This window comes from Crinia signifera, chromosome 6, assembly GCF_055691185.1.
Source record: "Crinia signifera chromosome 6, ASM5569118v1, whole genome shotgun sequence".
Classification (NCBI taxonomy): Eukaryota; Metazoa; Chordata; class Amphibia; order Anura; family Myobatrachidae; genus Crinia; species Crinia signifera.
Window position 1 is genome coordinate 158,471,633 of NC_139222.1, and position 144,179 is coordinate 158,615,811.

At 43.8% G+C, this 144,179-nt stretch overlaps 2 protein-coding genes and 1 long non-coding RNA gene across 4 annotated transcripts; 1 reads left to right on the plus strand and 2 right to left on the minus strand.

Moving 5' to 3' along the window:
* The first annotated feature begins 39,962 nt into the window (after positions 1-39,962).
* Positions 39,963-76,077, plus strand: LOC146008462 (phosphatidate phosphatase LPIN3-like). Of its 2 annotated transcripts, XM_083147782.1 has the most exons (21): positions 39,963-40,102; positions 55,386-55,580; positions 56,143-56,238; positions 56,473-56,693; positions 58,450-58,557; positions 58,647-58,749; positions 63,094-63,268; positions 63,455-63,538; positions 63,789-63,873; positions 64,015-64,154; positions 64,954-65,047; positions 65,605-65,674; positions 65,750-65,842; positions 66,344-66,399; positions 66,502-66,601; positions 68,054-68,202; positions 70,274-70,360; positions 70,800-70,952; positions 71,346-71,457; positions 72,344-72,447; positions 75,433-76,077. In XM_083147782.1, exons 2-21 carry the CDS (start codon positions 55,389-55,391, stop codon positions 75,584-75,586), a joined length of 2,376 nt encoding a protein of 791 aa, XP_083003908.1. In that variant the 5' UTR covers positions 39,963-40,102; positions 55,386-55,388; the 3' UTR covers positions 75,587-76,077. The 2 variants fall into 2 exon arrangements, with proteins under 2 accessions (XP_083003908.1, XP_083003909.1); XM_083147783.1 differs by lacking the exon at positions 70,274-70,360.
* LOC146008464 (uncharacterized) lies at positions 55,325-63,263 on the minus strand. Its single transcript, XR_014444513.1, has 3 exons — positions 63,038-63,263; positions 58,441-58,568; positions 55,325-55,601 (listed from the first exon to the last, which is right to left on the minus strand). It is a non-coding gene; the product is annotated as an uncharacterized LOC146008464 (long non-coding RNA).
* Positions 75,792-88,164, minus strand: EMILIN3 (elastin microfibril interfacer 3). Its single transcript, XM_083147784.1, has 4 exons — positions 87,366-88,164; positions 86,642-86,764; positions 85,673-85,935; positions 75,792-82,256 (listed from the first exon to the last, which is right to left on the minus strand). The coding sequence occupies exons 1-4, from the start codon at positions 87,551-87,553 to the stop codon at positions 80,464-80,466; spliced, it is 2,367 nt and encodes a 788-aa protein (XP_083003910.1). The 5' UTR covers positions 87,554-88,164; the 3' UTR covers positions 75,792-80,463.
* Positions 88,165-144,179: the final 56,015 nt, after the last annotated feature.

The following is a 144,179-nucleotide window of genomic DNA, read 5'->3' on the forward strand; positions in this document are numbered from 1 at the left end:
CCACAATCTGTATTACATAGTAATGTGGAGGGTAGAGCTGTTCTAACGTGTCTCTGTCTGTGCTTCACTAACAATAAAGTTCCACATTGCTGTAGTAGCTTTATGATGAGACAGCATGCTAGAGATTGTCAGATAGCTGCAGGGGACGGAACGGTCAGCGCTGCTGCTGACCATTCATACATTAGGTAGGAGCCAGGTGTGTAATTTAAAATATAGTAGACGTGCTAAGCCTACTCCCCCGTAGCGCCGCCGATATAGTACCCGCATCACGGGTGTCATGCATCAGGGAAAGCGCTATCCCCTGCCATAAGGCACGGGGGATAGCGCATATTCCCCTGATCGCCAGTTAATAAATCTACCCCTATACATACTTGCCTACTTTTGAATATTACTTTCACGGAGACTATATAGAATTTTGCACAGCGCCCCATTGAGTGGGCGTGTCATGGTCCACCCAAAGGGCGTGTCTAGTTCCATATATGGAGAGATTGTGAAAAGAGATTGTGAACGTGGCACCTAGACGCGAGGGTGTGTACTGCTACATCTGAGAGGAATCTTTTAAAATGACTTATATCCAAATGTAGATGAGCCCCAAAGCTGTTAGTAAGAGCTACTATACTTGGTAAAGTGCTGGGAAATGGTGCTGATGATTCAATGTCATTGTATCTGTCTCTCATTCCTTTTTCCCCAAAAAAATATAACTGTGTAATGTAAGCTAGGTGAAATGAGGGAGATTGCTAGACTAATGAGGGAGAGAGGGAGATTGCTGCTATTTCAGGGAGTCTCCTACAGATTGCAGGAGGGTAGGCAGCTATGCCCCTATATGAGTGATTCCATCATGTCATGATTTAGTCAGTTCAGACAATTCCACTTTTAGGGTAATAATATTTATCAAAGTTTAAATAGAGATGCTTTATGATGATTAGATTTTGGCGAGAATTGTACACTGCATATTGTTTATTTACTTGTACATTTTGTAGGTCTTCCCAAAAAATTCTGAACAAAGCTTAGAAATCAAATTGTGAAAGATAAAAGTAACAAGCTATCAGCTCTTGGCATTAATTGAGTGATACTTTACCTCTCACAATTTTATCTCTCTTCGAACTTTGATTAGAAACCCCCTTATCAATTTTTTTTTTTTTTTAGGATGGTCAGATTTTATCATGAGTAAAATTTATTAGAATGGTCATGTTACAATTTCTGATGCTGTAGGTGGCAGTGTGTGGTTCCGGTTGATTGATCTAGAGCAGGCACGTCCAAAGTCAGGCCCGGGGGCCAAATTCAGCCCGTGCTGTCATTTCAAGTGGCCCACAGCCTCCAGCTGGAAGCAGGCAGAGCATCAGATGTGGGAAGCACAGCACAGGACACTAAAGGTGGGTCCCCGGCGAGCACGTCTTTACCTTGCTGTCTGCTGCAGTGAGGAGGTGCCGGCCACCACAGTCAGATGTGTTTGGTGTCCTACCCCTGCTGCTGCAATCGTATATCACCCTACTCCACAATCACAGTGACAGCAGTGTTTGGGGAGGGGGGCAGCAAGGGGGAAGCTTACTCCCATAACATACAGAGCGGAGGAGGGCAGCAGCGAGAGCCCAAGCATCTCCTGTCCTTGCAGTGTCTGCTTTGCCTCTCCATCCTGTGGCTCACACAAGGGGCTGGGAAACATACAGAGAAGGGAGGGGGCAGAGTGGGGGACATACAGTGAATCAGGGTCAGGCTGGGGGACATACAGTGAATGGAGGCAGTGATGGCCATTCAGAGTTGGGGTAGCAGGGGCAGGCTGGGGGACATACAGTGAATGGGGCCAGAGTGGGGTACATAGTGAATGGGGGACATACAATGAATGGAAGCACTGATGGACATTAAGAGAAAAATGGGGCAGGCTGGGGGACAGAGTGAATGGGTGCAGAGTGGGGAACATACAGTGAATGGGGGCAGGCTGGGGGAAATACAGTGAAGGGGCAGGCTGGGGGACATAGAGTGATTGGGGGCAGAGTGGGACACCAGTCTGATGTGATTAATGATTCAAAGAATGTCAGGCTGAATGGTCGGCCCCCACACATTTACACTTCACCAAATCTGGCCCTCGTCGCAAAAGGTTTGGCCACCCCTGATCTAGAGTGACTAGATAGACCATCAATAGGTCTACCCCAAAATATCAACATGCAATAGGTCCACAGGGTCAAAAGGTCAACATGCAATAGGTCCACAGGGTCAAAAGGTCAACATGCAATAGGTTCACAGTGTCAAAAGGTCAAAAATGTAGACACATGACCAGGTCGACATGAGTTGTTCATGATTTATTTTTGAAAAACAGCTTGTTCTTATTTCACCATCAGGGAGAATGTAATAGTGTGCCAGAGGTAGCGAGGAACTAAGCCCAAAGCCTGGGAAGTGAAGTGAGCCCTGCGAAGGTACGCATTACACTAGTTATCAACACCTAAAAAATATATGAAAATTTGGGAAACGGTCATCTGTCAGACCATACTTAGGTCGACAGTCATAAGGTCGACCCCGGAAGGTCAACAGGCCCCAAGGTTGACAGGGTTAAAGGTCGACATGGGTCAAGGTCGACATGACTTAAGGTCAACATGGGCGAAGGTCGACATGGGTTTAGGTCAACAGTCATTAGGTCGACATGAGTTTTTCACTGTTTTTTTGAGCCAACATGTGCCGACAGGCGGTATTTCATGCCCCACCATCCACTAGGGTGCTGTGGGAGAATAAAATAGTGTGCCGAGCGTAGCGAGGCACCGTGCCCGTAGCCTTGCGAGCGGCTGCGGTTGAACTCCAACTGTGTCCATGTCGACTGTGTCGACATTCGGGTAAAAAAAAACAGTGAAAAACTAATGTCGACCTAATGACTGTTGACCTAAACCCATGTCAACCTTGACCCATTTCGACCTTAAGTCATGTCGACCTTGACCCATGTCAACCTTTAACCATGTCGACCTTGGGGCCAGTCGACCTTCCGGGGTCGACCTAATGACAGTAGACCTAAGTCTGGTCTGACAGATGTACCAATTCCGAAAATTTCATGTCGACCTTTTCATGTGTCTACTTTATCAAGTCAACATTTTCACTCTGTTTGGTGTCAACCTATTGACTGTCTATCTAGACATTGACACTATCAATCTAATAATCCACGCCCAGCAGTGTGTCAAAGGTGATATTTGCAGGTGCACATTTGTTTGGGTGCAGATACATGAATAAAAGTTGCCAATTGTAATTTCAAGCTGAATGAACCCTATTGCTTGCAGACTGTGAAGAGCAGAGTCAGAGTTGAATAGATAAAATACAAATGTACTGTAGATGATTCTTGGAGCACTGTACATTTTCTCTCAGTCACTATACAATGTGCTGCAGATGTAAGCATTTATAGCAAGATTAACTATTGCTACAAGTACATCCTATCCATGGTGACTTACTACCTACCGCAGGGCTGGGCAACACCGGCCCTCCAGATGTTAATGAACTACACATCCCAGGATGCCTTGCATCAGTTTCAGCATGGCCACATAGCAAAACTAATGCAAAGCATCCTGGGATGTGTAGTTCATTAACATCTGGAGGGCCGGTGTTGCCCAGCCCTGACCTACCGTAATCATTTGTTTCAGGTGAACAAAATAGATTTTACAATGCAGTTCTGCATTAACACAGTGCAGGGGTGTAAGTCCCAGAGGCAATGGAGACTCCTACCTCCAGGCTCCAAGCCCTAAAGGGGTACCTGCTGATTCACAGCAGAATCACAGTGGAGATCTGCAGCTCATTCTACTGTAGAGTTAATCAGCTCTGTCCCATCGGTGACTGCGGATTCATTCTGCAGAACCTTATGAGTCACCCTGACCCACCAGCCATTGTCACGTCCTTCGGGCAACTACAAAGAACTTATGCCTCTGACAGTGTAGTTCCCAAACTGTATGCCTAGGAACTCTGGGGTTCATCTAAACACTTGAAGGGATGCCTAGGGTTGGTGGTCAATCAATGTAATAAACAAAGCCAGTGCTGGTGGCTGGCAATCATAAAATGTGTGAAACTGAAGCAAATCCTTTGCTCAACACAAAACTGAACTGAATGATGGCATAAAACACTTTTTTTATATTTTATTTTATAATTTACCTCCCAACTTGACCCTCTCCAGGAGACAAAATGCTCTGCTTCTGGTCTTCTTTTTTAATTTAGGATTACCATCAGTGTCGTAACTATAGTCCCGCAGCCCCCGCAGTGGCGGGGAGGCGCTGAGGGGGTGTGGGCGCCGGGGGGCTGCGGGACATTACTCACTGCCTTCTGCCCCCAGCGCCTGTGCCGGGTCCCAGCTCTCCCGAGTCCCGGCTACTGCTGCAGCGCTGCTAATACAAATAGTGACACTTGGAAAATGGCTGCCCCCATACTGCAGACAGTTTTTCGTCTGCTGTACGGGGGCAGCCATTTTCCAAGTGTCACTTTTGATAAGCAGCAGTAGACCGGAGAGCCGGGACCAGGCGCTGATGCAGCAGGAGGTAACAACCCTCCCCTTCACCCCGGCTCCCCTCTGCACATCCCGGCTCCCCTCCACTGGCAGCACAATCGCGGCCACGGCTGAGGTAACTGCCGCATGGGGGGGTTATTAGTTATGCCACTGATTACCATCACCTGCTTTATACAGGTTAATTGCTCAGAAAGGTGTTTCACTACATTTGATTGTAATTGTAAATGAAGAGGGAAGTCCAGGAACAGAGCATTGTGTCCCTCCTCCTGGAGAGGTTCATGTTGGGAGGTATGGGTAATGTGAAAAATTCTGATACTCTTGGGCACTGTGATTTAAAAAAAGTTTGGAAACCACTACAGTAAACACTTCTATTTTAATTGGTGGGAGGGTGGTTACATCCCTATTTTCTTATCATATCAAAATCCAATTCAATTCTCGGTGATGTGAGACCAATATTATCAGCTGCACACATTGCAGTAGTATAAAATACCCCATTATCAGTACAGTGGGGTGCAAGGAACAACTGGGCCTGCTTGGGATTGCAAAGTGTCCAGTTCCAATGTCATTCTGACATTGCTCATCTATGCATCACCTACAAAATGCCACATATGTATTATATGTATTACACACACGCGGACCATTTTCCTGTGTCAATCTTTTGTCAAGTTCGACATTGTGCACATCGACTTAGATATTGTCTGTCAGCCATTCAGAAAACCGAAACCTTTGATTTTGCTCAGATTAACAGTGGTAATAATGAAAACTTAATTTCCTTTTGCAAATGATCAAGACATACAGGGGCTGATTCAGAGATGGATATATGAGTGGTCACTTTTCAGTATGGCTGCCACCGCCTACTTACTAGTTTATGTGAGAATCTGTCAGTTTATGATGTACATCCACATCACAAGACATCCAGCCTATGTTTTTTCCCCATCTGCAGCAGCAACAGTCAAATTTGGTATCTGGATCTGTACCCACTCCAAGCTGGATGCAAACAAGGGCCCTTATTCAGATCTGATCGCAGTACAAATTTACTCTCAAAATGGGCAAAACCATGTGCCCTCCAGGTGGGGCAGATTTAACATGTGCAGAGAGAGTTAGATTTGAGTTTTTTTGTTTCTATGCAAGGTAAATACTGGCTGCATTATTTTTACACTGCAATTTAGATTTCAGTTTCAAAAGACCCCACCCAAATGCAACTCTCTTTGCTCATGTTACATCTGCCCCACCTGCAGTGCACATGGTTTTGCCCATTTTGAGAACAAATTTGTACTGCAATCAGATCTGGATAAGAACCAATCTCTGTCTGCATGCTATGGAAGGTGCCGTACACATCCATTAGATGAACAGCTCGTAGCATCCCCATAGATACCACCCAGGAAGCCCATTTCACAGATCGAGTGGAGCAACCAATCCAACTGCACTTTCGATCTTCAAAAGTGATAAAATGGAGAGTTATAAACAACCAATCAGCTCCTGCCTGCCATTTTTCAAACACAGTCCGTGACATGTCAGGCAGGAACTGATTGGCTGGCTGTTTATCACTCTTCTTTCACTTTTGAATCTAATACCCCTTTTAGACCAAAACGCCGGATCGCACCCGGCTTTTTGGACCCTGGTTGAAGCCGGGTGCGACTCGGCGTTTAGGGGCATTTACACCGGACGGGCTTACGCCCGCACCCCCCTCCCGCCCCTTCCCGGCGCTTGAAGATGACAGCGCGATGTCATCTTCAAGCGCCGATCGACGCTGCCGTACCCGGAACGCTGCTAGGCTGCCCCCAGTCCCCGCGCGCACCCCCGCCATTGGACAGGAGGTGAATGGATGCCGCACACAGGCATCCGTTCACCTCCCTCCCCTGCCGCCGCTGCTGTCTGCAGAGTATAGCAGACAGCAGCGCCGGCCCGGCGTTCCCATTTACACCGCCCTCTACCCAGGTCCTAGCCGTGTTCTACCCAGGTCAGGACCTGGGTAGAAGTCCCGAGTAAAGGGACACGGCGTTAGGGATTTACACCGCCGAAGATCCGGGTCTGACCCGCCGCTGACCCGGATTTTTCGGCAGTGTAAAAGGGGTATTAGTGCATCTGGCCCCATGTGACTAAGCCTAATCATTTGCAAACTCACTCATTTTTATGATGCATGAGCAATAAACCCACTTGTATCTGACTTTGAATCAGACATATATACTGTAGGACCTTATTCTGGTTGAATCGCATCTGCACTGCTAGGGGAGCGATGGTGAGCGCCTGCGCATGTGCATTTATGTGCATGTGCGGATGCTCGGTGCGAGCGGGCACTGCAGTCTGCTTGTTTGCCATGCCAGCTTGCACCAATCGTGTGCACATGCATAAATGTGAACACGCAGGGAGCGAGGCAATTAGAATAACCCCCATAGTATGTTGCTTGCATTTTATCTGTAACGTCCATGCTGTGGATAATCTTAATACGGGATGAAAGAGTTCTGGGAGTTTATCTATAGTGTGAGGAGTTCCTGGGTGCACATTACATGGTGGACACTGGAGAGAATGTCTGGAATCTGGAGGGAGGGGGTGGAAGAGGTCAATGAGAGATCTGTGTGTGACTAATGCCCCTTTCAGACCGCACTTTTAAAACGGTAAATTGCCGTTTTTTTACCGTTTTAAAACGGTAATGTGTGCGGTCTGAAAGGTCCAGTCCCACTTAACCGGTTAGAAAATGCCGTTTTTTCTAACCGGTTAAAATGCAGGGTCCTACCCGTTTCTGAACCGGTATTTTAGCGCAAAAATCGGCTCAGAAACGGTATTTAGGACCCAGCCAATGAGCTGGGTCCTAAATTCAGCACAGTGAATACTTAATGAGCGCTCATTAAGTATTCACAGCACTGGAGCCCCCCCCGCGCGTGTCGACACCCCCCGCGCGCGTGTCGACGGCCCCCCCGCGTGTCGACCCCCCCGCGCGTGTCGGCGCCCCCCCCCGTGTCGACTTACCCCGTGCCGGTATCTCCGTTGTGGTTCCCGGCACTGCAGCTCAGTATGCTCGGAAAGCACTTATGAAAAAAGTGTCTTTCAGAAAATGGCTGCCCCCCATACGGAAGACAGTTTTTTTAAACAGGGTTTCCTATGGGGCAGCCATTTTCTGGAAGACACTTTTTTCATAAGTGCTTTCCGAGCATACTGAGCTGCAGTCCACAACGGAGGTACCGGCACGGGGTAAGTCGACACGGGGGGGGGGCGCCGACACGCGGGGTGGGGTGGGGGGGGCGTCGACACGCGCGGGGGGCGTCGACATGCGCGGGGGGGCGTCGACATGCTCTCGGTCGACACGCGAGGGGGGGGGGGAGCTGCACGGAGGGGAGGGCTGAAGGCTGCACTGGCTTTGACCCTGTATTTGGAAAGTTTCCAAAAACGGGTCTGCCAGTGTCAAAAAATCGGCACTTAAACGGTAATATACCGTTTAAGTGCTGCGGTGTGAAAGGGGTTTTATCTGGCAGACCCGTTTTTGGAAACGTTTCCAAATACAGGGTCAAAGCCAGTTATGCGGTCTGAAAGCAGCATGAGATGTTTACAATAGATTACATTGTAAACTATTTACAACAAAGAGTTCTTCATGAAATATTCTACACTGAATGACCATTCATTTCAAATTACCTTGCAATTAATGTCATTAACTAAATAGTGTTTTTTTATTATTATTATTGTTACACTTGTGGAGCGTTCTCGCAACAAATGCAGTTACATGGTTTTGATCATTTATGTTTCTTTACTACAACAATTGTAAGAAAATTGGAGTTTTTTTGTTTTACTCTTTTTTTAACTGGTAAATTTCATGCTTTTAAAATTATTTTACTCAATTGAGATTTTTAAGGCTCTATTCATTCATTCATTAGGCACTGCTAATTTATATTCCTTTTCCACTGCCACTTAAACCCAGGTTAGTGCCATTAAAAACCGGAGTGCGACTTTGTGAATCATGGTCCCCCAAAAAATCTGGATCCAGTGACCGAAGAATCCTACCCGGGTAATGTTGATTTGGGCAGGACACAGGTTAAAAGGCAGTGTTAAACACAGGGCTGGACAACACCGGCCCTCCAGATGTTGATGAACTACACATCCCAGCATGCCTTGCATCAGTTTCAGCATGGCCACATAGCAAAACTAATGCAAAGCATCCTGGGATGTGTAGTTCATCAACATCTGGAGGGCCGGTGTTGCCCAGCCCTGGTTAAACAGGTCCTGTTTACAGTATATAGATTGGGGGGAAAAAACAGAATGGTATCTGCGGCAGCTGTCACCGGGGAAGAAGAGATTACAGCCTTCACTCCCCGCACCAGAATGTTTTTTAGCCCATCACCATTTATTTATTGTTTTATTTATTAACAGGTATTTATATAGCGCACACATATTCCCCAGCACTTTACAGAGAGAATATTTGAACATTCACATCAGACCGTGCCCCAGTGGAGTTTACAGTCTATGGGGGTTATTCTGGTTGATTTCGCAGCCTTTCGAGTCCACCAAACCCCGCCTTGCGAATGGTGGCCTGGCCTCCACCCATTTGCAAGGGCGTTTCCCTTGCAGGGCCTGTGAATAGATGTTACACAGTAATATCGATTCAAAACCTAGTGGGATCCACCCACATCATTTGATGGTCGTCGGCCATCGAATGACCCTGCGCATGCCCATCTGTCCACCAGTGGATCCCCTGCCGATATTCTGGTCCCTGCGAATGGAGCAGAATAAGGCCCCATATTCCCTACCATATACACACACATTCATTCTAGGGTTAATTTTTGTTGGGAGCCAATTAACCTACCAGCACATATTTGGATTGTGGGAAGAAACTGGAGTACCCGGAGTAAACACACGCAAGCATGGGGAGAATATACAAACTCCACACAGGGCCATGGTGGGTATCGAACCCATGACCTCAGTGCTGCACGGCACCCTAGGGTATCAGAATTTTTTCACGGTACCCCTATGCCAAAAAAAAAAAAAGTATAATAAATTAAGTAGATTGGGTTTATATGCTTACCTGAATATATTTGTAGATAAAGGGCACTTGTCATTTCAAAAGTATGGAATTCATTTACATGTCACCAGTATTATTACAATGTGTCATTCCCAGTTCAGATCTTTGTCAGGTTTCTGCTGGTTTTACATAACATGTGTAATCTGTCTCAGTTTAAATGGATATTATGGTAAATTTATAAATATATTACACACACGCACACACACACAGATTTAGGGGGCGGTGCGCCTCCAGGTAGAACAATAATGTCTGCCGCTCCCCGCATATTTGTATTATTTTTATTGATTACTTATAAGACCTAATTTGATAATAGCCAATTTAATGGATTAATAAAAAAGTCACTAAGTGCAGTATTTTTTTTATGTATACATATTTACTAAGTAGGACAGATTACAGGGGCAGTATCTGCATCTCCATCCATTCACACTATACACAAGATGGAATATGGCACACTACAGTGGATATTTTGCAGTTACTGGTACATTTAGTACTATCACAAGCATTCAAGCGCTCACCCAAACATGTACCACCCCTAGGCATGTGCCTAATGGGAAGTTCGGCTACACACACACACACACACACACACACACACACACACACACACACACACACACACACACACACATTCTGTTATTTTTTCTTTCTAATAGGATATAGTTTGGCTTACCATACTATCCCTTTAAACCGGGCAAAATATGAATTACTGGGGGTATGCGAATAGACACTGCGCTCACTGATGCAACCTTGTGGTAGCTGCTGGTCTCCAAGGGAGGGGGGCCACCCTCCAAACAGACAGTATGACAGACAGCGCAGGTCTCCATACCCCCTGTTCCCAAAATATGAATTACACAGGTTCTATGGCTGACTTCAAGAGTGCATTTCTGTTGCTGGACTTCCCTGGTAATGTATGATTGCCCTTACCTGTGGTGAGCTAGTTAATTGATAAGAAAGGTGTGTCACCACAGGTGATGACAATCATACATTAGGGATGGCCATCGACCATCAATGATGCGAAATCATCGATGGTTCATGGCCGATGTCGAATACTTTTGTAATCGATGGGGAGAACCAGATGGTTTCCCTCCATCGATGGAACAGTGCCAGGACACAGAGCATAGCCCTGCGCCTGACACCTGCGAAGCCCCGCCCCGTGTTTAGATTGGCCCACAAGCCAATCAACCAAACACAATGGATGACCATCGATATGTAAAAATATCGATGGTCAGCCATTGCATAGTTTAGCACTATCAATGGCCAGTTGAAGAATTGCAGAGCATTGTCATCATGTATATGGGTGTTTAAGCCAAACTCTTGCGTTTAGCAATTAAATAGTGAACACCAATTTTAAATGTATAGTTGCATTGCATACCCTCCAACATCTGAATGGCAGAAATTGCTACAAATTCAGGAAGGGGGTATGGACAAGGGTTAGGGGCATGGTCATGCCCCCTTTCCTATGCTTGCAATGGACAGTCTGGTGTGGGCACATGCTGCAACATACCCTACCCTGTAGCCTAGGACAGTAACACCTTCTGCCCTCCCTTGCAGCACAGAGGCACCTATCCTGTAGTACAGTGCACTTACAGCTCTATACCCTCCACTGTAGTGCTGTAGTTAACCCTGCTGTACACACATAAATATACATTTTACCAGTCAGTGTTACATTTACTGCAAGTTGCTGCGCCACCTGCTGGTTCTGCAAGCTCATCAGAACCCTGAACTCTGACTTTATAGTGGCCTCCCCCACCTGGTCTTGGAATGGATTTGATCTTGTCCCTTTCAAATCCAGTGCCACATGTGTGGGTGGGACTAGCTAGCCAAGCCTTGGTGCGACACTAAGCCACGCCTTCTTTCATTGCTGGGCAGTGGCAGCAGGAAGAACATGTAGCTTGTCTTGGCCTCTTTAATGTGCCTGAGAGCAGTATTCTAATGTTGTGCAGATGCATTTTTATCATCTTGTTACTAGGAGTAGGGGGAGGTGCCACCTGTTACTCATAGCTATGGAACAAGGTGAAGGGAGGAAGCGCTGCGAAAAAACGGTACAATCAGCACAGGGGATTTTAGCTGGTACAGGGCCAGATTCTCTAAGCTTCAAAAGTGATAAAATGGAGAGTGATAAACAGCCAGCCAATCAGCTCCTACCTGAGATGTCAGACTATGTTTGACAAATGTCAGGCAGGAGCTGATTGGCTGACTGTTAATCACTCTCTATTTTATCACTTTTGAAGCTTAGAGAATCTGGCCCACAGTCTGTTAAAAAATGGGACTGTACCAGCTAAATCGGTACAGTTGGAGACTATGTAATTGCAGAGGCAGATCCATTCAGGATCCTTATTTACTTCATTCTACCCTTGCCCTTCACTTAAACAATTACTTAGGTTCTGAGGCTGGCTGGCTGACTGACTTCATCCCTGGATTTTGCCTGGGTTTTTTTTTATCAGCCTCGGAACATGTGTAATTCATGTGTGTCCCGGTTTAAAGGGATTGTATGGTAAACCTAGTCATCAGGAGCTTTTTAAGAGAGGAAGCTCGTGTGCAGCCTCCTCTATTCGGGTTCCCTTCTCTCTGCCAGCATTCGCACTGTGCAACACAACACTATAGAGTCTGAGCTCTAGAGGGCTTAGACTAATTCATTTGCACAGATCTGCGGAAAAATTGCATTTTTCCTCAGTCATGTTTTCAAAATACTCATCAGTAATTTTTTCAAAATTCTCACCTCAGGTTCCACGTGTCAACGAGGTGGAATGTCGGCAGCAGGACCACGACGGACATGTTGTAAAAACATTTAAAAACAGTGTGTACCTTGCAGTGTAATTTGCTTTCGTTTACAAGTGCACACCTTGCTGGGATCTGTAGTCCCACCGCAGCACTTTTCAACCAAAACATACCGGTATAGCATGATTACAACATTACAATGCATACTTCTATAGGGAAAACTGATAACACTTACCAGGCAGTGACGGGGTTGGCGGTCTATCTGTGTCCGCAATGTGGGCACTGGGCAGGACCTCGGGCAGGATTAGTTGTTTTATCCTTTCCTTGGCAGTGTAGGTAACGGGAACACGTGGCCCTCCCCCGGTGGCTGTGGCCTGCCTCTTCTCAGTGGCCATCTTGGTCTTCAACAACCGTTTTATGTAGTTGAAGTGCTTCTTTACATTGCACACTGTGCACTTATGCCTGCTGACTGCATTGGTGATTTGCACACACATGTGGTGCTTACTGGACATATGGGTCCTATTATGGTGGGCATCAAGCAGCCTGTCAAACACAGGCACAATGGCACATCGTTAATTGCACAACCAAACCTCAGCTAATGTATGTATAAAATAGACTTTTAACAACTTGTAATAACTTAGGGCCTAATTCTAGTTCACTCTTATAGGCAAATTCCTTCTCAAATGGACAAAATCATGGGCACTGCAGGTGGGGCAGATATAACATGTGCAGATAGAATTAGATTTGAGTGAGGTCTATATTGCAGTGTAGAAATAAAGCAGTCAGTATTTTCCCTGCACAGAAACAAAACAACGCACCCAAATCTACCTCTCTCTGCACATGTTGCATCTGCCTCACCTGCAGTGCACGTGGTTTTGTCCATCTAAGAAGGAATTTTCCTCTAAGAGTGAACTAGAATAAGGCCCTTAGTATCATGTATTTGTTTTGTGTGAATATATATAAATAAATAAATATATATATATATATATATATATATATATCTAGAGAAATAAAGACGGGCGCTTCATAGTGCATAAATGTCGTTTTTTTTGTAAATTTATTCAGACATAAAAACATGAAACATAGGAATGGGTAAACGTACCAACGGTGGCGGTTCTTAATCACCGCGGTCAAACAGCTTATGAGTGGTGCGTGCAAGCACCTACAGACTGGAGCCGGTTACCTCCGTTCCCAGACATACAGCAAACAGCAAGTGGTGGTGTTCTCCTGCGCTAGGCCACGCCCCTACGCGTTTCGTATCAACTTCGTCAGAGGGCTGGCCTAGCGCTGGCTCACCGCCTCCTTATACCCGCTCACACAGCAAATTAGAAACAGGTGAATTCACATGTGCAAAACTTCGCAACAGTTTTAAAGCTATAAAGCATATAGTGTCGTGCTGGGCATAAAATAAACAGTCAAGTTTAACTGTACTACATTTGTTTAAAAGGTACTAATCATGTACATAATTATATAAAAATACAATTTCATAATTAAAAAATTGTTAAAAAGTAATAAAAAAGAGAACATATTATATACAAAACCCTGATATATATATAGCATTCGAATAAACACTACATGAGTGAACAAAACTAATTGATAAGCCGAGATAGTTTTAAATATGCATACACATGCGGCAATAGCTAAAATGAGTATACAAAACTCCTTGATAGAAAAGCCAAGATTGTATTCAATATGCATACACATATGGCAATAGCTAAGATCAAAATGAGTCAGTGCAATACCAGATACAGAAAAAAGGGAAGCATACACATGAGGAAATCATTCAATTCAAAAAAGGGGCAATTTCTAAACCTTCGTTGAGACCGGCAGGACTTAGTGCATTAAGAGCGTATATCCAATACGACTCACGTTTGAGGAGCAATTTGTCTTTATTGCCTCCTCTTATATCTAGCTTAATCTGCTCTAAAGCCATAAATTGCATGCCTGTTGGATCACTATTGTGGCACCTTTCGAAGTGGCGAGGAACACTATGGTTGGACACTTTATTCTTAGTATTACGATAGTGTTCCAAAATTCTGATCTTGAGAACACGTTTAGTTTGTCCAACATATTTTTTTCCACATGGACAAATCAAAAGATAAACTGTATACACTGAATTACAGTTTAAAAAGCTGTCAACAATCCGCTCTTTGCCACTTCTATCAATTATAGATTTTGTACCTTTCATACCAAATTGGCACATCTTACATCGGCCACATGTATAAAAACCTTTAAGTGACATGGCTAGAGGTAGTGACTGTGATGAACAAGTTGAAATATTCGTGCCGGATAGATTACTAGAAAGCCGGTTAGTCGCAGCATCCTCAATAGCTAGGAGACTAGGGGACAGTTTAGTTCCCAGTGTTTTGGCTCGCCTGAAAACTAACTCTGGGCGATCCCCCAGGGCTTTACCCAAAATAGGGTCCATCTTAATGATGGGCCAATGTTTGTTCAGGATGGTTCTTATCTCATTGCTTCTGACATTGAATTGAGTCGTGAATGGACAGTAGATGGATTTTTTCTCCATTTTCTGGCGATATTGTATAATCTGCCCTCTGTCCATAACACGACATTTTTCTCTCGCATCATCTATCAGTTGCAATGGATAACCCTTTTCTCTGAACCGAGCACAGTATATTTCTGCTTGGTCCTCAAATTGTTGCAATGTGGAACAGTTGCGCCGAACTCTAAGAAGTTGTGAGTATGGCAAATTGGACTTCCATTTTGTCAAATGGCAACTGGTAAACTCCAAATAATTATTGCTGTCCACTTTCTTAATAAAGGTACACGTGTCAACTTCTTTAGACCCCTCCTTGGAGGTTAGTGTAAGGTCCAAGAATTCAATGCTTCTTTTTGCAAATTTATAAGTAAAACTTAGATTATAACTGTTGACATGGAGATACTCAATAAATTCTAGAAACAATTCTTCAGGCCCCGCCCATATTAACACTATATCGTCAATATAGCGTTTATATACAGTCAGGTGTTCGGCATAGGGGTTATTATTATAAATATGGGCCTCTTCCCATTCCCCAAGATAGAGGTTAGCGAACCCCGGGGCACAAATTGTGCCCATCGCCGTCCCACATGACTGTATAATATATATATATATAATTGCAAACAAGTCCTGAACTCACTGATATCACTGCAGCGCATTCGGTGCCTCAATTCCCTGACAGGAAAATATAGATACAATAGTGAGAGGCACTCAGGACATATCCTCTTAAGATACTGTTTCAAAAAGAAAAGCCCCACTCGGTTTTGTAAATTGACGTTTCGGAGAGCAAAGTCCTTTATCAAGGACCTACAGTGACGAAGCGCGTTGGGCGTGGCCTCTGATCAACAACGCTTTCCATGATTGTCCTGATCCACTGAACATACTTGACAGTGAATGATGCAAGGCTGGTCCCAGTCCCTCCCGTCAGCTTGGTGCTATCGTGGAATTCATCATTGGCAAGCAGATTGCTTTTAACCTTAAATGTATGTAATGCTCTCTTCCTTAATGCTAGTAAGACCAAAGAGATTGTGGTGGATTTTCGTAAGAAAAAATCTACCCCAATCATGCCAATACAAATTAATGGAGCATGGGTGGAACGTGTTTCCAGTTTCAATTTTTTAGGAACTCAGATCTCTGAGGACCTAACCTGGTCTACTAATATTAAATGCTTGGTGAAAAAGGCTCATCAACGCCTTTTTTTCCTTAGAATGTTGAAAAAACATCAACTGTCACATCGTATACTGTTAAATTTCTACCGATGCGCAGTTGAGAGCATATTGACCAGCTGCATTTCTGTTTGGTATGGAAATTGTACCACTGCAGAAAATAAACTTATACAGAGGGTGATTAAATCGGCCCAACGTATAATGAGCACTACACTCCCGTCTGTCGAGGAGATTCAGAGTAAACGCTGCTTACGTAGAGCACACAACATTTTAAAAGACCTAACTCATCCAGCAAACGGATTATTTGTATTACTACCGTAAGGTAGGCGGTTTAGGTGCCTACGGAATAGGACGACTAGGATGAAGAATAGCTTTTTCCCAAGGGCTATTGTTAATTTAAATAGGGAACGTAGCTTGGGTGGGGGGGTTATTGGGTTTTTAGTATTCATTGTATAAATTGTATGGACTTTTGGTTTTTTATAATATGGCTGTATACGGATAGATGCTAAATTGAATTTTGTTGTCCTAAATTAGGATAATGACAATAAAGTTGTATCTAATCTAATCTAATGTAAGCTTGATATTTTCAGTAAAACTGTTTTAAAACTATTTTCTATTACTATTTTCTATTTTTTGATCATGTAGTGAAGAGAATGGAGGAAGCAGAAAGGGTAAATGGAATGCAAACATTTTAATGTGCAATTATTATTATTTTTTTATTCATGGCATAGCCAACACATTTAGATGTTTTACAACATCCATGGTCACTAGGTGGTGCTAAAGCCATGAGCCCTCGCTCAAAGTACTTGTAATATGTGATATTAACGCTTTAAAACCAAAGCATTAACCTCAGTCTCTCGCTTATGTGCTAATTTTTTGAAAGCCAAGAATAGACATATAAACGGCAATGAATCCTCATACTTCAAGTACTTTGTGATGAACTGCAAAATAACACATCAAATTAATTGTAATGTACAGCAAAGTCTTCAGCCTGATTCCATATGTTAAGGCATACTAAAGCACTTTTAAAGGTGCCCATACACTAGTGCGATTTGATACTTTTCTACAGGATTTCGACACATTGGGCTGATAAATCGTGTGAAAAGTGTCAAATCGAATGGCATTTTCTTATGCTTCCGATCTGATGTGCGGTTCTGTGCATCGTATCCGCAGATTGTCACTGCTGCAGTATGGATTTATTGTATCAGGTGCAGTGAATAGGATCGCATGTGATACATTGTATGCAAAATGTCTGAGCTGCCGGGTGAGTTGCCAAAGTATCACATGTGAGGCTAGCATGCAATAGCTCACAGTAATGTGTGGCCAAAACACGCTACACATTCTCACATGTTTATAAGGTACAGTAAGTACATGGATTTGATTGTAGGCCAGGCTTGCCTAACCTCCCGGAATGGCCGGGAGGCTCCCGGAATTGTCAGTCAGTGTAGTGTAGTCACAATGTACAGGGCAAGGCAGGCAGGCTGTGTCAGTCAGTGTGTCTACTTTATAATAAATAATTGTGCTGCACTGCACCCCAATATAAAGTACACCATAGTGAGATAGTGTGACAGAAATTCCATCGGTCAGATTGTTCTGCCTCCCCGCAGTGTTGGACAAGCTGCATCCTCACAAAATAAAAACATATATTTTGCGTTTGTTTATTTTTTGTGTGCACTGCACCCCAATACACCATAGTGAGATACTGTCAGAAGTTCCGTGTGTGATTGTTTTGCCTCCACGCAGTAATGGACAAGCTGCGTCCTTAAAAATATTAAATAAAAAAATATATATATTTTTGCTCTTGTTTATTGTTTGTGTGCACTGTACCCCAATACAGCATAGTGAGATACTGTCAGAAGTTCTGTGTGTGATTGTTCTGCTTCCACGCAGTGTTGGCCCACTGAAATTACTGGTTTGTGTTCAAGTGTGCAATGTGCATGTCCTTTTTTTTTTTACAAACTAAGAGTGGATGGGTGTCCCAGGGACAATTCCGCCTTGCACCTCTTCTTTTTTCTTGATATTCTTGTTGTTGTTATTATTATGCGCTATTTTGAGCATTGCTTCTTTTATTGTGGGGGGCGCAAACGAACCAGTCATTTCAGTAACAGGTTTGGCAGTCCCTCTGACTGAAATGACTGGTTTGTGTTCAAGTGTGCAATGTGCATGTCCTTTTTTACAAGCTAAGGGTGGGTGGGCGGGCCCAGGGATAGTTCCATCTTGCATCACCATTCATTAATCCCACTGCTGTGAGGCAGTGTTTCATTGATATGTAACAAACTACCATCTGTTTGTGCCGAAGCTCTGTTGCCTAGTATAATAACCAGCCAGCTTGCTGCAGACCATGGCCTAAATTGAATGAAAACAAATTTTTTTTTGTCCCCCATAAATAATCTTTTTGACCCCCATGTTTTTGGAATCCGGATAGGTCCAAGAGCGGGTTTCTTAAATACAGGGGATCCCCACTATTTTTCCCCCCATATTTCGGAAACCAGGGCTTGCTCAATGAGCTCGGGGCTGATTATGCTCTAGGGGGAGCCCACACCATTTTTTTTTTTACATTTAAACACAAATCCACACATTCCCATTACTAAAAATTACACATTCACGTTACTAAAAATTACACAATTCTAAAGAAGTCGCAAATGTGACATGTGATATGGTGCCCTTTTTTAGCTGTCTAAAATGTCGCACCCTATTAAATCTCACCCATGGTGTGGAACATGAGAACATAATAATGGGTAAATTCTGGGGGCAGCTCTATATAGTAATATGCAACAACCTCAGAGTGTTTAAGTACACAAATCATTGATATCTACATAAAGTCAGGACATCGGGCGGGATGTATTAATATACATCGCCGCCCTTCGCCGCCTGGCCGCCGCATATGTACTAACATATGCGGCTGGCATCGCGATGCGGTGACACCTCCGTCACCTCCCTGCCCCCTCCTGCATACTTCACGCCGGGGACAGCTAAGCAAGCTGTCCCCGGCGCCTCCTCCTCCCCCCTGCAGCCGGAAGGACATCCGGCTGCCACACTAGGGGGAGGAAGGTGTTACCTTCCGGGTCCAGGAGGACCTGGACCAGGTAAGAGAGGGAGGCGGAGAGGGGGGTCTGCGGGTTTTTCGGCGGAGGCGTCGGGCGGCGAAAAGAAGCCCATAGGCTTCTATAGGGTATTGCCACCCAAAGGTGGCGATACCCTACACTGCGGTGACGTGGCGGCTGGGTAATAGTACATAGGAAAATGCGGTAAAACAGGGGTTTTACCGCATTTTCCCGTTAGTACATCCCACCCATCATACTAAAAGGTGCCAACCAAATTGCACTTCAGTGGCTTACAGCATTCCCATTTCTTTCCTCAAATGTCCTCAGTAGGTTGTGTTTTTAGCATTTCGTTGTGTGCAAACCAATGGTATTAGTCTTGGCTCACCTATGTATGTATGTAGGTATTTAGAAATCCATACACCTGGTAAATATAGTCACTGGAGTTTAGGGACAATGAGGCTTTTTGGCAAGAATATCTTATCTTAATTATGCAGGATACAGAAAGACTTCTTTCCAGTTACGCAATGCAAATGGATTTCTTCATTTTATGACCATTCTGTGCTTGAAGGGAGTGGTTGTGTCATTGCCGGAAACATGTGAAATGCAGTATAGTTAGTCATAGTATAGCTGCACACACAGGTCATAATTCAATTAGCCAGAGTAATTTATATAATGCTTCTTTATTGAAGATTACAACATTTTATACAAAATATAAAACATATTTTCCATATATTTACCAGAATAATTTATATACAGCTAACTGAGCAGCCTGGGGATATTCAATTGTCTGTGATGCCAGCAGTTATTGGGGATTTTCCCCAATAACTATTCTATCAGACTTAAGCCCCGTACACACGGGGGAGGGGGGGATATTTATTGCCCAGCAATATATTGCTAGCAATATATTCCTGAGCAATATATTGCCCAGTGTCTCCTTTGCATCAGCGACCAGAGATGGTCGCTGATGAAAAGGACCTCTGCTGGGGGAGCTGCAGAGGTAATTAGCTGGTCGCAGGAGCAAGCTCCTGCGACCAGCGATTACAATGGGGCAGAAAACGGGAGCGCGCACCCGGCGATTTATCGCTGGTGCGCACTCCAATCACTGGCAATATGGTCGCCTGCGACCATATTTCCAGCGATTATAGCCTCTATCGCCCCCGTGTGTACACAGCATTACTGTGAAAGCACATAGGCCAAGGAACTTAACATGGGTCCTCTGTAGTCTCACAGGAAAAAGGGGTATGTTTTGCAAGAACAAAATTGAATAGCCCAAATGAAAATAATTGGGCATTAATTGTGATAATACCAATACCCTCTTTTTTTTACCAGCCAATCAGCTCCTGACATTTTTCATATACATCGGTCATGTATTTATCAGTCAGAATGATCATTGACTGACTTGATTGCAAAATATTTTGTGAGATTCCTGATAGAGGGAAGTGATTGTTCAGATCAGTGGACAAAGACCGTGCTCCGGTGAATGATGAGGGAAAAACTCAATCTGCAAATACAGTGCATATGGTTGCAATTTTTTTTTATAAATTTATAGGATGACCTGAACGGTTGCCCTAGTAAAACAAACTTGTTCCAACTGATAGATCTACAGTGTCTAGATAAGCAATCATTAAGTCTACCCCAAAGGTCGACATGCAATAGCTTATCAGGGTCAAAAGGTTGAATTGAAAAAGGTAGACACGTGACAAGGTCGACATGATTTTTTCATTTTTTTTTTTTAAACCGGATAGTTCTTACTTCACCATCCATATCAGCATAGAGGGAGAATATAATAGTGTGTCAAGCATAGAATGGCGCCAGGCCTGAAGCATGGAAAGAGCAACATTACACTTATTGGGGTTCCATGTCGACAGTTGTATTTGTTTTCTCCCTGGTAAACAAAAATCACAGCACATCCTGCAGGCAGAGAGAGGAGACTACTGCTGCTCAGCGAATAAAAGTTGTACATATCTCCGCCACATCTCCACTTATGGCTGCGCGAGGTAAACTGTGTGGCAAGTGGGAGATTGCACGTAGGCTTTTAGGAGTTTTTGCAAAGGTTCATCTGATTTCAGAAGGATCTCTTGCACCAGCGATAGGGCTAGTGGAAATGTACATTGATTATGATGATGGTCGCAAGTGGATGGATAAATGCTCCCATTACCCAATCAGAGTAAAAAATGTGAGCGTGATGCACAAATAAACTCTTGTGACACAAGGCCAAGACCCCATATTGTTGCTTGAACTAAAGTTGCATGCACAGAGTCCTGGCAGGGCAGGCAACAAGGGGGGTCAAAGGGGACACTCGTACCGGGCCCCGACCAGTTGAGGGGCCCCAAGACTTTGAGGGACTCTGGGGCTGAAAGCATGGCTGCCTAATCACTTGTCTGGCTACCTGTACTAATGAGTTTAGTGACATCACGCAACACACTAAACCACACAACGCTGTTCCCTCCCATCTCTGCCCTCCCATATTATATTGCATTGTAAATATTAATTATCTATTTACTTCTAATAATAAAAAAAAATACATTCAATATGCAATGTAATAGGAATCTGTGTTCGGTGTTGCCCCCCCCGAGATATCAGTGTTCCGGGCCCCAAGATTTCTGTTGCCAGCCCTGAGTCCTGGTCCCCCATGTCAGTATGTTGAGGGTAGGTGGCCGGAGGGCAGTATGACCATATAGATGCAGCCAACATGGAATACATATGTATATTATATATGCATTTATTTTCCAAACAGGAAATGTGTCTGCATATGTGTCCGACTTCTGCATCCCTGAATCAGGCCACTAATCTGCACTGAGGCAATCATGCCCTAATCCACCCAACTCCTTCTATTGGAAAATACAGATATTATACTGCACAGATAAAACCATTTGGCATTCAGATCCTTGCAAATAGGCAAACTTCACAAAGGTTAGTGTGTAATGACGCAAAAGTGCATTTGTGCTGTAGATTTCAACTTTTACAGTGATGTAAATAAGCCTTTACACACTGTACTGGTTTGATAAAGAATGACAGACCCATGTTTAGAGCTTCTTTTCATGGACTTCTTGTTGCCTCTGGCTGTCGGTGCATTTGTAGTAGCTGGAATGTAAGAAATGGCTGCAATGTTGGAAGAATTTATTACTGGGAAAAAAAAAACACACTGCTAGACATATTTTATGTGTTATGATAAGGACAGATGTGCAATGCCAGTTTGTGCGTTAAGTACAATGAGGTTTGCTCCTAGAGTGTATAAAAACAACAATGTCTATGACAGGTCCACTAAACCAAAAAAATGCAATGTGCCTTACATAAAAGAGCTACTAAATTCATTCAAAATGATGGGGTTTATTTAACATTTGAACACAGATTCCATCCAATGTAACAAAAATGTAATGGGTTTGTAAGGAACTCAAGTATATTTAACAGGTCCAATACGGACAGTGCAATTTGACAAAATGAGGTGTGGCTATTAAGTTACAAGAGACCAATGCTATAATATGTTTCATTATATTAAGTACATTTTACTCTGTTCCCCTTCCATGTACTTCCCTTCTGCATCTAGACACCACTGTATTCTTATTTCCCATTGGTTAAAGCGGTTCTGTAACTCCTCTGTCTGTTATTTGTTTCTTTACCTCAGTAACTGAAGAAAAATGAGTACATAATATATTTGACTTTAGGGAACATATAGAAGCAAGGCCGTCATCAGGGGGTGCTGTGGCTACAGCTGTCCTGGGCCCAGCCTCTCTGAAAGAGAGGGAAGATCATGGGCACTCATTCTGCCCACTGCAACAGTGCGTTATTGGACATGCCCTAAAAATTTCCAGGGATTCCAATATTAAATAAAAAAGTACAGCGAAAAATATTTGGATTACAGTTAATTGATTATAAGTAAAATTACCCTAGCTGGACTGCTCATCTCTACAATAAATTGATTTGTGATGTGTACCATAACATCAGTGCATAGCTAGGGCTACAAAGCGTAATTCCATTTTTAATAAAAGACAATCATTACCCCTATACATTTGCCATATAGGAAGAGTTGTGTAGATATATCGCAATATCGATGTATACCGCAATCCTCTACCAGTTGTTATTTAAGCAGGTGTGTACAATAAATATACATAAACTTGTACAATAAATATAATGTAAATAACAACCAGTTGTTAATAAAAGGAGGATTTTTTTGTTTTTGGGGAATATAGAAGTCTCCCAAAAAAAAAAGAATAGACATGAAATATAATTCGAAGAACCAGTTGTCAGAACTTTGAGATTGTACCAGGACTCACTGCAGCCCTCAATTACTTTTTTTTATAGGTGGGGATAAGAAATTAACATAAGGCAGCCATACAGTATATTAAAGATTTTTTTAGCGTGTGTTTACCCTTGTCAATGGACAATTTAGGCCAGTCCACTTAAAATAGATAAGAGATTATGGATAAAAATAAGGACAAGTCAATGGGGTTTATTCAATGCCCACTGCGAGGCCCTGACGGCGAGCTATACACCGAGCAGTGCCGGAAGCTCACCGTCAGAGTATTCAACACCCTCCCCTTTCCACAGGTGGAAACGGCGAGTGCGGCCATCAAACCGCTGCACTTGCGTTCAACCTCACCTTGTAAGGGAATCCTCGCTGTCCTCTGAGTTTAAGAGACGAGGGTTTGCCTCCTGTGGTGGAGCCGTAGTAACCTGACCTCATAGATGGGTGGGTCCTAATGCAGTGCAACGGAGACCATACGTCATTGACAGGCGGGCCGGACTTACCCACTGGAAGCACCACGCTCAGGTGATGTGCGTTCCGTACACAGAAAGTTGGGCTGGTATTTAAGTTAAGCACGCTGGCAAGTTCTGTTTATTCACTCACATATGCACTATGCACTTAAATAGTCTGTCCTGAAGAAAAGGCTTACAGCCTTGAAACGTCGATATAATGACTATAATTTGACATAGAAACATGGAATTTGACGGCAGATAAGAACCACTTGGCAGATCTAGTCTGCCCCTTTTTTAAACATGTTACCTCAAACCATATTTGATCCTTATTTTTTTGTAAGGATATCAATATGCTTATCCCAAGCATGTTTAAATTGTACTACTGTATTTGCGTCTACCACCTCTGATGGTAGGCTATTCCACTTATCTACTACTCTTTCTGTGAAGTAATTCTTCCTCACATTTCCCCTGAATCTTTCTCCCTCTAGTTTCACTACATGTCCTCGGGTTCTGTTGCTCCTCTTTCTGTTGCTCCTCTTCCTCTACAATGCTTTTATTGTAAATACTAAAGATTATTTTCAAAAGGACCGGAGAGTGCCGCTTTATCCTTCTGGGGTCAGGAGACTCCTTAAGATTATATATATATATATCTATATATATCTATCTATATATATCTATATCTATATATAGATATATATAGATATATATGGGTTAACCTCAGAGGTGCGCTATTCCTAAACAGAAAGCAGCTCCTCCGATATGGTTCTCCTGTTAGTGAGAGTCAGGGGTGTACAAAAATGCAAAAGGGGGGTTATCGGAGCGCGTTAAACCAAGTACCACCTTGTCAGCTCCCGGGCGTGGGGGTCGCGGTGGCGGAAGGCCGGTGCACGGAGGATGCACATGGCACTTCCGCCCAGCACCGCCGATCACCTGCTGACAACTTCCGTCCGGCGGGGTGACGCAGCTTCTAGCTCAGGGCGTTCCCCTGCAGCCGCAGGGACGTTGCTGAGCAACAGGGTACGCCGTGAGCAACACGCTCGGCCACCTGAGGATAATTTGGAGCAGGGGGCTGGGTCCAGCGGCGGCGCCCGCTGATTGGCAGTCTATCCCTCTTAAGGGATCCATGGAGGCAAGATGGCTCCGGTTATAGCTCTGCTTGCTATATCTGGTCCTGAGTCCGGTCCTTGCAGTCTGCTTGGTTGCTGTCAGCATCACCTCCGTGGACCATCTGGCATTTGCCATCATCTGTCCCTTCCCTGGGTCAAGTAAGTGCTCCACCTGGAGCCTGTCCTTTTCCCATTTCTTTCATTGCTATTGTACTGGCAGTTCGCCGTATCTTCTTTTGTCCTTTGGGCAGCATTACCTTATTTCTCAGTTGCTTGGCGGTCCGTAATTAATTTTGAGTTATCCCTACAATTCTCCCTCGGCAGTTAGTCTGTATTTTGGTTCTCCCCTCTTTCTCCTGGTTCATTACCATAGTTCTCTTTAGGCAGGCAGGTGCCCGTTTTCGTTATAGGTTTGTTTTGGGGTTCGCTGGTTTGTTCCCCATTTCATTGGTTGTTGGAGACCCCCGTTTGGTCAGTCGGATTGTGTTTGCGACTGGGTCGCATTCCCGTCTTGGCCTGGTGCCGGCAGTTAGCCAGATCTGTCACTCATCCCCTGTGTGTATAACGCTGGGCAGGGTTACAAGAGTGATTGACAGCATTATACACACAAAGTTTCTGCCTTAGGATACCCCCCACCCTGCCCAGCGTTATACACAAACAAGCCCCCCTAGGGAAAAGACCAGCGTTATACACACCACCCCCTTGGAAAACACCGCCCCCCCGCCCAGCCAGGGCTACAGCACACGCCCACCATCCACCATTATGCACCAAAGCCAACTGAAGTAGGAGAGCGGCGGGTCTATCCGCACCGCACCCCCCTCGAGCGGCGGGTCTGCACGCACCCCCCGGTAACGGACTGTCTGAACGCCCCCCACCTGCGAACTGTGGGTCTAAATGGCACCACACACCCCCGCGAGCGGCGGGTCTGAACAACCCCACCCCCGCGCGAATGGCAGGTCTGATTGAATCCCCCCACCTGGGAGCCGTGGGTCTGCCCACACCCCCCGCAGACGCCGGGTTTGAACGCCACCCCCACCCGCAAACGGGTCTGCCTGCACCCCCCCAAAAGTGGCGGGTCTGCCTGAATCATCCAGGCCCCCCCCTGCGCGAGCGGTGGGTCTGCCCGCACCCCCGCACGAACGATGGGTCTGCCTGCAACCCCCCGAGCAGCGGGTCTGCCAGCACTCACTCCCCCCCGCGAGCAGCAGGAATGCACGCAAACCCCCCCATAAGCAGCGGGATTGCACACACACCACCACTCCGGGAGCAGCGGGAATGCATGCAAACACCCCGCCCCGAGCAGCCAGATTGCCCCCACCCACCAACCCCAGAACCCCACCACCGCGAGCTGCGGGAATGCACGCAAATACACTCCCCCCCGAGCAGCGGGTCTCTCCAGCACACCCTTACTCCGCGAGCAGCGGGAATGCACGCAAACACCCCCCGAGCAGCGGGTGTGCCCGCACCCACCAGCCCCCCCACAAGCTGTGGGTATGGACGAAAATACCCCCCTACCGCGAGCAGTGGGTCTGCCCCCACCCCCTCCCCACCCCCTGCAAGGGTTTCCCCGCACCCCCCCACCCCGTGAGCAGCGGGAATGCACGCAACCCCCCCCCCCCGTGAGCAGCGGGAATGCACGCACCCCCACTCCGCGAGCAACGGGAATACACGCAAACACCCCACCCTGAGCAGTAGGTCTGCCCGCACCCCCCCCCTAAGGGTGGCGGGTTTGCACGCACCCCCCACTCTGCGAGCAGTGGCAATGCGCGCAGACCACCCCCCCCCCCCCCGAGTGGGGCTAATAGGTGGGGGAATGCGGGCCCGTCCGCAACAGCACCGTGCCCGGACACGGGTGGAGGGAGTCACCCCGTCCGCAGCAGCACTAGCACTCTGGAGGGGGTGTTGGGACCGACCGGCCGCAGCAGCACAAACGCTCCTCCCCCACTCACAACACCCACATGCCGCCCTGCTGCTAACCAAACCACACCCACCACACGCACCACAACCGCAACTGCAAATCGACCACACAGTATCCCTGAACCCACCACTCCCCTGCCCACAACACCCCCAAGCACCCCCCCCCCCCACCCATAGCACCCAACCCTCTCCCTCGCAATAAATACATTCATAAGTTAAGGGGGAGCAGCCCCTTACGACGGTGTGAAGAGCGCCCGTAGGGCACGATGAATCACCTAGCATATATATATATATATATATATATATATATATATTAAATTGTAGGGTCTCTGCACTCACTAAATAAATTAACTGATATTCAGGGCCATCTTAACAGCAGTGTGGGCCCCTGGGCAAAGCAATGCACTGGGGACCTTACCCATTCTCCCCTCCTATGGGTGGGGGGTGCCATCAGCAGCAGCTTTGATGTCCCACGGGTGGCAGGGGGTGCTCTATCTTCCATTCAACATGTAGGACTTGGAGCAGTGACTTCTGCTAATTACTCCTTTACTGCACAGGTGGTGGGAGGGTGAACACTGACTTGTGGAAGGGGGCACTGTGCTGAATGAACGGTCCCTTGTAAATGACTTCCAGGGATTTTTATACGCAGGGGAGGGTCGGATAATGGAGTGGGCTTAATATTCATCATTTTCCGGTGGAAGGGCAGCTTGTTTGACTGCAGATATCACCATTATAAAAACCTAGAGTCATAAGTTTCAGGAGCTGCTGGGGACTTGGGGATCAGAGATCCGGATCCAGAGCAATCCATTGACAAAAATATAAAACTGTACACCAGATGTTTGGAGCTGGAGCAGGGGCCGGAAGCTGGAAGGCTGATATCTCTGGCTTTGGGCATGATAGAGACAAGCCAAGTCAGAGAGAACCTGAGAAATATGACTGGGAATTGCAATTAACAGGTCGGATGAGGACTGCTGCTTTGAAGTTGGATATCTCCAGTTCCCCAGGGCCGATTTTTCTAAATTCTGGTATCCCTGGAAAGAGGGGATCCTCAGCTATCATCATAGGGTCCTTATACACCTGGGGCCCCTGGGCAAGTGCCCATTAAGCCCATACAAGAAGACGGCCCTGCTGATATTAATAAATGGAGATTTAGTTCATGAATTGATCAATGCATTTAAGCCTGCAGCCCCCTTCAATCTATATATATATATATATATATATATATATATATATATATATATATATATATATATATATATATATATATATATATATAGAGGGTGTCCAAGGGCTTATGGCAGGGCTCCTGGAAATAAGGCGGCACTCACGGGTTTGAATTTAAAATCAACATTGTATTTTCAGTGACATAAAATCGTCATTGGTCAACGTTTCAAGGTCCCACCGGACCTTTTCATCAGGACGTGTGAATGTGCATAAAGTGCTGTGCATAAAGGGGTGCTGGGTACCTCTTACCTATTTGTAGCCTTCTCTCATCTGTGTGACTCACCCGGCTGCGGCGTCTCCGGAGCTGGCTTCCGGGAGCTCTGTCCCCGCCCACCTGTGATGTGCAGGCGTTGCCAGGCCAACCCTGGATGCCTGCTCTCGTGTCCGCTTCACGGCCATAGAGGGGGGTTTTATCTGACCAACATACACACTGTTGGATACAAAGTGGAAATTTAGATATGTGCAAAAGGATTTAAAAAATGTGCAGAAATTCATGGAAGGCTACATTGATGCTCTAATATAAAAGTGTGAATAATTTGGAAAAATATTTTAAAGAAAAAAGGGAGTAAAAAAGGGGTTCATCTGCAATCAATCATACATGAAGAAAAAAAGTCATGCTTTTAACCGGCCGTGGCGTCTCCAGCTCTGGAGACGCCACGGCCGGTTGAGTCACACAGGCGAGAGAAGGCTACAAATAGGTAAGAGGTACCCAGTACCCCTATTTGCATAATTTGACCTATGTGGTCTTTTCTTCAGGTCATGCACACCAGTGGGAGACTGCATATATTATATTCTTGGAAGACACTCCGCCATTGTGACTTATTCCAGAATACCGAACAAACAACACTATATATATATATATATATATATAACAACACAACAACAACACAACAAACCAAATCTCTAATGCCGCGCTACTATTGGTATTAATAAATCGGTCGCCAGTAACACTTGGCCCCCTACTAGTGGGGCTCCACAATCCAAATACACCCACAATAGTGTTACCAGGCGCCCTGTGCACCTTAAGTGGAGATTCCTGTCTCTCTCTAATAATTTATACACAGGGAATTATAAGCATAAAACATTTATTAAAACAGTATGTTTAAAACAATTTTTCAAGTCCAATTTCTTGTCAGAGATGTGATTTTCACAAGATTAAGGATGAAATAAAACCAACGCGTTTCGTCTCGTTATGAGACTTCATCAGGGGTATAAATGTTTTAAACCAATCTGTATACGATCTGGAGAATGTTTCTCCTTGCCTAATCCTAACTTGATACTGATATTTTAATAGGGTACCCTTTTTAAATAGGATGGCAGACTTCCCTATTCTGTTGGACAAGATCCCCCTTATTTTTCAATATTGGGGTTCAATTAGACTTAGTACCCCCCAAAAAAGAGAAATCTCTTCTGTGGGTCCTCCAATAATCAATGGAATTCTCTCTCTACCATAATATTGTAGAGAAAATATTAGAGCTGATCCTGTGGAATAGGTGCATGTGTTCACATCAGGATCCAACCTGCAGTGTATATATATATATATATATATATATATATATATAGTCTTTTGGTAGACGGCACACTCACACAATATAAGGAAAGTGGCGGGTGCCAGGCCAAACGGAGCAACCTCAGTACGGGATCTCCACAAATATATTCTTGTAGGCGGCACACCAGCAAATAAATCAGTCAAAGTAGGCTCTGCTTTCTGCAACGTTTCGATGTTTTATTCACCACATCGTCTTCAGGCAATGAAAACACATCAAACAAGCATACCTTATATCCCCACCATAAGACACGTGATACAGGTAACCCGGCCCACCGTAGGGAGGAGGACACCAGCAACTGACATCACTCACACACCTGAACGGTGGCCATGGAAACCGCACGCCGTGTAATTAAAAACAAGGATTCCGGCAATTGACATCAGAACAGCTATGCATATAAGAAATACAAGTGTGCTTGAACAATAGGTGACATAATGTCGCGTTAATAGAACATTAAATACATCCTAGCGGCATAAAAGCTATAATATAAAGAAACATGTAACATATATGAAACAGTTGAGAAAACTTTATATAACAAATATCATTTATAAAAATGCATGAAGACCAAGATATTCGTTTAAACCATAAGGAGACAAGGTGTTTAAACGAAATATCCACCTTGACTCACATTGCAATAATTTTAAAGACCGGTCACCTCCACGTATATCGGCCGGTATGTGATCAATGATAATGTATTTAAGTACAGACAAATTGTGTCCTGCCTCCAGAAAATGTCTGAGGCGGCCAACGCGCGCGGTCGAGGTCGAGGAGAGAGGAAGAGAGGCCGACCACCGCTCCCCAGGAACCGGTAATTAACCTGTCTTCCCGTTGTCTTACCCCAGATGAGGCTAAAGTGTTGGGACGTGGTTTATCGTATGTGCCGACCAGTCAGTTTAGAGCCTTTGACTGGGAAATAGAGAAATTTCGGCTTAACTGCCAGCTCAGGTTACATGAACATTTTAAGAACTTACCTGATACTATAGCGGACAGTACTATACCGCCCAGGGGCGGGCTGGGCCGGGGGGCAGAGTGCCATATGCCCCCCGGGCCGCTTACCCACCCACTGGCTGCGGGCCGTGCTGCGGCTGGATCAGCAGCTTCTCCAGCCCTCCTGCACTGGCCGCGGCTTACAGAACACGGCCGCGGCTACAGGAAAATGGCCGCCGGCCCCCTGCACTGAGGACATGTTCTCAGTGCAGGAGGCCGGCGGCCATTTTCCTGTAGCCGCGGCCGTGTTCTGGAAGCCGCGGCCAGCGCAGGAGGGCTGGAGAAGCTGATCCAGCCGCAGCACGGCCCGCAGCTAGCGAGTGGGTAAGCGCTCTCCCCCCCCCCTCCCTCACCCCAGCATATGTGTTTCTGTCACTGTGGGGGCATATCTGGCACTGTGTGGGGGCATATCTGGCACTGTGTGGGGGCATATCTGGCACTGTGTGGGGGCATATCTGGCACTGTGTGGGGGCATATCTGGCACTGTGTGGGGGCATATGTGTATCTGGCACTGTGGGGGGCATATCTGGCACTGTGGGGGCATATATGTATTTGGCACTGTGGGGGCATATGTGTATCTGGCACAGTGGGGCATATGTGTATTTGGCACTGTGGGGGCATATGTGTATCTGGCACTGTGGGGGCATATGTGTATTTGGCACTGTGGGGGCATATGTGTATCTGGCACTGTGGGGCATATGTGTATTTGGCACTGTGGGGGCATATCTGGCACTGTGGGGGCATATGTGTATCTGGCACTGTGGGGGCATATGTGTATCTGGCACTCTGGGGACATATGTGTATCTGGCACTGTGGGGGCATATGTGTATTTGGCACTGTGGGGGCATATGTGTCTCTGGCACTGTGGGGGCATATGTGTCTCTGGCACTGTGGGGGCATATCTGGCACTGTGGGGGCATATGTGTCTTTGGCACTGTGGGGGAATATGTGTCTCTGGCACTGTGGGGGCATATGTGTCTCTGGCACTGTGGGGGCATATGTGTCTCTGGCACTGTGGGGGCATATCTGGCACTGTGGGGGCATATGTGTCTTTGGCACTGTGGGGGCATATGTGTCTGGCACTGTGGGGGCATATGTGTATTTGGCACTGTGGGGGCATATGTGTCTCTGGCACTGTGGGGGCATATGTGTCTCTGGCACTGTGGGGGCATATCTGGCACTGTGGGGGCATATGTGTCTTTGGCACTGTGGGGGAATATGTGTCTCTGGCACTGAGGGGGCATATGTGTCTCTGGCACTGTGGGGGCATATGTGTCTCTGGCACTGTGGGGGCATATCTGGCACTGTGGGGGCATATGTGTCTTTGGCACTGTGGGGGAATATGTGTCTCTGGCACTGTGGGGGCATATGTGTCTCTGGCACTGTGGGGGCATATGTGTCTCTGGCACTGTGGGGGCATATCTGGCACTGTGGGGGCATATGTGTCTTTGGCACTGTGGGGGAATATGTGTCTCTGGCACTGTGGGGGCATATGTGTCTCTGGCACTGTGGGGGCATATGTGTCTCTGGCACTGTGGGGGCATATCTGGCACTGTGGGGGCATATGTGTCTTTGGCACTGTGGGGGCATATGTGTCTGGCACTGTGGGGGCATATGTGTATTTGGCACTGTGGGGGCATATGTGTCTCTGGCACTGTGGGGGCATATGTGTCTCTGGCACTGTGGGGGCATATCTGGCACTGTGGGGGCATATGTGTCTTTGGCACTGTGGGGGAATATGTGTCTCTGGCACTGAGGGGGCATATGTGTCTCTGGCACTGTGGGGGCATATGTGTCTCTGGCACTGTGGGGGCATATCTGGCACTGTGGGGGCATATGTGTCTTTGGCACTGTGGGGGAATATGTGTCTCTGGCACTGTGGGGGCATATGTGTCTCTGGCACTGTGGGGGCATATGTGTCTCTGGCACTCTGGGGGCATATCTGGCACTGTGGAGGAATATACGTATTTGGCACTGTGGCAGAATATCTGGCACTGTGGCGGCATTTGTGTCTGGCACTGTGGGGGCATATGTGTATTTGGTACTGTGGCGGAATATCTTGCACTGTGGGGGCATATCTGGCACTGTGGACATCACATTGTGCGGTGTAATGGGCATCATGGTATGGGGCGTAATGGACATTACGGTGTGGGGAGCATTGGGTAATTGCCATCACAGTATGGGGTGTAATGGGCATCAAGGTGTGCAGCATAATGTGTAATTAGCATCACAGTGTGCGGTGTATTGAGTAATTAGCATCGCAGTGTTGAGCGTAATGTGTAACTGGCATCATGGTGTTCAGCATAATGTGTAATTGGCATTACGGCATGTGGCTTTATGTGTAATGGGTATTACAAGGTTCGCTAAAATGTGCAATCTGCAGGTACACAATACAATCATGGTACAGGCAACGCCCCTTATGATAGGCCACGCCCCTCATTCCTTCCGACGGTGACTTGGCTGATTATGGGCCAGTGCTCTGGACTTGCCCCCTAGGCTAAAAGTTGCCAGCCAGCCCCTGATACCGCCCCAGCTGCGCAAATTGCAGCGTAAATCTCACTTTGAACCACAGTCTGTCAACCATTCTATTAAGACTTTTTCACGTATGCTGGACTCTGAGGTGCACAATATGATTGGTTCTACCAAGAAGACTAGGGTGTATCATAACCTGTCTAATAAAGAATATATTGCATTACGCTCGTTGTCGACCTATACTGATGTGGTGATTCGTCCCGCCGACAAGGGCGGGGCGATCGTCATTCAGAATACTGAGGATTACCGCACTGAAATTTTGCGGCAGCTTGCTGATTCCTCAGTTTACCGTGCCTTAGACGGTGACCCTACTGCTGTGTTTAAGAAACGCCTGGAACAGAGACTTGCGCTAGCTGTCAATGATGGGTGCATTGAGCAATCCCTTGCTAACGCACTTGTACCTAAGTGCCCTGTTGTACCTTTAATGTATACATTACCAAAGGTGCACAAGAATCTTGAACATCCGCCTGGGCGCCCCATCATTGCCGCCCGCGGGTCTCTGTTCCAAAATTGTGCTGTGTATATCGATACGTTGTTACAACCTTGTATTGTCAACTATGAACATCATCTCATTGATACTACTGCTTTTTTGAATAGATTAGCTGACATTGAGAATCTACCCGCTAACTGTCTACTGTGTAGTGTCGACATCAGTAGTTTATACACCGTAATACCTAACGATGAAGGGATCAGTGCTGTACGTGAGTTGATTACCACGCATCAGGCTTATGTGGGCCCTGATTCTGACCTTGTCTGTGATCTTTTGCACATGATCCTCACTTCCAATTACTTCCTCTTTGATAGGAAGTTTTTTCTACAGGTGTCGGGGTGTGCGATGGGGTCCAATGTGGCCCCATCGTATGCCAACACCTACATGATGCGGGTAGAGCAGGACATATTTTTTCTTAACCCTCTTGCTGCTGGGAGGGTAAAATTTTTTGTTCGATATATCGATGATGTGTTCTTGCTCTGGGCGGCATCACGTCTCGAGTTCGAACATTTCATCGATAGTCACAATAAATCGGATAGACCTATCAAGCTAACTTATAACATTGATGAGCATACTGTCAATTATTTGGATGTGGTGGTGACATTACAGGATGGACGGTTCCACACTTCTCTTTTCCAAAAGAGTACTGATAGGAACACTATTCTGCACTCAGCCAGTTTTCACCCCAGACCACTAAAAGAAGGTCTTCCTTTTTCGCAGTTCCTGCGGGCTCGCAGGATCTGCAGTTCTGATGAACAGGCTAATATACAAATTGATGCTATGCTAACCAGGTTCTCTGACAGGGGCTATGACTTAGAGTCATTAAATTCTGCCAAACATCGGGTTATGTTGATCCCACGTCAACAACTTTTATCTAATACCAAGAGACCCAATGCAGAAGCCCCCCGCCTGCCTTGGGTGAACCATTACAACACCGCTAGTGTTGGCATTAATAAAATTTGTAAAAAGCTGTGGCCCATTGTCCAGTCTGATCCTGACCTTGGGATCAATTCCACCCGCATTATGCCTTGCTACACTAGGGGCCGCAATATCCGTGATTGGGTCATGAAGGCTGACATAGCCCGTCCCTCTCTTACGGCTACAGCGGCTCCTACATTGGGCAATCGTAAAGGTTGCTACAGGTGTCTGAATTGTACAACTTGCCGCTCACTGGTGGTGGGTGACAGTTTCTGTCACCCATACAGTGGCAAGCGTTACAGTATCAGGCACCGTGTGTCATGTCAGACTCCTTACATTGTCTATATGATTACTTGTCCGTGCGGACTCAGTTACATAGGTAAGACCGATTGTACACTACGTGTCCGCATGGCTGCTCACAGGCATGCTATACGTACGGCACTTTCCACCGGGCATAGTGATCAACCGGTCTCCAGACATTTTCTGGAGGCAGGACACAATTTGTCTGTACTTAAATACATTATCATTGATCACATACCGGCCGATATACGTGGAGGTGACCGGTCTTTAAAATTATTGCAATGTGAGTCAAGGTGGATATTTCGTTTAAACACCTTGTCTCCTTATGGTTTAAACGAATATCTTGGTCTTCATGCATTTTTATAAATGATATTTGTTATATAAAGTTTTCTCAACTGTTTCATATATGTTACATGTTTCTTTATATTATAGCTTTTATGCCGCTAGGATGTATTTAATGTTCTATTAACGCGACATTATGTCACCTATTGTTCAAGCACACTTGTATTTCTTATATGCATAGCTGTTCTGATGTCAATTGCCGGAATCCTTGTTTTTAATTACACGGCGTGCGGTTTCCATGGCCACCGTTCAGGTGTGTGAGTGATGTCAGTTGCTGGTGTCCTCCTCCCTACGGTGGGCCGGGTTACCTGTATCACGTGTCTTATGGTGGGGATATAAGGTATGCTTGTTTGATGTGTTTTCATTGCCTGAAGACGATGTGGTGAATAAAACATCGAAACGTTGCAGAAAGCAGAGCCTACTTTGACTGATTTATTTGCTGGTGTGCCGCCTACAAGAATATATTTGTGGAGATCCCGTACTGAGGTTGCTCCGTTTGGCCTGGCACCCGCCACTTTCCTTATATTGTGTGAGTGTGCCGTCTACCAAAAGACTGTATTGTATGGTGCGCCGTTGAAAGGCAGACTGCGCACCTGAGACTGAGCACCCACTGATTGAGTTCTTATCCCCGCTGCGGGACAGATCATTGTCTGAGCAGTATGGCTGAAGGCAACGACTCCACTGACGGCTGCGTTCTGGAGAACATCAATGTGGCTAAAGCTACCCAAGGCTTAGCACTTTCCTTCTCTGATACTGACGCTGAGGGTATAGTGCTCCAGGAAGCCCTGTGTGATGAACCAAGATCATTGGACTATATGTACCGTGAGTGGGTCCGTCTCAAACAACGAGAAGTGGACTTCCATCTGCATGCTGTTACACTTAGCGACTACTACAAACAGAAGATGATCCCGAGGGGATTCAGGGTTAAGAATTGCCCGACTATTGGCCGCTTCAATACTAATTTTTGCAAACGATGGATAGCTGTCCTCAACAAGTGCAGCTACGATCTCATGCTGCTTGTGATTGAGGAGGCTAGTAGAGAACTGAGTGCAGCCCGTGTCAAAATCGCGGAGTTTGAAAAAACGCACAAGATTTCTTTTACCCGTGATGATTCGCAGGACTGGCTTTCTAAACTCAGCAGACAGATTGCAGCTTACCGTCAGGACCTACTACAATTCAAAAAGCAAAAATTAACTAAGGTCTGCATGGACTATGAGCGCAACCAGGTGTACCTCTGGATCAGTGGAGGGAACATTGAGTCCAGACGTGGTGGCAATTACCGGTCCGGTGGCAGATTTCGCCGCACTGGTCAGAGAGGGTTCGCTGGCAGAGACACTTCATCAACAAGCGACTCTGACTATAATGATATTGGTGGCTCCCAGGACAATACTGCATCCCTCCCTTTAGGGCCACGAGTTCGTGGTCACCGCCACGTCGCCGCAGACGTCACACCAGGAGAGGCGGCCAACGCGCGCGGTCGAGGTCGAGGAGAGAGGAAGAGAGGCCGACCACCGCTCCCCAGGAACCGGTAATTAACCTGTCTTCCCGTTGTCTTACCCCAGATGAGGCTAAAGTGTTGGGACGTGGTTTATCGTATGTGCCGACCAGTCAGTTTAGAGCCTTTGACTGGGAAATAGAGAAATTTCGGCTTAACCGCCAGCTCAGGTTACATGAACATTTTAAGAACTTACCTGATACTATAGCGGACAGTACTATACCGCCCCAGCTGCGCAAATTGCAGCGTAAATCTCACTTTGAACCACAGTCTGTCAACCATTCTATTAAGACTTTTTCACGTATGCTGGACTCTGAGGTGCACAATATGATTGGTTCTACCAAGAAGACTAGGGTGTATCATAACCTGTCTAATAAAGAATATATTGCATTACGCTCGTTGTCGACCTATACTGATGTGGTGATTCGTCCCGCCGACAAGGGCGGGGCGATCGTCATTCAGAATACTGAGGATTACCGCACTGAAATTTTGCGGCAGCTTGCTGATTCCTCAGTTTACCGTGCCTTAGACGGTGACCCTACTGCTGTGTTTAAGAAACGCCTGGAACAGAGACTTGCGCTAGCTGTCAATGATGGGTGCATTGAGCAATCCCTTGCTAACGCACTTGTACCTAAGTGCCCTGTTGTACCTTTAATGTATACATTACCAAAGGTGCACAAGAATCTTGAACATCCGCCTGGGCGCCCCATCATTGCCGCCCGCGGGTCTCTGTTCCAAAATTGTGCTGTGTATATCGATACGTTGTTACAACCTTGTATTGTCAACTATGAACATCATCTCATTGATACTACTGCTTTTTTGAATAGATTAGCTGACATTGAGAATCTACCCGCTAACTGTCTACTGTGTAGTGTCGACATCAGTAGTTTATACACCGTAATACCTAACGATGAAGGGATCAGTGCTGTACGTGAGTTGATTACCACGCATCAGGCTTATGTGGGCCCTGATTCTGACCTTGTCTGTGATCTTTTGCACATGATCCTCACTTCCAATTACTTCCTCTTTGATAGGAAGTTTTTTCTACAGGTGTCGGGGTGTGCGATGGGGTCCAATGTGGCCCCATCGTATGCCAACACCTACATGATGCGGGTAGAGCAGGACATATTTTTTCTTAACCCTCTTGCTGCTGGGAGGGTAAAATTTTTTGTTCGATATATCGATGATGTGTTCTTGCTCTGGGCGGCATCACGTCTCGAGTTCGAACATTTCATCGATAGTCACAATAAATCGGATAGACCTATCAAGCAAACTTATAACATTGATGAGCATACTGTCAATTATTTGGATGTGGTGGTGACATTACAGGATGGACGGTTCCACACTTCTCTTTTCCAAAAGAGTACTGATAGGAACACTATTCTGCACTCAGCCAGTTTTCACCCCAGACCACTAAAAGAAGGTCTTCCTTTTTCGCAGTTCCTGCGGGCTCGCAGGATCTGCAGTTCTGATGAACAGGCTAATATACAAATTGATGCTATGCTAACCAGGTTCTCTGACAGGGGCTATGACTTAGAGTCATTAAATTCTGCCAAACATCGGGTTATGTTGATCCCACGTCAACAACTTTTATCTAATACCAAGAGACCCAATGCAGAAGCCCCCCGCCTGCCTTGGGTGAACCATTACAACACCGCTAGTGTTGGCATTAATAAAATTTGTAAAAAGCTGTGGCCCATTGTCCAGTCTGATCCTGACCTTGGGATCAATTCCACCCGCATTATGCCTTGCTACACTAGGGGCCGCAATATCCGTGATTTGGTCATGAAGGCTGACATAGCCCGTCCCTCTCTTACGGCTACAGCGGCTCCTACATTGGGCAATCGTAAAGGTTGCTACAGGTGTCTGAACTGTACAACTTGCCGCTCACTGGTGGTGGGTGACAGTTTCTGTCACCCATACAGTGGCAAGCGTTACAGTATCAGGCACCGTGTGTCATGTCAGACTCCTTACATTGTCTATATGATTACTTGTCCGTGCGGACTCAGTTACATAGGTAAGACCGATTGTACACTACGTGTCCGCATGGCTGCTCACAGGCATGCTATACGTACGGCACTTTCCACCGGGCATAGTGATCAACCGGTCTCCAGACATTTTCTGGAGGCAGGAGGCAGGACACAATTTGTCTGTACTTAAATACATTATCATTGATCACATACCGGCCGATATACGTGGAGGTGACCAGTCTTTAAAATTATTGCAATGTGAGTCAAGGTGGATATTTCGTTTAAACACCTTGTCTCCTTATGGTTTAAACGAATATCTTGGTCTTCATGCATTTTTATAAATGATATTTGTTATATAAAGTTTTCTCAACTGTTTCATATATGTTACATGTTTCTTTATATTATAGCTTTTATGCCGCTAGGATGTATTTTATGTTCTATTAACGCGACATTATGTCACCTATTGTTCAAGCACACTTGTATTTCTTATATGCATAGCTGTTCTGATGTCAATTGCCGGAATCCTTGTTTTTAATTACACGGCGTGCGGTTTCCATGGCCACCGTTCAGGTGTGTGAGTGATGTCAGTTGCTGGTGTCCTCCTCCCTACGGTGGGCCGGGTTACCTGTATCACGTGTCTTATGGTGGGGATATAAGGTATGCTTGTTTGATGTGTTTTCATTGCCTGAAGACGATGTGGTGAATAAAACATCGAAACGTTGCAGAAAGCAGAGCCTACTTTGACTGATTTATTTGCTGGTGTGCCACCTACAAGAATATATATATATATATATATATATATATATATATATATATATATATATATATATATATATATATATATACTGTATATCATACTTGCCCACTTTTGAAAACTAGTTTCAGGAAGATTATAGTTGGTAGCAGAATTTTGCACAGCGCCCATTGAGGGGGGGGTGTCATGCTCCACTTAAAAGGTGTTTGTAGGAAAAGGTGTTTGTGTGTACTACTACATCTGAGAGGTATCTTTTAAAATGACTTATATCCAAATGCAGATGATCCCCAAAGCAGTTAGTATGAGCTACTATACTTGGTAAAGTGCTGGGAAATGGTGCTGATGATTCAATATAAATGAATCTGTCTCTCATTCAAAAATGTAAGACTAATGAGGGAGAGAGGGAGACTGCTGCTATTTCAGGGAGTCTCCTGCAGAATGCAGGATGGTAGGCAACTATGGAATGTATATATATATATAGATCTATATCTCTATAGATCTATATATATATATATAGATATAGATATATATATATATATATATATATATATATATATACAGTATATATATATATATATATATATATATATAATTACTAGAACTACTATTTATCTAGGCTCCTGGCAATTGTTGCCCTATACTGTATGTCCCTATTATAATTAGTTTACTGTGAACAGAAACAAACATTTCAGCATTCATTCCTGTTCAGCTGCTTTTGACACATAAGTGTGATGCAACACTGAATAATAACATCATTGCCACTCTTACCAGGAAGCCACGTTCAGAACAGTACTATAATTGTTTACAAACTACGAGTCCCACAATTCTTCAACTTTTACTGTAGGATTCTGGGAATATTTCTGCAGCATTTGGCATGCTGAAGGGTTTCTGCCTAAAGTCCAGGCTGATGAGCGACTTTGCACAAATGTGAGTAAAACAATGCTACAGTGTAATGGTAATCCTAGTTTACTTGCTGCACGTATACAGTTTGTGCTTTGAGAACAGCTTTTATTGTCTAATCTGATGAAATGTGATCTCTACAGAGATGACAGTAATACTCAGTACAGCAGGAAAGGTCTCTGCAATTAGTGCTCTGGTAAATAGAGACAGTGAATTCCAAGGGTTGGTCTTGTCATATAATGACAGACATTCAACAGGGCCTCGCTTTAGTTCAGACATTATTTGAGGTTCAGCGACAATAGTAAACAGAACTTTTGTACAAATAAAATGCTATCCTGTGTGTACAAATATTACTATTTATAATGCAATAATGTACAGTGTTTATTTAAGTATTTTTACATCTATTGGGTGATTAGGATTATAAATACAGTGCTTATCATAAAGCAGTAACCAGCACCTAACTTTCATTTTTCAAACACTGCATGTGCGATGAGAGCTAAAAGTAAAGCCGACTTGCGGCACCGCAGAAATAATTAACTATATTTGCGGGTCACTGGTCAAACAAGATATCGTTCAGTGACATCACCCGCTCCAACTCCTTATGCAGGCTGTTGGCTATATAGCCAAAATTGACCTGCGTGTTCATCTGACAGGGGGCCATTAACGATGCGGAAGAGCGCACATCATTAACGAAATTGAGCATACACACTATCCATTTAAATATATCTTCTTGGAGCAGGATGTAAGGGTACTCGGGGAGTTTTGTCTGCTACATACATACATACTAATTTTGTGATCTTTCTTAATGTATTATTATGCCATTAATACAATCATACTGCACCCTTTCTTTTGTCACATATATTGCTTGTCAGTAGTCCACGCCCCACGATATTGCATTGTGGAAGTTTATCACACCTAGACAGGAAAGTTCTGTTATAAAATACATGGATTATATGAGAAAGAAAAAATAATCTAACTGTGGAAAATGGAGAGTTGTGCAAACAGACATATAGGGGTATATTGAGGGCCGGTGGAAGGCTTCTTAGCACACTAGGCAAAACTTCAACCTACTGCACCCTCCGCCCCATACTGACACCAATAACCATTTTCCAACCCTGTAAGGCATACTTGCCTAACATTACGGAATGGCAGGGAGGCTCCCAAAAATCAGTACAAGGAAGAGGGGGCAGCAGTAGTAGGGAAGTATGCCTCAAGTGAACGTATGAAGGTGAGGTCTTAGAATTTCCACAGCCACCACCTGCATTAAGTACAAGACACCCAAAGACATATTTGATTTTTTGATAGGCAGACTTAGTGGTGCCCCCCCAGAACCTGGCGCCCTAGGCAGCTGCCTAATGGTAGAGCCGGCCCTGGGTATATTCACTGTCAGGCAGAGGCGGAATATATTCCGCCAGTTTGCTGATTACATCAGTTTGATATTCCGCCTGTTCAGGATGCTTTCCTGGTGGAAGATCGAACAGGCATTCCGCCTGACAGTACCCTGTGCACCGCCTGGCACCCTGACAGCAGTAGTAATGAGCAAGGCCCCGGCTCGAAGTGAATATTAATAAGCGGATCCTTGTTCCATCACTGCTGTGGATAGCAATCATGTACAAGCTAAAACACCTTGTACATGATTGTCCCTTTAAAAAAATCTCTGAGTTTGCCAGCTGTGTGGGATGCCACTGCCAGGCAAACTCAGAGATTTTTTTTAAAGGGACTATTACATCTGGCCTATACTATCCTGTAATCTAAATTGTACAGATGATTATTTGGTATCTGAAATTCAGGAATCTGAAATGATCCAAAATCCTAAATATTTTGAGAACCTAGGCCCTTATTCTGGTTGACTCACTCTTGTGAGAATTCGCAAGCGGGACCGATGTTTTGCGTATGCGCATTCGCAGCAGCATTTCTGCGCATGTATATACACCGGGTGCGTGTGAACTCTGTTCGCCGAGTGCACGCTCCCTGCCTTTCAAATGGGGGGGGGGGGGGGGTGGAGAGGGGCGTGGGATGCCAGGCAGTGTCATTAGCATATGTGAACACCCAGTGTTTCATAGGCATTCCCATGTGAACAAATAGGTTATTTACCACACAGCCATGAACCTTTTTGTTCACTTGTTATTGTATGTGCCCCGACAAAAGGCACCTCTTTACCACTTGCTGCATGCCTTGTTGTGCGCTGTTTAGCAAACATCCACTCTAAATAGGCATGCCCATGAAAACACTGGACGTACACATGCGGGTGGCAGACAGCTGACATTACGGATGTCAGCTGCCCGCCCAATTCCCTGGATTTCTTCACGCATGGTCTGGACCATCCTTACATATGCGTGCAACTTCAACATCATTCGATGGTCGGCGACCATTGAAACATAGGGGAGGTTCCCACTGGCATGCGAATGGTTGTTTATATAAAACATCAATTCGCATGCCGGGCGATAGGAACTCGGTGTGCGAAGGGGGGTGGGTGTACCACCATTCACAGTGTGGGTTCTAGATGACACGCAATGGTGCAAATTCGCACCCGAGCGAGTCGACCAGAATAATTGCCCTAATGCGATAGTGATGGTTCTGTGTATACACTTTTATGCACAAAATTATTACAAATATTGTCTAAAATTACTTTCAGGCTAAGGGGGATTATGTGCTCATAATCTCCGAAGAATACATAATACCGCCCATACACGGTGCAATGTAAAGTATGTGCTGTCTGTACTTTTTGAATTGCATTGCATCGCATCGCATCTACAGTAGTTTAAAACGCATGGGGTGCAGCACACCGTGTATGGGCACCTTCAGATTTGCAAAATCTGTGGAGTTTCACTGGACTTCACAGAATAAACAGGCACTTATCATGGTTTTCATTTAATCTGCATGGGGTCCAATAACAGTGCTTAAATTGGTTCTGGAGAAGTGCTGGAACCATAGGCGAATCTAGAATTATGGTAATGGGTGGTCCTAGAACTAGACACAACAGTAGGAAACTTTGCGCGGTGTAGCCGCGCGGAAAAAAGGGGGCATGGCCTCATGGGAAGGAGGCGTGGCATCACAAAAAGGGGTGTGGTATTACACTTTAGACCATACACAGTAATGCCCATTACACATTTTAGCAAACTCCGTAATACCAATTACACATAAAGCCACACACCGTAATGCCAATTACACATAAGGCCACACACCATAATGCCCATTACACATTGCGCCACACATCATGATGCCCATTACATACTATATAACAAACCGTAATGCCCATTACATATTTGCCACATAAGTGTTGCTTACCTACGTGCTCATTGCTACGGGGTTCTTGCTTGATGGCACCATAGTACCCATTACACATGATGCCGCACACCATAGTACCCATTACACATGATGCCGCACACCATAGTACCCATTACACATGATGCCGCACACCATAGTACCCATTACACATGATGCTGCACACATAATGTACCTTACACATGATGCTGCACACATAATGCCGCTTACACATGATGCTGCACACCGTAATGCCCCTTACACATTATGCGTAATGCCCCCACATACCGCCACTTGTAGCGTCCCTTAAGCAATGCCCCCAAAAGTGCCACTTGCTGTAAATCTTTATATGAGCCTTTGCTGCTGCTGCAGGGAGAGATGGAGAGCGGTGCAGCTGCTTCTATGGGGAGAGGAGCAGAGTGCAGCACAGAGCACGCTCCCACTATCCTCCTGGTGTCCCCTCTAGCCGAGTGGACATTTTAAATATTGTGTGCACTGTTGTTGTGCATGACGTCGGGGGAGCACGCCGGGCGCCGGCATCACATGATTAAAGGGGGGGCGGGCTGAAGTGAAAGCGGCAAGAAGAATTGGAGCGGAAGCTGCAGGGGTGACAGTCATTAACAGCTCGGCAGAGAGCAGGGGGCTGCCCGGCTGTATTCAGAGCACTGCAGGTCACGGCTGTTTGAAATAATACCCCTTTCACAACAGAAAATGCAGGGATTTACCCAGGAATATGGTCCCAGGGACATTCCCATTCTGACCCCTTATACACCAGCCTAGTCCCTGCATTTTCTGGTGTGAGGGGGAGAGACAACCACTCCCCTCTCCCTACCCCCCTTTAACCAACCAGCTATATCTTCGGAACCAACTGACCCATTTACATGAGTAATATCATATTGAAGAACTTTTGAGTTGGCTTTTGGTCCCGTGAAACAGGGCTGTTTGGTTCCAGAGAAATCTGCCCTCAAAGAACATAAACAGTCATGAATTTACATTTAAGAAATGAAAAAAAAAAAAACGGTTTAACCTCAATATCCCTGGAACCAATTAACCCATATGGATCCAGCCTGGTATCAGATTGAAGGCTCAGCGATTTGGGTTCGTCTGAGATCAACCTCGAGCTTCAGTGATACCGAAGGGGGAACTGGCAGCCATTGAACTAGGTGGGGGTCGGAATTAGCGGGTCCCATGTTATCCTATAGGGAAAACGTTCCAGCTTTGCCTGCCCGTATATCTCCGGTTCCCAGGGGGCTAGAGACACGGGGCTGGACTTGTTGGAAAGCCTCATCCCTCAGCTACAAAATTGGGCTAATGGGTGGTCCTGTGCACCCCCGGACCACCCCCTAGATTCGCCTACGGGTGGAACTTGTTATTCTTTCGAGTGGGATTTTTAACTATTTATTTACTTTTACACACAGAGAAGTAAAACACAGATCAGACTGATCTGTGCACATTTCTCCAACTCGCTACCCTTAACATCTTCAGTGCTATGCCTGGAAATTTTCCGGGCTCAGCTGTGCTTTCTGGTAGAGATGTGCGGACTCGGATTCCGGAGATCCGAGCCCCCACGAACGTCATCAATCCGAGCACGGTTCCGAGCAGCACTGGGAGATTCCCGCCTGACACGGGTCCGGCCGAGTGGGCAAAACGTTATCGCCCGGCGCCGGATTTCGCAAGGCTTTAAATAGCGGCTCCTGCGCCCGCCATCTTCACTCTAGTCAAGTAGCAAACTTGAGCTTGCCATTGAACGCAATATTTTATTCGCTGGGGCTGTCTCTCAGTGCTGCTGTGTAGTCTGTGTACTTGTAGTACTACTGTCTCCTCTGTGCGGTCTACCTCTTGTGTGCTGTGCTGTAATTATTTTATTCGCTGGGGCTGTCTCCCTCAGTGCTGCTGTGTACTCTGTTCTCCTCTCTGCTTAGGGTAGGATCACCCTAGCAAGGAGGACAGTCTAACTGTGTACTTGTAGAACTACTGTGTCCTCTGTGCTGGGGCCTACCTCTGGTGCTGTGCTGTAATATATATTATATATTATATTAATAATTAATTATATACATAGTGCACTGGTGCTGCCTGCACTGAATAGAGGCTGCCAGTATTATTTACTCAGGCCACTGGCAGTGCTACTGCCTTAGTGTACCTACCTAGTAATACTACCTACCTACTAGGCTGCTATATATAATTTAATTAAAAAATAATACCTTGAGTCTAGGTGGAGATTAGCTATCGCTAGCCCGAAAGATGCGACTAATTCCATGCGGGTACAACAGGTACAGTTTAATATACTGCACCGAACGTACCTGACTCCAGTGCGAACAAAGAAATATTCAAGTTCTGGATCGGATAAGTGTCCTAAGTGTGGTATAGAAGGTGTGACCTTTATTCATTTGCTATGGAGTTGTAAGAGAGTAAGCCTCTTCTGGGTAGGGATAAGCAAAATTCTTGAACATATCGGTATTCCAAAAACCACTCTGATTAAAAGTAATTTGATCTTGGGGGTGTGGGAAGAAGGGGGACTATCGAGAGATATTAAACAGCTGCTAAAAAATCTATCAGCCTTAGCTAAGGTTATTATAGCCCGTCAGTGGTTGTCCCCTACGGGTCCGATAGTGGCCGACTGGATCAACTTGCTAAACTCCACCACCGAGCATGAGAAATTTGTATATGCATCTCGGGGATCATCTTTGAGGTATCATGGTATATGGGATTATTGGAACCGTTCAATTTATTATAGAGTTCGTAATGAGGTTAAGGGGTATTAAATTACTATTACTATATTGGTATATATTACCATTCAGATTCGGTCACGGTTGGGTAGGTGGTGGTTTGATATATAATACAAACAATTGGCACTAATTTTATTGCTTTATTGATTGGAGAGTATATGTTTACATTGGATAAACAACAATAAGTTTTGATAGAGAAAAAACACATAGAAATCTATTCTTTTTCATTTCTGCACATATTTAATATCGATATATATAGAGAATTTGTTAATGGGTGGGTTTCCGGTTTCCCATATGTTATGAGGGGGTGTATATGGAGTGGTGGAGATGTTGTGAGCTAGGTAGGTTTTTCCTTTTAGTAACTGAAACAGAAAATGGGGGATAAGTTTGTAAGAATAACTGACATGATATCCTAGACCTGTATATTGTCATCAGTGGGCAGTGTATATTTGGACGCAGATGTAATCACTATCCATATTGTACTTGCTGAAGTGTTCTATGTTTGTCTTGTATTGTAAATGCATTGTTCCTTTTTTTATGGTGAAAAATGTAAATAAAGACTCAATAAAAAAAAATAATAATACCTGTCCTACAGTGCTGCGTGGAACTGTAATAAATAATTCCATGCTGCTGGTGCACTGACGTGTGCCACTGCCTGCCGAAGGCTGGAGCCACAGAAAAAACTCCTCAACCTGCCCTGCCATCAGCTTAAACAAGAGGTGGTGACGCGCTGGAACTCCACCCTCTATATGCTGCAGAGAATGGAGGAGCAGCAAAAGGCCATTGAAGCCTACACGGCCACCTACGACATAGGCAGAGGAGCAGGGCTGCACCTGACGCATGTGAAGCGGTGAGGGAGGAAAGGAAACACCCACCTAGCGAACCAGATCCACCCTAGCAATCAATTGAGTGAGAGAAGTAGCAGCCAGATAGCCCTCACATACCAGATAGGGGTCTTCTTGGCTGCTTACCTGTACATGTACGGTTAGGTAGTAAGACACCGGATTGCTGAAAAGCGATACCCAGGGATCCTAGAGAGGTGGAGGAACTCTTCCATCTGCCACCTTAAAATTGATTAGCCCCCTCCCCTCCACCCATTAGGCAATGATTTAAGAGATGACTGCTAATAAATGAATAATCACAAAATTAAACAATCAGATTACATTAATTAATAAAAGTCATAATCACACAATCAAGCCAGATAGGGGTCTTGTTAGATGTTAAACTGATCGAAACAGTTACACACTTACAGACAAACTCTGTGCTGCACGAAATGCCCACCGCTCCTTGGCTGCACATGGTAAACAGTGCACGATCAAGCTAGATAGGGGTCTTTTTGGGGCCTAGTTTTTTAAACTGCCATCCTGCAGTGCCACTCTTACATGAGCCACGTGTTTGTGCCGCACACTTGTGTGGCTTAGCATAGTTATCCTACCTCGGTGCAACCTTTTGCCCTAAAAACAATATTGTGAGGTGTGAGGGGTTCAGAATAGACTGGAAATGAGTGAAAATGAATGTTATTGAGGTTAATAATAGCATAGGAGCAAAAAAAAAAATTGCGATTTTAGCCGTTTTTATGCTTTTTTAAAAAAAATCAGAACCCAAAAATCCAAACACAAAACATTTAGGGGGTGTTTTGGCAAAACCCATTAGAACCCAAAACCTGAAGGTAATCAGCACCCAAAACCCGAAAAGTGGCCGGTGCACATCCCTACTTTCTGGGCATACCACCAGCATGTAGGTGTGCGCCAGTGGTGTCTCCAGCTGTGCACCACTGGCACACCACCTCTGGGGGCACCTCCAGCCTGCTGTCGCTCCCCCTCCTGGACCCTCCACCCCACCACTCCGCTCCGGTGGTTGTACGCCGAAGCTCCCCTGCCCCTGCCACCATTCGCTGCAGTAAGCAGGCGCCGGCAGCAGGCCCCACTCAGGAAAGTTCAGGGCAGTTCTGAAGCGCTTGGGAGTTCTGGCCTCCGAGTCCCCCCAAACATCTCAGAGCCTGCCATCTGGTCACTTGTCCTGGTAGGTTGCTCCACCAAAACCCACCACCCGAGGGGTTAAATTAGCCCTTTTTTAACTAATTTTGAGCATAATTTTTGTTTATATGCAAATACAATTGAATTGTGCTTTTCTTGGCTATGGAATTGCTAATGTTAGAAAGTGAATGTGAAGGGGGTATTCAATTATTGCCAGATTTTTCCCAGGCATAAAATCTACCATTTTCGGTTGTTTTTAGGGTGAATTGGATTCACCCTATTCAATGCCCATGCTGATTTTTCTACTGGTCGAAAAGTCCGACATGGGTAAAAACCACATGGATAGGCAAATTCACCGCAGATCAATGCGTGATTTTGCCAACGCCGATTCTCCCTCCAAAAAAGACACGTAATTGAATACCCCCTTTAGTTGCTTACATATTCGCAGCCCTCACGCAAAAACAAGGAACATAGGAGCTAACGGTTGCCCTAATGCTGCACAGACTGGACACAACAGTAGTGGCACAAGTACGATGTTGTTATACATACAACATGGCCGCCAATGCAATATATATACCAAGGGCAGTATTCAATGTGAATACTCGGCATGTGCAGCGAATCCTGTTTAGGATTCGCTGCACAGTGGCCATGTTCCGGAGCCCTCGCTGTCACAGTATTCAATGCCGCAGGGGCTTGCTGCCCTTGACGGCGATTCTTAACCCCTGCGGCGGAAGCGACTGGCAGGGAGATGGAAGTCTGCTTTGCCTGCCCCAGAATGTATGTGGGGAGGAGGATGGCTCCCCGGGACCCAGGCAGCACAAGCTGCCCCCCCAGGAGAGCTAGCAGGGCACGCAGGTAGGGAGCCGCTTGCACTGCTCCGGATTGTGCATATGTAATGATCGGTAGCAGTGAATATATGAATATCTAATGAGCAGCTCTCAGCTCTCGGCCCCCTGCTGGCTGTTATGTGTAAAAAAAAAAAACACGGTGGTAGATGAGACAGATCTCTCCAACATACACCTAGCCGCGCCGCTGGTTTACTATGGAGTGCTCCCGGCTTATCACCATCACTTGCCGGTTGTAGCACAGATACACCTATTTCAAACAGCCAGGCTGCTCTGCGAGTCACCTTTCATCTGCAAATCCCCCTCCGGTTTCCCCCCAATCAAATATCACATATTTCCATAAACTTACTGGATGGACTTTGTTTTCTCATATCTCATCAAATTCAATTACAAGTTCCCCGCTACTGGACATAACATCATCCTTAGTGGGTAAGAGCAACTGGACATTATTCATATAGCATTGTGTGGGGCATCAGTGATTGCCCAGTGGTCTATAATTATTTTATATCATATTGATTTTATTGTTATATTTTATTAAATAATTGTGATCGTTTATATGAGCTTTTCATCTATCATTTTTACACAAACTTGCAGGATCTGTCCAGGCCAGAGGGACAACTAAACCATAAATGTACATTTTATTATGGACAATGCAGGCCTTGATCATTGACGTAGCTGCAGGCTTTTCATCAAAAACAATCCACGCAGCTTTAATTTCCTGATATTAGTTTGGAATTCAGTATGATATGTTATATGCATCTTCTCTTCTGCTTGGGCTTGGAAGCCAGGTGCATAGGGACACGTCTGGCAGCTTAAACATCTATGATCATTTTATTAAAAGAAACTAGCCTGTTTTTGGGAACTAATTGCATGTTCTGTGGTTTAACGCCCATTAATACGGTAATTTGAATCAGTTAATTGAAAGCTGTCAATATCGCTTCTATGGCTGACTCTCCCTCCTAGAAGGACCATATATGTCACACTCTCTTTATTCTAAACAAAATTTGCCAATGTCACACCCTGTATTAGAATCCATGACCTGTTAAACTAGAAGCAGATACCTTACATAAATACTCACATGCATACCTATATTTATATAAGGTGGTGTGTGTGCGTGGAGAGGGGGGTAGTATATAAATTATTTTACTAGCGCTATAGGTTTGACACTGAAAGTAACTTTTTTTTAACACTCTTACATAGAACCTACGATATTTATCTGTTTAGTCGAGATTGACCTTCGTACACCCAATGTATCAATGTTCGCCATGTCTTTCTGTCTCTTGTTGTTTCTTTCAAGTCCTTCACTTGCATGTTAGTGTCCGCTTTGACAATGTCCAACTATCGTGTACATTGAAATCTCCTTTTTCTTGACCCGCTTACGAAACCGAGCATTATTGTTGTTTCTAAGGCGTTGGCTCGGCATTACATGGCCGAAGTATGAAAGCCATCACTTGGTGATCTTCACTTCTAGTGATGAGTTTGGTTTAACACGCTCCAGAATGTCCTTGTTAGTGGTCCTTGCTGTCCATGGTACAACATAATTCAGAGGCGTTTATTTTCCTGTGATCTGCTTTTTTGTGTATCCAGTGTTCGGCAGGGCTGAGTGCGGGGACCCAATTGCAGTGGATCGACGGTCCTGCTGGCCTCCTGCAAGCTAAGATTTTCACAATAACAACCACGTTTGTGGGGTTGAATTAAGTTCGGCTCCAGACCAGCGTTGTCTGGTCTTGAGTTGGACAAAGTGACTTGCAGGAAATCGAACACACTGCAAGAATGGGTGAGATGACGTATACACTCAGCCTCCCAGAGCGTGAAGGTATGAGCCCACAGGTGCAACAATGCACAGATGGTAACTAGTTGAATGTCCCTAAAGTACACAATGGGTGCAACAATGCACAGATGGAAAGAGAATCATAATAAACCTGTATACCTGCACTAGGAGAGGGGAACCCCTGGGCAGGCAAGGCCTGACCCTCCTGTGCAGGTAACTGCAACAATGCAGAGATGGTAACAAAGGATAATGCAAAGATAAGGATGCAGGGGACCCCTGACATATCTGAAATGATGGCTGACAGCAGGCTCTGGCAAGGACACTGCAGGCTGGACAAAGCAGGTACTTAGGACTGAGGCAACCAGGGACCAGGAACACGAGTTACAGACACTGTGGACACTGGATACAAGGTGTTGGGACCGGGAACACTCTGGAGCACTGATCCAGTGAACAAATACAAAACCCACACAGAACATGGTGACTGCAGAGTTACACCGACCCGCTGGAGGTGGATCTTAACAGTACCCCTCTCTTGAAGAGGGGTCAAGGGACCCCAATACCAGGTCTTCACCAACAAGGGGTGCATCTGGAAACCTGGCATACTCGTACAACAACAAAAAATAAAACAAACAAGCTGCGGCTGCAGCTTGTAACATCCAGGTTTCACATACGTAGGTGGCAATGAGAAAGATGATTGCATTGACCAGTTGTGTTTTTGTTGCAATGCTGATGTCGTTGCTCTTCCATATCTTTGTCATTCCTTGCATAGCAGCGTGACCCAATTCGCTCGTACGGTCGATCTTGGATAGAACCTATACTATAGACTATCTATAGTGATACTTATTTATTATCCAGTATTCATGCATATGCAGGACCAGTGCTAGGTTAAACTTCCCTAGACTCCTGGACTTCTTCCAATGCTCTGCAGCGCAGGAGACTTGGATTGTGGAATCTAATGGCTTAAGGCCTATGCATACTAGGCGATTTTGAGCTTAAAGTAGCTCAGTTTTTCCATTTTCAGCTACTTTGAGCTCATAATCGACTAGTGTGTATGGCTGGGCGATGATCGTTGAGCACTGATGCGTGCTCCCACATCATCGCTTGCTGTGGACCACCTGTGTTATAGGCCGAGTGAACCACTTTCCACAGTCTCCTACTGTGGAAATGAGTTAACCCCACTGTGAAAATCGCTCAGTGTGGATGCACTGAGAGATTTATCGGCCAGCAATTTTCACATCATCTACCTAAATGCATAACGTTTCCATACACTGCACTTTATATAAAAAAGACTATAGCTTGTTAAATGCCAATTATACCCTATCCATGGGCTGGCCATACTTGCTCTAAAAAGAATAAATTGAAAACCTGTCTCCAACCAAGGGAGTAACTCCCAGAGGCAATGGAGTTGCCTGCCTCTGGGCTCCAAGCCCTGAAGAGGCACCTGCATGTACAGTAGCAACTGCGTGGTTGAAAGCGGAATCCAAGTGTGACCAACTGAGCTATGCTGCGCACACCCAGTTGCTGCAGATTTAATCTACTCTGTTCCAGGAGCCCTGCTGACACCTACAATAAGGGGCTGGATGGCACTGCCTACTACTGCTCTGCCTGCATTTCAACAGGCAAGTTGCCTCATGGTTTTTGGAGTGAATTTACACCCCTCTGCAACAATCCTGATCACTTTACACATCAGGTCACCATACAGCCCTCTCAAATACCCTGGCAATGTTGTTTTCACAACTGTTAGAATGGTGCAAATGAGTGCAAATGTGATTCATAGAGTGACACAAATTCTGTGAAAATGTACTAAAGGCGAAACAGTGGGGATTTATACAAAGACACCAACCTGCAGCAATAGTTGGAAGTTGAAACTGGGGCACTGGACCCAGTGCAAATGCAAATTAAGTTGTAGTGGCTGTCTGGGACATGCCCCCTTACAAACCTGTGACTTGTGCACATTTCAAAAGCCACCTCCAGAAATATACACTGAGGGCCAAATGTAATAGGAAGTAAAAGCGGGGCGCTTAGGGCACTGTGGAACAATGAATGAATCAGTTTGTAATTACATTTTTTTTTATTATACATTAAACAAAGAATATGCAAATTAATGAAAAGACACACTGACATACACCATAAAACATAAAGACAATGGGGGTTATTCTAGTTCATTCTTTCTGACAAAATCCTTCTTAGATGGACAAAACCATGTGCACTGCGGGTGGGGCAGATGTAACTTGTGCAGAGAGAATTAGATTTGGGTGGGGTTTTTCTTCAAAGTGAGATCTATATTGCAGTGTAAAATAAAGCAGTCAGTATTTTCCCTGCACAGAAACAAAATAACTCACCCAAATCTAATTCTATCTGCACATGTTACATCTGCCCCCCTGCAGTGCACATGGTTTTGTCCATCTAAGAAGGATTTTGTCAGAAAGAATGAACTAGAATAAACCCCAATGTTCACTTTCCAGGGAGTGATAATAGACCCTCTGTATATGGGAGACTGTTATAAGCAGTACCTGCAGGTAATAGGTCACATATAATCAGCCTATGGTAATTGTTGGAGTGCTCCAATAGTCATCCTCCCTGGGGGATAAGTAAGTCACACTTTCCCAATAATGCAGAAGATTTAATATTGCACAAGCCCATAATAGATTCATAATCGTTCTTACCTCCTTTAGGAGACGTGGGGTCCTGTGCAATCTGTTCCTGTGTATCACAGGTACCTGCACTCCATATAACACACACTGTCCGGCTGGGCAGGAATAGCAGGATCATGTACTCTGTAACTGAGTGTGCCGCTGGGTATTCGCCGTTTTACGTTGCCTCCGGCAGCGTGACAGCTCTACCATAAGCCAGGGAGCTTGTCCCAGGTGTCCGGCTGCTGTGAGGGGACACTGGTTAGGGGTGCGGCTTCTTTCTCCTGCCACGTCTACAACTGTGTGGCCATAGGGGGTTATTGTTATTCATTCGGCCCTCTGTGCATTCGCACGGAGGACCGATGTTGTGTGTCTGCGCATGTGCTTTTCTGCGCATGTGCAAACAAAGGGTGCATGCACCCACTGTAAACATTCTGCTCGCCAGGTACACGCACCCTACAAGGAGATTGGGGGGAGGAGAAGGGCGGGGGGCGCTGGGCAGCCCCATTACCATATGGGAACACCCAGGGTTCCGTGAATGTTCCCATGAGAATGCTGGGTGTTCTCATGGTAATGAGGTAGTGACGTGGTGATCACTGGAGGTCAGCTGCCCGCCGATATCCGTCCCAGCGTATTCACATATGGAAGTGACTTGAAAGTCACTTTTATATGCGTGTACCTTCCACATCTTTCGATGGTCGGCGACCATCAAAAGATGTGGGAGGTTACTTACGGGATACGAATGTATGTTTATGGTAAACATCCATTTGCAGCCTGTGCGGGCGAACCTGAGCTGCGAGGGGTGGGGGGCGTCCAGATATTTGGTGGGTGGGGTTTGGTGGACTCAAATTCGCAGCCTTGTGAATCAACCAGAATAACCCCCATAGTTAAGTCCGTGCACACAGAGACGGTGGGTTGATGGAGATTCCAGCTGATTGTCCTGCAATAGATGGTCCCAATAATCCCCCAGGGAGGATGACTATTGGAAAACTCCAACAATTACCATAGGCTGCTTATATTTGACCTATTACCTGCAGGTACTGCTTATAACAGTCTCCCATACACAGAGGGTCTATTATCACTCCCTGGACATAGTCTTTATGTTTTATGGTGTATGTCAGTGTGTCTTTTTGTTGATTTGCATATTCTTTGTTTAATGTATACAAATATTTTTTTAATTACAAACTGATTCATTCATTGTTCCACAGTGCCCTAAGTGCCTCGCTTTTACTTTCTATTGTCTAATCTGTTGGAGGTGGGCATCCCTCCTGGCGATGGCAGCTGGAGCACTGGTCATATCAGAAAGTGAGAGATTTTGGACGGGATGTTCTAACATCCGCAGCCCTATTTTGCCCCCCTTTGCCAGCCACCTAACATATGCTGTTATTAATGCAAGGGACAGCTCTTGCGATAAGAGCTGTCCCTTGCGATTCGGCGCCGGTGCTGGACTTCCTGGTCTGAGACCCTGGAGTCCATCTGCGCATGTGCAGAGCACGGCACCGGCCGCAGGGCATGCTGGGAGGGATCCGTGACGGATCCCTAACACATCGCTGAGGTAAGAAGCCCATAGGCTTCTGCAGGGAATCGCCAGCTTTTGCTGGCGATTCCCTCTGCAGCGCTGCCACTGCGGAGGGGTGACAGAGCATACAGATATACAGTAAAAACCCAGATAATGGTGTTTTTACCGTATTTCTGCTTTAGAGAATCTCCCCCTTTGGGAGAGTTTTCCCATTTTTTAAAGCGGCAATTATTTACACTGAAAAAAACAAACAAAAAAAAAACAGGTTTATTTTGCCATGTAAATGATTGCCGCTTTAAAACAATGGGAAAACTCTCCCAAAATGTCTCACTTTCTGACTCTCACACCGTATTACATTTGGCCCTGAATGTGAATCACTTTGCAAATAAGTCAAGACATACACATATGATTAGATTTAATTCATACTTGTAAATGTAACTAAACATGCTGATATTATTACTACATCGTGTCAGTTACGTGTTAAAGTATTTTTAACATATTTATATGGGTACATATTGCCGTGTTTGGAGGATGTCAGTAACCAACCAGATATCATTCTTCTTTCTCCCTCTACAGAAGATGAATTATGTTGGGCAGCTAGCTGGTTCTGTACTTGGCCGAGTGCGTGAGCTATATAAGGGTGTCAATCCTGCAACTTTATCTGGCTCCATTGATGTAATAGTGATCAGACAGCCTGATGGTTCATTTCGATCTTCTCCCTTCCATGTGCGATTTGGAAAACTGGGCATACTACACTCCGCTGAGATGACGGTGAGACTATTGATCATAATCCTGTAGGACCAGAATATTTTTGTTATTCTGTGTAGTGCCACTCCTGGGTCATTCCTTGCCAAGGCATCACAGCTTCCAACCCACCCATCTCATATTTTCATGAAATTTGATAGGATGATAGATGACATAAAGTTACTTTCATGTGGACAATTTTAGCCCTAAATGATACACAGTGTTCACGCAACCAGGTTGCAAAACATGACAACAAAATGTAAATGTTATGCTTGCAAGGTCAAATAACAAAACATAACTTTGCTTCTAATTGTAGTAGAACTTGTTGGTCTTATATTGAAGCTAAGGGACCAGAGTTTTCAGAAACACATTTTTAGAGTTAAATATTGACTTCTACATTTCAAGGTCACATGATGTGACCTTTGAACTTGAATATCTAAAAAAAAAAGTGTGCTTTTAATGTTTAGATTTAGGCATTTCCCCAAAATTTTACGGGGGCCCGGCATACCTCTCGGTGGGCCTGTCTAGGAACTCCAGGTATTGTACATGCATTTTAATCCTACAGTATGTATTTGAACCTTTCCTTTAGGTTGATATAGAAGTGAATGGAGAACCTGTGGATCTGCAGATGAGACTTGGAGAAAATGGAGAAGCTTTCTTCATTCAAGATGTGGAAGAGAATGAAGTAAGTGGACGATGGGTGGTGGGAGCCTTGAGAAAACATTGAGAAATGTTTTAATTTTAAAACATTAGAGATATGTTTGTCTAGATTGACCACTTTTCATTGTCTTATGAGTCAAACTATTGATTTTATTCCTCATAACTGCAAGCTGGACAGGTTTGTCACATGATTTACTTATCTATGGGTTTTGACCTAGGTAGGGCAATTGATCAATGTTCCTTTTTCTTTACTTTTAAGGTGTCTCATTCCTCCATCTCTTCCCCTCACCTTCCTCAAAACACTTTACTACATCATGCCAGTGATGCTTTATCTGAAGCTGTCCCAGCTTCCCATTCCCCGCGCTCACCCTTAGACACTCCTACCAGGCGGCAACGCTGGGGCAAACGAGTAACAAAGAATAGAGGGGATGAGACACCTGGAGTACCCGATGACGAGGCAAACACTACATTTCCTACATGGTAAGTGATAGCAGCTTTGTTAATTGTGATGTACAGTAGGGCCTGATTCTGATTTGGAAGTAAAGACTTCTTCAATCTGGATTGGCAGTAAGTAGAGACCTTGCATTTGCTGACTGCACAATGTGTATAGCACAGCCACAGGTAAGATACTTTTGCATTTCCAATTATATAACAAGTCAGATGTGGGGTGAAGTTTTGGGGCATGGCTCTGGTTGGGTCGCTTTAGGCATAAACATTTATATCACTCTGTGGGGCAGATGTATTAAGCCTGGTGAAGAGATAAACTGGAGATAACGCACCAGCCAATCAACTCCCAACTGTCATATTTCAAACACAGCTGATTGGTGAAGAGATAAAGTGGAGATAAAGTGGAAGATAATAATACACCAGCCTATCAGCTGTGTTTGAAAAATGACAGTTGGAAGTTGATTGGCTGGTGCATTGTCACCTTCCTCTTTATCTCCACTTTATCTACTTTTTATCTCTTCACCAGGCTTAATACATCTGCCCCTGCGTTTGTTTGTTTTTTATTTATGTAACACTTTCACACATCTACTTTTCACTCTTTGAACATTTCTAATGGTGTGTGCACACGGTCAGATGTGCCTTCAGATACTATCCACGATCCGATCAGATCGGATCGTGGATAGTATCTGAAGGCACATCCAATTTGCATACAAGTCTGACTATATAGTGCAGATCTGCACTATATAGTCATGGCAGACAAGACTTTCTGCCTTGCGGTACGTGAACGTTCATCGGAATCGGATCGGGATCGCAAGGGTTAAAACCCTTGCGATCTGCATCCGATTCCGATCCGATGTTGACTATATCGTCAACATTGGAAGGCAAAAAGTACCGTGTGTACACACCATAACACTGAGCAGCTACTTTCACTTACTTAACACTGATACTTTACTGCTATCCTTTTTTTTAACACTAAGGGGAAATTTACTAAAGTGTGAGTTTTTATAATTTATATAACACCTTCGCTAGGGGGATAGATAGAGGTGGGGGAAGGGTGAGACAGAGTGCAAAAGAACATATAGATTATATTAGTGCATACAGACACTGTATTGGAGATAATAGTGAATTTCGTAGTCATAAGTGATCTGCTGAATCGACCAGGAGTTTCCCGTGGAGAAACCATTCTGTATTTTCAAAAAAGAAAAAAATCTTTTCCTGTGAGCTTGGTTCTAGTGACTCTATAAACAGCGCCCATTTCATGTAGAAATACGGGACACCTTTCACAATATCGGGAAGTACTGACCTTCTATCAAAATACATGAGTAGTTTTTGCTTCATTTCTATTAGGGATGGGGAATAACAGGACACCCAGTGTAGTGCAGGTGGATGTTGTGCAGCAAATGTATTACTGAAGTATTATTGAGGTACGCCACCAGCGTTTCAGTGGAATTTATTAACGGCATCCAAATGTCTTAAATACCATAAGGGGGGTGGATTATTAAGTTGACAGTAACTTGGTGGACAGTGAAAAAGGTCACCATAGGGAAAGGTTGACATGGACAAAAAGTTTACAAATGCAAAATATGGACACGGAAATGGTTGACACATGACTATTTACATTGATCTTTGAATACTATATGTATGTACAATAAATGAACATTCAGGAAAGTTTTGTCTTACAATGACATGACAGTTGCATATATAGCTGTAATTTCAGGCTTCTTGCTGTATTTGTGTATTGGACCAGCCTAAGTGCCTGTCTCTGCTCTCTGTCTCTCACCCAATGTAGTGACTCCGTATATTTCTCCTTCAGCGAGGTTGCTGATGAATGCACCCCCTCGCAGTGTAAGGATATCCTCAACTGCTCTGAGGAGGAGTCCTTGCAGCCATCCACAAGGTAACACCTGGCTGTATGAAAGTGTAATGTTAGCATGAAAAGTAGAAAATTATTGCAACAAATAGTCTAATTTTACCCATTTCACCTAGTCGATCACCCTCCCCTAAAAGTGACTCGGAACTGGAATTGAGAGTTCCCAGCTCACCCTGCTCTGAGAGCTGTGTGGAGTGGGACTGGGGAAAACTCCCACAGGTGAGGGAATAATCTTATTTATTTATTGCCAGGTATTTATATAGCGCACAGATAGGAGTTTATTCTGGTTGACTCGCAAGGCTGCGGATTTCGCCCTCTTTGCACACTGCGATCCCCCACATAGGGATGTTTTGCATAAACATCCATTCGCAGCCTTGCGTGTGGGGACAAAAGCATTCTATGGTCGGCAACCTTCGAATGATTTTGCAAGTGCTTGCAGATCTGAGACACCTTTGTGGAGCCTCAGATCTGCGGGCGCCCTGTGCGGGACACTGGCAGCTGACATCACAAAACAAATCGCTCCCCTGCAAATACACGCAAGGGGAGCGTGTTAATCAGAATAGGAACCATAGTACACAGCACTTAAAAGAAAATATTTGAACATTCACATCAGTCCCTGCCCCAGTGTAGCTTACAATCTATATTCCTGAGAAATGGGGAAAGGGGGACAGGGGAAGGCCTAGGGCACTAGACTAATTTGACAATAAATGAGAAGGCATTCTCCAATCAACAAAATTAGCTGTAGATATATTATATTATAAAGTTGTGGAGGTGCTCCCAGGGAGTAGGGTAAGTATATGCAAAAGAAGAGATATCCAAGGGAGGATATCAAAGAAGTCTCCCGGGTGGGGCACAGCCTTCTATAAACGGAAATATTACTGTTAAGATTAAACTTTATTGATACTAAAATTGATCCTTAAAAATTAGATCAAAAAGACATTGGACAGAGACAAACAAACAACATTTATAAATGAATAGATTTGAGAAAGTAGTGAAATATGACTTTCTAAAGTGTCTGTAGACCTATAGAGGGACAATAATTTGTATATATTACCTCTAAATATTAATGACTGGTCTCTGAATTGTATTCAGAATATTACAGACATAAAAAGCCTCCACTGGCCGTCAGACAATTCCTTACAAATAGTGAAGTAGCAAGTCACATAACAATGTATCATAAAGTGCCCCCTATTAGTAGCAACACAGTATCTATCATCTGCTCAGTATTTAAGGCCAAATTGAGCATAAGAATATTCGCTATCGCTGCTTAGATGTTAACTGAAGCTGTGGGTGTTTAGACAGAATGAGGGAGTAACAGCTAAAGATAAGTCTTTGAATGAGATACTTGAGTTAGTAGTGCTGAGAGGGTGGCTGCTGCCTGTGCATGTGACCAAATTGTCAGTGAATGCGCAGTTGAGCGGACCCCAAAAGCGTCACAAGTATGTGAGTAAAGAAAGGAAGGTTTCTGCTGTTGCCAGGGGTGACCTCCTTGGCTCTGTTATACATATGACAGCGCAGAGTCAAGTATAGGGTCCCCTGGGAATGAGAGAACCTAGAATAAGTATGGATATATAAATACCACTTCACTGTAATCCCTGGTGTATGCTGCTGTCCGCTGTGTACAGTATCAACTGTAGTGAGCAGCGGTTGAGCGATAACACCCTGGTAGTGAGGTGTGGAAGAAAGTATTAGATGCGCTTAGGCACGTGGTCATAAGAATTCCTCGGTTAAGGCCCTGTTGTCAAATGAAATGGCATTGCAGGGAAAAAAACACTTGGTTCAGATATCCACTGTTGGAATGCTGTGCAAAGGCGGTAATATCAGGAGAATAAAGAGGAAATGGTAAGCAGCAGAATATTAACCCACAAATCCTTGTATATATTCAATTATTGTACAACGTGGCACATAGTACATGTTATAGCTGGCATCAATTTGAGTGCATACATGAGAAGTAATGAAATAAAGGCAAAGTTGCAGCAGCTAGTTGAGCAATAGTTCTAAAGTCTATCACAGCAGACTTTTCCTTGCTCAAGCATGTAATGAATATGACAGTGATAAATAGTCTCAATTTGAGATTTATACAAAAACACGGAGATGATCCTGTAAGAAATAAGTTTTAACCAGTATGCTGAATATTTCACATGAGCTATATGCCAGTAGTGTTACCAAATAATTATCAGTTTTAAAGTTTCTATTTAAACAATTTAAAGGAGCAGCGTGATAGATCTCAATTGCATATTGGGCAATATGACTATAATAGGCATAGAATAGACTAGCTTGGTAGCGATCAGATGGTCAGGAAGTGCCACATTGGGCTTATTAACTCACGGACAGGGACCTCAGGCAGTATATCGCGCAGGGCTGTCAGGTCAGCGAGTTGGTACCAGCAGGTCAGGTCGCCGGATGATTGTAAAGCCAAAGGGTCTCAGTGGCTGAGGTTTTGAGCTCCGTCGTCGCCGGGTGTCAGAATAGAATCTCCCAATGCTGGAGTGGATGTCAGCGGGAGCTGGCTGAGTAAGCGCCAAGGTAATCTGTTAGAGCGCTAGGAGCGGGAGTCCGCAATCAATAATCCTGAAATGGATACAGTCAGGGTCAGCAGTAGATGCCGGCTGTGTGAGCACCGAGGTGATCAGTTAGAGCGCTAGCAGCGGGAGTCCGCAATCAAAGTTCCTGAGATGGGTGAAGTCAGGGTCAGCAATCGGTGCCGGCTGTGTGAGCGCTGGAAGCGGTCAGCTTGTGCGCCCGGAGTCTGCGGAGTCTGCGATCAATGCGGTCTGGATATTAGCAGGAATATAGTGTGCCGTGTCGCTGGGAGCCTAACCGACGGGCAAGTGAGGTGTGTAGCATACCTCCCAACATGACCCTCTCCAGGAGGGACACATTGCTCTGTTTCTGGACTTCCCTCATAATGTATGATTGCCATCACCTGTTTTAAACAGGTTAATTGATAAGAAAGGTGCTTCAACACAGGTGATGGCAATCATACATTAAGAGGGAAGTCCATAAACAGAGCATTGTGTCCCTCCTGGAGAGGGTAATGTTGGGAGGTATGGTGTAGGTCCCGCTTGTGCACAGCGGGGACCTATAGTCCGAGACGTATGTTTCATAGTGAGCTTTCTCAATCGGTGAAACGGAATTCTTATGACCACGTGCCTAAGCGCATCTAATACTTTCTTCCACACCTCACTACCAGGGTGTTATCGCTCAACCGCTGTTCACAACAGTTGATACTGTACACAGCGGACAGCAGCATACACCAGGGATTTAAGGGGCAGATTTATTAAGCTTGGAGAAAAGATAAACTGGAGAAAAAGCGGAGAAAAGGTAAAAGGAGATAAAGCACCAGCCAATCAGCTGTGTTTGAAAAAGACAGTTGGGAGCTGATTGGCTGGTGCTTTATCTCCTTTTACCTTTTCTCTGCTTTATCTCCAGTTTATCTCTTCTCCAAGCTTAATAAATCTGCCCTACAGTGAAGTGGTATTTATATATCCATACTTATTCTAGGTTCTCTCATTCCCAGGGGACCCTATACTTGATTCTGCGCTGTCATATGTATAACAGATCCAAGGAGGTCACCCCTGGCAACAGCAGAAACCTTCCTTTCTTTACTCACATACTTGTGACGCTTTTGGGATCCGCTCAACTGCGCATTCACTGACAATTTGGTCATATGCATAGGCAGCAGCCACTCCCTCAGCACTACTAACTCAAGTATCTCGTTCAAAGACTTATCTTTAGCTGTTACTCCCTCATTCTGTCTAAACACCCACAGCTTCAGTTAACATCTAAGCAGCGATAGCGAATATTCTTATGCTCAATTTGGCCTTAAATACTGAGCAGATGATAGATACTGTGTTGCTACTTATAGGGGGCACTTTATGACACATTGTTATGTGACTTGCTACTTCACTATTTGTAAGGAATTGTCTGACGGCCAGTGGAGGCTTTTTATGTCTGTAATATTCTGAATACAATTCAGAGACCAGTCATTCATATTTTGAGGTAATATATACAAATTATTGTCCCTCTATAGGTCTACAGACACTTTAGAAAGTCATATTTCACTACTTTCTCAAATCTATTCATGTATAAATGTTGCTTGTTTGTCTCTGTCCAATGTCTTTTTGATCCAATTTTTAAGGATCAATTTTAGTATCAATAAAGTTTAATCTTAACAGTAATATTTCCGTTTATAGAAGGCTGTGCCCCTCCCGGGAGACTTCTTTGATATCCTCCCTTGGATATCTCTTCTTTTGCAATCTATATTCCTACCACATGTACACGCACACACAGCCATTCTAGGGTTAATTTTGTTGGGAGCCAATTAACTTACCAGTATATTCTTTGTGGGAGGAAACCCGAGTACATATATTAAACCCACACAAGCAGGGGGAGAATATACAAACTCCGCACAGTTAGGCCCATTACCTCAGTGCTGTAAGGCAGTAATGCTAACCATTACACAGTCTGTGCTGTAAATCTCCCAGGATGTCAGATTCGCACTCACCATGACAGAATCTAGCACATCGCAGTGAGTGCCAATGACTTCTGTTTTCCTTTCAGGTTTCTCGGCTAGATTTGGGTCCCCAAATATCACAGTCTGCTCCATCCAGTCCAACCAGGGAGCTTCTGTCACATTCCACCGACTCACCAGACCCCGAGCAGCCTAATACAATAGAAGAGTGCAATACCTCTAATAGTATCTCAAAATCTGAGGACACCACTGAGGTCCATAAAGGTGAGCACTGGAGTACAAGGCAGGAAAACTACAGTCCAGTCTTTTTTGCACATATATTAACCATGCTTTTTCTATTATTTTTTTTTTATTATTATTTTCCTTATCTGGTTACTTCTGTAGCCTATATTGCTGTATTTTTAACTCTTCTCCTTTCTTCCTCCTCCTCCTTCTTCTTCCTTTCACCAGACCCCGAGCAGCCTAATACAATAGAAGAGTGCAATACCTCTAATAGTATCTCAAAATCTGAGGACACCACTGAGGTCCATAAAGGTGAGCACTGGAGTACAAGGCAGGAAAACTACAGCCCAGTCTTTTTTGCACATATATTAACCATGCTTTTTCTATATATATTTTTTTTAATTATTATTGTCCATATCTGGTTACTTCTGTAGCCTATATTGCTGTATTTTTAACTCTTCTCCTTTCTTCCTCCTCCTTCTTCTTCCTTTGCCTCCTGTTGTCCTGCTATGTTCTTGATCTTTCATACAGTGTTTGTCATGTTGTCACATATCTCCTATAGATGCACCCAGTGAATGCCCACCATTAAATCCTGAGGATGCTTTGTCGCCTGACTCACAAGAAGTATCTCTCTACTTTCCAAACAGGTCAGTGTTAGGAATTATTTGTTACTTATTGTCCAGATATTACTATGAGATACAGTTAAATAAATTGGCCTACAATAATTGCTTAGAAATAAGAGGTGGAAATGTCCCTTAGAGTTATGGTAATACGATCTCCCTTTGCAGTGATCCACATCCCCCACCTCCACCAACTCACTACAAGAATGATTTAGTGCAAGTATCGGAAGACAACATGGAACCAAATATGTCTTGCGTGGAGATGTCACTGTGTGGCGGCCTTACAGACACCTGGAACATTCCTGAGGGTAGGTTGATAAAAGTTGTCATATAATCTGTCAGGTGACTAATAAGAGCATGGCTGGACTGTTGTTCTGTTATCTTTAGATGCTATACCAAACATTTATTCATCTTGTGTAGGCCATGATTTCATTTTTTTTTTAATTCAATTTTTATTTATAAATTTCAAATTTAAACATACATACATATACAAATAAATAAAAGCATATACAGTAGAGGAGAACTAGAGTTTACATTTTTGTTTCTTAGTTGTACAGTTCATTATGCCTTTATTATTTTTTTATCCGGTCCCCGACACCGCCTCAATGGCATCCGCCATTGTCCTTCTAAGTTTTGCTGCTTTTTGTGCTTATCTAAGGGGATTTTCAAGAAGCCCTTTGTGAGGTGCTATTTAAATCTATAATCTAAGTATCTATCTAAGACGTGTATAGATTTATATTCTTCCTAAAGTGCTTATTGCTTTATAAAGTGCTTGAAGTGCTAAAAGGAGAAGAGAAAGAAAAAGAGTTTTTTACATTATTGTTAAAGTGAATTAAATTCACGTGATTGCCATACGGCAGCATCTTCTATATTCTACTATATTCTAATTCTCTTCCCCACCTTTTTTATTTTTTTGTTAATTTTTTTAGACGTTCAGATGCCATTGTGCAGCGTCGGGTCTCGGACACAGCATTTTTACAACTAATACACACATTCCCCTCTATCAAAGTATTCCCCCCCCCCCCCCCCCCCCAGGCCATGATTTCTTACCTCTGCAAGAACTCTGTATTTTTTCTAATACAATGTAATTGTCCATCTTTCTTACAGACAGATTCTTAAAGTACAAGATCTCCTACTCAGATTTCTGCCAAAATCCTTCACTCATAGACAATCCAAGACTGGTGCTGCGGATACACAACAAGTGGGACTCCTTTTCTTATATATATATATTTATATACGGATCACTTTTATCCAGGGTTATCAATCCTGAGATTTTGGGATTAGACTGCACATGCGCAGTCTAATGCCGGGCAGCATCTAAGCACCCGCTCAGATGCTGCCCGGCTGCTCCCGGTCTGGCTGTGCGACCGTGTGCAGCGCAACAGGGTCACAGGTTGTGCTACGCAGCCCGCTCCTGCCCACCTCGCTCCCAGCCTGCTCCTCTCTGCCATATGAGGAAATATGCGGGGTGTTTGGTTGGGGGGGGGGGGGGGGGGTGTTTTTTTTCTATTAAGGAAGCCAATCCCAGGGTTTCGTGAATCCCAGTATTGAAAAAGTGCTCTGGGATTGGAACCCTACTTAAATTTTCATGCATTCCTACCTTTCTCCTCATTTTATGCTGTGTGTCTCTTCTATAGCACATGTGTCACTGACAGCATCTTCTCTGGTGTCACTAACTCTGCCATTACTCTTGCTTTCTATTCCACCATTAATTGAATTGATTAAAAAACCATTGTCTATTGCCCCATCTGCGCACAGGTTCTATAACTGGACAACTGCTGCCCCCATTGTGCTGTGCATGCAGGCGTTCAACCAGGAGCTGCCCCAGGTAATGTCATTTTCATCTGGCTTCTATCATATTCACTATTTCCTTTATTATTATAACTTCTATCCGAACTCTTAGGAAGTGACTGAAAAGCTTATTCAACTGAAGATGCCCCCTCGGAGTCGAAGATGGTGGTTTTCTTGGCACAGGAGCAGTTTGCCCAATGAAGCGGTGAGAACACAAAGGACTTAAGCTCTGCACTGCAATATATATCTGATTTATGATGATATATGCAATACCCTTACAGTCTTCCCTTCTTTTATTGTTCTTCTCTAATCCCAGCACACAGCTACTACTTTAGCAAGACTCTATTCTTCACTTGACCAGCTTCATTTACCCACTGGCCTGTCTGACTATCCATTACTCCTTGGCTGTCTCCTCCCCTATATATTACTTTTGCACCCTTCTGTTCTAGTAGTCATATTATAGACCTTCATCTGCCACCTCCTAACACTGAGTTCCCATCACTCCAACTCCCTGCACTCTTATCCATAATCCCTAATACTAATGCTCTGTTCTCTATCACAGCAATGTTACCCTGTGGGGTTTTCTTTATGATCCTAATTTCTCCTTAGTTTTTCCATATTTTGTCTACTTTACACGCCTGCTCCATCACTTTTCCCTAGCTCACTCTTACCACACATTTTCTTCATCACTCCTCTCCTTGCACAGTTAGTATCAAATGCTATGGAATATGTGGAACAGATTGAAGATCCCAGCCCTGGCAGGTGAGTGTGTCTTATTATCACAGTGTCCTACATCTCTGTATCCTATCTTTTTCACCTCTCAGCCTTTAGTTGACTTGAATGTACCCTGTCTTTTATTTCCAGGTTAACTAAAGAGAAGATAGAAAATGACAAAACACCTTCAGACGTGCCAATACAGCCTCCCCCATACTGGAAATCTCTCCGACTGACATCTGAGCAAATAGTAAGGGAAATCTGTATTATTGCCTATGTAACACATTGCTATTGTGTCATCTGTCAATGTATTGTTATAGCCCATCCCTGGCAGTAATAACGCTACATATTGATGCTTACTTTTTCTATTCAGCCATGTATACTGATAGGCAATTTTTCAGTTATGAATTATAGCCAATGGGTTTGTGATACATTTTGCAGTCTGTTCATAAACAATTAATATTGAAATGTGACAGAAATCACATACACTGGATGAAATAGAAGTTATTTATTTTGTTTGTAGCAGGTGGACAGATTACAGGCATGGCAGTTCACAGGTTACAGCATTGCAGGTTTTCAGCAGTCAACGTACAGGTACAGGGCCGGTGCAAGGTTTCTCGGCACACATGGCAAAACTTCTGCCTGCTGCCCCCCACCCCACCTTTCCATCCCCTTAGTTGCAGGGCCGGTGTAAGGATTCTCAGCCCCCTGGGCAAAGCTTCAACCTACTGTGCCCAATACTGCCACCAATACCCACTTTTAAAACCCTTAAGGCATACTTGCCTAAAATTCCAGAATTGCAGGGAGGCTTACAAAAATTGGGTGGTCTGCCAAGCCCCTATTGAAGGTGGGCAAGTCCCCTGCTTTCCCTGAAGGGCCCCTTTGCCACCCACAATACAAGGAGGAGGGGGCAGCAAAGTAGGGAATTATGCCTCTAAGGAAAGTATGGAGGAGAGATCTTAGATTTCCACAACTGCCACCTCCATTAAGTACAACAAGGATCCCTTATTTTTTGATAGGCAGACTTGGTGGCGCCCCCCCCCCAGATCCCGACTCCATAGGCGGCTGCCTAATGGTAAAGCCGGCCCTGTACAGGTACAACACTACAGGGTCCCTTGCATAGTCTCCTCACACCCCCAAGCCTATTGCCCAGCCACTAACTGGCATTGGACCTGACCTTCTGCTGTGAATGGACTTTTAACAGTTATATTAATTAGACAAACCATGATTCCAGCAGATCTTTTAGGAAAACCTGGACTGGACCTGATCAGCCCTGCTGCTACTGCTGCTCTAAGTCCTGATTCTATTGTTCCACATTATTTTAATGTGAAACTATGCTGTCCCTGCCACGTGAGTCACATAGTCAGTTTTTGAGGGGAATTGGGCACTCCGCACAAGATAACTTGCCATAGATTCCATATATAGTTGGTCACAATTGGATATTTAATAAACTAAATTACATTTGCTCCCAAAATGATAACTTCTGTGTTATAAGCCATAAATATAGGTTGATAATATATTGCAGAATAGGGTTTAAGCACTCCGGTTCTGAAAGTGAACAACAATGCTAAGCTTGACCAGTCATAGCTGGAAATCTTGCCTTTATTACTTGTGGAAGCTGGGAATTTGCAAGTTGCTGACTGCTACATTGGGTGACATGGCTGCCTATTGCAATGCATTCTTAGTTTTTGTTTCCCAACAGAGAAGCTTAAACTTACACAGTGGAGCTAATGAGGTTGTGTTCAGCATCTGTACAAAATTTCAAGGCACGTGTCGGACCCGAGCAGAGATATACCTATGGGATAGCACAGACCGTGTCATTGTGAGCGACATCGATGGAACAGTGACCAGGTCAGGGACAAGACATCCATGCCTTTTACTGATGTTAACAAGAAGATATAAACTTTCATTACAATGATCAAAGCAACAATCTTTCCTTTTGTCACCTGAAAACATAGGGCATGATTCAGAGATGGATAAAGTGGAGAGAGATGAGGTACCAACCAATCAGCTCCTAACTTGTTTTTCAAATGCAAACTGTAAAGGTGCATACACACTGCACAATTTTTTTGACCAATTTCCTTGAAAGACATTTCCCTTGAACCCAGTGTCCTGGACGAAAGATGTTGATGAAAGATATTGACGACAGACGAAAGACGAAAGATCTAGCTACAGTTTATAGGCTCTTTTTCAAAGATATCCAAATTGAGCTGCATGCACAGTTGACGAACAATCTTGATGAACAACTGGCGGGTATGCGCATCATCATTCGTCTTTCAACGCAAACGCACTGAAAGATATTTTGACCAATTTTGTTCAGAATGGCCGATATGGACGAAATTGGTCAAAAAAGTTGGTCCAAAAAATTGTACAGTGTGTATGCACCTTAACATGTTAGGAGACAATTGCCTGGTACTTTATCTCCCTTCTTACTGATAATGGTAATCTGCTGTAGAATGTGTGTGCTATATAAGAAACTGTTAATAAGTAAAGAATAAATAAATAAGGTTTTTGATTAGGTAAGATTCTCACTGCATTGTAGAATGAAGAAGGGTGGAAGTAGTGCTAAACAATTATATATTATATGAGATCAATTAGCTTAAATATATCTAATTTCCTAAATGTAAGATACAAATTAATAAGATGATTACAAAGTGGATATTTAACTACCTCAACAGGGGCACCTACAGTATATACAGTTGTGCTCATAAGTTTATGGTTGGTTGAAGCCATTTATTGTCAAACAACTGTGTTTACTCTTTTTAAATCATAATGACAATGCACAAGAGAAACTTGAGCACTATAGGATCAAGCGGCACAGCTCAGATTATTCTATGTATCCTTATTGTGTCCTTTTCATTTGATCTGTTTATGAATTTTGATCTTACATTTCTAGCAGCTGCTTATAAAGAACAGGGTAGTTAATCCTGTATATTCAGTAAATAGTGGAAAGAATAAAAGTAAGCAGCGCTGTATGATAATAGTAAAATGTTAAAAGATTTTTAAATGAACATTGGATGATCTATAACAAAGTTTATTAAGACAATAACATCCAATAGAATGTAAGGTAGGTATGAATGGGTAGTTACCGTTCCTGTACAGTTGTGTAAGAAATGGAGGTCTACTCAAAGGTCCATGTGGTAGGCCCAAGGTAGGTAGTAATCACCGACAATCCACTGGAGATTGTGTGTGAGTGGTATTGCACTGGCCCTTATACTCCAAGCAAGGAGTAATGGCTCGTGGAGCGATGTAGAGCAATGTTCATGTGTCCCCTGAATTCGAAAAGGGACACCAAAGGACTTCTTGTGGGGTTGGTCCAGACTACAATCCAGGTATTCTCGAAATAGGGTGGGTGCAGCAATGCTGACGCCTTTTGCTACACCTGATAGCTTTATCAAAGGTAGATTCTACCTTGGGCCTACCACATGGACCTTTCAGTGGACCTCCATTTCTTGCACAGCTGTGCAGGGACGGTAACTACCCATCCATACTTACCTGACATTTTATTGGGGTATCTCTAGGAAAAGACTCTCCAGGATGCCGTGAATACCTTTTTATTGTGGGTGACATTGATTTTAATTTACTTAGTTATTTTATATGTTATTGTCTTAATGAACTTCGCTATAGAGGTATTTATTGATCCAACATCATATATCGTTGTTTAGCGCTACTCCCAACCTTCTACTTTCTTCCTTGTTATATTGGGAACTGACCTTCCCTTGAGTAGCAGCTTGACAACACTCCCCACCCCGGTGCCTGATTTACCTTGTTAACGTTTCTCTCAGTCTCACTGCGTTGTCACTGCATGACAGTAGATATAAGGACATTAGAGTGAGGTGTACCTTCCAAGTCTCGGGGGCCCTGTTGTTGTACCCCTGGTGTGGCATATATCATCTCAGCCATCATTCATCTCTCTCTTCAGGTCTGACGCCCTTGGTCACATTTTGCCACAGCTTGGAAAAGACTGGACTCAGCCAGGAATTGTGCAGCTCTATAACGCCATCTACATGTCAGTATCATATCCATAGAGCAGTCTCTACCTCCTGTTCATGTTGCTGGCCTGAACCATTTGCTTTCTCCCTATCCTTTATCACAGTACGTCACAACCTCGATCCTCAAGCTACACTAACAATCCAGGTTTTAAAGATAGCACAGTGATTTAATTAGTTCCTCAGTCGATTTGATTTAACCACATGTATTTATGGCTGCATAGATATACTTAAAACCTGGATATATTTAAAACCTGGACTGTAATTATGCCTGGGGGACAGAGGTTGGAAACACAGGTTTATCAGCGTCTCTTAATCCATGCGAATGGCTGCATTTATTTTACGTCTTTGTCATCTGTTTCCTAGCTGTCTAGTATTATACTGTTATGTAACAAGAAAATTCTAAAGATATTGTTGCTTGTGTTCCACTTCTGTCTCTATTTTACTTTGTATCCACAGCAATGATTATAAATTCCTGTACTGCTCTGCACGGTCTGTGGGTCTGGCTGAAATTACTAAGACCTACCTCAAAGGGGTGCGAGAAGGTGGCTGCACTCTTCCTCCAGGACCACTCCTCCTGTCTCCAAGCAGTCTCTTTGCAGCCCTTCACAGGTGAGTAACAGGAGTGTGAATGTATTTTCTTCATCCCTGGATGCTTCTGTGTTTCAGTTGAACACTTCCACAAGTTAATGTACTAAAACAGATATTGTAATTCCTTCATTAGTAAAGGAGCTGTAGTTATCACCTTGGGGTTGGGCATGATATGTTGATTCATAATGTTGGCATTATTTATGCCGATCTTCCAGCTTTTCAGTATTTCTCTGTTGTACCTAACCCTAATACCTAACCGTGGACATTTCACCTGTCACCATTATGAATGTCAATATCATAACTGTCAACGTTTATAAATGTCGACATTGTTATTGTCGGCCTTTTGATTACATCTCATAATTTGCAACAACTTCAGCAGGCCTTGAATTACTAACCAGTAAATCTTTTTTGCAGGGAGGTTATAGAGAAGACACCAGAGCACTTTAAGATTGCTTGTCTCTCCGACATCCGCCAGCTCTTTACAGACCCCCATCCTTTTTATGCTGCTTTTGGCAACAGACCCAATGTAAGGGGACACATTGATGCATTGAGGATAAAATCAACAGTGACTTGCTTTGATTGAGTAAAGATGACTTCTCAGATGTTATTGAACTATCTGAAATCCATCTGCCATGAATTTCACATTTTAGGCAGTATGACTGGTGTAGTGGTTAGCATTACTGCCTCACAGCACTGAGGTCATGGGTTCAATTCCCTACTAGCTGTGTGGAGGTAGTATGTTCATGAGTTTCCTCTGGGTACTCCGCTGTCCTCCCACAATAGGGTAACTGGCTCCTGACATAAAGTTAACCCTAGTGTGTGTGTGTACATGTACTGTACATGTGTTTTGGGCAGACTAGATGGGCCAAGTGGTTCTAATCTACTGTGAAATTCTAGGTGTCTATGAATTATCGTAACCAATAGTTGGGAAGCTATATACACTATAAAACAAAGATAATGAAACATTAAATATATATTATAAGTACAGTGTGTGTTATAGAGAGCCATCAAAGATGCATACAGAATAGACATTTAACATTATATATACTAAGTAATATACTATATTAATGTGCTTAGTTATTATTTTAAGACATTTGGGTAAATACATAAGTACTTCCTTAAGGCCTACTGTATCTTGTAAGGCCATTCTGAACCTATCTGTATGTTTAATAGTGAAAGATGAGCAGGGTAGGATACATTAGTCCAGGATGGAGAACTGTGACTCAGTAAGGGGAAATACTATATGATGAGAGAGCAGGGCTTGGACTGTGTAAATGTACGTGTGGGAACATATTCTTAAACATAAGTAATGCTCTCTCCCGTTTCCCTCTTGCCATTTCCTTGTTTGTCTCCAATCACCACACCCTCATTCCCTCTCTTTTGTACTTGTGCCAATTACCCACTCATCGCAGGATGTCCTAGCCTACAAGGAAGTGGGGGTTCCAGAGTCACGGATCTTCACTGTGAACCCAAGGGGAGAACTGACGCAGGACCTGAACTCAAGCTTTAAATCCTCGTGAGTGTATGTTGTGACAATATGGAGGAAGGAGGAGGCTGTATAATGCCACAGCCATAAAAGTATCCTATTTTATCCTCATCTATTTTTTATGTATGTTTTATCTGTTGATGTGCATATTCCAAGGCAAGAGACTTATGTAGACTTATGTGGTCACAACTCTGTATGTTGGGTGGCTGAGTAGTGCACTAGGAGGCAGAGCTGGTTGGTCACCCTTTGGCTTTCTATCTTACATGTGGCAGAGCAGAGCTGTCATGTTGAACTGCCCCTCAGGTCATCAGCCATTCTGGCATTTACCGGAAATGCTAGATGGCCAGTGCGGCCCTGTATATATGTTTTCTCTCTCTCTCTCTCTCTCTCTCTCTATCTATATATATATATATATATATATATATATATATATATATATATATAAGCACCTGCATTTTTTTTTACTGGCAGCCTATATATTGACAAAACCTCTGTGGTGGCCATGAATCGTTGATACCTGGCTCTTTATGTAACGTATGTTTCATTGATTCATTACAATTATTACTCAAATCCATGGAGTGCCGTCTAATTTGTTCAATATGAACTATATGGGATATATATATATATATATATATATATATATATACGGTGTAGAATGAAGGCACTCCAAATTCAAGTCAATATACAGATGCCGGGGTGCTGCACGCAAAGCGGATATGCAGATATTGTGATCGTGGCACACACTCGGACTCATAAAAAGAAGCTGGGTACACGGAGGTACGGTGCCATACCTCCGTGTACCCAGCTTCTTTTTATGAGTCCAAATGTGTGCCACGATCACAATATCTATATATCTATATCTATCTATATATATATATAGATATATATATATATATATCTATATAAATATATATATATATATATATAGATATATATAGATATATATATATATATAGATAGATATATATATACAAAGCAACATTATCCTCTTTAGAACGGGGTTTTATCCCCGAAACGGCCCGTCAAGGCGAATAAAGTTATTCCTGTTGGATATGCTGCAGTGCCGTGTGTGCTCCTGTTAAATGTTGGGGACCTTGCTGTGTATGTATTCTCACAAAGGCACGCAGCTACACTATATAAAGTCATCATCACAATAGTGATTTTATGGCACAAAATATACAGGATCAGTTAACACAATATAAAGCCTTAAGGTGCCCATACACTATGCAAATTCTCCGAAGGGAGAAGTCGCATACGATCCACCCTTAAACCGCCTGACAGCTGCTCTTTTACATACCATGCATCGTATACGATCCCACCAATTTATCAGACCAATCTGACTGAATGGATGAAAAGTGAATGAATGGCACTAGTGTATGACACCTTTAGACATGTGGCTCACTTTATTTACCTATATACATAGGCGTGCGCACGGGGGTGCCGGGGGTGCACAGGCACCTCCTAATGACCCTCACGATTGTGCGCAAAATGTATTAATCTAGTGTAAAATCCTGCAGCAGCACCCTGTTCCCGGCAGCGGCGGTCAGGGCTGTATTATTTGCCTGCTGCCACTGCCCTCCAGCCCACACACAAAGGAAAAGCAGAGCCGCAGCAGCCAGGTGGAGTGTGGCAGACCTGCAGCGCTGCTCCATTGCCCAGGTCAGCCCCGCCTCCATAGATGTCACTGCGCACGGCACCTCGCCGCCATAGATGTCACTGTGCAGTGCTGCTCCATTGCCCAGGTCAGCCCCGCCTCCATAGATGTCACTGCGCACGGCACTCCCACCCGCCTGCCCCGTCTGCCTGCTCAGCCTGATCATCAGTTTCAACAGGTCAGCTCAGTCACTCACTCACCTTACCTCACCGTTAGCAACTGAATTGCCACACTGAGTAGGCTGGCCGCAGCCAGTGTTCCTCCTAGGAATATGCTTTATTGGTGAGAGAAAAAATATAGTAATAGTAGATTAAACAAATGTGATAAATAAATGGTGGTGGGCAGGAGCTGCTGCAACCTGTTGGGGGAGATAGGGCCATGGGGAGAATGTGTTGTAACAAACTTACTGCTTGAATCATTAAAGGCTTCATTGGTTGGTACTGTAAAGCAGCATTTACATTTGCTAATGCCAATATTAGTGGCGGGGGGACAGCATCGGCAAGTGCATATACACTTGCCAATGCCGGGCACGAGGGTGGAGGGAGCGACAGTCATGCTGTAGCTGCAGCAGCTTGCTGACTCCCTTGTCTGAAAATGTGTAATGGGCATTACGGGCCTAGTAGGCACGCCCCTACAGTGGTGCACCCCCTAATAAAATGGGTACTCTTTACCTAGAACGGCTCCCAAGATTTGGATCTTGGGCATCGCAAGGTAAAAAATCACGTCGGTCGCATCGCATGCGACCAAAAAATCGCATGCGATGCGACCGACGCGATTACCGCAATTTCACATAGGGAACAATGTTAAATGGCCCACAGAGCCCAAATAGCCACCCTCAAGTGTGACGTGGATAGTGGGGGGTATGAAAAGGTCAGAGGACACGTACCGCCACCCCTCGCGGGCTCGCTGCGCTTGCCACGCTTCGGATTGACGTTGATCGTGGGGTGGCGTTAACAATTGGGGGGCCATTTCACACTTGAGGGTGGCTATTTGGGCTCTGTGGGCCATTTAACATTGTTCCCTATGTAAAATCGGGTCAATTGGGCCATTTAACATTGTTCCCTATCTAAAATCGCGGTAATCGCGTCGGTCGCATCGCATGCGATTTTTAGTCGCATGCGATGCGACCGACGCGATTTACATTTTAACATGCATTTCTATGTGAAATCGCGGGCATCGCATCGGTCGCATCGCATGCCATTATAATGGCATGCGATGTACATGCGATGCCCGCGATGGGCGCCGTTCTAGGTAAAGAGTACCATAAAATGTGCTGCGCACGCCTATGCCTATATACTATAGTTACCTATATACTATTCCTTTCCTAATGCCTAATTTATCATATTTTCCTCTCACTGCAGATACTCCGCTCTGAGTGACTTGGTGAATTTTATGTTCCCTCCTCCATCATCTCACTCGGTCTCAGCTCTGATCTCTCAGGAGTTTAGTGGCTTCTCCTTTTGGAGGGATCCGCTGACCAACCTTGGTGAAGAAGAACTTGCACTCATTTCCTAAAGACTTTATACCACTTTCTCATGTAAACTGTATGTCTATCCAGCAGCTAAATAAAGACATTAGAAATTCAAGACACCGTGTACCACTTCATGCTACTCAATCCACAGACGTACTGTAACAGCTCATACACTGCACCACTTATCAACATGGGCATATATCTCACCCCTCAGCAAGCCATACATAGCAAACATGGACACAAGACTAGTACACGTCAGAGACCTTTATTACATAACAAATAAAATTACTTTCTCCTCACTCGAATCCAACAAAATATTTTAATTGAAATTCATAAAACCTTATAACAATAATAATAACAACAACAATAATAATAATAAAACCTTATAATAATCAGAATCAATAACAATCAAAATACAAAAAAGCCTCAAATGTCTCTTATTTTCCTGTTTTCTTTAGATTGTACGTAAAAATAATATTATACATCTTAATAAAAGACCCACAAACGATCAGATACACACAGGCCGTGTTTTGCATGTTGTAGCTATTTGCCTTCTTTGAGGTTATGAACTGTTTGTGGAGGCAGCTACTTGGAATGCAACTATAGAGGAAATGTTTATATTACGGATGTTATGAGCTGCTGACAACCAGGGAATGCCAGAGCCAAAATGTCCTGTCAGCAGCCCTTGAGGGTGCCAGTAAGCATGGCCCTGTAGGAGTCTGCGGAATAAAATAACACGGGGCTAGGCATGCCATCATGTGTACTGCTCGGTGACTCTTGGGTACAAACAACAGTTGTTTGACAAAAACAAATATCATTGATGACAAGTCTCTATTCCAGGAATTCCCAACCTCGGTCCTCAAGGCACACCAACAGTGCAGGTTTTAGTGATCTCCAGGCTTGAGCACAGGTGACTTTATTAGTACCTGAGTGATTCTGATTAAACCATCTGTGCTGAAGCCTGGATATCACTAAAACCTGCACTGTTGGTGTGCCTTGAGGACCGTGGATGGGAAAGCCTGCTCTATTCCATGAGAATTTAAAAGACTTCAGTTTAATTTAAAACAAAACAAAGTCACCAAAACAAAGTTGTTATTATGATAAGACTGCATGCTCATGGGATATTGGTTGAGCAAACAGCATGGCTACTAGCACCGCTTGCATGTATGAGGTGCCATGATTACAGGAATGGGAAAATATATTTATGAACAATTGTGGCCAGCCTCCATGAAGTTTTCAAATGTAAGTGGATCGCTTACACAAGTATTGTACTTCTTTATTTGGGCCCAGCTGAGCCGTGGTAATCACTGTGCAAACAGCCCAATCCCTCTCCAAAACCCATTACCGAAAATGTACCCCATAGACTACAATGGCTTATGCTAGTTAAAGATGGTGATAGCCAGGTGGGGTCATTCTCAGCTATGATCATATATACTTTTTTTTTCAATATATTTTCTACAAGTATTTGCATTAACTGCTGTGTATTTATTGAAATAAAATGATACAAAACATGGGGGTTTAGGACTTTAACTTACAAGATAAGCCTGAATTTTAGAAAACATGATGCAGTAACAAAAGGTTTATGATATATTTGATAGGGAGAAAACAAACCAATTTCTGGTAGAAGCAAACAGAGAAGAAGAAATAAATTGCATTTAACAGGAACGTTGGTACATTTGGTACATTCGCACGATTCAATTTGCTATTTTCAGCAGAGCAAAAGGCTAGTTTGGCATTCGATTATTATTGCAAGTTTTCACTTTTTTATTTTTACCAAATATATAGTATACCGGGTTTTTTTTAGGCCAAATTTTTCCCTAATTGTTTTATTAAGTGTCCATGTTAATTTTTCATTGTTCATATTTAATTATTTTTCTTTCATACACTAAATGGTTTTTCGGAATAAAATTTAACAGGGTTAAGCTGTGTGGACCTGAGGTTTTCCTGTGTTGCATTTATCACCGGCTGAGCCAAATGTACATGACCAGGTGGCTATGGGAAACACCAGAAACATATTGTAAAGGGAAACAGTTTTCAATAAGTAGCTGGTCCCTGGGTCGACAATGTCTAGGTTTACTACTATTGACCATGTCGGCCTAAAGCTTGTGCCAACCTGTCAATGTCAACCTTAGGTCTGTCGACCATTCTTAGGTGTCAGCCTAGTCACTTTTGACCATTAGTGGTGGACCTAGTGACTATCAACTTAGACATTGTATATATTCTGGTGCAGATGTTTTAAGCCTGGCAAAGAGAAACGGTGGAGATAAAAATAAAGGAGATAACGCACCAGCCAATCAACTGCGTTTGAAAAATTACAGTTGGGCGTTGATTGGTTGGTGCGTTATCTCCTGTCATATTATCTCCACTTTTTCTCCACTTCATCTATGCCCCTCTTTACCATAACCTTTTCACTAATGTCCCCATTATGTTCCCAGTGAATTAACCTTGTAATTGACACTGAAACACAATCTAGGCAAGTAGATAATAAAATCACATAGGTCAAGTGAGTGATTTTAGCACTTAATCCCCACTGTGATACATCAGTTGTTCTGCAAGTGGTACTTATGCTAAATAATACAAGGTTTGCAAGTAATCTATGTGCTTTTGTTATCTACTAGTGCTTTCTGGGGAGTCCTACTATTAACCTCACTAGTATGTGTAGCGGACCTGGCGGTGCTGTTGTTTAAGCCTGGCTTAGGCTGGATATAATATCTATCTTGGTTCATTGTGAGTGTTTACTATACCGGTATAACTATCTATAATGAAAAAAAAAAACTATCATAATACTAGAAAGTACATTATTATCGCGCCTGCATTCCAGTAATGGTAAATGGAAAAGGTCCGGATAACTGCTCGATACTCCAATACTACATGCTGATGATTAACAGTCCTATAGCAAGCCGACATTCACTAAATGTCACAAATTATCATGTTGATATGGTTAAAATGTCAACATCATAAATAATGAGACAAGGAAAATGTCAACACGGACAGCATGTTGACAAAGTGAAAATGTCACTATTAGGCCCGCGAGGGGGTTAAACGGCGGGGATCGCAGAAAACAAACGATCCTCGCTGTTTAAAAGGAATTGAAAGACATAAACACTGATATTGGTACAAAGTAAAGCCCCATTAACACTAGGCGACCCTGGCCACAGCTGATATAGTTAACAGTATCGGCCATGGGTAGCTGATATTGAGTACACCCTGAATGATATTGGTAAACAATATCGTTCAGTGACGTCTCCAGGAACAATTGAACTTGCAGGTCGTTTGGCTATATAGCCAATTGACCTGCATGTTCAGCAGAAGGGCGGGGGCGTTAATGATGTGCAAGAGCGTGCATCTTTATCGATACTGAGTGTACACACTAGACAATATTTTGAAATATATCATTCAGAAGCCCCTTTCTGAGCGATTTCTTTTACAATATCCTCTAGTGTGTATAGAGCTTAAAAGGGAGAGACTTAAATTTAAAGATTTAACAACTTCATCCAACAACAATACATCAGTTGTACAATGAAAAGGTAGATTTAGCCAAGAAATTAAGACTTGATCTTTATTTTATCATGTACAACTGTCCAAAACAGTATATTGGCCTTTGAAACAGGTGAATACAATATTCAGTGTATATTGGAATGAAGAGACTCTACTCATTTATGGAGAAGATTGCTACCAGTTAATACCCAGAGTTCCACAAAGCATTTATCTCTGAAAAAAACAAACAACCATTGCACATCTTCTAGTAAAAGTGGTAGTGGGTAGACACAAATATTTATACTGTCATCCCTGTTTACATTCATTTTATTTGCAATAGAAATGAAGTAAAATGCTCAGTATTAGCGAAAGTTGTATAAGGTTTAAACACAATTATACTATATATCCCGAATTAGTATAAATGACATCTAGAACATTTTGGTATTTCACATACTAGAAAGCATTTGTCCATTTTGTTGACCTATGCATTGCCTGGAAAAACATACTCCACTGTATATTTTTACAATGTTATAGATAGATTCACTATATAAAGTAGTTAACTTTAAATTTAGTGGTCTTTCCATGGGAAAAAGAATAAACAGTTTCTGGAAAGAAAGAGTTAATAGGCACACGTAGTTCTTAAAACATCCAGTAGGAGGAGTGTGTGTACAATGGAACAATGCAGCGAGTCAATCAGTATGTCACACACGGTATGATGACTATGACGTGTGATCAGTTTATATGTTGTGTAATCTGACTGTATCATATAAGTGTAGATCAATCTGATCAAATATGGGAACTGTTTTGTTTATTGTGTATTTTTTATTATTACATTATTTTTTCTTTGTCACAGGTGGTGTTACTTTGGTAAAATTTATTAGTGAAGTATACTGAATCTGAAACGCCAGTACAAGTCTTGCTAGTCACATATATCTATAGATATAAGGATGATTAAATTGAACATTTTGACATTGCAAGTAATTAACCCTATACTGCTAATGATTTCAATTTCAAATATAGCATTATGTTGCTTGTTTGCATTGCACACAGGTCCTCTCACTAGTCACAAGATCACATAAACTGGGGAGTAACAACAGGACAAATAGTGCGTAATGAGTAAGGCTAGGTTCAGATAGGCACGGAGATAAGACCGATGCCAACCACACATCACAAGTAACAAGAAGAGAGATATCACATAAGGGAAATCCAGTCTTTTTTATATTAATAATGCCCTAGCACCATATTTATCCCAGGATTGTCACATTATCTCATACTGACAAAGTGACATTGCAAATGTATCCTCCCAAACTGACTTAGCTGCCCCAAATCAAAGGACTAAAGTTTTTTTTTATTAGGTCCACTCTTGTATTTCCACTTGGGCGTTTTGCTTTCCAGTTTTTATAATTATGGATACCCATTGTTCTTTCATACTTCCAATCGCTAATTATTTTCCTCCAGGAGTGTCTTGCGTGGTGGGTGGTAATGCCAAGCTTGGTGCCTGTTGGTTGATTCTACTTAGCTCATGTCTAAGACTTTCCAGACCATGCTCATGGGAAGCTAGTGTACTGTTGACTTGCTCCAGGTAGCCAATTAAACCTGTTTCCTGAGCCCCACAAGCCCCTTCCATCTGTGCTACCCTATGCTCAAACCCAGTCATCTCTCTTTGAAGTTCACGAGACAAAGTTTGGCAACTTCCCATTTGTCCTGAGAGACGTGCTTTCATCCTTTCCATGTCCCCACGCAAGCCTAGTAGCTGTGCGCGGCTGGAGCGTATTTCAGAGCGCTGTCCATCCACCTGGCCTTGCACAGAGACCAATTCCTCAGTTATCCGACTCCCACGCTCCTCTACAGTCGAGTTGACTTGGACCACTGTATCAGCAAATCTACTTACAGTCTCCTCCAAACCATGAATGGAACGTCCAACACTCCTCAGGTTAACTTGAAGTAGAGTAATCTCACCTTCCAGTGCTTCCTCCCTTTGTCTTTCAATTTGTTTCTTTATTCCCAAAATGGTATTATTAAGGTGTCCTAGTTGTTTTTGAACATTCTGGTTCTGCGTATGACACTTTGAGAGCTCAGTGTGAAACTCTATTAGAGATTCTCCACCAGGTGCAGAACATCCAGCAGCACACAACTCCTCTACAGCAGTAAGTCGGCTCTGCATTCCTTCCAAGTTCTCAAGGCCCTCCCTTCGTATAACAGACAAATGTGCATCCAACAGTGGCATCACCGATCCATCCAAAGCCAGGGGAGCCGAGGCATTGGTGAGCTCACCAACAGCTGTTAACAGCCTCTCTTCCAAGACTCTAACCTTGTCATCTACAGAGGCTCTTACCCCATCCAGCTCAGATAACAAGTGTCCTGTTTCTCCTCCATCCTGGCAACATCTCCTAACACCTTCCTCAGTGAGGTTTAGTCTGCCCTCCACTTCATCTATTCTCACTCCAAACTGAGGTTCCAAAACAAGCCGGGTCAGTTCTACATCCACCCTTTGGCTAAGGGTGTGGTGCTCCTCAGTTAGCTGACGCATACTACGTTCCAGTTCCTCTACACGTCTGCTGAGGTCTTCCAAACGCCCACAGCAGCCTTCTGGTGCACTTAGTCCCTGCACCTTGGCACCTAACATGGACATTTCCCTCTGCATTGTGACTTCACGCCCATCCATTTCCTGCTGAATTCTTTGACTTGCTGCCTGCTCAACATCTTGGCATTGCTTCTGCACTGCCTGAACTTTGACATCACAATTCCCCTGGATTTTCTGTAGTCGAGCCTCTATTCCATCAAGTAGTTTGGCCTGAGACTCTGCAAGCTTTCCCTCTAAATACTGCTCTAGGATTTCAGTGGAGGTAAGTGGAGAAGGTCTTGCAGCCTCTAATAAGTGTTGGAGCTGTGCTTCATGGCCCATCACCATCCCATTCACCTCCTCCAAAAGCTCTGTTTTTGATCTCAGGATCTCACTCACCTCAGCCACTTTCCCAGTCAAGTCCCCGGTAACATGTGGTGCCTCAGCCAAAGTATCTGGAATAACGCCAAATCCCACAGAGGACTGTGAAGATGAACCAGGACCACTCACTAATGAACCAATCATCTTGCTGGTGTCCTCCTGGATTGTAAGGCGCAGAGAGTCTCCCAGGCCGCTTACTACACCCTGCAAGCTGTCATAAGACTGAGATAGGCGTCTGACTTCTTCTTCCACGCGATCTAAACGTTCACCAAACATGGGTGACAGTTTTCTGCCTGTAGAAAAAGCAAACATGGTAGCACTGTAGCCAATAAAGCAGTAAATATATAAGTGTATTTGGTACCTGACCATACAGAGTATTCTTAGCATGCCTATACTCAGGGCTATTTTTGTGCAGGCTCCAGCAGGAACTGTGGCCCTTATTCTAGTTCACTCTTTCTGACAAAATATTTCTTAGATGGACAAAACCATGTGCACTGCAGGTGTGGCAGGTGTAAAACCCCACCCAAATCTAATTATCTCTGCACAAGTAACACCTGCCTCACCTGCAGTGCACATGGTTGTGTCCATCTGAGGAATATTTTGTCAGAAAGAGTGAACTAGAATAAGGGCCACAGTTCCTGCTGGAGCCTGCACAAAAATAGCCCTGCCTATACTATTAGTTAATTCCCTGTTTACCAGCCATCCCGGGCAACATCACAGTAATGCCAGTCAAATTTTTTCAACTGCAAATTGCAGCTGATTAATTTTAGTGAGTACACCAGTGCTTCCCAAACTGTGTGCCATAGCACCCTGGAGTACCACAAAGCATTTGCAGGGGTGCCCTGGGTTGATGGTTCATAGCCAATTAAAATTTATATATGGTCAGTGTAATAGGCAAAACCAGTGCTTGTAAAGAAAGGAGGAAGGTTGACAGGGTCAATAAGTCGACGTGAAAAAATATATATGAGCCAATTTATTGAAAACGTGAATTCTCGCCACGCTTCATTGCACTTTGCACAGGTTACTATAACCAATAGTAGTCTACGTGGATGTTAAATTGTGTTGATAATATGTGTGTCAGCCTTTGTCATATTGGCCTTTTGAATCTGTCGACCTTTTGACCCTGTTGTCCTTTTGAATATCAAACCATTTGTAGTCGCACTATTGATGGTCTATCTTTTACTGTACAACTATCAACCAGATACTAGTTTTGTTTTGTACTTTTTACTAGGTTGATCAGACTTTAATGGCAATGCTTTTTTCTGCTGAAGTGCAAAAAGTGCATTCCCAGCTTGTGCAATGGAAACAGACATGCCCCCCACACACACCCACACACAATGAAGTTGCCAGCTCATGTGCTTATCATGGTTGCAAAGTGTGCTGATGGGACAATAATGTATCTACAACAATTGTATACATCCAGATCTGTTAGAATATTTTTTATAGACAAATTGGCTAAAAATGAAAACATGTACAGTACAAAATATACTGAAGTAATAAGACATAAAAGACATGAATGAGCCAACAATTGAAAAAATATACAACGTATGTGAGATAGAATCACAAATGCCATATGTTATGATAACAACAATGGAAATATGTGTGAAATGCTTCTTTGAATAAATATTGTATGTTTTTATTGGTAAGTGTAATAAAAAAATAAATTCTCACTTTGTGGTTAAACCAAAATGTTTTATTAGCATAGTAGGCCCAGGGCCGGTGCCACCAATAGGCAGGTCTAGGCATTTGCCTAAGGCGCCGGCCACTGGAGGGCGGTACTGAAAACCTTACTCTGTTTAATTCAGTCCCTTGGTTTATTTGAGCATTATGTGAGGTCATTGACGTCAACGGTGGGGGGGTGGCCCGGAGTGGGGGGGGGGCAGCGCTGGAGCTAATGCTGCCTCCTCCCTATAGTGTGAACAGGACCCGGGTCGCTTGACCTGGGTTACCCATTCACACTGCCCATCAACCTGGGTCCGACCCAGGTAAAACCCTTCTTTTAACCCGGTTCGGAATGCCGGGTTGCTAAACCCAGGATTTTTTAAAAGGCCCTTTCACAGGGCACAGTGACCCGGGTGGACCTGGGTTATTTGCGCTGTGTGAAACGGGTATTTGTGACACTGGCCTGACAAATCTACAGACTGCCTTCAGCACTTGTCATTTGTGAATCAAAATAACAAGGGGAGCTGTGAAAAGCTACTGTCTATTGAAATGTATTTTATAAATATTATCTGGATTCCTATGCCGAAATCTGTATTACATGCTTCATAACCACCATGAGACTGTACAGCTTTGTACAGTTTCATGGCAGTTATGACAAATGTGAGCGGCAGTGATCTTATAAGATACCACTATATAAACATAGTCTTATCTATGCCATGTTCTACCTTGAGAGTGTGCAAAGATGCAAATACATCTCCTACAGCAGTGATGGCCAGCCTTGACACTCCAGCTGTTGTTGAACTACACATCCCAGCATGCCCTGCACCAGTTTTACTATTTGGCCATGCTAAAAAACTGATGCAGGGCATGCTGGGATGTGTAGTTTAACAACAGCTGGAGTGTCAATGTTAGCCATCACTGTCCTACAGTATACTAATGACAAACAGTGCTCTGGGGTAATCATGGCTGAACAGTGGCAAACGTGCAAGCTCCTGCATACATCTGATCAATCACCAGAGGCACTGTATATTAGACCTAATTAAGCATGGATACTAATCAGCAAATTTGCAGTGGACTGTGAGGAGAAAGCTGCCATTCAGTCTGAAAGAAAAAATGTCCGGTGCAAAATTGTGAATGGATTGGTAAGCGATATCCATGCGCAAATAAATTAGCAATACCCAAAACATCGAATAGATATTGCTGCCTGTACAAATCTGAGTCGGTCTGAGGCTATCGCTAAACTGTGACTGAGACAGGCTGTAAGTTGTCAGCAATGATGACAGAGACTCTCCTCAAAAACTCCTGGGCACCCCTTTTATCAAATACACCCATAAAATGACAGGTTTCCAACCGCCGGCTTCCTGTCACTCAAATTAAAACTACAAAGTGTTTGTGATCCATGGGCCTAATTCAGACCTGATCGCAGGAAAATCTGTTCTCTAAATGGGCAAAACCATTTGCAATGCAGGTGAGGCAAATGTAATTTGTGCAGAGAGAGAGAGAGAGAGTTAGATTTGGGTGGGGAGTATTGGAACTGATATCAGAAGTGCAATGTGAAAATAAAGCAGTCAGTAATTACCCTGCACAGAAACAAAATACCCCACCCAAATCTAACTCTCTCAGCACATGTTACATCGGCCCCACCTGCACTGTACATGGTTTTGCCTATATTGAGAATTTTGCCTATTAGGTTTGAATTACGCATCATGCGCACTTTTAGTCACTAGATCCCATCACACACGCGCAGTGCACACGATACGCATGAGCAGTTGTTGGATAATCGCTTGATTTTAGTTTCAATCTATTGTGTCAGCTTCAGAAAAAAGGGTTGAACCACAACTTGGGATGAATAGTGAGAAATATATTTGAGTGGAAGGAATTTAATGTAGTACAGATTACTTACATGGGAAACAATTAATAAATGTGTGAATAATTGTTGGCAAATGCTTAGTAAGCTTATAAGCTGTTTAATGGCAATAATTAATAAAAGCTGGCTAGTTCTGGTTTAAAACATTACCATATGTATGAGAATAACAATTTTTCTTACCATAACCACTTTTCTTTTGAGATGTAGGAGGGTCAGGGAGAGTCTCTGTTTGCAGTTTGGGATGGGGAGGTGGAGTCTTCAGTGGAGGGAAAAGCTTCTGCCCTAGAGAAGCTTTGGGTCCCATGTGAGGTGGAAAGTAACCAGGCTGGACAGCAGGTCCATCTTGGCAGGAATCCCCTGAAAGGCCAGGACAACAGCGCCACTGCAGTTCAGTCACTACCTTGTATCCAACCTTGTACTTGGGTCTGAAGAGCGTTCTGTATCTAAAATGAAACAGACACAGGTAATAAGACTGGAACCTGACTCCCTTTCCGTCACTGCAAGGTCTGTGGATCTTTAAGTTCAGCAGGAACCAGCTTTACAGGACTGCTGTCAGTTCTTAGCAACTATTAGCAGGACACACAGTGCTATACAATTGAATATTAGAAAAAGAACCAAGTGACAAAATGAACTTCTGAATGATGAAGAAATATGTACACATAGTAGATTTATTTAGCATGGCATTATGATGCCGTAACCCACACCTACCAGATCATACTGACATTTTTCTAGAGTATTTTGCAAACACTGCAGCAACCACTACATTAGAAAACAATCACAAATGACACATATTGATAATGCAATTTTCTGAAGTACAATAAACAATAGGTGCTATGAGTCTAATTCAGATCTGCATGCAAGCTGCTTATATGCACTAATGCAGCAGCACCCACTTAGATCTCCTTGCTCAAATAGTCATCATCATCATCATCAAAGCCCCCCCCCCCCCCCTTCAATTTGGAAATGTACAAATGCCCTGTTACTTCTCAGTTATATCCATTTGTCTGAGATGTGTATTACATGCCTGTAAATCCATGTGCTCAGCAATGAAGCATGTGAAAAATGGATTTGCATGTCTCTGAATTGACCCCCAAAATAAAATTATTTTAGATTTGTGCCACTATTGACAGTATGCTCTTCTGCACTTACACAACTGTTCCTGGGCATTTGGGTCCCCAGCTGCACTTCAGGTACTCAGCCTTGATATATGGTTCTGTGCCATCCTGCTGTGTGCAGGTCACATTCTTCTCAACAACATACACACAGTAATTCCTGCAGCAGAAAGGGGTGGGGGAAAGGACAGCAAGAAGGGGACATGAAGGGGGAAAGGAGAAGAAATACATTAGCTGAACACCCACTATCAGCATACATGTGTGCACGTGTGTGTGTGTGTGTATATATGTGTGTGTGTGTGTGTGTGTGTGTGTGTGTGTGTGTGTATATACACACATCTCTACACATAAATAGAGATACATAGGTAAATATAGCTATAGAATACTGTTACTGACTGCATCCTCATTAATAAGATATTAGAAGGCCATGCTGTGTGCTGGGCACTGTCAACAAAGAGAGATACAATTTTGCTACATTATTCCAGGCAGAGTGCCAGAAACTAGTAGGAACAAGACACCCAGTGAAAGGGTAGTTATTACAGGTCTGTATCATGATGTTACATATTGTTACACTAATAACATGCTTCAGTGATATAAATCCGCAATCTTACACAAATAAGATACACACTTGTGTCCTGAGTAATTAAGATAATGCTCCAAATGCCTTGCAAGTGCTCCTACAAGCAGCATCACATATACAGTAAGGGAGCTCCCAGCAAGTCAGTCCATGTGCCTGCAGACTGAACATGCAGGAGACTTACCTGTGCTTGCTGATGGGTTTGCCATAGGCGTGAGGATGAGGAGGATGAGAGGTATACAAGTTGTGAATAAACCTTCCAGAGACAGGTGGGGAGTAGTATGTCCCCTTGGCATCTACTAGGCTGAGTATCCCGCATAACAATGCAGAGAGGGAACATGGAAGCAAGCTCCTGAGCAGCCGGTCTTGCATTCTTCCACACAGCCCGAACTTGGGGCACTGAGGAGTACAGGGACGGTAGATGGAGGTGACAGCTCGGACCAGTGACGATGTAACGTGTCTCTGTCCTTTCTATAGGGGTCTCTGTTCTCCGCCGCACATTCCAGGGATATCTGACAATTAGAGGGGACTCTCGCAGTCTCCTCTGTCTGACGGTCTCTGAGTACAGCCTACAGCAGCCACCTCCAGGTGCACATAGCACAGTAACACACAGGCTTTTGTCCTAGTCTCAGAGATGGAGACTGGTGGCAAGTCTCTGGTGGCCCAGTAGCTGCTCTCTTCTGTCACTTTCTCATCACACTGTGACACTTGCTCCTCTCTGGGTGTCAGTGGCTGTATCACTGCGTGTGATAGGACAGGGTAGCTGCCTCACACAGACACTGCTTCCATCTCCTTCTTCTCTGCTCCTCACTTCCCCTGTGATGACTTATTCTCACTTTTACTTTTATAATTCTTTATTTTGCATCCTCTCCTCTCGGTCAGTCCTTACACCTCTGCACCACCACTTTCTCCAGTCTTCCACTCTCCCCCTGTCCCTGTCAGCTCCTCACAGCTCCCTCTATACCCCGGACTTGTTGGAGGGGAGGGGGTCACTGGGGTGGAGTGAGAGGAGGAGACTGTGTGATTAGAATAATATACCCCCCTACCCCTTTCCTGGAGCAGTGTTACCTCTGCCAGCAGCAACATGAGACATAGGCTGGCACTGTGTGTCCCATTCACTGCTGCACAGTAAGCGTGCACACTGCAAATACAACATTCTTGTTTGAAATGTTGAACAATTTAGTCATATCCACTATTGTTGCCACCTCATCCTGACACATGTAGAATATGTATAATGTACAGGAACTTGTGCTGCATACAGTAATATATGCTACAACAGCAGAATGTGTTTTTTCAATCTGTAGTTTCTTTTTTTTTAGGCAACACTCTAAAAAGCTGTTGCAATAGATCTTAACATATCTGCATTCATAAATACATAGGAGGATGGATTTACAATAGCCATTTGTAAATCACTATTGAGTTTTCATCTTTGAGTGTATTTTATAAAAACAGCAGCATAAATGCTCTTTTCTTATATCCCAGAGGCGTATTTCTGGGAGGCAATGGAGTCATCTGCCAGGCTCCTGCTCCCAAGGGGGCACCTCTCTTCACCTGGGAGCTTGAATCAGTTAATTGAAAGCCATCTATAATGCTTCTGTGGCTGACTCCCCCTCCTAACAACAAGTGTCACACCCTGTATTAGAACCCATGACCTGCTTTACTGGATATAGACACCTTACTGAGTAAACTATTTGGGGGGGAACCAATATTTATCTTGCTTCCGGGCAACTGGGACGAATTTATGCCACTGTTATATCCTGTGTTATTAAGTGCCCTTAATGAGCAAGGAGGAATATGAATTTAGAGGCCTGCTAATTGTAAGAGTTGGGTCTCCGGTGGATTGAGGAAATTCCTTGTTAATAGCTCAATGGGTGTACGAGTGAGCCTAGATTACACTTAAGCAGATTATTTGCATTAAATAATAGGATACAGTTGTGCTGTTTAGTTATGTGTCAGTGGTGAGAAAGCATATTATAATATCCTTCAAACCAAACAAATTGCACTTCAACGCCTTTCAACAAAATAAAAGAACACACAAAATAAACACAGTTCTGAAGTCCCTTCAGTGTAATGCCCCAGAATCTGTAATGCTTTATACCAGGCATGTCCAAAGTCCGGCCCAGGGGCCGATTGCGGCCCATGCTGTCATTTAAAGCGGACAGCAGCCTCCAGCTAGAAGCGGGTGGAGCATCAGATGCGGGACACACAGCACTAAAGGTGGGGCCCCAGCGAGCGCGCCTTTACCTTGCTGTCTGCAGCAGTGAGGAGGTGCCGGCCGCCACTGTGAGATGTGTTTGGTGACTTTCGGGTGAGTATGCATCCAACCCCTGCAGCTGCAATTGTATATCACCCTCCTCCACAATCACAGTGACATCAGTGTGCGGGGAGGGGGTGCAACAAGGGGGTAGCTTGTTCCCGTAACATGCAGAGTAGAGGAGGGCGGCAGCGGGAGCCCAAGCATCTCCTGTCCTTGCAGTTCCTGCTTTGCCTCTCCATCCTCTGGCTCACACAAGGGGCTGGGAACATACAGAGAAGGGAGGGGGCGGCAGGGGGACATACAGTCAATGGGGGCAGAGTTGGGGACATACAGTGAAGGAGGGTCAGGCTGGGGGACATACAGTGAATGGAGGCAGTGATGGACATTCAGAGAAGGAGGCAGGCTGTGGGACATAGTGAATGGGAGTTATACAGTGAATGGGAGTCATACAGTGAATGGGGGCAGATTGGGGGACATACAGAGAAGGAGGGTCAGGCTTTGGGACATACAGAGAATGGAGGGTCAGGCTTTGGGACATACAGTGAATGGAGGCAGTGATGGACATTCAGAGAAGGGGGGACAGGCTGGGGGACAGAGTGAATGGGTGCAGAGTGGGGAACATACAGTGAATGGTGGACATACAGTGAAGGAGGAGCAGGCTGGGGGATATACAGAGAAAGATGGTCAGGCAGGGGAATATACAGTGAAGGGGGCAGAGTGGGGGACATACAGTGAATGGGGGCAGACTGGAGGAAATACAGAGAAGGGGGGGCAGTCTAGGGAATACACAGTGAAGGGGCAGGCTGGGGGACATAAAGGGAATTGGGCAGAGTGGGGGACCATTCTGATGAGATTAATGATTCAAAGAACGTCAGGCTGAATGGTCGGCCCCCCACATTTTCACCTCACCAAAACTGGCCCCATCGTCGCAAAAGTTTGGACACCCCTGCTTTATATTTTATCTTTAGGTGGCCATAATACTACTCCGACTTCTTGAAGCAGTGTACGACCATCCGATCCCCGCAAGCCGCCCTGCCGGTTGCATGTGATACATCGAAAATAGTTTTTTTAAATGCAATGTAGGATTCCTGGGTTAGGATGCAACAACATCATTTAGAGTAACTCTGCCTACTGTGCGGAGTACTAGGTAAGACCTGATAGGGGCAAGGTCCTAGTCCTTGGGAGCAGGTACGGGGGAGCGGGGACCAGAGACCGGAGAGCAGGGTCCTGTCCGTGGGAGCTGCAGAAGGGGTAGAGAGGTGGCGGGGAGCGGGGGCCGGTCCAGCTGCAGGAGGAGTAGTGGGCTGCGGCAGGACTGGAGAGGTAGCGGCAGGCAGGGAGTGGGGACCGCATAACAGAGTCCGGGTAGCGGCGAGTGGGAGAATAGGAAACATCCTATGCAAAAGACTGGGCGGCCGCTGATTGGCCGAGATCGCAGCCAATCAGCGGCCACCCTGCCCGCCCCCACTTTTAAATACGATGTTTCCTATTCTCCTGCCCTACCCAGACTCTGGTATGTGGTCCCCACTCCCCGCCTGCCGCTCCCTCTCCAGTCCTGCCTCTAGCCCACTACCCCTGCAGCTGGACCGGACCCTGCTCTCTGCCACCTCTCCTACTACTACTACTAGCTCACTACCCCTTCTTCAGCTCCCACAGACCGGAGCGGACCCTGCTCTCCGGTCTCTGGCCCCCGCTCCCCCGGACCTGCTCTCTGCCGGCTGCACATAAGATTAATCTTATGTGCAGACCGTCCAACATCCAGATCTGATCCGATGCGCACGGGACCACGCATCGGATCAGATCGGATGTCATACCCTACATCTCGTAATTTCACCCGATTTCTCTGCCCAATACTCCAGAATTGGGTGAAATCGGGCCCAAATTGCGTAGTGTATGGGGGCCTTAGGAGTATACAATAGATAGCCTATAGTGTACGATTTAGATGGGAGAGAGTCAAAAAGAAAAAAAAATTACTTTCTGGGGAAAAATTAATAGGATGAGAGATTTGAAACGTGAGAGATTTGGTAAGAAATCTCCAGGTTTTTTTAAAGCAGCAATCATTTAGGGTGCATACACACTGTACAATTTTTTTGACCAATTTGGTTGAAAGACATTTCCATTGAACCCAGTGTCCTGGACTAAAGATGTTGACGAAAGATATTGACGACAGACGAAAGAAGAAAGATCTACTGTAGCTACAGTTTATAGGCTCTTTTTGAAAGATATTCAAATTGAGCTGCATGCACAGTTGACGAACAATCTTGATGAACAAATGGCGGGTATGCGCATCATCATTCATCGTTTGTTTGTTGACAATATCTTTTGTCAACATCTTCCGTCCAGGACACTGGGTTCAATGGAAATGTCTTTCAACCAAATTGGTCAAAAAAATTGTACAGTGTGTCACTGCAAAACCAATTTGATTTTGAAGTATAAATAGTTGCCAAAAAACTGGAGATTTCTTACCAAAACTCTCACTTTCTATATCTCTCATCCTATTAAATTTCACCCTCTATATCAGTGGTCCCAGCATGCCCTGCCACAGATTTTATATTATGGATTGCTAAAACTGAGGCAGGGCAGCTGGAGGACCATGAGTTTGACAATGCTGCTCTATATCATACCTATGGAACTGTAGCAGAAACTCAGTATATGCTACTGCTGTTGTGGTCATGGTTTGAACCATTGGCTGTGTAACTAAAAACTTCTTTGCATTTGTGATTGAGGCTGCGAGAGATTGGACAACAACATGTTTTTAAAACATAATGTTTTAAAATATCAAGTCAAAATAATAAGTTATAGCCAAATACTACGTTATTGATATGGGCCTGTATACGGTGGTACACCATACTGGCACTTACAAACTTCAGGTGACATTTAAGAGGATGCAATTTTTTGTCATTTTTAAATCCCCCCAATATCGCACTTTTTAAAAAGTGCGAATAAGTGTGATAATGTGCGAATTTTAGTCATGAAAATGTGCAATATTTAGGCATGAAAATGTGCGAATTTGAGAAAATGTGCGAATTTGTTTTTAAAAAACAATATGGGTGAAACGGCTTTTTCCTGTGCAGCTAACGGCTTGTGTAGCGCTGTCCCAGTGCTACAGAGGCTAATAGCGTCTTTGGCTAATGCATCTCCATGGAGACGCATAGCTCAGCCAATCAGGACTGAGCTTTGCGTCTCCATGGAGACGCATCAGTCAATCACGCTTTCAGCCTCTGTAGTGCTGGGACAGCACTACAGAAGGTGTTAGCTCCACAGGAGAAAGCCGGCTCACCCTGCTGTCAGTGCGGGGTGAGCTGGCTCTGCAGCACAGAGACCAGCGCTGGACAGCGGTGTAGCTAGGTGCCATGGTGCCCGGAGCAAGGGAATATTTTGCGCCCCCCTCCCCGTGGCTAACTTGTGTTGGGATGTTACATTTGAAATACTGTAACGGAATCTGCTGCTCTATATAAGACGCTGTAACGGAATCTGCTGCGCTATATAAGACACTGTAACGGAATCTGCTGCGCTATATAAGACACTGTAACGAAATCTGCTGCGCTATATGACACTGTAACGGAACCTGCTGCGCTATATACTGTAAGACACTGTAATGGAATCTGCTGCGCTATATAACAACCTGTAACGGAATCTGCTGCGCTATATAAGACACTGTAACGGAATCTGCTGCGCTATATAAGACACTGTAACGCAATCTGCTGCGCTATATAAGACACTGTAAAGGAATCTGCTGCGCTATATAAGACACTGTAACGGAATCTGCTGCGCTATATAAGACACTGTAACGCAATCTGCTGCGCTATATAAGACACTGTAACGCAATCTGCTGCACTATATAAGACACTGTAATGGAATCTGCTGCGCTATATAAGACACTGTAACGGAATCTGCTGCGCTATATAAGACACTGTAACGCAATCTGCTGCGCTATATAAGACACTGTAAAGGAATCTGCTGTGCTGTATAAGACACTGGCTCACGCTCATACAATTGCTGATGGACATTTAAAATATGGCGCATTGGAGCAGACGGTCCGGCAGAGATCCGCTAACTGCAGCTTCCGGTGCGTGAGCTCTGATAGGCTGGTGGGCAGGAGCCATATTTCAAATGTCTGTCGGTGCTGGTTTGAGCCATGGCAATGGGCAGTGAGTGGCCATGTGCTGCTCCTCCCCCAGGACCCAGCGCTCTAGGCTGCAGCCTGCCTGATCATCCTAATATTTTATCAGGCCCTGGTCCCCTCCCTGTAGTATAATTATTATACAAGGTATATCAGCCCCCTCCCTGTAGTATAATCAACAGCCCCCACGTTGTAGTTGTATTAATATTAAGAGCCCCCTCCCCCATAGTATTATTAATAATAACAGCCCCCATGTCCTCTAATTAAAATGTCTGCCACCCCCCACCCCCTTTATATACTTTATATATACATACTCACAGATAGCACCAGGCAGGCAGACCATGTCAATTCGCTGCTGTGTGTTTTCACTGACACAGCAGCCAGTCACCATCAGAATCAGCTCCAGCACCGTCCCAGAGTGATTACAGGTAGTGCGAGTGAAAGGATACAGACCCTCAACCCCGCAGCTGGAGGATCAGGGAGGAATCGGATGCAGCATGGGAGCACAGAGCCTGCATATGCACCCAACCAGCTCAGACTCATCTCCTAGCATCAGCAGGTGCCAGCACACAGGGCTCCCTTCCACTGACATGTAACAGCGGGGATCGGGCGGCTCTCAGCAATTCAATCCGCAGCAGCAGCTCCAGATCCCCGTGCGCACCCTTGTCAGCATCTGCGGCAATCAGCCTCAGATGCTGTTGTGGGTGCACGTGCACCTTGCATGGGATCTTCTGCCGCGGATTGCTGACAAGGGTGCGCACGGGGATCTGGAGCAGCTGCTGCGGATTGAATTGCTGAGAGCCGCCCGATCCCCGCTGTTACATGTCAGAGGAAGGGAGCCCTGTGTGCTGGCGCCTGCTGATGCTTGGAGATGAGCATCCTTCCCCCTGTCAATGGGCTTGGTGCTGCGGATCGGATCCACAACAGAGATCCGATCCGTCACACCTCCTCTGCCCATACAACATTCCATTCCGCCGCCACGTTTCCGCCTGCAGGCCCCCGCACCCACGCTGCCGAGCTTTAGGTAAAGTATTAATGGAAATTACAGCAGGCTGCACCGGCATTACTAGTTCTGCCCCTGGGGAGGAGTCTGGACTCAGTGTTGCTGCGCTGCCCGGAAGCCGGACCGAGCAGCAGCAGGGCAGGAAGCAGGCGCCGGGAAGGGCAGCCGCCGGCACACGCTGCCCCCCGTTAGTGTATGGTGATCAGGGAGGGATCATTTGCGGAGGGGGGGCGGGCCGGCGGCGCCATTCCACCAATCGGCGCCCGGAGCAGGAGCTCCGGTGGCTCCGCCCTCCCTACGCCTCTGGCGCTGGACCCTGGATTGGTTAGTATGTTGGTGTAAAAGTGAGGTGTGTGGTTGTGTGTGTAATAAATGTATACTTTTCTGTGTGTGTGTTTTATTTTAACATTCTTTTTACATGTGGACTTCAAGTCCCAGTGGGCCCATTGATGCCCCACATGCTGGGACTTGTGGTTCTCCAAGTCCCAATGAGATGCAGTAATTTGGTCTACAGCATGATGGTAGACAGTAATTAGGTCGACACCATTAGGTCGACATGGGAAAAGGTCGACATGGGTCAAGGTAGACATAGAAAAAGGTCAACATGGTTCTAGGTCGACAGGTCATTACTTCGACAGGTCGTTAGTTCGACAGGTCATTAGTTTGACAGTGTCTAGGTCGAAAGTCAAAAGGTCGACATGTTGTTTTTCACTGTTTTTTGAGCTAACATGTGCCGACAGGCGGTATTTCATGCCTTACCATCCACTAGGGCGTGATTGGAGAATAAAATTGCGGGGCACCGTGCCCGACACATAGCGAGCGATGCGATTGGATGCGGTGCACTTTAAACTGTGTCCATGTTGACTGTGTTGACACTCATGTAAAAAAAACAGTGAAAAACCCCATGTCGACCTTTTCACTGTCAACCTAGAAATTGTCGAACTAATGACCTGTCGAACTAACGACCTGTCGAACTAATGGCCTTTCGAACCTAGAACCCTGTCGACCTTTTCCCATAAAAGGGGGGGGGGGGGGGAGAGAGGTAGTCAGGAGTGGACTGAAACAGATCCTCTCCAGGCTACACAACCTGGCGCTTAATAGTTGGATCAATTTGTTGTTTATAAAATAGAGATAATTATACCAGCTGCTGCAAGCACCTCTGTGAGTCCGCCTAGACTCACGTCGATATAGCACAAAAGAAAACACAAAAAATTAGATGTAATGCGCTGCTGGATATAATAATACTCCGGATAATTGGCTGGAGCAAAATAAATGAGGACACACTGTTTAATGAATTTTAGATTTATATAAAATAGACAATTGAAAATGAACACATAATTTAAATACACATGATGGGCAATACAAAAAGAAATATAATAAAAATCATTAAAGTTTTAATGAATGACAAGTCTCAACTGGGTCTCCGATTTTAAAGTGACAAATACTGTTAGTATAGGATAGGGTAGGTAAAAGGCATCAGGCTGTCAGTAGATGGTTTGGTGGTTTTCCATATAATGAGGGATTAGTAAGACGGGTATAGGTGTTCCAGACGGTCTTTAGCATGTAAATCGTGCACTTTTTGTAATGAGAAAGCAGGCTCGGATAAATATCGGGCTGTAATATATTATAAATTATCCCCCACACTTTTCACGCATCACAGGGAAAACTTAGGTGGCCAAATAGTTGAGATACTCGCTCACCCTTGTAGCAGGAATATGTCCGTGCTGTAAAGGAAAGGCGGTCCTTTGCCGCAGCAATATTTCCAAGCTGTTTAGGCACCTTATTTCAGCGGCCAAGTGGTTACATGCCAGTTAGGTCCACGTGCAGCAGGAGACGAAGTGCAGCAGGACAAAGATCGAGGTCGGTGGCAGGTAGAGTCCACGTCCAGCAGGAGACAAGGTAATGGCCCGGGCTACAGCGAGATGGATATTGCGGTCAGCGCCAAACAGCTGATTGCCGGCAGCATGGGGAGAGGGCTGCGCTTCAGCTGGGCGTCTGGCTTGGAGTCACGATAAAGCGGATTACCAGTATGCAGGAATGTAATGACGTCAACACTTTTCGTTCCCGTAGTAGGCTGGGAACTTTCTCAAGACGGATGGCAATCATACATTACCAGGGAAGCCCAGGAACAGAGCATTTTCTCCCGCATGGAGCGGGTCAGGTAGGCAAGTATGCGTTAACTGTTGGTAGCTCTCGAGGACTGGAGCTGGCTACCCCTGCACTAGACAAAATTTCAGCCAACAATCCAACTAATTGGTTGGTTGGACTGAAAATCTGGTACTGTATGGGAGCAAATTTTCTTAAAAACCCAGGAAAATGGACAAAAACATTCAGTAATATTGTTTAAATCAAACAGATTCAGCTACAGAACCTTGGGTAAGATACACTAAGCCTTGAAAGTGATAAAATGGTGAGTGTTAAACTACCAACCAATCAGCTCCAACCTGTCATTTTTCAAACACATGACAGGTAGCAGATGATTGGCTGGTGGTTTACGACTCTCTATTTTATCACTTTTCAAGCTTAGTACATCTGGCCCCTTGTCTGAGACCGTTTTTGTTTCCAGATTTTGGGGGCAAATTACTGGATCACAAATTACATTTGCTTTTTCTCCAGTACCAGATTTTTATTCCATCCAACCAACACGTTGAATCGGTTGGATGAAAGTTGATCTAGTTTATGGCCAGCATTTGTGATGTTCTTAATGTATCCTTGGCACTAGCCAAGGAAAGTCAAGGCACACACAAAGGAGGAAAACTTTACCCGACATATTAGGTTCTCAGGCTCTGTTCTGACTTTTTCGAACCACAGTCTCCAAGAGACATACATCCAGCATGAGAAGTAATGTTACTGTATATTTGTGCATTGTTGTCAAGTATTGGCATCACCCTGCAGGAGTGGGCCACACCCCCTTCTATTGTTTTCCCCAGTGGACCCTTTATCCAGCAATCCAAAAATGTAGTTCAAATGCGCAGGGATATAACAGATTCCTCCAGGCTTCAGCAGAGAAAATAGACATAACTATGAATATCCTGGGGGAGGACACAGCTGCTAGCTCCTGATGAGTTTCCATTGCTGCATACCATACTGTTATAGCCTGCTATTGTAAACATAAAGGGTATACTATGGTAACAGTGGTGCACAACTTATGGAGGAACTTATCCATAAAGATCAATACACCATTCCCAAACAGGGACCCTTTTTAATGAAAAGAGGACTGGGATGTCTGGCCTGAAGTAAGGACAGTTGGGAGGCACAGTATGTATATTCATGTGCTGTGGACACAGAATTCCTCACTGTATTGTCACCAAACACAGACGTCTGCCTTTTTCATGTCATTGATATGTCACCCTTTGTCTCATCGGCTGAACAAATATCAGTGCTTAGAGCACAAGACCTCCCGACCCATTAACACTTGGGCCCAAAGTGAAGGTGTAAATAGTGATATATGTATATCAGAGGGGGAACAGGCCAGGATGGAATGACATGGGCAGTCCCCTCAGAAGAATAATGAACAGGCAACTGCAAGAAATATATGATGCACCTGCTCAGCTAACATACCGCAACTGTCAGTGTGAGTAATGCAACATGTAAAAGGAAACAATATTAATGTAAGCATAACAAAGACTGCAATCTGTTTTATGCTATTAGAGAAAATAAAAGAGGACAGAATAGCATAAACACATGCATATAAAAACATGAAGTATCGCCTGCTATAAATTAGCTTTCATATATGTATGAATGTATTTGTGGGATAAACATTGTCCATTAAGATAAGTGAGTTCCCACATTTATATTTGGTGGGAATGCCCTGTGACTGCAACATATTGGAATGAAGTTTTATCATTGATGGTAGATATATTACAATGTATCTAATAAGGACCTGTTGCATGTTTTGTTATGTAAACCATTTCTGGACACTTCTAAGTCATATTATAAACTATGTGTCATAGATTTAATGCTGCTGAAGATTTGATTGTGACTGACTGCAAATGGAGTTTGCAGTTTGTTATACTGCTTCTATGGAGTATATTACTGTGATCTGTCTTACATGATAAAATACCCAAATGTCATTCAGTGTGGGCTCTTTGGTATTCTCATTATAATAGATGGCTAACAGACTTGGATTCAACTTTATTTTAGTTATTAAGCACTTTTTTCTTCATACCTAATGGTCCACTGGGAACTACTGTATAGATTTTTTTTTTTTTTTGCCGCTTTCATGACCCTTCTGCCTGGTGTTCCCCCTCCTATCCCATCCCATCACAATAACAGTTGGACAATTATCAACTGACTGCACATGTGTGTATGAATAGCTATAGCTGTCTCATTGTGCACAAGCCAAGGTACTTTTGTGATGTCTCTTGCAGTGAGGATTTATTTGCAAAGGGATTGACATTTGGTAGTGATTACAGGGAGCGGTATGTGACAAAGCCTGTACGTGTTAAGCATCCAGGGCCTGATTAAAGGTCCTAGGTTCCCAAGGCTAATACACATGTAGCTCCCCTTGTAATACTGCTAAACACACCTGTATGGGCACTCAGGGAAGCACCAGTCATACTGCCCATGACCATGTGCATGTAATGAAGGTTATAAAATGGGCATGTATGATCTAATGCTTGTGGCGTGTAGATGAGACTTAAGTTGTCCATACACGGTCCGTTTAACGGATCCGTTTGGGACTTATATAGTACACATCGCATTGCATTGCATGGCTTGTGCATGCAGTGTGCATGCAATGCGATGCGATAACCAGCTGCAGGGGCAAACACAGGATTTTTAGAAGGCGGTTTCCAGAGGGGCGGAGCAAAGTACGGAGATGGACATTTAGGTTACCCAGTATATGCCAGGTAAGTTAAAGTATTATAGATAGACCAAATACATATATATATATATATATATATACACATACAGGGGCGTCAACAGCAGTGTAGACCCCTGGTCATAGCAATGTATTGGGGCCCCTACTGATCCTCCAGCGGTAGGGGTGGGGGGTGCTTTGAGCGGAAGCTTTGATGTCCCGCAGGTGGTAGGGGGTATTATATCAACCGCTCAGCATGTAGGACCTGGATCAGAAATTTCCACTAATTACCCCTTTACTGAACAGATTGTGGGAGATGAGGTGGGAGAAGGGGGCATTGGGCTGAATGAAGGGGCCCTGATACATAACTTCCAGGGTGGTAGAGGATGTTTAATATGCAGAGGAGGGGTGTATAGTGGAGTGAGCTTATTATTCATATTTTTCTGGTGGGAGGACAGTTTACTTTACTGCAGATATCTCCGGTTCCCAGAAATAGATTTCTTAGATTTTAATGGAATTAAAAACTAGAGAATCCCTCCTACCAAATGGTATTGGGGACTAGGGGATCAGAGTTCAGGAGGCAGAGCAATCTGCCAAAGAGGAAATAAAACTACATACCAGGTGTGTGGAGCTGGAGCAGTAACCAGCTGCTGGAAGGCTGATATCTCTGGTTCTGGGAATACTAGGGACAAGGGACTAGTGTCCATCAAAGGGGGAGAGTCCCAGGTTTTGGAATATACCCTCAGAAAAACCCAAAGTCAGACAGAACCTGAAATATCTGACTGGGAAGTGCAATTAACAGGCTTGAATGGGGACCACTGCTTTGAAGCCAGATATCTCTGGTTCCCATGGGCCGATTTATAACATTCTTCTACCCATGGAAAGAGGGGACCCTCAGCTTTCAGCGTAGGGCCCATAGACTCCTGGGGGGGTTTCTGGGTACTCATAACCCCCAAGCAGGAGGAGGAGTTTGCAGGTGCACACTAAATATATATGCTAGACCTTTTAATATCTTGCTATATTGCATTTGAGGTTATTAGCATAGTAATGGCCATTAGTATGGGCTTGTCCACCGCATCCAGGTTACCTCATTAGGACAAGTCCCTAACACTACTCTGGGACAGGTCCTGGGCACAGGGCCACCCAGGCCAGCCCAGCAGAACCACCCCATGGCATCACATTAGTGTGAAATTAAAGTGATAGTAAAAGGGATAGGGGAAATTATATGTAATAGGACTTACCTAGGTAAGAAGTAATAATAAATGTGAAGGGTGCTAAATATATATTAAACAAACTAAAGGGGTGATTGAAAGTATACAATATGATGCCATGGAGCAGCCCAGCAACAGCAGCCCAAAGAGCCCAGCGCCCCAAATACAGTCCCACAGACCAACACTCAGCATATATGTACAGTAGGACTTACCCTCATAGTGCCAAGCTGAGGTGTGCAGTCTTGAATGTTGGGACACCAACCTAATTAAAAGCAATATGGGACAGGTGGGTGGGGTGCTAGTTAAGGAGGAAGGCGTCTCTAGTTCCTTCCAGTGTGTATGAATACACAATATATAGTACATGGGGGGGGGGGGGGGGGCTAAACTGCACACCCTGGACATATGAGGTGCTACCTGCTGAGACTTGTAGTGCAGCAAGCAGGAGGAGGAGTTTGCAGGTGCACACTAAATATATATGCTAGACCTTTTAATATCTTGCTATATTGCATTTGAGGTTATTAGCATAGTAATGGCCATTAGTATGGGCTTGTCCACCGCATCCAGGTTACCTCATTAGGACAAGTCCCTAACACTACTCTGGGACAGGTCCAGGGCACAGGGCCACCCAGGCCAGCCCAGCAGAACCACCCCATGGCATCACATTAGTGTGAAATTAAAGTGATAGTAAAAGGGATAGGGGAAATTATATGTGATAGGACTTACCTAGGTAAGAAGTAATAATAAATGTGAAGGGTGCTACATATATATTAAACAAACTAAAGGGGTGATTGAAAGTATACGATATGATGCCATGGAGCAGCCCAGCAACAGCAGCCCAAAGAGCCCAGCGCCTCAAACACAGTCCCACAGACCAACACTCAGCATATATGTACAGTAGGACTTACCCTCATAGTGCCAAGCTGAGGTGTGCAGTCTTGAATGTTGGGACACCAACCTAATTAAAAGCAATATGGGACAGGTGGGTGGGGTGCTAGTTAAGGAGGAAGGCGTCTCTAGTTCCTTCCAGTGTGTATGAATACACAATATATAGGCCTAAACTGCACACCCTGGACATATGAGGTGCTACCTGCTGAGACTTGTAGTGCAGCAAGCAGGAGGAGGAGTTTGCAGGTGCACACTAAATATATATGCTAGACCTTTTAATATCTTGCTATATTGCATTTGAGGTTTTTTAAAGGAATATGGAGTCTTATTCCAACTGAAAAAATAGTTTTCGAAACGCGTTGGAGAAAGGGACTGGCATCGTTTTGGACCCTTCACCAGGAAATACCATCTCGTTTGCAGAATCCAGGGACGCCTGTGTTATTCCATTCTATGCTGTTTGTGTCTACATTTCTGTGGACATATAAATCTGGTGAGAGTCCATGACATGCACCTATCTTTTATTGTGTTATTTTAATGATTGAATAAAAACGGTATTTCACTATTGGAGGTCTATTTTCAATTCTCTCCCACATGTTTAATCGACATACTGAGAGACAGATGAATGCCACGTGGAGGTGACTCCTCTCCTATTTGAGCGCTAAGTGTTCACTCAAATAGTGGACAACATCAAAGGGTACGGTTCCCCACTTGGGGCTACTTTTTTCTCATCAACCCTAACATATTGGGTATCACCCTATGTATATCTTTTTTCTCAATTCCACATGTATGATGAGTCCTGCTCGCTGCTTCCCCCTGCCGCTGTCTGCTTGGGTTAAGGAGGTGAACAGGCTCCACACATTGCGGGTCATGATGTCACCTGTGCACTGCATCCCTGGGAACACTGTGAAACCTCTGCTACAGATGGAGGCTTATTGCTAGCCCCATGTTCAGAAGTTGGTCGCGATCTACCAGCGAAAGCTTCATGATTGACATTTAGTCCAAGTCTGCTCTATGTTCGCCACAGTGGATAAGTTTGCTGCAGGAATCCGGTCTGGTTCTGTGTTACCGGGGTCCAGACCTTTCCATCTTTTACTTAAGCCCAGTAGTTTGATTGAAATCAACATTAGCTGTCTGTTTGTATATTAGTAGGTACTGATGCAGCAGGAATTGATGTGGTATATATAAATATGTGGAATGGATGCAGGGCAAATACAGATAGATACAGATTACCCTGAATGAAGGTAAGGTCAATTAAAAATATGGGGTCACTGCCAAGACTTGTTGTTGAAAGAAATATGTTTAGTGTACGAGAGTCTGGAACAGTGGCTTTACAGTGGCTGCATGGATAACCTTAATGCACCTGAAGTACAGACCAGAGACCTGAGTGGTATCTGAGACAGGCATCACACCCATCTCCAAATAATAAATCATTTTATAAATGACCCTCCTTCTTATGCATCAGGGGATTATTGTGTAAATGAATAATGAAGCCCAAAGCCTTGTGTGTGCGGTACCCAGTGATACAACCTTGCACTTCAGATATGAAGTGACCGTGCCATGATCAGTTTTTAACAGTAGTTAAGTAAGAAAACGTTGATACAGGGATATAAAGAACAAAACAAAGCACAGATATCAAACACTACTGCTACAATATAGTTTTCCATGGCCTTCTAAATATTCCACAGGGGTGGGGGGGTTAGGCTCCGGGGGGGCCCTGCTTCCTCTGCCTCAACCCCAGACTGCCTGCTATTTCCTGAGATTAAAGCACCTTATAGAAAACACTCGGAGAATTTCTCCCTGCGTCTTGCTTTGCGCACTAAGGACCCAGCAGTTCTGGGGGAAGGGAATGATGCTAGAGAGGTGGCAATGAAACAATATAACGCTGTGCAGACTGGGTACAGGGTGAAGGTCTTATGCTATAAAATCCATATGTTATGTTTTAGAACTAGCACTCTTTCATTTTCGTGTCAGCTCGTTGTTTCTGTCTATTGACCTTGAATTTGCAATGTCAATAAAATAATTTAGTCAGCATGAAGAATTTTGTTTTGTTATTTTGTCTGAGTGCATATAGTCACAATCTGCATGTTATTATAATTCCGGGAGGGTTATTGCATCACTGACTCTTAATAAACTCCTCTTTGTATTACATCAATGCCCCTGTTATACAGTATATTGGTGTGTTAACAGTATGTCTGCATATAGTTTTAGTGCATCATATTTAAAAGTATATGCTATATTACACTCATATTTCTTGTTACCATTACAGAGTAATAAGGCACCAAGATCCTACGCTGGAGAATATAGAGCCCAGAGGATCACTGCGCACAGGTTGGGTACTAATGTGTGCTGGAGCCCCCAAAAAGCAGTTCTGGAACTTCCTGTGAACCCGTAACATTTCAGTTCTCCCAGCATATACATATGAGACGTTTAGGAATGCCGCTTCTTTTCTAACTACAAGTTATGTACTGCATACAGGACCAATGATATCATTTTAATGCCCAACATATTTATACAGTACATCACATGCATTTTTTTGTATGGGTTGTTATCTTAGTTTGCACGTTATATTATTGCTTTGCACGTTATTATAGGATTTGCTTTGTTCCAGACCTTAACATAGTTCTGTATATTAGGAGGCTGTGGTTAGTTTCCATAAAGCAAAACAATGATTGAGGAAAAATGAGGGTAAGGTGGAGTGTTGAAAAGCTATGAAAAACATTGAAGTGAAGTGGTTTTTTTTTTTTTTTTTTTTACATACCGAGAAATGAATATATTACTCATCAGTGCCTAGTCTAACGTGTGTGTATGAGATTGAAATTGCACTCATAATATGGACAAACCAGGCAGTTGTATTCAACATGCGACCCCTTCGGCTGTTGTGGAACTACACAGGCCAGCATGCCATGCCCTGTCAGAGACACTGTGGCCGGGCATGCTGGCCAGTGTATTAGCACAAAAGCTGGTGGCTGCATGTTGAACACCCCTGCTGTAAGGCGTGATTGGTGGAAAAAAATATTGAAAAGTAACCAAAGCCCATTTTAACCTCTTACGGCAAAGGTCATGTTTCATAAACCCAAAGCATAGTGTAAGTCTGGCCATACACTACTAGACCAGCCCCAGAATGCCAACATTGATAAGGATGCTGGCCCCAGAATCCCCACTGCTGACATGCCACACATACTGTAAGTATGTGGGGAGCGGTAACGTTAGGCCATGGAATGGAGGTAGATTCGTGGAGGGATGGATAGGCTTAAGCAGCAGCACACTGGGGTCAAGGTTAGGCATTAATAGGGAGGGTTATTGTTAAACTGTGGGGCAAGGTTATGGGGGGGTGGGGGTGCAGGCAGAAGGTATGTATACTTAACTGACCCCTGTAGGGATTCCCTCAATAGGAATGCTGGCATTGATATTCTGACCACCGCATCCCCACCGCCAGTCATCCATATGTATCCCTTCACCAACAAAATGGTCATTAAAATGAAATCAGAAACAAAAACAGCAATATGAAGGAGCAGTCATTTAAAGCACTTCATAATTACAGACTGGAGTTATTTCTAAATTAATAAAACATCATTACAAATTCATTGCATCTGCTGATACAGTTACATTGATACGTTCATAAACAAAATGTAACGGCTAATGCAGAACACTATGTACGGTAGTTTCTTTTTTAACATAGTGAACCAAGAAATACATGCACACTGCTATTCATCAAATGAAAGTTTTTATCAGTTGCAAAAACAAAAACTCCCTTTCCGGATTCCAATTAGTCTTTTCTGGAAGCTATCTTTCAAATCAGTCATCAACGCGTTCCTTAATAGGAAACCCCACATCCTGGCTGATTTTTCTTTAGAGATCCCCTTATTCTGCTGATGGAAGCCTAACATCAAACAATTACCGATACAGAGAAATCTGGAAAAATAAAGCGATGTATTAACAACCTCAGCACTATCCAAAATGACATAGATTACTAGAGATGGGTGAAATTGCAGCTTGATGCTGTATGAATGGGATTTAATGGCAGAAAAAGGGCTATATCATGGTTCTTTATACTACTGAATCTCCCCCCTTTCTTATGAACTGGTTTTCAGGGCATTTATATGTTACGAATGGTGATCCAGCTGCTGCTCTTACACAACTCAGTGCCACTGCTATTTTAAATTCAAATCTTATAGAACCCTCAAATGAGATGCCCCGAGGTTTGACTATTGTATTTCCTTATATGCCAGTTCATTTAACCAGGAGTTTATACTTAAATTATAACTTAGCTTTTGCACCTGTGGGCCAGATGTAGCAAGCTTCAAAAAGTGATTAAATGGAGAGTAATAAACAACCAGCCAATCAGCTCCTATCTCTCATTTTATAAACCGAGTCTGTAACAGCAGTTAGGAGCTGATTGGCTGGTAGTTTATCACTCCCAATTTTAAAGTTCTCAATGTTGTTGATGAGGTATTCATTTTTGTTATAGTAAGTGACTGTAACGGTACTAGTCAATTTTATTGTATTTCAAAGGCCTTTAATGATACTGCAGCAGAAATACTTATTCTACTTCCTTGAATTCTATACCAACAATCAGCCTTATTTTAGTTATCAGGGCTTTTAATGCGCAACAAAAGCCAATTGTTTTCTGCATCAAAAATCCTGCATTGAAATCTAAACTTGTTATTCTTCATGCCCTGTGACCCACCAACCCCAGCACTATGCTCCAGTAATCAGTGTTATTCTTCATGTAATAACCTGACATTGCTCCAGCAACCAATCTCATTATTGTTCCTGATACAGATCTTAACCTCCTCCCAGTAAGTCTACACAATGGGCTAGTCTTACACCCCCCCCCCCCCCCCCCAAAAAAAAAATCAGCAATGTTTTTCATTAATATTATCCCTCTTTCAAAAGCCCAGAATTGACCAGCAACAATGGATTTTCTTTTTCTTTCAAGAACGGACAGTGCCTAAGCAACCAATCTTATTCTTCCAAAATTCATCCAATAATACTGTATGCGCCAGTAAGTTGTCTTCTTTGTCCAACAACCATGCATTGTTATTCTTGTAAAACAGCAGTGCTCCAAGGACAAGTTATATTCTCTTCTGAGAACACTACTCAAAAAATCTGGAGCCATGTTTTATTATTCTTACTGGAATTCTGCATTGTGCTCCAATAAAAAAGTCTTAATCTTCTTTCAAATGCCAGATTTATAACCTAGCTTCAGGTTTAGTCTTCTTTCAAAAACATTGCACTGTGTTCTACAACCCATCTTTATTTGTGATACCTTCTCATTTCAACCTAACAAAGCTCCAGCAACAAGTCCTATTTTGAGAAGAAATGTGCGTAGAACTTCAATAAGTTATACTTAGTGCCAGATTACCAAATAAGCAGAGTAGATTGTTGATTGGTAAAATTAAAAACAAATTAGATAATTTGCAAAGGGACTAATGAGATTTTGACTGCCTTGGGGAATCTACAGGATTTAGTCAGGCGCTGGATATACTCGTCATCCAAGAACCCTACACTGTCCTCCAGCAACCAATCGTATTTTTCTTCCAATATCCCATCACTTAGCTCCAGCCATCAGTATTATTATTCCTTCTGTACCTAAGCATTCACACTCAACAACCTAATGGTACTCAAACTAGACTTTTTCTTATCCCAAACAACCAACAAGTCTTTTTTCAGAACCCTGGAATACAAAATTATTTTTCTTCTTCTTAAATGGCAGTAAATAAACCTAGCATCCAGTTTATTCGTCTTCCAAGAAGCATGCACTATTTTCCAGCAACCAATCTTTATGAAACCTTTAATCTCAATAACCAAACAATGCTCCAGTAACAAGTTTTAAGCTGGCCATACACTTGTCCGATTTTCGTGATTTCATCCGATTTTGAGGCATCGTGTCAATAACTCAAATGAAAGCTAGCAAATTGGATGTGTTTAAGCTCCAATTTTAAGTGTGGTCCCATGCGTGTAAGATTGGAGCCCCTAGATTGCTACTAAGGATCTATCGGGGCCAGAGCTTTGACTTTGATCATAGTTACATAGTAGATAAGGCTGAATAAAGACTTGCGTCCATCTAGTTCAACCTGTGTTTTAATAGCTTATCCCTTGTTATATAGTATGTACTGAAATTTATAAGACAGGTTTTGTTTCTTAATTGTACCCATGGATGTTTTTAACCAATAAATGTTTATCCAACCTTATTTTAAATGTATTTATTGTGTCTGCCGACATCACCTCTCCAGGAAGAGAGTTCCAAAGTTTGACTGCTCTGACCATAAAGACATTTTTTCTTCCAAGGGAACAAAATCTTTTTTTCTTCTAATCTAAACTCATGCCCTTGTGTCCTATATTCCTTTCTACCGTTGATATCTGTTAATGGGCCTATGTTCTTTTTAATTATTCGCTTACTATTTATGTACTTGAAAAACTTCTTGGGGTTGGTTTTGCTTTCAGTGGCTATGCGCTCTTCATTTTCCCTTTTAGCTACTTTGATTACCCCTTTACAAGTTTTGTTAGATTCTTTGTAATTGTCGAACGCCTCCTCACTTACGTTATTTTAATAGAATTTAAACGCTCTTGTTTTATTGTCGATTGCTGTCCTTACTTTTTTGTCTAACCATGCTGGCTTTTTTTTATTGAATTTTCCCCTTATTGACTTTTGGAATGTATTTAATAGTTAATGAAATTAGCACTTTTTTTAGTGTATCCCACATTTCCTCTGCATTTTTCACCTCAAATACCGTTTCCCACACAATTCCTTTTAGGGCTTCCCTGAATAATTTGAAGTTAGCTTTTCTGAAGTTTAGTATTTTTGCCGGTCCTCTATGTTGTAGTTTACAGAAGTTGATTTCCATTGAAACCATGTAGTGGTCACTGTTCCCTAGATGTTCAATTACTTTGGTGTTTGAAACTAAATCTATGTTATTTGTTAATACTAAATCCAGTAGTGCCTCATTGCGAGTTGGAGCTTCTACCATTTGTGTGATGAACTGATCTTTGTGTAAGCTTAGGAACCCACTGCTTTTTGCTGTTTTACATGTTTTTTTTCCCAATCAATGTCCGGTAAATTAAAATCCCCCATAATTAATACCTGTCCCATATCTGATGAATGTTTGATTTGGTTTAAAAGTAGAGACTCATCCCTATCGTTCACGTTCGGCGGTCTGTAGCATACCCCTATTCAAATTTTATTGTTAGCTTTTTTGTTATTATCGGTTATCTCTGCCCACACGGCCTCCATGTTATCTTCCTCTGGACCTGTGTTCATTTCTTTCTCACATGATGTTAAGTTATTTTTTTTGCATACAGGGAAACACCTCCACCCCTTCTAATTTCCCTGTCTTTTCTGTAGAGTGTATATCCCTCCATGCTTAATGCCCAGTTGTGTGACTCATTACACCATGTTTCTGTAATACCAATAATGTCCCCGATTTTTCCTGCTAAGCTTCTTGCATTAGCCAGTAAGCATTTTAGTTTATGTTTAGTTTTAGTTGCGTCCCTAACAGTATATTTGATTTCTCCCCTAGACTTATTTGTATTCCCTACTAACTTCTTCGTACCCACCTCCCCCTCAATAGACTCTCTACAGCCCTCCCCACCATGTCCACTGCCTGACCTATCTATAGTTATGAAACCTCTTCCTATCTCAATCTTGCCTTCCCGTACTCTAAGATCATCTGTACCTAAGAGCTGTAATGAGGTAACATAACTGTTGTTACATAACATTCCTGAAGCACCCTGGGAATTAACCACGAAATTACCCTTATTAGTACCCCGGACATTGCCTGTAACTCTCCCCCCCCCCCTTCTCCACCCCCAAATTGATCCTTACCCCCAATCCTACTATTCTCACTACAGGTCTCTTAGTATCTAGCTAATTCCCCGAACCCCCCCCCCCCCCGGGTCGCCTAGTTTAAAATCTCCTCCAACCCTCTAACCATCCTTCCCCCCAGCACCGCAGCCCCCTCCTCATTCAGGTGCAATCCATCACGGCAAAAATTATGGTGCCTGACCGAGAAGTCCACCCAGTGTTCCATGAACACAAATCCCTCCTTCCTACACCAGTCCTTAAGCCACATGTTTACCTCCCTGATCTCGCTCTGCCTCCCTGGGCTAGCGCGTGGCACTGATAATAACTCAGAGAATATTACTTTAGATGTCCTCACCTTTAATTTCTTACCTAATTCCCTATACTATTTCTTGAGGACATCCCGCTACCACTAACTTTGTCGAGACTGCCGGGTTGCTCCCAGCCCCTCCCAACAATCTGTCTACTCGGTGCACGATGTGCCATACCCGAGCATCCGGGAGACAACAGACTGTACGGTGATCACGGTCCCGTTAGCAGATTGCCCTGTCTGTTCTCCTGATGTTAGAATCACCTACCACCACTCTCTGACTTTGTACCTTACTATCTGTCATCCCGATTGAGCTAGAGGGACCGCTCCTCTGGTTGCTAGAGGGACCACTCCTCTGGTTGCTAGAGGGAACAGTCTCCTGCAGCTCCGTCATTTCTTCGCTATCCTCTGCCAATACTTTGTCCAACCGGACAAATTTATTCAGGTGTAATAGATCAGAGATGTGGTGCCTGTTCCTCCTAACCCTCTTTTTCCTCCTTCTGACCTTGACCCAGCTGGCTACCTGTTCATCCTCATCTACCGCTGACCCCATCTGCAACTCCTCCACCATTCTATCTAAGCTTTGCTCGAGATTGGAAATATCTCTCAGTCGCTGAATGGTCCTCTCTAGATCAGTGACCTGGGCTTCCAGGGCGGTCGTGCGCTCACATCTCTTGCAAATATATTCACCCTGGGACTTTTGCTCCAGGTGCGCATACATTTTGCACGACATGCACTGAGTGAGATTTTCGATCAGGGACCCACCCACTTTATCTGACTCCCTGCGACTGACCCCCTGATACCAGCTAAGCAAAGAACAATAATATTAGATAGTTGATACTTATCTGTTCCAGCAGCTGTGTCACACTCCTGGTGTCCTCACACCTGGGGAGTCTGCAGCAGCAACAGCAGGGCTTTAATCCCGGATCTCTGGCACTTCCGGCGCATCACTCAGTCAGCGTGTCACTCTGATCGCATGGGATATTGCCATCTGGGATGCTGCCAGATGGTTCAAGGGGGTCAGCCTCAGCCTCTCCCCTCAGAGAAGTTGCAGAAATGTATGGAGGCCTTAATACTTATTCCATTAAGTGTGCAATGGGCTTGAGCAAACAGGCCTTTTCAACTTCTGATAACCCTACACTGATTCTATCCTTATTTTATTCTACTTCCAAAATGTCTCTGATTTCTGGCAGCTAGTTATATTCTTCTCGATAAAAGACTACAGTGGTCTTTAGCAATGAGATTTGTTCTATTTTGAGGACCTTGACGGTACGCATTATTATTATACTTTCAAAAATGTAACCTTGCTTCAGCAACTAGAATGCTTCTTCAGGAACCATGCATCAAGCTGTAGGTTTTAACATGGAACTCTGCTTCAGTTCTTTTTCACACCCTTAACAGTGGCAGAGTTAAATAAATAAGGTGAGGTGTGTCACTTGCTGTTTTCTACATATCTAACTTATTGTGTTGTTGTTTTTTTTTATTGGCTTTGCCGGGTTGAGTACAAATAGTCAACAGTTATTTATTATGTCAAACTGTTTACATGCAGCATGTTGCATTGCTCAGAATGTCATTATTCATCATATCTATATGGATGAAATGTCAATATGATGAATTGCCGACAAACATTTCCTGGTGGTCTAGCGATGTCTTATGTCCTGGTGGCTGTAAACATCCCAGCGTCTTCTTCCGAGTCATGGTCATGTGACTATCAGTTCCAGTGCAGATGTGTGAGAAGTGGCGTTTCAGTAAGTAGTTCTCCTCTATCCCTTACCCTAGTGCTTAACCCTAACCTCCCCCCATCCCCTGCAGATTAAGGTTAGCCTCTTACCACAGCCTGACCATAACCCTCTCTGCGATATCTAACACTACCCATCCGCATATTCAGGATATCAACACTACACATGGCTACATTGTGAACCTGTCATAGAACCTGTTAGAGGATGTAAACTGCTTGAACCATGTCATCATTCTGATGTTGATATTGTTACTGTTGGCCACATTTTGCCATAATGCAGGGGGCAGACTTATTTGAAAGGTTTATATATATATATATATATATATATATATATAGGCGGGGGTGAGACGGTGGCACTCGCAATATAGAAATAACATTTCTATATTGCGAGTGCCACCGTCTCACCCCCGCCTGCATACAAGCACCTGCATTGGCAGGTGTACATTACAGAGGGCACCGCCTATCTCAGCAAATTGGAGTGCCGCACCTATGAACAATGCTATATATATATATATATATATATATATATATATATATATATATATATATATATATATATATATATATATATATATATATATATAAAAAGATATTTCATTACTTTATAGAAAATGGGTACATATCCATCAAAACCATTTGGAAGCACAGCCTGGGTAGTACACATATAATATTTAGGTTTTAGAATGAAGGACATGTGAAGAAAGCTGTATTATTGTCTATAGACCCTAGCTGGAATCAACATTGCCAGGTTTTTAACAATAGTTATTTGAACCGAGATGGTTATGTCCCATGAATCGTAGTTGAAGCACAAGCAGCGACAAAGCCTCCTGTTATGTCTGCAGGTGAGTATTTTCTGGCCAAACTATTGTGTTCCACAAAGTGCAGATCAGCATGTTGATTTATGTTATATTATACAAGGTGCTATTATTCCTATTATAATGCTAGCTATACAGTAATAGGGGCTCTCCATGAGAAACATTATTAGACCATAAAATTAAATGTAATTTATCTGTCCATTATTTATAACACTACACAATGGTAATATTGATTATTTAGCAAAGCATTGTGAGGTTAATAAAAACAAGATGACATTGCATAGTAATCATACAAATTATATTTAATGAAAAGAACCTTATGTTGAAGAGTTGTTTGTGCAGAATTACTTTAGTTTGAGTTTGTATAAATCAAATACAGCGTAGTAAGAAATGTGATCTAAGTGACTTTGAATGTTTAACGATTGTTGGTGCCCGCTAGGGTGGTTTGAGTATAATAGAAACAGTTGACTGCTTAAGATTTGAATCACACAACAGAGAATACTGAGCCCAAAACATTCAGTGAGTCGCAGTTCTGTGGGAGAAAGTGCTTTGTCAATTGAAAGATTTCAGAGGAGAATGGCCAACGCTGTTTCAAACTAAAAGGAAGATAATGGGGCCAATTCAGGCTTACATACACAGTTCTGAATTTGGCCCCTCTGTCAATGGCGGGCTACTGATACATGTGCATTATTGCTAATGTGCATGTGCAGGGCCTGGCTTGCGAGCACCTTTGGTGAAGTGCTTGCAGCCTGATTGACAGGCAGGGTGTGTACCGGGTGGACCCCTTGAATTTCAGATGCATGCCCACAAAAAAAGGTGGCTGTGCCCATAGAAATGCTGAGTGTGCCCATCGGACCGCAGGCATTCACTGCCTGCTCGCGATGGGGGCATGAAGTTCGCCACCACCCAGATTTCACCGAAATACAAGCAGCCACCGAGGCAGAGGAGGAGAAATCCTTAGATGGTAATTGGTAAGTAACCATTGAGTTATTTCTCCTCTGTGTGGGCGCTATCGAATGTGTACCCGTACACATCCATTCGCAGCCCTGCACACGGGCTCCATTCGAGCAGGGGGGCGTGTATTTGGCAGGGCAGCTTTAAACTTGCTCGCTGAGCTCTGAATAAAGGCAGCCCAGCGAGTAGGGCTGAATCGAGCACAATATTCACTAAAATGGATAACTGGGCCTGATAAAATATACATCTCATAGCATACCATATAGCTAGGGAGTCCAAAGCTTCAGTTACACACTTCTGCTGCGACTGACAATTGTTCGAAAAGTTAAGAAAATATATTTTTTAACAACTTTGAAGATTTCATTAATGAACTTTTGGAAAAACAGCTAAAGCAATGTAATGGTTATTGCCTCACTAAATATTCTTATTGCCCATTCTTAGGGTTAAAGGCTGTACTCCATTGCAATGAAATTAATTCTTATTACATGAAAATACAGGCCCCTTTGATAAGCTAAAAACGTTAAGGTATGAAAAGTCAATACCGGGCCTTTAAACCCCATCTGTTTTTGTTACTAAGAAAAATCTCACACTCACTGGTAAGTTAATAAAACATTGTTCTAGATTGTACTAAATATATTCTGAAGGAGAGGGGAAACGCATGCCCACATACTGTAGTGCTATTTTACCAGGAAGGAGGTTGATGAGACGTTCCATTCACAATGAAGTGTTAGTTTTTCTGCACCCTGTTTGCTGACCACATCAGTGAAGAACATATACTGAGAAGGCAAGGAGTTCTAAGCAAAGGTAAAGACAGACTTATTTGATAACCCTATGACAAAATTATGGAAAAAAAGGGGGGTGAACCCGGATCACGCTGGGTGATTCGTGGTCAGGTGCGCATGACTGTGTTGTCTTCCTAAGTAGCTGCCCTGGGACAGGGTAGTTAGTCCTGTGCAAAATGGTAGACAAAAAGACAAAAAGAGGGGAGTGGGCAGCGCTGATTAAAGTGCTGTTAATGTGCAATGTTAAGCAGAAAAAATAAAAATGGAAGATTGGTTAGATCTATCACAGTTTTAATACAATTTCTAAAATATAGAGCCAGAAAATACAGGCTAAAAACAATGGACATTGATAAATTTGAACGATAAAATTGTCATCTCACCAAACCGAACCACATAGGGGTAAGACCCAGGAAGTCCCAAGTGTCCAGAGGATGTGCACTGGTATCACCCACTTGGTGGTGGGGATAATCCGGAATGTCCAAATGATGGTACTATTACGGTCCCCAAGCTGCAATATGGAGGGAGGGCACAAAGATGTAGATTCCTCAGAGTGGGGGGCCAGTGAGGCTGGTGATGGACCTTCCGGGCAATAAATGGGATAATTTCCTCAGGACACTTGGGACTTCCTGGGTCTTACCCCTATGTGGTTCGGTTTGGTGAGATGACAATTTTATCGTTCAAATTAATCAATGTCCATTGTTTTTAGCCTGTATTTTCTGGCTCTATATTTTAGAAATTGTATTAAAACTGTGATAGATCTAACCAATCTTCCATTTTTATTTTTTCTGCTTAACATTGCACATTAACAGCACTTTAATCAGCGCTGCCCACTCCCCTCTTTTTGTCTTTTTGTCTACCATGACAAAACTAGACTTGTATTATCATGAAGAATAGGAGCAAATGTACTCACAGCATAATAAGAATAATATCAGTTGCAGTTAGAATAATATAGAAGGTTAACGCTGCCACCTGTAACACTATAGACATAGGGCCTTATTCTGGTTCACTCTTAGAGGCAAATTCCTTTTCAAATGGACAAAACCATGTGCACTACAGGAGGCAGATATAACATGTGCAGATAGAATTAGATTTGGGTGGGGTTTTTCTTCAAACTGAGATCTATAGTGCAGTGTAGAAATAAAGCAGTCGGTATTTTCCATGCACAGAAACAAAATAACTCACCCAAATCTAATTCTCTCTGCACATGTTACATCTGCCCCACCTGCAGTGCACATGGTTTTGTCCATTTGAGAAGGAATTTGCCTCTGAGAGTGAACCAGAATAAGGCCCAATGATACTATTTGATTCCTATGTATGGTGGGAGGGGATACGGTCATTGCGTCACCACCACGCTTGCAGAATCAGCATTCACTGGTGGGTCCCATATCGTGGTCCAGCATCAGCGGAATGTGCCCTGTCACATACTACAGAACAGGACGAACGGTATAAATGGGAGTCATGTGTAACCCTCCTTTATAGGAACGTAGATTACTCTAATGTTTGACTGTGCCTTCACCCCAAGCTTTGGTGGTATATAGATATTTTTATATTTCAATAGGGAGGGCTTGGGGAAACGCCCTTTGAATTATCCAGTAACCAATAAATTTAGTTACCTAACAATAATATTCTGAATGTGTACATAGGCATTTCCACACAGCACAAATAGGTGAAACAATGGCATAAATAACCCAAACACAGTTTTATTTGACTGGAACTGAAGAATGATAGTCAAGCTCTGTCAGACTTCTTGGATGCCTCCTTTAAATACCAAGATTATACACTCCTACCTTAGTTGGCTACAACCAATAATACATTGTATTACATGCACAAGAGAAATGATACTTCAAATGTTTGCACACATTTTATATCAACAATGAAGCCTTATACAGTAGTAATGAACAATAAATTATTATTGCGCAATAATATGTTTTTTTTTTCCTGTGTACACTAGTTAGTCAAAGAGAAAAAAAAACCTAAGCTTTGGTTTATTTTGTAGAGTTCCAAAGGGAGTATGTCGTGAAGTTCCTTAGATGATAAAAGTTCCCACCTGAGTCCTGTAAGGTGAGGTGTTAGCTAATAAAAAGTTGAAACTTCAACAAAATTATTTTTGTAATCCTCACAGGGAATAATCGGACAATTAAATACTGAAGGATTATAGAAATCCGGTAACTTTAATAACCATCCATAGGTAGCTTCCTTTCCTTGAATGGCGCTTGTATTTAAATTATACCGCCCTTCTTCTCCCAGCGATGTGATATATCAGGTATTTATATTATAATAATAGCAATATTTACATCCAAGCTCCCATATTCTCTTATTTCTTTGGATGTAACCAAGGTAACCTTGAATAAATCTCTATGATGCGTACTTTGACAGTCTGCATTTGAATCTGCACTGTCCTTTTTTTAGGATAAAGCTGCGGCTCAATATAGCATAGAGCCCAGGTTTTCTATAATAAGTGATACTCAGTCTCTATAGAGTATATGTAAAAGTATATTGTAAAGTACTTAGTATATATGACAGATGAAATCTCTCAGCAGGGATGTCCTTTCTCTCTTGCTCTCTACAGCTCACCCCAATTAGGTGTCATAGAACAGGTATGTACTGCTAGAATACAACAATCAGCTTGAAACTTCTCCTCAGCGATCCCTTATTAACTGCAACCAGGTATGACAGGGATCATTTATCCACTTTTCCTCAGTAGTCTTAACCTAGTATCGGGGTCTTGTATTTATTGCCACTTATAAAGATACAACGTCTCTTTTTAGCTTGCAACTTTGCTCAAGAAGTAAATACATTCAACTGCAACCTAATTTAATTGAGGGTCCTAATCCCCCTATGTGCAGCATCAAGTAGATTATTTAATAAAGTATTTTCCACCAACTGATAGTGAGTATTTATCTGGTCAGAAATGCTTGGGGCCGCAAGCTGTGTAATATAAGGCTCTGGCTCCCTTTACTCGGCTGCCTGCTCTGTCTCCTCAGCTCAGCTCCTGACAGGCAGCCACTCCCCCGGACTCTCTGACAGGCTGCTGTTGTGGCTATTCCTTACTGTACTAGGCTCCGCAGCACAACCCACTCCTGCAGTAAGGGCTTTCAGTAAGTCTATATTAATGACAATTAGTGCTCAGTTGTGAAGTACACATATATGTAGGGGTGATGTGTGCTGAACTCTATCACAACCCAGCAGGCTCACCACTCCAGACAATTCCTCCCCTCCTGGGTTTATCTCTGTTCTGCTCCTCTGTCACTTTTTCTCCTCCTACCTCAGGCCTGACACTGCTTAATCATGAACAGGCCTCTACTATCACTATGGCAACTGCTCCTGCTTCCCCTTCTGAAAACTGGCTCACCAAGACACTGCCAGCAGATCAGGAGGATCTCTCCATTCACCTGCTCCTTCACTTCCACTGTCCCCCGCCGCTGCTGCTGTGTTTACAGCCAGCTACTTTGCAAGCAGCAGCGGGGACAGATAAGGTGTACAACTGTGGCCAGGGATCAGCAGTCTACCAGACTCTCTGTCAGCTGCTCTATTTATACCCCTCTCCTCAGCTGGCCACACCCACAACTCTTTCCCGCCTTCTGCCTCCCTCTCACTGCAGCTGACTGGATGATTGACAGCCTGACAGTCAGCTGTGCAAATGAAGTATCTAGTACTTTCTCTGACTGTCATCAATGTACATAGTAATTGATTTAACCCTAAAATAACTGCCTCTAATGTATATAGGTATTTATACACTACGGCCTCTCCGTATGCCACATATATACATGTTGTATAATACATGTTCATAAATATAAATATACATGAAATACATACTGTTAACTCATATATTTACTCATGGATTTATTTTTTAACCCCTTCTTTGGGTTACAGTTCTGCTCATGTCAATTTAACCCTTTATCAGGGTTACACATGCTTAACCCCTTCCCGACATTTGACGTACATGTACGTCATGGTCGGGAAGTACTTCCCGACATTTGACGTACATGTACGTCATGGCTTGTAACTGTCACTGCGTCTATAGACGCGGTGACAGTTAGGAGATGTCTGCTGTCCCTGACAGCAGACATCCCCCCTCGCCGCCCAGGGGGGGCAGGGGTGCCCCCCCCGGTCGGCGATCGCTGTGATTGGCTGTTCAAATCTGAACAGCCATTCACAGCGTTTCCTGTGTTACCGGCGGCTAAGCCGCTCGGTAACACAGAAAACGGTGGTGATCGGTGCAGCACCGATCACCACCGATGAGCAGCACCCCCCTCCCACCCACCCGGCACTCACCCGGCAGCTCCCTCAGGTCCCCCGGCAGCAGCAGCAGCACGCCAGGTCCCCCGGCAGCAGCAGCAGCACGGAGCCTCAGCGCACGCAGCGCTTCCCCCCTCCCACCCCAGCAATGAGTTAAAAAAATAAAAAAAAGGTACTGAAATATATATATATAAATATATATATATATATATATATATGTGTGTATGTGTATATATATATACACACATATATGTATGTGTATATATGTATATATATATATATATACACACATATATATATATATATATATATATAGACAGATATATGTGTGTATATATATGTGTGTGTATATATATATATATATATATATATATATACATACATACACACACACACACACACATATATATATATTTATATATATATATATATATATATATATATATATATATATAGAAAGATATTCCCGACATATGACGTATATATACGTCATGGTCGGGAGGTACTTCCCGACCGAAGACGTATATATACGTCATGGTTTTAAACTGTCACCGCGTCTATAGACGCGGTGACAGTTTGGAGATGTCTGCTGTCCCTGACAGCAGACATCCCCCCTCGCGGCGATCGCTGCGATTGGCTGTTCAAATGTGAACAGCCAATTGCAGCGTTTTCTGTGTTACCGGCGGCTAAGCCGCTCGGTAACACAGTGATCGGTGGTGATCGGTGCTGTTAAGTACAGCACCGATCACCACCGATCGCCAGCCCCCCCCCCCCTCCCACCCGGCAGCCCCCCTCACTCCCACCCACCCGGCTGCCGCAGCGCCAGCACCCCTCCCACCCCCCCGCCAGCCGCAGCGCCAGCCCCCCTCCCAAAGCTGGTGACCAAAATGGGGTCACTTGTGGGGGGGTTCCACTGTATTGGTGCTTCGGGGGTCTTGCTAATGCGACATAGCACCCACCATTCATTCCACCACCAAATATCACTCCTTCCCTTCTGAGTCCTGCCATGCACCCAACTGGTATTTTTTGGTCACATGTGAGGCATTGCCGTACTCGGGAGAAATTGGGGCACAGATTTTGGGGTGCTTTGTATCCTTCATTCCTTGTGAAAATGAAAAATTTTGAGCCAGAACTGCATTTTTCTGTAAAAAATTACATTTTTTTACACAAAAATGCAGATCTGGCTCAAAATTTTTCATTTTCACAAGGAATGAAGGAGACAAAGCACCCCAAAATCTGTGCCCCAATTTCTCCCGAGTACGGCAATGCCTCACATGTGACCAAAAAATACCAGTTGGGTGCATGGCAGGACTCAGAAGGGAAGGAGTGATTTTTGGATTTTGCAGCACAGATTTTGGTGGAATGAATGGTGGGTGCTATGTTGCACCAATACAGTGGAACCCCCCCACAAGTCACCCCATTTTGCAAACTACACCCTTCAGGGAATTCATCAAGGGGTATAGTGTACATTTCAAACCCCCAGGGGTTTCACCAATTTTGATACAACTGAGCTGTGAAAATGAAAAATTAATTTTTTTTATTTTCACTGCCCAGTTGTACCACAATTGGTGAAACCCCTGGGGGTTTGAAATGTACACTCTACCCCTAGATGAATTCCCTGAAGGGTGTAGTTTGCAAAATGGGGTCACTTGTGGGGGGGTTCCTAACTTTTAGCATCTTATGGTGCCTAGAAACCTACATGGTGCCTAAAAAATAATCTCATAAAAAGGAGGCTCCAAAATCAAGTAGGTGCTCCTTCTATTATGAAGCCTGTGGTTTGGTCACCGTGCACACTAGGGCCACATATAGGATATTTATGAAAACCAAAGAATTGGGGGAATCAATTTTTAGTCACATTTCTCTAGTAAAATCTACTGTATTCGTTAGAAAAATGTATTAAAATTGAAACTCTGCAAAAAAAATGAAATTTTGAAATTTCACCTACACTTTGTTTTAATTCCTGTGAAACACCTAAAGGGTTAACAAACTTCCAAAATGCTGTTTTGAATACTGTGAGGGGTGCAGTTTTTGAAATGGCATCATTTATGGGGGTGTCTCACATACAAGTCCCTCAAAGTCACATCAGAACTGAACTGGTCCCTAAAAAAATCAGTGTTTGAAATTTTCTTGAAAATTTGAGAATTTGCTATTCATATTTTAAGCCTCCTAGTGTCCAAAAAAATGAAAATGAGGTTGAAATAATGATGGCAACATAAAGTATACATATGGTCTATGTTAGTTATTAACTATTTTGAGTGGTAAGATTATTTGTCTCACAAGCAGAAAATTTAACATTTTGCAAATCGCAAAATTTTCCATTTTTTTACGACATTTTGGTATTTTTCACAAAAAAACACAGACTGTATCGACCAAAATTTACCACTAACTTGAAGTACAATGTGTCACGAGAAAACAATCTCAAAATCACTGGGATAAGTAAAAGCAAAAAAAAGTTATACCCACTTAAGTGATACATGTCAGATTTGAAAAAAAGGGCTCTGTCAGGAACGCAAAAACTGGCTCTGTCAGGAAGGGGTTAACCAGTCCCGCTCGCAGTCAAACGGGACAGGTTGGTGGATGCGATGTTGCTCAATGTGCCAAAATCGCAGTAAGCAATGATTGTGCAAGCGCAGACCCAGCTGAACGCATTGCAGGGAGCCCGCATTTCAGAGCCCCTTTCTTGGCCTATACACATTGATGTATCCCGCTGTTAGGATCGCATATTGCAATGAGATCAGTAAAATTCTACCAGATCGCATTGTATATGCAGTCCTTACTTAATGGGCTGCAGAATCTTACATAATTAGTGCAGCGAAGCAACACTACTGGTACAGTTAACAAGGAAATTAATCTGACCATAAGTTTTCCATGCAATACATTAATTATGCAGCTGTAATGGCAATTAACAGGTGTTGTTAAGTAAATAACTGATGGGGTAGGTTATCAGAAAGTTCTACTTCTTACATTTTACAAACAGCATTGCCGACACATTTTGTGATCTTAAAATTGAGACAACATTTTCAGTATGGAAAAAAGTGCAAGATGTCATCTTTAATGAAAGCCAGAGGAAAATCCAGGAGGACAGTAAGTCATATAGATAGAACCATCACCAGATAAAAGGAAAGGAAGTTCTAGAGCCTCTTAGGTCACTTATGAGACCTCCCTTAGAGTATTGTGTTCCCATCTGCTCTCTAGGATATTTATACAATACATGCTCATGCACACAGGATAGCAGTCTTATATACTAACAAGCAATTGAGGTAAATGTTGTAGGATTAAAAAAGGGGCAGACAAGGTGGGCCAAGTTGTTTTATATGTTGACAAATTCTATGTTTCTATATTAAATAACAAGATGGATGCTATCATTTACATTTATGTATATTAAGTACAGTTTAGCTCTGTTCCCCTTCTATGTACTATCTTTCTGCATCCACACACTACTGCATTCTTATTTTCCATTGGTCAAATTAATGCTGTACAGTATTTCATTGTCAGCTGTCCCAACAGCTCCATCGTTTTCTCCTTTACCTCAGTAACTGATGCAATACGGGTACCTTTTAGTACAGATTTTACTTTAGGGAAAAGAAAGTAATCACACGGTGTTATACTGAGAATGGGCTGGTGCTTAGTCCTGAAGGAGGCTCAAACTCTTTTTTCACAACTCTGGCCTCTTTCTTCTGATCATTTCTCCTAAATTTTATATAGCATTTTTGTAGTAATGTTGATTCACCCTTGATATCAAACAAAACAAATAATACAGCTCTGATTTGTTTTAACATGCTTTCTTTATTCTAGGTATTGATGGTGATTTGATTACTAGTGCAAGGACTGGTGTTTTGTCTCAGGATTGTACTGGAAGAAACATGTTTCATCACAAGCAATAACTTTATTTAAATATACAAATACACTTGAATTTGTTTCTTTCTGCTCAGCAGTGACACTGAGAGGCCACCCCTCAGTGCGCTGTGAAGCACCCAGCGCTGGACAGCTAGTGCAGAGGACACTGCGCCAGAAAGGGACAAAGCAGCATGGTACCCAGTCCCACGTGTACTGGTGGAAGAGGGAGATTAGGAGTGGCACCGTAATGCCTGATATCACAGCTGTTTCAAACTCCTGATCTACCTTCTCCCTTTCCCCCTTTCTATCTACCTGTTCCTTTCCAACTCTCCCCCTTCCTCTCCCCCTCCCCCATTCCCTCTCTCCCTCTCCTCTTCCTCTCCCCCTCCTTTTATCTATCTGCAAGTTCTTCCTGGACAGTCATCATCTTCAACATCCTCATCACCATCACTGCAGTATTCAATGCTCCCGATTCACCCTTTTTTTTCCGACAAATCGGGCTGTTTTCACTTCCTGCGGTGAATCTTTTTCACTGAAAATCTGATTCACCGTATTTAATGTTCACTGTTTGTATTTCAATCAGGGCCGGTGCAAGGCACCGGAGCGCCCCAGGCGAGTCGGGGTGGGGGCGCCCCGGTGCCAGGGGGGGTACCTGTCCTGCGGCGCTGTGTATTTAAATCTGGCGGCGGAGGCAGCGGGGGTCCCTGCAGTCCGTTAGAAATCATGAGCGCTATCCGCTGGGCTATGCGGAAGCGCTTCTAGTGTGAAAACACTGGCAGCACGCTGATTGGCTGAGATCAGCGTGCGCCGTGCTGCCAGAGTTTTCACACTAGAAGCGCTTCCGCATAGCCCGGCGGATAGCATTAGTGATTTCTAATGGACTGCAGGGACCCCCGCTGCCTCTGCCGCCAGATTTAAATACACAGCGCCGTAGGACAGGTACCCGGGCGGCACAAAATGCCGCCCTCCAGTGGCCGGCGCCCTAGACAAATGCCTAGATTTGCCTAGTGGTGGCGCCGGCCCTGATTTCAATGGGGTTTTCACTGTGATTCGCAGAGAGTGTATTCAATGCTACTGTAGGATGGCGAACTGCTTTCAGCATGATTTTCGCCATGATTCTCCGTTTTGCATTTGACAGCTTTTTAAGGTGAACTGGAATGTGATCTTTTAAAATAAAGGTTTTATTTTTTTGTGTAAAAAAATCAGTAATTTTATTTTGTGAAGGGGCATGCTATTTTTATTTATGTGCATTTAGCACATGAATATATATTTCATTTTTTTTGTACACATTCACCAGCAGGGGGCGGGGAGCCGCTCATTAGATACTGCACACTGGTCCCGCTCATTACGTATGCACGAGCGGGACCAGTGCATCGTCTCCCTCCACCGCGTCCCCTGCCAGCTCTCCAGGGGGCAGCACTGTGCTGCCTGTGTCCTCTGGAGCCCTCCTTCTCACCCACACATTCTGGGGCAGGCAGGGAGATGTAAGAGTATTCACCGCAGGGGTTCAAAATCACCATCAGGGGAAGTGAGCCCCTGAGGCGTTGAATAGGGTGAGAGGGAGGGCTGGCAGCTCGAGACCTCCAGAACCCTGCGAATGTGCAGCGAATCCTAAACAAGATTTGCTGCACATAGCGATAATTAACATTGAATACTGCTAAATCTCTTGTGCCACTCAAACACACTTGTACATACATACAACCTGTCACATGAAGAACACAACTTCTCAGTTTGAACGCCAACTATTTTTTGGAGGGGGGGGGGTGTAAAACATTTCACCTGCACTACCTGGCTCCTGCATTTCAGTATCACCCCTCCAAGGGTGATACATGGGTGCAGACCACACCCAGCTCCTGATGCTACTGGAACTATGGTTTATTTTTTACACATACAGTCTAGTTATTTAAAAACCACACCTCATCGAAAGTAAAATACAAAGATGGTAACATTTTATATGCAGCATAAACAGTGTCCACATTTTCAGTGGGGCAATTTCTTATACAGTAATTCTGTTCCTGAAAATAAATGGATCATTACAACGTGATGTGCAGAGAACATTTAATCGGTCACCCAAACAGACATAGGGAGAATATACATGCTCTGGCTCACAGTGCATTGAGGCAGCAAGGCCAACCAATGTGACACATTGCCCTCCATAAAATGAATAATAGTACATTTCCTTCCCTTCTGGTGATAACCATGCTGACTCCCCATTTCCCTTTCACAACTAGTTGCCCAGCTTCACTCACACGTGTTTCCCCTGATATAATTCATTTTCTAAGTACCGGTACATTATATTTTTTGTACCTTCCAGTTTAACTAATCTCTAACTAGGCTATCATGCCCATATTTTACAGGAATAGTAAATTAATTATATATTATTGTGTCAGAGATAAATCATATTGACTTGTTACGCCAAATGTACTTTTATTTCCTTTTGCAGGTCTGTCTGTATATCTTCATCTTCATACATAAGCAAGTGCACCTTATAAATGAGATAGTCAATGTTGTTCAACTAGCTAAATAAAGATCTAACATAGCAAATTCAGAAAATAAAAGTTCACCCATAAGCTTTGATGACCAAAAGGGCTATTCTGAGTGGCTGACTTAGATTAACCAATTAAAAGGGCCCATGTAATTGCAGAGTTCAGATATTATCACACTTTGGTATTGTTGTTACAGTTACTAAACTGGTGGGTTTGCAAAGTACATTAGTTTGCACTACTCCATATAAACTACAGTTGGTTATCAAACAACTAACATCACCCATTTAACAATAAACACACATACATTGACATCCCAAAATACAGTGCAGATAACCAACATCTTCAACAGCTAAGTGTTCATGTCTTAAGTGTAACAATAAGGCAAAAGCAAGACTCACAATAAAACAGTAAAATATCTTAAAAAAATGGCAGGAATCTTTTTTCTTACAATATTGGAATGCTGGATAACATGACCTGGGTTCAAAGGGCATAAAGATAAAGAGTAACATGAAAAGTACAAAAGACAAGATCTAGATTGTAAAGAAGATAACAGGTACTAATATTATAAAAGAATTCAAGCTCATCTTAAGAAAGAATTTTAATAAGAAAATGACATGGTTGGACTGCCCTGCCTTTCCACTTCTTCCATGTAGACTATTCAGTTACTGGTTAGTGATCACTCAGTAGCATAATGCCAGCGAGCACATTACTACACACACACACAATACAATGTCTAGGGAGTAAAATAATATACAACAAAGAAACTAGACTTATTCGCACAATTTTAGTAATACTGTATACTTGCAAAACATTTTCTATTATGACTTAAATCTAAAACTCAGGTAAAAAAATGTTTTATTTATCCTAGCATTTAATTCATCACATCGTATTATTTAATAGGATGGCTTCTATGAATGTTGTACATATGTGTAAGTAGGGTTAAGATGATGTAATAGTTCAAAAGTAAAGCAGATGGGAATCATTTTTATCCTTTATGGAATCTGTGTAAGTGTTGCACCCTTTAAGAACTACCAGACGTTTAAACGCTATCTGCATTTGGTTGTAGGACTTAGTGAAGCATAGCAGGAACTGGTGAGAAAAGAGGTACCCATGGAGGGGAATTCTTATTACAGAATGGAGTGAACATGTCATGGACAGATGCTGATCTCTACATCAATGCCTGAGTTTCTAGGCCTCTGGATCTAACGTTGTGGGGTGTATTTTTGCCACACGTAGCATACATAAAGCGTAGTGACTGCCAACTGCTTGGAAGTTGGGCTGTGATAAACTGTATTTGATTGATGTTTAGATACCATTTGACATCAAACGGCATTGCTTATGGCAGTGGTTCCCAAACTGTGTGCCTAGGCACCCTGGGGTGCCTTAGGACACTTGCAGGGGTGCCTCTGGTTGGTGAACTAGGATCAATTCATATTATTTATGGTCAATGAAAAAGGCAAAACCAGTGCTAGTGGCTGCCAATCATAATATATGTAACAGGAGCAAATCCTGTCCCTCACCACATAACTGTGACATATAAACACAATTTACTTAATTTATTATATTTTTCTGAATTACTCAATAAGTAACATTTGGTCTAGGGGTACCTTGAAAACATTTTGATGCTCTAGGGCACCGTTATACAAAAAAGTTTGGGAGTCACTGGCTTATGGTGTTGTGGGTTGCTCATTTCGGGGGAGATGTATTATAGTGGCACAAATTGTGCCACTGTAGCACTTCCTGCTCCTCCTCAATACCGAGGTGAAGCAGAAAGGAACTTATACAAGATGTATTAACATCTTGTACATCGGAGGGAGGGTGCAAAAATTCCCCATCCGGCTACACTAAGCTGAGCAAACAGTGCATCAGCTTAGTGCTGAGGCGTTTTGTCTCCCTTCCCAGCTGACTCTATTGGGCATGCACAAGATCTTGAAAGTCTTGCAAGATCTCCTGCACAGCATGGAGCTAGCACCTGCCACGGCCTGAAACAGTGCTGTCCAGGCTGTGGGGGATAGGACATTGACACTTGCCTTGCAAATTAACACACTATCTATTAGATAGCAGTGTGATATAGACAATTAGAGCCACATGTATTAAGCTTCAAAACGTGATAAAATGGAGAGTGATAAACAACCAGCCAATCAGCTCTTACATGTCATTTTTCAAACCCAGCCTGTAGCATGACAGTTAGGAGCTGATTAGCTGGTTGTTTATAACTCTCAATTTCATCACTTTTTGAAGCTTAATACATCTAGCCCTTAGCACACATCAGCCAAATAATACATGGAAGAGATGTGGTATGCGTGCACATAATGGACCAAATGTATCAAGCTTCAAAAGTGATAAATGGAGAGTGATAAACAACCATCCAATCAGCTCCTACCTGCCATGTCACACCCTGTGTTCGAAAAATGCCAGGTAGGAGCTGATTGGTTGATTGTTTCTCACTCTCCATTTTATCACTTTGGAAGCTTAGTGCATCTGGCCCAGAGAAGGAATGTTCAGAGATAGAATAGGATAGAGCAGTATCACACAGACCAGGGGAGTGAAGGATTTGGAGAAGGAGAGGGTAGTTCACAGTGTCCAGTGTAATACCAGCATAAGGCAGTGATGCGAGGAGTCTGAAGTAACAGACAATTGAATTGATTTTTGTCAGACTCCTTGGATCACTGACTGAGAGATCACAAAAGTCCTCAGCCTGACAGTCAGCAACATGGAGTCACCACATCACGCTGAGATGGGTGGGACCCACAGTTTGAGAACCACTTGTTTATGGCAGTATGTGAGAATCTGCCTTATAGTTTAGCTTTATTTACTCTACACCAGACATCAGACTGCATTATATCTGCTACCAGGTATTCCTCTACATATTTATGGTCTCTAAAAGTGCTCATTCACCTATACGATTTGAATACGACTTTTGAAACGATTCCGATGCATCTGTCCGAGAAATTGGTTGAAAAGTGTTAAATCGTATATTCCTAACCTCAGATTCTGATCCATTGCATGATCCCATGCGTATCTGTTCAGAGCCGGAGATTGCAATGGCTGCACTAAGGATTTGTTGAATCCTGCAGCCCATGCTAGGAAGGTGGGCAGTTGACGGGGTATCACATGTGAGGGTGGCATGGGATACCTTGCATAAGTGTATATGTGGAGTATTAATACATTTCTTATATATTTGTTGATCTCCTACAAGGAAGTGACTCTAAGACCAGACTCAGGAAGGTGATGCATCCAGCTTCAGTCTAGTGGGTACTGTAAGGCACTGAAGGGAATTTAGACTTATTAGCTACAGCATAACTTCCTGATGACTTTTTAATGGATTAAAGTACTTCCTCTGCAAAAGGAAGTAAACTAAGGCGTCTAATGCATTATTGAGATGAACCTTTTCTTTCAACTTAAACCTTGATTACCCCTAGCAGTAAATCACACGGACACATGACCTGAAATAACTCACACGGACACGTGACCTGAAATAACGACACGGACAACCACTGCATAAGTTTAAAAAGGTAAAGGGTATTTATTGTGGTATGACCCTATTGAAAGGGATGGCCTTGAGAGCGCTTGACGACCAGCCAGTCATAAAGTTAGCAATGGCGGCGACTGCAACGCCCCAACTTGTAACTAGGGCGACGAAACCGCCCCCATTGAATTCAAAGCCAGCCTGCGCTGTGACTGTCTTGCCGCCCCTCCTAGGGCCTAATGAGGACAGTTCTAAAAGTGTCCTGCGTCCCCCCTCGGGGGCAGAACTCACCAGCCTTCATGGCAGAGGGTGGCAATACCTCACAGTGACCACCTGTACTTCAAACTGGACTGCTGATCGAGAGCGCCCTCCCGCCAATTAAATTAAAATTGATGAGAGCCAAATTTGGGTGACGGCCAAGAGGCCATGTGGTAGGTTAGCACAAGGGAGGGAGGGTGGGAATCCAGACTCAAGAGGAAGATGGATCACCTGACTACCTCTTATATACCTCCACCTAAGCTACCACCCCTTCTACACCTGATTGGCTACCCCATCTACACTGCACTTCTATGGGTAAGTGACACTCTGATTTCTATCTTTGTCATACCATCCCAAACTGCACCGACTCTTATATTCCCTCATGCCTAGGCAGCCCTCGCTCTCTCATAACAATTACATTACTGACTAACTAATGGCGTATAGCCTCCATTACTGCCATATTACTAGGCATTCCAGCTGACTTTTTATTTGTTTGACTACTTGTGACATATACTTACTACTGCCAGAATATCTTCTGGGTAATTGTGCTGATGTATTGTTGGGTAACTGTTACTGGCATAAAGCATCAACTGTTGGAATATTATTGCTCAACTACTTTTGGCATACAACTACTGCAAACATATTACACTAGTTGCCAGTACTACTGGTAACATATAAACTGGGCATTAGGGCCAGATGCACTAAGCTTTAAAAGGGATAACATAGAGAGAAATAAACAATCAACCAATCAGCTGCTGCCTAACATTTTTCAAACACTCTGTGATATGGCAGGTAGGAGCTGATTGGCTGGCTGTTTATCACTCTCCATTATATCCCTTTTGAAGCTTAGTACATCTTTAACCCTTTTAAATGCCAACATATCTGTGAGAGGTGTTCAAAATATCCGCTAAAAATTCCAGCGTAGTTCACATTTGTTATATAAATTCAAATAGAAAATGTTGTATAAATAAAGATTATATTTCCTATATAAGGTAAACATTAAAGGTCATTATGATGAATAAAAATGTTTGCTTGGCCAATTTCACACCTAATTTTGACAAATTCACTTGGCACTCAAAGGGTTAATGCCACATATTCTTACACATACTTGCTTATAAGAGATTTCAAATTTTTTAGGCAGTCCCCTGCACCCACTCCTAGTGAAGCGGGAAGGATGAGATTTTATGGGGAAATGCATGTGGTATTGAGGGGGGGTGGCTTAATGACATAATTGTGCCTAAAGACTGACAGTCCCGCCCCTGAAGGCGCAATGAGCTCCCAGAGAGGAGACATTAAAGGGTACTCTTTACCTAGATGGGCGCCAGCGATTGAAATCGCGGGCGTCGGGGGTAAAAATCGCGGTCATCGCGGGCATCGCGGGTAAATCGGGATGCCCGCGATGCCCGCGATTTTTCCATAGGGAACAATGTTAAAAAGGCTGATTGACCGCGATTTTACTGTTAAATGCCTCAATGGACCCGATTTGGCCATAGGAATCAATGTTAAATGGGCCACAGAGCCCAAATAGGCACAATTAACCCTTAAATGTCCCCCCCAATTTTTAACGCCACCCCACGATCCACGCCAACCCGAAGCGTGGCGAGCGCAGCGAGCCCGCGAGGGGCGGCGGTACGCGTCCTCCGACCTTTTCATGCCCTACTATCCACTAGGGCGTGGAGTGAGAATAGAATAGTGTGGCGAGCGCAGCGAGCCACCGAGCCCGAAGCGTGGCGAGCGCAGCGAGCCCCGCGAGGGGACGCGGATACCTTCACAGGTAGACGCGTCCCCTCGCGGGCTTCACAGGTGTCCGCGTCGCCACGGACACCTGTGAAGCCCGCGAGGGGACGCGTATAACTGTGAAGGTATCCGCGTCCCCTCGCTGCGCTCGCCACGCTTCGGGCTCGGTGGCTCGCTGCGCTCGCCACACTATTCTATTCTCACTCCACGCCCTAGTGGATAGTAGGGCATGAAAAGGTCGGAGGACGCGTACCGCCGCCCCTCGCGGGCTCGCTGCGCTCGCCACGCTTCGGGTTGGCGTGGATCGTGGGGTGGCGTTAAAAATTTGGGGGGACATTTAAGGGTTAATTGTGCTTATTTGGGCTCTGTGGCCCATTTAACATTGATTCCTATGGCCAAATCGGGTCCATTGAGGCATTTAACAGTAAAATCGTGTCCATCGGGCCTTTTAACATTGATTCCTATGGCAAATCGGGAGCATCGCGTCGCGGGCATCGCGGGTACATTTATGGCCGGCCGCGACGCGACCGACACGATTTCCATGTTTAACATGGGTTTCAATGGGAAATCGCGGGCATCGCGTCGGTCGCGTCGCGGCCAGACATAAATGTACCCGCGATGCCCGCGACGGGCACCCAACTAAGTAAAGAGTACCCATTAAAGGTAGGCAAGTGTGACTTGCCATACCATCCTTTTAAACCGGAACACTTGAGAATTACAGATTCTGTGGCTGATTAAAACCAGCTGAAATGTAAGCTTGAAGTCAGCCACAGAGACTGTGTAATTCAGTAGTGTTCCAGTTTAAATGGATAGCATGGTAAGCCTAATGCTACATCTACAGCACACCAAAAATCACCTCCTAAAAGTGTGGCTCCATGTGTAGAGAGCCAGGAAATCTTTGAGATGCATTGTGCAAGCATGTCAACTTTAAATACAAAAGTAGACGCTCAATCAAATTTGGTGTCACTAGGGTTGCCAATTCTCCCGGATCTGGTGGCAACCCTCAAGAAGGCTTTTTCAGTTTCCTGGATTCCGGGACTCTCCCAGAATTCGGGTGTTTGAAAAAGCCTCCATACACTATCTCTCGCCCCAGTGTGGCAGCGGCAGTGCTGCTGCCCGTGCCGCTGCTGCCCATGCCGCTGCTGCCCGTGCCTTTGTGCTGCCGCCGCAGCGTATACAGGGTTAAGTGTCCGTGTTTAAAGATGGCTGTGCACTCCACTTGTACACAGTGTGACACGCATAGCCGTGCGCCAACCTAGGGAGGGTGCTGTGCACAGTGTTACCCATGGAACTGACTGGTGCGATGTGCGGTGATGGGTACGGAGCCTGGCGTGTGGCATACACAGGTGAGTATGATGTCCACTAATCTATGGAAGGGTGGGATTCTCTTTTTCTATTTAAACATGCACTGTTCACTTGTACATTGATCCCTGAGGACGGACAAACAAGCCCGAAACATGATGGACCTGTAGCTGCATTAAAATTGCACCTTTTTCACTTTGCAAATACGGAAGTGCTGCCTTTTGCTTTCTACTATATATATATATATATATATATATATATATATATATATATCATGGGCATTGTGAAAATGGTGCATGTGGTATAAGGCTGTATTGATTTCAATGACCTGGCACTTAGTCTTACTTTGAAAAGTGTGCGTTTCCCTACAAGCGTTTTATATATATATATATATATATATATATATATATATATATATATATATATACAATCCATGGAGGACCGGCACTCCCTCTGCTTAATTAGGCTTACGCTGGTGCCTTCACAGCTCGTGGTTGAGCATGTCATAGAAGTAGCGGGTGGTGCGGCACTCAGTTCTGTCAACATGCAAAAAAGACGACAGGACACTGTCGGTGTGTCAACGTTTCAGTGCTTTAATCGGCACTATCATCAGGATACAAAGGACATACAGTCAATGTGGGCTTTATATACTATCACTCATGTGTGGGTTGTCCCTCCGGCGCCTCCCCCCGCCCTGCAGGGGGTGGGTGACGTCATAGAAGCACAGCCGTTTAAGATTACATTGCACCATTACATGTCTAAAAAAGTCATACTATATAAGTATAATTTATCATGGATCAATATACAATGTAAATAAGGTGATTCCATACAAAAATATATAATAAATTAAATAAATAAATAAATTTATTATATATTTTTGTATGGAATCACCTTATTTACATTGTATATTGATCCATGATAAATTATACTTATATAGTATGACTTTTTTAGACATGTAATGGTGCAATGTAATCTTAAACGGCTGTGCTTCTATGACGTCACCCACCCCCTGCAGGGCGGGGGGAGGCGCCGGAGGGACAACCCACACATGAGTGATAGTATATAAAGCCCACATTGACTGTATGTCCTTTGTATGCTGATGATAGTGCCGATTAAAGCACTGAAACGTTGACACACCGACAGTGTCCTGTCGTCTTTTTTGCATGTTGACAGAACTGAGTGCCGCACCACCCGCTACTTCTATATATATATATATATATATATATATATATATATATATATATATATATATATATATATATATATATATTTATAAAGTGGGGGATATGGTCCTTTTTCTGCGCTGGTGTGTGACCTGCACTTCTATAGTACCTTGCCGTTAATTAAGGTACCAAGCGGGAGAGATGGAAAGAAGAAAAGATAGAGGAGCGCTCTATATATTTCACCACTTTTGTATATTAATGATCATACAATTATGCATAAAAACTGTATTTATTCAGATTTTTTACAAAGACAAGATTCAATAAAAACAAATTAGTACATGATTCAATGGGTAAGCCCACATTCAGACACAATTCGTTCAGGTGAATGTCAATAGATCCGACATCCAGGAGCAAATTTCTTTTGGTAGAAAACCCTACGCGTTTCGTCCGTTAGGACTTCATCAGGGGTAGTTATGGATCTGAGTGGTGAAAAAGATGTGAGTGAGTGAGTGATCACTCACGGCACATAAGTGGGTTATTCAAGTTTATTCAGGCCTGCGTGCATTCGCACCCCGGACCAATGCTGGTTTCTGTGCATGTGCATACGTATGGTGTGTGCACCCATGACGGCATGAGGCGGTGACGCGTGGGGAAGGCAGCTGACATTACAGGATGTCAGCTGCCCACCCATATCGGTGCCTGAAGGACGTCCGACTGCGTCACTAGGGGGAGAAAGGTTTAACCTTCCGGGTCCAGAAGGACCTGGACCAGGAAAGCCAGAGGGAGAGGGGGTCGGCGGGTTTGCGGCGGAGGAGGCGGGCGGCAAAAAGAAGCCCATAGGCTTCTATAGGGTATCGCCACCCAAAGGTGGCGATACCCTATTATGCGGTAACGGTGCGGACGGGTTTTAATGCATAGGAGAATGCGGTAAAACAGGGGGTTAGTACATCAGCCCTTAACCTTTTCCTGACCACTTATCTTATTAAAATGTTTGAAACAGCCTATACTATATACCAGTGATGGAACAGGTGTGAGCTGTTCAAATATAGTATATGGAAAGGTGTCCCCGGGTAAGATACTGCTTACAAGTGCTGATGACAATATATTGCTGTGACGCAAAGTTTTTAAATTGACAGTGCCTATTTAATGTGAGCTATGAATTTAAAGTGACAATGCAGTGAAGAGATGACTAGGTACAAAATAAAGTCCCATCATGCCTTGCCACAGTTTTGCTATTAGGGAATGCCAAAACTATAGCAAGGCATGCTGGGATGTGTAGTATCACAACAGCTGGAGTTCCACAGTTTGGAAATGCCTGCTGTAAGGTATCAAGTTCAAAAATATCCTTAATTTTAGCTTCTGCAAGTTGGATTGCAAGGTCTCTCTATTGCCAATGGCCTTTTGTCAATCTCAATCCACAAAATCTTTTGATTCCCGAGGGATTGCAGTTATGATGGTTTTTTAAATGGTCATATAATGCGTGTCTGGAGAGGCCTTTGCGGGTATTTCTGATGTGTTCACTTATTTTTCATTTTTAATGTTTTGGACGTTTGTCCAATATAGAATAATTAGCAAGTGCACTCTATTGCGTATTTTACACTTGTAGTGTTGCCCTTCATCTGCAAATTTTCTGCAGCCTAAACATGGCCAACATTGGTAGATCCTTTGTGATTTTACCCTTTGGTTCGGTTTCGGGGATAGTGCATTGTGGGCCAGATGTATCACGCTTCAAAAAGTGATAAGAGATGGAGAGTGTGATAAACATCCAGCCAGTTAGCTCCAACCTGTCATTTTTCAAACCCAGCATGTAACATGACAGTTAAGGCCCCTTTACACTAGGGCAATATACATGCAATTTACATTCGATTTCAGCAATAAATCGTATGTACAGTGCCCAGATTGCATTTACATGACAGGAGATGCGATGCAATGTGCGTTCTCGTGCGCATTGTATCGCACCTCCTTGGTCATACCTTCCGCCGGTGAAATCTGTTGCTGGGTAGCTGGGTAAATGTGTCATCAGGAGCGCAAGCCCCTGCCGGCGAGTCATTGCAGCAATTCTCACCTCTTCTTCCTCCTCTGGCAGCAGCAGCTGGGAGGACACCTCCTCTCTTTCCTCCGTGCTCCCTCCTCCGGCGGCTGCGGCGGTAGCGGCAGCAGCTGGGAGGACACCTTCTCCCTTTCCTGTGCTCCCTCCTCCGGCAGCAGCGGTGGCAGGAGCTGGGAGGACACCTCCTCCCTTTCGTCCGTGCTCCCTCCTCCCTCCGCTGCTGCCGGAGTCATATAGGGCCTCATTCTAGTTTACTCTTAGAGGGAAATTTCTTCTTAAATGGACAAAACCATGTGCACTGTAGGGGGGCAGATGTAATATGTGCAGAGAGAATTAGATTTGGGTGGAGTTTTTCTTCAAAGAGAGATCTATATTGCAGTGTAGAAATAAAGCAGTCAGTATTTTCCCTGCACAGAAATAACTCACCCAAATTTAAATTAAATTATCTTATTAAATTTATATAAAAATTATCTGCACCTGTTACATCTGCCCTCTTGCAGTACACATGGTTTTGTCCATCTGAAAAGGAATTTGCCTCTAAGAGTGAACTAGAATAAGGCCCATAGTGACCAATTTTATTTACCATCAAAACCTAAATGTATCTACAGGAAAGTGCCTAACCAAACTAAATTGGTACACAGGGCCAGATGTGTCAAGCTTCACAAATTGATAAAATAGTGAGTGATAAACAACCAGCCAATCAGCTTCTAAAGGGGGCCTTACACTAGGGCAATTTATCTGACGCTTGAAATTGCATGAGATTTCCCTTGAACTCCCCGGCAGCTTCCCGGGAGTCTTGCATGTCAGATTCTGTACTTGAGTGTTATTTTGCATCAGATATATTGCATGCAATTTATCAACCTGTGACAAATCACATGCAATTTATCTTACTGCATACACCTGTACCATACAGTTTATCTAATGGGCAGTACTACTGGATGCTAGGGGGGTGGCCTAAATAGTACTGCTGAATTCAGCCGGTAATTCAGAAAAATATACAACTGGAAAATACTCATTTTCCAGGCGTATTTGTTTGAAGCCTACACGGATCAGTCAGATCCATGCAGGCTTCTCTGTGTAATAAAAGTAAAAAAAAAAATAATAATAATAAAAAAAAATGGCATGGCAAAATTCTCCCCCTGTGTACACACGGGGGAGATTTTGGGTAATGGACATTTTTGACTAAGGAATTTTGACTAAGCAATTTTGAGAGAGATTTTGGCTAGATGCACTGGAGATTTTGACTAAGCGATTTTGTCTAAGCAATGATAGTCTATGATCTAGTCAAAATTGCCTTGCCTGCACAGTCAATCTATACTAAGCAAGCTCTGCTAGACAATATTGACTAAGCAGGAAAAAAATAGGGAGATTTTGGCTAACCTTCTAGGAGATTTTGACTATCTAGTCAAAAAGTCCTGTTAAAAGTTCTCTGTGTGTATAGTATAGTATGAGACAGGGGCGTGACAATACCTCCCAACATGACCCTTTCCAAGAGAGACACTATGCTCTGTTTCTGGACTTCCCTCTTAATGTATGATTACCATCACCTGTTTTGGCATTCATTGATAAAAAAAAGGTGTTTCACCACAGGTGATGATAATCATTACTTAAGCGGGAAGTCCAGGAGCAAAGCATTGTGTCCCTCCTGGAGAGGGTCATGTTGGGAGGTATGCGTAACTACCAGAGGCAACGGAGTCGACTGCCCTCTGGGCCATACTTGCCTACCTGTCCCTCTCCATGTGGGAGAAAATGCCCTGTTTTTGGACTTCCCTGGTAATGTATGATTGCCATCACCTGTGGGGAGCTAGGTAAAGGTGTTTCACCAAGGTGCTGGAAATCATACATTACCAGGGAAGTCCAGGAGCAGAGCATTTTCTCCCTCATGGAGAGGGTCAGGTAGGCAAGTATGCCTCTGGGCTCCAAGCCCTAAAGGGGCACTTGCATATACAGCAGCACCTGTGTGGTTCACTGTGGAATCCAAGTGTGATCGCTGCTCTTCAAATGGAGATCTGTGGCACGCTCGCTGCTGGTGTATAGTTCATACTTGCCTACCTGACCCTCTCCATGAGGGAGAGAATGCTCTGTTCCTGGACTTCCCTGATAATGTATGATTGCTATCACCTGTGGTATATTGGTAAACTGCGATAAGCAATTTGCAGCCTTGCATGGGCAGAATTTCACTCTGTCGGGCGATGTTTACATGTTAGCAGGACTCCAAAAAATTTGCAACCTTCCAATCATGTCTGAATGAGGCCATTGTTCAGAAAAAAATTGTTAAATCAAATGGATTTAACCAATATGTCCAAACAACCATGGTCTGTTTTCCAGTGTTTGGGAGCAAATGGTTGAATGTAAAATGCTTCCATACATTACCAGATTTTTGTTCCACCAGACAGATTAGGCAGATTAATCTATAGGTGTGTACCCAGTTTAACTCTACGATCAATTGCACAAACTGTGTAGCACAGGGCTTCCAAAGGCTCTTTTGTGCTATGGAGCAGCTGTTTTACGCTTAGTAAATGACCTCCTGTATGATTGCTGCCAGATTCACATGTTTTCAGACTTTTTGCCTAATTATTAGCATGAGTTTTCTTAATGCTTAGCAATTAGCTTCTAGTGCCCCCACCTACTAAATGAGTCACTGTACAGGAATACTTGAACACAATGCAATCAGTTATGTTACAGTGAGTAATGTTATAACGAACAAAAAAGGAAATCACAGAGTGCCAAGTTTTAACCCTAATGTGAAACATAAGGGAATACTTGTAATCAAGCCTTACCTCTATGGTCTTCATTTAGCTTGACAATTGCAATGTGAAACAGAAGTATATAAAGGTCCTCCTTATTACATATGACACTAGTTGCCCAAAATGTTCATCTGTAACGTGAGCAATAAAAATGTCCATTTGCATAACTGCCAGTCATGGCCATTACTCAGAGAGATAATACCAGCTTCTACTCTATACACTTTCCCAGATGTAATAAGGTGGGCTCAGTTATGCTGGCCATACACTAAGCCAGTGATGCAGAACCTTGGCACTCCAGCTATTATTGAACTACACATTTCAGCATGCCCTGACATAGTTTTGCTATTTGGCCAAGCTAAAATTGTTGAAGGGCATGGACAGCTCAGGTTCTCCATCACTGCACTAGACCAACTTTCATTCATTAATTGGATCCCCCTACCTGACCTTCCGCATGCCCCCACATGCCCTCGGCTTCACCCGCATCATCCTACCGAGCCTCTAAAATCCCACGATTCACAGGTGGAGGGGCTTAAATAAAGCAAATTGAGTAATAACCCTCCACATACACCCACAAATCGCGGGATAGTTTGAAATGGGGCTTGATGATGTACGGCTACGTCCCCGACCCCCTAATGGCAACTGAACGTCTCCACTCTGGGTAAAAACTGTCACTCAGACAAGATTTTGTAGTTACAAACAATATATATATATAGAGAGAGAAATCCAGATGTCCGGCACTCAGGATGATAGGATAGCTTGCCGGGTGCCTTCTTAAATATTGATATGTATCCGATACCTTCTGGTCTTTGTCAGAACCAGGAAACTAGAAGGAGAAAGAATTGCCCTGAACATCCCTCTCCCCTTACCCCCTTATATTTACTTTGTCAGAAGCATATATAGTGTAAATGTCCAAAAGAGGGGACAAAGGAAGAACAAGACAGGGTTTTGGGGCACGCTTAAATGAAAATTAGAAAAATAAGGTAAATGGCAATAGAATTAATATATAACTTTTAATAGATTTCACTTAAAATACGTATGCACGTCAAAACGGCGGCGTCAAGAATATGAGAATTGTAGACAACAGACGATATGTCAAGACTACAAGACAAAAACAATAAATGTTAAATAACAATAAAATATTATTAAATTATTTACTATAATAGTAAGTAATGATCTCTGCTGGTTGGCGAAGATTCTTAACACCTGGGGGACCACCCCCAATTTGGTGGGACGTCAGAAAATAGAATAGTATGGTATAATGCTCGTATATCTCACTGATTGATGTGAATTAGTAGTAGGTAGTCAGAGAGGAAATAAAGGAAGGAGAAAGAAGAATAGGACAGTGGTCCTTACTGGGGTGCCTGATGTTGTATAATCACCTGATGCTGATACGACACCAAATATTCCCCATCAGTCCCCCAATGGGTACTGATCTGGCCAATGACTGTTTAGCTGCTGAGATCAGACGAGATCAGGCGGCTCAGTGATGTATGGTCGTATACTCTATCTGGCGGAGCAACACAGGGATTGCATGTTGGACCGACAGACACTTCTGCTTTCCAGGGGCAGCTAAAAACCACAGCCTGTTACGTGAAGTATTGCAGGATGGGTCTAGTCTTGACCATGGATGAGAGAGTGATGAGTAATGGAGATGACAGGTATTGAGAGTATTGCAATTTAACAGGTCCTTCTGCTATCCTCCATCATATGATAATATCAGATGGGGGTTGAGAGTGATGACCTGGTAGTGCTCAGCTCAAGAAATAGAAGATCAAGAGGTTGGTAGGTACTGGAGGGAGGAATGTGCCCCCCCTATCCGGACGGTCTAACTGGTGACATGAAGGAGTTACATGAACACCAGAGTAGATTTGGGGGTTGTGTTGTACAATTCTGTAATTATTCAGTCACTGAGGGACAATAAGGTATAACTGAGTCCCAAAGCAAAAGCACTGATGGTAACAAATACCGTCTTTCCCCGATTTTAAGACCTCCCCCGAAAATAAGACCTACCCCAGATTTTGGACATTGGTCTAAATTAAGACCTCCCCCGAAAATAAGCCCTATTCAAATTTCAATATTTTCTGTTTGGGTGATAACTTATACCCCCCCTGATCCCCCAGTCAGCACCCTTAACTGCCCTGACCTCTATGGAGTAGATCGGGTAGAGCATTGGCTTCTACTGAAGCCTCTTCTGCTGAACTCGCGGTCCCAGTCATGCACTGCGAGCCGTGTGTGACGTCACATCACGAGGCTGCAGATCGGCAAACTTCTGTGCCGGACTTCGTCTGTTACCTTGATGGGGGTGTCCAGCGCTGTGGCGAATCTGCCGCTGCCGAATCACAGCCGCATTTAACAAGCAGCAGACAGCAAAACACAAACAGTAATGGCGGCCATGGGGACCGTACGGGGGACGTGACGGGCGCAGAGACCGAACCTCTGGGGCTTCTGACGGGACCGATCCCGGTATCTGCCTCCCTCAGGACGGGCTGGGGTGGCTGGAGAGCAGGGGCAGTACTGGGATGCGCACAGGTGAGCCGCCCCAATTACCCTGACCTAATTTCTGTGTGTGCCCAAGAGGGAGGGGGGGTTATACGCTGTCCCACCTTATACTCATGCCCCACACTCCGGGGCTGGCTGGAGGCACTGGTGTGACAGGCCCTCAGGCTACTGCAGCGGGGAAATGATGGGGAGCTGACAGGTGTAAGAAGGACGGGGGCATGTTAATTAAGGAGGACTGGGGGCATGATGTCAATGTCTATTAAAATAAGACCTCCCCCGAAAATAAGACCTATGGTGTTTTTTGTTGGTCCAAAAAAAATAAGACAGTGTCTTATTATCGGGGAAACACGGTATATGATGAAAAAATGTCACAGATGCTGGTATAAGAAGATTTGAGTTCACGGTAAGGAATTACCAGTAAATTATTGTAACAGAAAACAACAGTCACAGATAACTCGTAGGTAGTGTGTTGTTAGATACACAAGTTTACGTTAAGGGTCACAGCATTGTTGTCATGCCTGTGAATTTGAAAATAGGTCACAGTAAGGACATAGTAGAAATTTCACCGTAAAGATTTCACACTAAACATTTCATAGTACAGATTTTTAACCGTGAGGATTATATCATACGTGGGGGAACTGCCACAAGTATCATTATTAAGGTACACTGTTAAACCCACAATTGTAATGTGGGTCACAGCATTAATAGTATGTACATGAGGTGAGAATTTTGGTCACAGTAGATTCCCAGTAAAAATTCCACAGACAGTAAAAAATTATACAGTAAAGCTTCTATAACAGTAGGGATTTTTCCCATCTGTGGGGGAACTGTCACAGGTGTCCTTAATATAGTACACTGTTTAGCCCACAGAGTTGTGGTGTAGGTCACAGTATTCCTAGCATGTGAGTAAAGATTTCAAAATACATACAGCAGCATATTCTCCCATAAATAGTAAGACAGGGAGGGTAAGGTAACAATGTGGATAGATTAGTTAAAGTAACACGCAATTGGACCCAGTTAGTTGGGAGAAGGTCAATTACTCGGAGCTGCACTAGCTGTGCAGTCCACGCTAATTACTGAGGGTACCTGGCGGGTAAGAGCCCGCTGACGAGGGGGGCGCGCTCCGTGCCCCGGGTTTCCGGGTGAGGAAGGGTAGTCCCAGGGGGGAGTCCGGCAGTCTGGTCGCTGCTGTAGCGTGGTGACCAGTGCGGAGGTTCCCTGGCGCCGCGCTCGTAGTCCACTGTTGGTAGGGAAGTTCCGGGTGTGGGTGACGTCAGGGGGTGGTCCCAGGGTGCAACACTGACACGTGTTTCGCCGGGGGAGGCTTGATCACAGTGACGCGCTGATCAGGGATTCCCCATCACGTATTATACGCAGGGCAGCCAATGGGAAAGATCGGCTGGGTGATTGACAGTCAGGTGGACAAATGAGAACCGGGTAAACTGTTGGGGAGGTTCATTGGTTAATGACAGGTTGTCTGTATGTAGGAAATAGGTGAGCGCGTGCATAGCGCTATTGGATGTGCGCCTGCAGAGCGCTATTGGGAGAGATATGAATGGGAGATGCAGGGGAGGCAAAACTGCATGGTGTCGCTGTTTGCAATCACAATGAAGGGGGTAAATCCCCTAATGGGGACTGAACATAACATGTTTTTTGTGGTAGAGATAAAATAGGGAGAGGTAAAGGGAAGTGGGTGTCAACTTGAATAGTTGGTAACAGGAGAATGGATATCGCTGAATAACAATAAAAAGTAGACAGATCATGTGTCGACCCCGTGGGGTCTGGAAAACTGGATTATTATCATCATACCCAAGTTGGATATTATGTTCAACATGAGTAGAGGCAGAATCGTACTAATGATGAAAGTGCAAATTAGACCAGGTATGAACGGTGACACAGTGATGTCAGCAGTTACCGCAGGATAACCGATTTTTACCAAGATTCAACCAAACTTAACCTAGCTAGGTCGGAATAGCTATGTTGCTAATGAATACGTGGTACTAAGTAATTGTAATGGTAGATAATATTATGATGACAGTGATGAAATAAAATAAAATAAAATTAATTACAATGGTATAGTGAATGAGCTAAATGAGAAGGAAAAAATATGAAGGAAAAAATATGAAGGAAAAAATAATAATGATAATACCAATATTAATAAGAACAATGATAATGGAAGGGATGGAAAAAATGAATGGAAAAAATGAGAGAACATAGTAAGCGTTTGCTTAGAGGCACTAGGACTCAAACGTCTAGGAAAGCACTGTAATTAATCCCTTCATTCAGACCTTGAGAGAACCAGCAAGGAGAAGCGGCACTCCACAGACTTATAATAAAAAGTGGCTTTATTCCATCAGGTAATAATTGTACATCACAGTCGACGTTTCAAGACCTGTCGGTCTTTTCTTCAAGTCTGGTACAATAAGGTGCAGGTAGTGCTGTTCACTTTGCACAGCAGTCACCTAACACAACACCTGACTTAGAATTAAAGGGGCAGCTGTCACAGGTTTGCAGGGATGGCGAGTGTTGTGGTACTCTGTATGTGTATATATGTGGGTTAATTTTTAATTAACCTTTGTTACTGTGATCATAGCTTTCTCTTTCACCCCAGATGAGCTAATTTATCTGTAACCTGTGACAGCTGCCCCTTTAATTCTAAGTCAGGTGTTGTGTTAGGTGACTGCCTCATCTTTAAAAGCCATAAGGCACATGGCAGGTGAGCTTTAAACCGGAAAAAACACATGTCCACTTTAGCTATGATGTGTCAGCAGTTGGCAGGCTCTTGAGAGACTATTGTTAGTGTAGGACTTGCAGTGAAATGGGGTCCCTTGGCGATGGGCTGCAAGCTTAAATGCATTGATCAATTCATGAACTAAAACCCCATTATTTATTTGATTAATTGTATACTAAGGTGAGTTAGTACATTATGGAGAGTGTTGAGTCCCTGTATTTGTGTGTGTATGTGTATATATATATATATATATATATATATATATATATATATATATATATATAGCCAGTGGCGTAAGTTCGTTCCAGTTGCCTGGAGGCAAGATATATATTGGTGCGCCCCCACACACACACACATACAACCCTATATAACCTTATACAAAATATATATTTCTGTTCATATAGATAGAGAACACATATATATTTCAGAACTCAGCAACATAAGCATTATCGTTGGCTTTTAAATAACTGATTTAAACTTTCAGGGGGGGAGAGGTGCCCCCTGGGGAGCAGGAGCCTGGCAGCAGATGACTCCATTGCCTCCCAGAGTTCTGCCTCTGTATATAGCGCTAAAAGTATGAGGATCAATTGGATATTACAATAAAAATAACAATTTTGGTACTTATGTAGTATCTGGGCTGCCGATTTCTAAATCGGGTACATCGCATCGCATCGCATGCGACCATCGGATGCGATGCGATGCGATGACCCGATTTTTCCATAGGAATCAATGTTAAAATGGACTGAGTCCATTTTAACATGGAATTCAATGGGAAAAAGGGGTCCTTTTCATACCCCTACTATCCAAGTGGGCATGGAGTTGGATATAAACCTGTGGCGAGCCCGAAGCGTGGCGAGCGTAGCGAGCCCCGCGAGGGGACACAGAATACCGTCCCCTCGCGGGGCTCGCTTCGCTCGCCACGCTTCGGGCTCGGTGGCTCGCTGCGCTCGCCACAGGTTTATATCCAACTCCATGCCCACTTGGATAGTAGGGGTATGAAAAGGACCCCTTTTTCCCATTGAATTCCATGTTAAAATGGACTCAGTCCATTTTAACATTGATTCCTATGGAAAAATCGGGTCATCGCATCCGATGGTCGCATGCGATGCGATGCGATGCGATATCGCATCGCATCGCATCTGATTGTATGCCTTAACTTAAGGCATACAATCAAAAAATCGGCAGCCCAGATACTACATAAGTACCACAATTTTTATTAAAAAATAAAGGATAAAGGTTATCACACTGTGAAAAGAGTCATTGGCCAAGAAAGGACAATACATATGCATACCTCCCAACATGACCCTCTCCAGGAGGGACACAATGCTCTGTTTCTGGACTTTCCTCTCAATTTATGATTGCTGTCACCTGTGGTGAAACACCTTTCTTTTTAATTGACCTGTTTAAAACAGCCTCAGGTGATGGCAATCATACATTAAGAGGAACGTCCAGAAACAGAGCATTGTGTCCCTCCTGGAGTGGGTCATGTTTGGAGGTATGCATATGTTTCTTTTTTAAAGTTATGATTACAACAGGGTTGCCTACTTTCTGGCTGCCCCCTCCGGGAGAGTGCAGCCAGTTCAATGAGGCAGGGGGGATGGGGCGGGAAAGGGGCGTGGTGGTCGGCAGATTATCTGGAGTGGGGGTGTGGTCAGTACAATTGCGTCCTCATGGACACACATCTCCATGTGCAATGCCGGTATTTCAGTGGGGTGCAGGGCTACAAAGACGTGATTCGCGTAATTTGCTCCTACAGACTTTCCTACAAGGGGGGGGGGGTGTTGCGGGGTTTGTGGGAGA

What these genes read in the sequence shown, in the direction of transcription:
- LOC146008462 (XM_083147782.1), top strand. Translation starts at nt 55,389, where the DNA reads ATGAATTATGTTGGGCAGCTAGCTGGTTCTGTACTTGGCCGAGTGCGT. An exon ending in AAGATGTGGAAGAGAATGAA is followed by an intron (nt 56,239 to 56,472) that starts GTAAGTGGACGA and finishes TTTACTTTTAAG; the next exon opens with GTGTCTCATTCCTCCATCTC. An exon ending in AACACTACATTTCCTACATG is followed by an intron (nt 56,694 to 58,449) that starts GTAAGTGATAGC and finishes CACCCAATGTAG; the next exon opens with TGACTCCGTATATTTCTCCT.
- EMILIN3 (XM_083147784.1), bottom strand. Translation starts at nt 87,553, where the DNA reads ATGCAAGACCGGCTGCTCAGGAGCTTGCTTCCATGTTCCCTCTCTGCA. An exon ending in AAACCCATCAGCAAGCACAG is followed by an intron (nt 86,765 to 87,365) that starts GTAAGTCTCCTG and finishes TTTCTGCTGCAG; the next exon opens with GAATTACTGTGTGTATGTTG. An exon ending in TCAAAAGAAAAGTGGTTATG is followed by an intron (nt 82,257 to 85,672) that starts GTAAGAAAAATT and finishes CTTTTTCTACAG; the next exon opens with GCAGAAAACTGTCACCCATG.